The following is a 144,179-nucleotide window of genomic DNA, read 5'->3' as shown; positions in this document are numbered from 1 at the left end:
TGAACCAATATTGCTACATTATGATTAATGACATTCCACACTTTACTTCTATTTCCTTTTTTACCTAATGCCCTTTTTCTGTTCCAGGATCCCATTGTAATAATCAACCTTGATAGTCTGTAATTGATGATTTGACATCTTGAAGTCACGCCAAAACTGTTGACGTCCCTACCACCCCTGTGGTTTTACAGCACACAGAAATCATATTACTATCCTTCCAACTAATAAATAAAGAAGTGGTGGGGAGTTGTCTGGTGGGGATGTCCCCTCCTTAGCAGGAAGCAAATACAGATGTTGGAGTTTGTGTTGGAAGGTTAGTACTTTTGTATTTTAAAAAAGCACGTTGAAAGCAATTCCTATCTGCCCATGCTTTACAACCTTTTATATTTGTAACACAAATATACAGTTGTCTATGGTATATATTGATGATTTTGAAATTCTTTAAGATGTTCTCTTTAAGTATGCAGTGGGAGGTGGGGTTAAAGTTACAGTCTCAAACATTACTACATTTAATAATAATTAATAAATTAATAATCCTGGCTCTCCTGCTTATTAGCTGTATGACCTTTGGCAATTTACTTTTTCTGAGGCTTAGATTACTGATCAGTATAATATGAAATATCTAACTTGTTGTGAGGAAGGGGGAGTATATGAGCAATTGCCCAGGCCACAGCCTGATGCACTGGAGAAAATCAATAAATCCTAGTTATTTTTATTACTATGAACTGCCTTGCCCAACATCACACACCTAATAAAGTGTCAGGGCCCAGAACTGACCCAGGTTTTGTACACCACGGCTTGATGTGGATTTCAGACAGCACAAGATGTTTCTTTGCTTTAACTGCAGGCTTCTAGTGTGTGAAGTGCATGGTCCCCTTGCCGGACATTTTCCACAGGCCTCATAAGAGACATCACTGAGGGAAAATGGATGGGACTGCATCAGAAACTTTCTTTCTCCAAGTTTTCTCACCATAAAGTCACAGCACTTCTCCAAGCCTCACTTCCCCTATTTGAAAACTGGGATAAAACTCCTAAATCAGTAACTGAAAAGGATTAAATGAGATTGTGGAGAAGCAGCACACTAAGTGTAACAGAGAAAAGGTGCTTAATTTGCTAAAATAAAAAAAAATGCAGACTTTGGTTTTTAAAAAGGGAGAATGAGGTGGATTATAATTACAGACCATAGAAAAGAAGGCCATTTAATGCCACCTTCCCCTTCCTCCGAAGTAAATACTGGGTAAGGAAGTATAAAGTTGGTCAGGTCAAGTGGGTTTAGAGTTTGTTTGCGGGTGGGAGGTGGATACCAAGTCAAAGCATGTGGTAAGTAGGTGCTTAAGAAATGTTTGTTGTTGGAATGCATTTCCCATATGACTTTCCTGGTGGTGTCTCCCCAGAGCCTCCTGATGTTCTGGGTTTGTCCAGTTGGCTGAAGAAATTGCCCACACCTTTGACCTAGAAAAACAAAGAGTCTAGACCAGCACTGTCCAATATGGATGTCACCAGCCACATGAGGTGATTGAGCACTTGGAATGTGGCTAGTCATGTACAATATTGTAAAATACACACCGGATATTGAAGACAATATGAAGAAAAGAATGTAAAATATCTCACTAATTTTTTTTAAAATATATGTCAAACGATGATGATAGTTTTGATATACTGGGTTAAAGGAAGTATATTTTACCATTAAAAATAAATTATAAATTTTTACCGTTAAAAATTTAAAAAATGACTGTTGCTTTGTATTTTTACTATGTGGCTACTAGAAATTGGGAATTACAGATGTGGCTCGCATTATATTTCTATTGGATAATTCAGGGATTAACGAGGCAATTGTGCACTGAGTGTCTAGTGTTTGCTGTGGCAGGTGTTGGTGAGCCAGTCTCCCGCCCACTCGGAAGGCACATTCTCGTGGGAAAAAGCACCATAATGCGGGAAGCACACATTACAGCACGTCTGCTCTCACTAATCCCTGTCATCTCGCCTGCATCTCTCCACGTGTACCCGACCCCGTCTAATCCCTCCAACCCTAGAACACGCTGAGAAACGCTTCCAGTTGGTTTGGATTTCCGCAGCTCGTTGCACTGGGAAAATTTACAATGAGGCGTCCATTCCCCAGGCAGGATGGCCACCCCGCTGACACCGACCAGGGCTCCAGTGCTCAGTTCGTCCGCCTTTTCAGAGCAACCCTGGGTACCGAGTACTACGCCCAGTTCCGGGTTAAGCGGCGCGCACGTCACGTGGTATACGGGTCACGTGATACGCCGTCTCACGGGGACGGGGAGGGGTCACGTGGGGGGCGTAGGTTTAGGCCCGCCACGTTTCTTTGTCTCGCGAAGCCGGAGCTGGCTTGTGTTCCGGGGTTGTCCCCAGGCTGCCTGACCTGGAAGGAAAGGAACTCCTGGCTCTTCCCGCCATCCACGTGGTCAGGTATCTGAGGGAACAGTGAAGCTCGCGGGAGGAGTTCTCTGTCACCCAGGACACAAGCGGCCCTCCCCCGCTCGTTTATCCAAGATTTGCGGCCAGATTTTTGCCTCCTTGGAGCCCCGTGAGGCCTTAGCGTTTAGACAGGCCAGGGCCTGGACACATCAGGTTTGCAGAGGCTGAAGGTAGAAAGGCCCGAGTTAAGAATGAAAAGGGAGCACACAACATTGTTAATCAACTATAATATAAAATTAAAATTATTATTATTATTTTTTTTGTGGTACGCGGGCCTCTCACTGTTGCGGCCTCTCCCGCAGTGGAGCACAGGCTCCGGACACGCAGGCCCAGCGGCCATGGCTCACGGGCCCAGCCGCTCCGCGGCATGTGGGATTTTCCAGGACCGGGGCACGAACCAGTGTCCCCTGCATCGGCAGGCGGACTCTCAACCACTGCGCCACCAGGGAAGCCCTAAAATTAAAATTTTTTAAAAAATGAAGAAGGAGAGAGGAAAGGTGATAAGACTCAGAGACCTCATTTTTTCTGCCATTTAGGACAGAAGGAAAAAAATCATCATTGATCGTCTCGTCAACTAAAACGCAGGTGACTTTGAAAAAGATTTTTGTTTTTTTAAAGCAATTTGTGTGGGAGCCAATGCCAAGGCGTAACTGTTCTGCAAACCCCAGATAAGGAATAGAAAGCTGCGGGGCTTCTGCAAATGACTTTGAATGCTCCATTAACAGAGATAAGTAGCTCCACCCTCAAGAAGAAAAGCCCCGTGGCACAGCTTCCAGAGGCTTGTCTGCAGAATCCCTGGACTTCACTCATTTGGAGGATCCTGAAGGGCGAGCTAGGCTGGGCTGTGGCTCATGGGTCTGATAGCAATCTTATTTTTAAAAATCCGTCGAGACAGCCTTTCATTCTTAGGCAAAAGCTAAGAAACTCTGTCTTAGAAGTTTTTTCTTTTACTGTTGATTTTTATCGGCAGTACTTTGGAAGTGTGAAAGTACGCCATTACCAAAACAGCCCTTGAAATGTAGCCCACAGCTCTGGTTTCCAGTATGTGGTCCCAAGCCTTGGATTTAATTGTGGAGTTAACCTGGGAGAGAATGACATTCTGCCATGTGGCACATACTGGAAAAAGGCCCCTCTGCTGTGGACATTAGGAGATCTCTGCCTATCAGCTCCGTGGCCTTGGGCCACTTGCTGGCCTTCTTGCAGCTGTTTCTCTGTTTGTAGCCCACCTCTCAAGTGGTGACGAGGGTCAACAAGATTGCCCGGCAGCGCGCAGGCTCTCCTGGAAAGTGTAGAACATGGTACAAGGTCAGTTATTACATTATTGTCCTCATTCTCTCTCCTAGGGGCTCATTCTTCTCCTACCCCCTCACCCAGTAGTCGGCCCTGCGCAGTGTCACTCTCGTTTTAGTAGTCCTCCACCCTCTACCCCTTTCCCCGCAGTGCCTCATCCCCTATAGAACATCAAGTGAAAACAAAATGCCGCCTGGCGCCAGAAGGAAGTTCTCTTGTAATAGATACTTTGTGGTGTCAGAGAGAAGGGATTCTGTGCACTTTGTCAACCGGTCCCTTAAAATCTTCTGTAAAAGCGGGCCTGGCTTATTTACATACAAGTTTTGCTTCCCTAGCCCCAAGCCCTTTTAATCTCCAATTCTGAAGTGAGCTCTCAGAACGATCAGAGAACAGGGAGGTGTTGGGGGCAATGTGCGCACTTTTTCTTGATGTTTTTTGTTTTTCCTTTGGATTATTTGTGCTGCTTTGCCCAATTAGCAAGGATAATGAGGCAATTAGCTTGCAGAGGAGGCTGCTACGTTTTCGCTGTAGGTTTCAGTCTCCAAGAGAACTCCTTGAGGATGTTGGAAACAGAATTGCATAAGATATCCTCATGCCGGTTTCATCACCCTGCCACTACTCCTTAGATTGCCACATTCAGGCAACTTCCTTTCGGCAAGACAGTCGAGGAATTAAAATAAACAATAAGAAAACGAAAAGACTAAGCGGTCAACTCAATAAAGGCGGAGACTGTGCCTTGTTCAGCTGGGTATTCCCAGATGCCTAGCACTACCTGTGAAAGGTACTACCTAAATATTCGGTGACGAAAATCATTTGCAGACACGTGAGCACAATCTAGTATTCACCCATAATTAACGGGAGACACACGCTGAAACCATTATTTGCCCTTCATTTAACCAACTCAGTCCAATGTGCTCTACCCCACTATCAACCCTTACAAAGATCCAGTTCCATTTCTCATTAACTGAATGGATAATATATAGCTATGATCTATATCATAATGTAAGAGATGTCTATGTACTTACACTATACTTGCCACAACTCCAGAGTTCATCCTAAATAACTGAAGAATTACGTGTAATGTAAACATCCCAGCAATAAGAGTTCTTATAAAAATGAAACCTGGCTTTAAAAACTGTAACTGCTCTTCCTGATTGGAAGAAAATCAGAACTTTGATACAATTTCAGGGGATCACAGATCTACAGAGCCTCCGATTAAACCTTTATCATAGAGTAAGGGGAGAATGGAGCCCTAAAAGGCCCACCCATTTAATGGGTGAGTAGAGAGGGGGGATTCAGAGAAAGACAGACAGTCATCAGAGAGGTGAGACGAAACCAAGAGTAGTGTTTTTGAGAGCAAGGGAGGGGTTTCCGGAAATAATGGGTGGGGACTTCCAGTTGAAGTGGTATGGTAAGGTCACATTTTGAAGCTTCTCTTGTACTCTAAACACATGGCAATAAGAGTTAAAGTGTAACAGTAGGAAACTAAAAAGACATAACTATGTTCAGAAGCAAGAAAAATACCTCTGTGGACTAGGAGTAGAACAGAAACCAAAGGTTGAGTGGGGTCGAAGCTCCTGGCAAATCCCTGGGGGATCCTCCAGGCAGGAGAGTCCAGGAATTGAGTTCCTTTGCAGAAAGGGGGGACATAACTGGCCCATGCGAGGAGGGAGACTGGCCTGTGTCACTGCCTAAATTAGGATTCTGGAGCAGGGCTACACCTTAGTGAATGCAGCCACTGGGGAAACAAAAGAAAGCAAGCCCAGTCAGCGTATTGGCTCTGTGACCGGATCACTTTCAATTGTTTTTTCTCTTAATTGTGGGTCACCGTTTCCCACTTCTTTGCATGCCTGGTGACTTTTGTTTGGAGGCCAGACATTGTGAATTTTGCCTGTTGGGTGCTGGATATCTGTGTTTCCTCATAAATATTATCGATCTTTGTTCTGGGATGCAGTTAAGTTACTTGGAAATAGTGTAATCCTTTCCAGTCTTGCTTTTAAGATCGGTAGAAGGAATCAGCCGTGCTCCTTCTGAGGCTAATTTTTCCCTCTACTGAGGCAAGACTCTTCTGAGCACTCAACCTAAAGCCCTGTGAATCATGAGATTTTCCAGTCTGGCTGGAGCAGGTATTATTCCTGGCCCTGTGTGAGTACCTGACTCACACCTGACTTTAATCTTTTTTGGTGGGAATTCCTTCAGCCTCAGGTAGTTTCCTCTATGCTTGTGCTGATCAGCTGAAAACTCCGGAGGGACCCTCTGCAGATCTCCGGAGTTCTCTCTCTGTGTAGCTCCCCTCTCTCTGGTCCTCTGTTCTGTGAATTCTAGCTGCCTTGTTCTCTCTGCTCTCTCAGCTCTGTCTTCTCCACTCAGGGGGCCTGCCTGGATTCTCCCTTTCTGCTCCTCAGCCTGGAAACTTCTTCGGTGGCAACAGCTGGGGCAGCTGTAGCAATGACAGGGCTTTTCTTGTTTGTTTCCCATCTCTTAGGGTCCACTGCCTTTTACTGCCTCATGCCCCGTGTTTGGAGAACCATTGTTTCGCACATACATTTTGCCTGTTGTGTGGTTGTTTCAGGCAGAGAGGTGAGTCTTATCTCTCTGGAAGTCAATTTCGGCCACAAGTGGAAGTCTTTGGAATTACACCTTAGTAGGAAACTAGTTTTTTTTTGTTTTGTTTTTAAGGGTTAGAGTTGCTTAAGCATGCTTATATTTTGAGGAAGAAATTAAAGATATTAAAAATGTGAGAAACAGAAGGGAATAGTGATGGGCCAAGTTCCCACGGGAGGTGGAAGGAGATGGGGGGGTAGCTTTGACGAGCAAACGATACACCTGTTTGCCTGAAATGAGTCAAAAATCAATAATGTAGGATGCCACCGTAGATCAGGAGAGGTTTCTCATGGGAAGAGGTTAGCCCCTGATGGGCTTTGTTTGCTCAGTGGAGTATACCTTAAGGTTATCAGTGTAGGATAGGTGAATAGGCATGAGGTATCCAGGTTAACAGAAGTGGGAAATGTGAGGAGCCCCCATTTTGGAGAATGGAAGAAAGGACCGGGTAGGTAAGGAAAAGTCTTTCAAAGCAGTGTTAAGGGCCCTGATAAGTTTGACACATTAACAAATGTGAAGTTTTCTAGCACAGTAGTTGATATGTAATGGTTATTAGTTAGAAATAGTTGAATCTTGATAATAAGATTCCCTGTTTACATCTCTGGTAACAAGAACTTGCAAGGATAAGCCACTAATGGGTTCATCAGGTTTTGACGAGGTAGAGTGGCAGTTTAGGAAAATGGAGTTTAGGGGAGATACTCTTAGAGATTTAGATGAGGCTTCAGTAGTTGGAGACCCATGGTATGAAGGAGGAAGCAAAAATGAAGGCATATTTTTTTTTCTTTTGGGGTTAGTGGAAAGGATTTGCAGACACAGTACCACTGTGTTGTGTAAGTTTTGACATAGACATTGACACAGAATACAATGTGGAAGAATACAAAGTGGAAGAATCCATATATTTAATTATTATTTATATATTATTTATTTTTTATTAAGTATTTCTTATATTTTTCAGTTGTGCCTTGACCTTACATCCAAAATACATAAATGCATGCATACATGCATACAGACACACGAACTATACTTCAAAATTTAGGCTACCTGGAGGTATTAGCAGATTTCTTTCAATATATCCCACAGCAATTTAGAACACAGCAAATATTGGGTATTATAAATCAATGCTAGGCCCCCTGATTTCTTAATATTAGCCATAGGGCACTCACTGGCATGCGATATATAGTTTAATGGGGAAAAAAGGTAGAGTAGGTCAGGTTAGTCCCCAACTGCCCTTATCTTCTCACTCTTCACGCTAAATTTCGATATTTACCCACATTTTACAATAAAGGTACCAAAGTTAAGAGAGGTGAAGTCCCTTGCTGAGAGATAGTTGAAGGGGGAACACAGATTTCCAGACTAGGCGTCTAGCACTCTGGTTACCATATCATGCCCATGATGGTTAATTTTGTGTGTTGGTTTGGTATAGGCCACAGTTCCCAGATATTTGGTCAAACGTTGTTCTAGATGTTTTTGTGGAGGTATTTCTTTTCTTTTCTCTCTCCCTCCTTTTTTTTTTTTTTGGATGAGATTCACATTTAGAACAGTAGACTTAGAGTGAAACAGATTATCCTCCTTAATGTGAGTAGGCCTTATCTGATCAGTTGACTGTCTTAATAGAAAAAGACTGACCTCCCTAGAAGAAAAAGAGGAGATTCTGCCAGGAGACCACCTTCAGACTTGAACTCCATCTCTTTCTTCTGTGTCCAGCCTGCTGGCCTACCCTTCACATAATGTTTTTAAACAAAGACTGTTAAATCCTAGAGAATTTGTAATCAGGATCAAGTATAACATCAGGCATTTCTAAATTGGGAGTGTTTAAATTATAAAGGGATAGTGAATCTCACAGTCCTTGATATTTAGTCCTCATTTTAGAAGTCATGGAAAAATTAGTCTAGCCAGGGAGGAAAATGCCCCAAGTGACTATAAAGTATCAACACATTGACTTTTCATATGTTTTTGATATTACTGTGCTACTTGGTTGAAAAATACTGACCTTAATTAAAAATTTTTCTTTACAGTCATTGTTTGGATGGATATAACCACTGAATCTTTTCCTTTAATAGAAATATAATTCTCATACCATAAAATTCACCCTTTACAAATATGCAATTCATTGTTTTTTAGTATATTCACAAGGTTGTACAACCATTACCATTATGTATTTTCCAAACATTTTTATAATCCCAGAATAAAACCCCATAATGATTAGTAGTTACCTCCTCACCTTCTGCAGTTTCTGGAAACCACTAATCTTTCTGTCTCTGTGTCTTTGTCTATTCTGGACATTATTACATAAATGGAATCATCTAATTCCATTTATAAGCCATCCATATGGTAAGCTACAGACCTTTGTGCCTTAGTTTATTTCACTAAGCATAATGTTTTTACAAGGTTTATCCATATTTTAGCATATATTAGTACTTCATTTTTACATGGATGGATAATATTCCATTGTGTGTATATACCAAATTTTGTTTATCCATTCATCAATTGATGGGCATTTAGGTTGTTTCCATTCTTTGGCTATTATAAATAATGATGTTATAAATATTTTTATACAAGGTTTGTGTGAAAATATGTTTCAAGTCTCTTGGGTGTACATCTAGGAGTGGAAATGCTGAGTTATATGGTAGCTATGTTTCACTTTTTGAGAATCTATCAGATGGTTTTCCAAAGTGGCTGTACCATTTTATATTTCCAGAAGCAACGTAGAAAGGTTCCAATTTCTCTACATCCTCACCAACACTCTTTGTTGTACTTTGTTCTGATTGTAGGCATCCCAGTGGGTGTCACGTGATGTCTCATTGTGGTTTTGACTTGCATTTCCCTAATGACCAATGATGTTCGGCATCTTTTTACGTGCTTGTTGACTATTTGTATATCTTCTTTAAAGAAATGTCTATTCAAGTCTTTTGTCCATTTTTAAATTGGATTGTTTGTCTTTCTGTTGTTGAATTGTAAGGATTCTTTATTTATTCTTAATACTATACCTTAATCAAATATATGATTTGCAAATATATTCTCCCATTCTGTGGGTTGTGTTTTCACTTGATAGTGTCCTTTAAAGCTTAAAATTTTTATAGAAATACCATACGACCCAGCAATCCCACTACTTGGCATATACCCTGAGAAAACCATAATTCAAGAAGAGTCATGTACCACAATGTTCATTGCAGCTCTATTTACAATAGCCAGGACATGGAAGCAACTTAAGTGTCCATCGACAGATGAATGGATAAAGAAGATGAGGCACAATATACAATGGAATATTACTCAGCCATAAAAAGAAATGAAATTGAGTTATTTGTAGTGAGGTGGATGGACCTAGGCACTGTCATGCAGAGTGAAGTAAGGCAGAAAGAGAAAAACAAATACTGTATGCTAACACATATATACGGAATCTAAAAAAAAAAAAGGTTCTGAAGAACCTAGGGGCAGGACAGGAATAAAGACGCAGACACAGAGAATGGACTTGAGGACACGGAGGGGGGGAAGGGTAAGCTGTGACAAAGTGAGAGAGTGGCATGGACATATATACACTACCAAACGTAAAATAGATAGCTGATGGGAAACAGCCACATAGCACAGGGAGATCAGCTTGCTGCTTTGTGTCCACCTAGAGGGGTGGGTTAGGGAGGGTGGGAGGGAGACGCAAGAGGGAAGAGATATGGGGATGTGTGTATATGTATAGCTGATTCACTTTGTTATACAGCAGAAACTAGCACACCACTGTAAAGCAATTACACTCCAATAAAGATGTTTAAAAAACACAAGATTTTTAATTTTGACAAAGTCTATTTTTTTTCTTTGATTACTTAGGTTTTGGGTGTCATGTCTAAGAAACCATTATATAATCCATGGTCACAAAGATTTACTTCTGTTTTCTTATAAGAGTTTTATAGTGTCATTTTGTCTAGCTCTGTGGTTGATTTTTAGTTAACTTTTCTGTATGGTATGAGGTAGAGATCCAAATCCTTCTTTTTTTTTGCATGTGGATATCCACTTGTCCCAGCACCATTTGTTGAAAAGGTTGTTCTTTCCTGCATTGAATTGTCTTGATATTGACCAAAATGAATTGACCATAAATATAAGGGAATATTTATGGACTCTCGATTCTATTCCACTGATCTATATGTCTGTTCTTATACCAATACCATAAAGTCTTAATTACTGTAGCTTTCTAATAAGTTTTCAAATTGGGGATCTTTTTCAAGATTGTTCTGGTTATTCTGCATCCCTTGAATTTCCATGTGAGTTTTATGATCAGCTTGTCAATTTCTCAGCCAGCTAGAGTTTTGATAGGAATGGCATTGAATCTGTAGATTAACTGGGGAGAGTACTGCCATCTTAATATTAAATCTTCTGATCGATTAACGTGGGATCGTCATTCATTTATATGTTTGTTACTATCTTTCAACATGCTTTGTAGTTTTCAGGGTATAGCTTTTACACTTCATTTGTTAGATTTAGTCCTAAATATTATTTTATTTTATTTTAATTTTTTTGCGGTACGCGGGCCTCTCACTGTTGTGGCCTCTCCCGTTGCGGAGCACAGGCTCCGGACGTGCAGGCTCAGTGGCCATGGCTCACGGGCCCAGCCGCTCTGCCGCATGTGGGATCTTCCTGGACCGGGGCACGAACCTGCGTCCCCTGCATCGGCAGGCGGACTCTCAACCACTGCGCCACCGGGAAAGCCCGGAATTGTTTTCTTAATTTCGGTTTTGGATTGTTCATTGCTAGTGAATATAAATACAATTAATTCTTTGCATATTATTCTTGCACCCTGCAACCTTTTTGTACTCTTTTATTAGTTCCAATGGTTTTTAGTAGATTCCTTAGGATTTTCTATATATAAGGTTATGTCATCTTCAACTGTAGTTTTACTTCTTTCTTTCCAATTTGGATGCCTCTTCCTTTCTTCTTTCCTCTCCCTCTCTCTTTCTCCCTCAGTCTCTCTCTCTCTCTCCTTCCCTCCCTTCCTTCCTCCCTCCCTCCCTGTCTCTTGCTTTCTTGCTTTTTCTTTTTGGTTTACTTGTCTTAGCTAGAATGTTGAAAAGAAGAGGAAGAGTGTAAATCCTTCTCTTATTCCTGATCTTAGAGGAAAGCATTCATTCTTTCACCAATAGGTATGATGTTAGCTGGAGATTTTTTATAGATGTACTTTGTGATATTGAGGAAGTATCATTCTATTCCCAGTGTGTTTTATCATGAAGGGGTTTGGATTTTTTAAAATGCTTTCTCTACATCTATTGAGATAATCATGTGATTTTTTTTGTACTTTATTCAATTGATATGTTGAATTAATTGGCTTTTGGGTGTTAAACCAACTTTGTGTTCCTGGAATAAATCCTACTTGGTCCTGATGTGTAATCCTTTTTATATGTTACTGGGTTTGGTTTGCTAATATTTTATCAAGGATATTTATGTCTATATTTATAAGAGATATTGATTTTCTTTTCTTGTTATATCTTTCTCTGTTTTTGGTATCAGGGTAATACTGGCATCATAGAATGAGTTAGGAAGTGTTCTCTCCACGTCTGCTTTTTGAAAGAATTTGCGAAGGATTGGTGTTAATTGTTCTTTAAATGTTTAGAAGGATTCACCAGTGCATTTGTAGGCTTTTCTCCGGGAAATTTTGTGATTACTCATTTAATCTCTTGTCACATGTCTATTCAGAAATTTTATTTCTTCTTGAATCAGTTTTGGTAGTTTGTGTCTTTGTCTGAATTTGTACATTTAATCTAGATTATCTAATTTGTTGGCATACAATTGTTCATAATATCTCCTTGTTCATAATATCTCCTAAAATCCTTTTTATTTTTTGTAAAGTCAGTAGGAATGTTCCGTCTTTAATTCTTGATTTTAGTAACTTGAGTCCAGTCTCTTCTTTTTGGTCAGTCTAACTGAAGGTTTGATTTTGTTGATCTTTTCAAAGAGCAAACTTTTGATTTTGTTGATTATTTTTTATTTTTATGTTCTCTGTTTTATTTCCATAGTAAGCAGTGTTTTCTTCCTTCTGCTTGCATTTGGGTTACTTTACTCTTCTTCTGGTTTCTTAAGGTAGAAGGTTAGGTTGTTGATTTGAAGTCTTTTTTCTTTTTTAATATAGGCATTTACAGGTGTGATGGATAATTTTATGTGTCAGCTTGGGCTAAGGGATGCCCAGATATCTGGGAAAACATTGTTTCTGGACGCATCTGTGTGGGTGTCTCCAGCAGAGATTGACATTTGAATCAGTAGACTGCATAAAAATGATCACCCTCACCAATGTGGATGGGCTTTATCCAATCCGTTGAAGGTTCTGAATAGAACAAAAAGGTGGAAGGGGGCTTCCCTGGTGGCACAGTGGTTGACAGTCCGCCTGCCGATGCAGGGGACACGGGTTCGTGCCCCGGTCCGGGAAGATCCCACATGCCGCGGAGCGGCTGGGCCCGTGAGCCATGGCTGCTGAGCCTGCGTGTCCGGAGCCTGTGCTCCGCAACGGGAGAGGCCACAACAGTGAGAGGCCCGCGTATGGCAAAAAAAAAAAAAAAAAGGTGGAGGAAGGGAAAGTTCACTCTTTCTGCTTGAGCTGAGATATCCATCTTCTCCTGTCCATGGACATCAGCTGTCCTGGTTCTTGGGCCTTCAGACAGACTGAATTACACTACAAACTTTCCTGCTTCTCCAGCTCGCAGATGGCAAATTGTGGGACTTCTCAGCCTCCATGATCCTGTGAGCCAGTTCCTGTAATAAATCTCCTCTTACATGTATCCTATTGGTTTTGTTTCTCTGGAGAACCCTAATATAAAAGATATAAATTTCCCTGAGGCAGTGCTTTAGTTATATTTCTTAAGTTTTGGTTTGTTGTGTCTTCATTTTCTTCCATCAAAGTATTTTTTAATTTCCTTTGTGATTTCTTCTTTGACCCATTGGCTTTTTAAGGAGTGTGTTGTTTAATTTCTACATATTTGTGAATTCACAAATATCCTTCTATAATTGGAGAAATACTTTGTATTACTTCAGGCTTTTAATTTACTGAGACTTGTTTTATGATGTAGCATGTGGCCTATCATGGAGAAAGTTCCATGTGCATTTGAGAAGAATTTGTATTCTACTGTTGTTGTGTGGAGAGTTCTATAGATGTCTGTGAGGGCTGCATGTTTGATAGTATTGTTCAACTATTGTTTCTTTGTTGATCTTTCTAGTTCTACCAACTATTGAAAATGGGATATTGAAGATCCAACTATTATTTTTGATTTTTTGTAATTATTCCTTTAATTCTGACAGTTTTTGCTTTATGTATTTAGGAGCTCTGCATATAAGTTTATAATTGTTGTATTTTCTTGGTGAATTGACCCTTTTATTATTATTATTATTTAATCTCATAAAATATATTAAAGTCCATTTTGCCTGATATTGGCATGGCCACTGTAGCTCTTTTGGTGACTATTTGCAAGGTATATCTTTTCCATCCTTTTACTTTCAACCTATTTGTGTCTTAGAATCTAGAGAATATCTTTTGCAAATAGCATATGGTTAGACCATGTTTTTTTATCCATTCAGCCAATCTCTGCTTTTTAATTGGAGAGTTTAATTCAGTTATATATATTGCAATAACCAGTGAGGTGGGGTTTATGCCTACCATCTTACTGTTTGTTTTTTGTATATCTTATGTCTTTTTTACTTCTCTGTTCTTCCATTACTGCTTATTTTGTGTGTTAAATAGATATTTTATGGTGTATGATTTTAATTCTTTTGTCATTTCTTTTACCATATATTTTTGGAATTATTTTCTTTTTGGTTGCCCTGAGGTTTACAATTAATATCTTAATTTATAACAATCAATTTTAGATTAATACCAACTTAATTTCAGTACCATTCAAAAACTTTGCTCCCATAGAGCTCTGTTCTCTTCCCCTTCTTTTTTCTGTTATTGTCATACAAATTACATCTTTGTGCATTGAAAGTCCATCACCACAGATTTATAACTATTGCCTATGCAGCTGTCTTTGAAATCAAATTGAGGAGTTACCAACAACAGAAAACATTTATATTGTCTTTTATATTTACCTTTTTATATGTACCTACATGGTTATCTTTACCAGTGCTCTGTTTTTCTTTATCTATATTCAAGAATTTGAGTTACTATCTAGTATTCTTTCTTTTCAGACTGCAGAGCTCCCTTTACTATATCTTACAGGGCAAGTTAGATAGTGACACATTTTCTCAGTTTGTTTTTTTAAATCTGAGAATGTCTTAATTTGCTTTAATTTTTGAAAAATAGCTTTGCTGGATATTGAATATTTTCTGTCAGCAATTTGAGTTTGTCATTCCATTGCCATGTAGTTTCCATGGTTTCTGAGAAGAAATCAGCTATTAATCTTATTGGGGATCTCTTTTATGTGATGAGTCACTTCTCTCTTGCTGTTTCAGGACTACCTCTTTGTCTTTGTTTTTTTCACAGTTTGATTTTGATGTGTCTCACTGTGGATATCTGAATTTATCCTGTCATGATTTGTTGAGTTTCTGGAATGTGTAGATTCATGCTTGTCATCAAATGTGTGAAAATTTCAGCCATTATTTCGCAAATATTTTTTTATGCTTTTTTCTCTCTCTCCTTTCCTTTGGGACTCCCATAATTCATATAGTATGTTGTGTTCTACAGGTCTCTAGTCTCTTCTATATTTTTTATTCATTTTTATTTCTGTTTCTTAGATGATATTTTCAATTCAGCTTTCTTCTAGTTCACTAGTTCTTTCTTCTGGCTGCTGAAATCTATTGAAACCTCTCTGGTGAATTTTTCATTTAAATTTATGTACTTTCAATCTCCAGAATTTCTATTTGATTTCTTTTTATAATTTCTGTCTCTGTTGATAGTCTTTATTCAGTGAGAAATCATTCTCAGACTTACCTTTAGTCTTTAGATGTGATTTTCTTTTAAAAGTTCTTTGAATATGTTGGTATTTAAAATATATAACTTAAAAAATTTGTCTGGTTAAGTCCAATGTCTCGGCTTCCTTAGATATAGTTTTCTATTGGTGGCTTTTTCCCCTTGTGTATGGGCCATGCTTTATTGTTTCTTCGCATGCCTCATAATTTTTATAGATAACCAGACATTTAAAATAATGTAATGTGGCAACTCTAGAAATTAGAACTTCCTCCTCCCCTGGGTTTGCTGTTGTTTGTTGTTGTTTTTGTTTGTTTAGTGACTTTTCTGCACTAATTACATGAAGTCTGTATTCTTGTTTGTTTTTCTACTTGGTTTCTACTTGGTTAGCTTAGTGGTCTGCTGATGATTCGACAGAGATTTCCTTAAATGCCTGGAACCAATAAATCCAGTCTTTGCTGAGTGGCTTTCTGTCTGTGTTGGGGCACAGCTTCAACACTTAGCAGACAGTTTACAGCTCTGCCTTAACCTTCCCTTCCTGCTTGCAGAGCCTCAAGATTATCCAGAAGCGAGAGTTTAGGGCCTTTTAGGTCTTTCTTAAGCATGTACACAGCTCTGAGAATGTGCACAGACCTACTTGTGTTTGTGGCTTTCTCCATTCCCAGAAGCATGTCAGAGCTTTTCAAAGCCTGTGTAGAATTCTCATTCCCAAGCTTTTCCTTTTAACATTTTTGGTTAGCCTATTATTTTCCCAAAACATTATTTAAAATCTTAGGCAGCTTCAAAGTTAAGTAGTTGACTGTAATTTTTGATAAATTCACCTGGAGAAAAGACTTTTTGCACTGAGTGAGTTCTGAGTCAGGTTAAATAAAGATATCACTTCAAGTGGGGTCTTCCAGGGAACTAACAGGTCACGTAATGACAGAGGTCCACCTCATGCTGCTCCCTTCAGTGGCTGCCAGTCTGCTGATTTTCACTGTGATTGTCAGTTTTCAAGGCTACTGTGGAGCTGGAGAGGAGGAATGGGCACAGGGCACATTAAAATGCCTCAGAGCACACTGTTCTTACCAAGATTAAGCTGTTTTTCTTGAAAAGCCACTACCCAGATTGCCAGGATCTTTTGGTTAATTTTTAGCATTCATACAATATTGATCCTGACAATTTTTTGTGAGTTTTCTTATTGCTTTAATGGAGGATATGGAGGAGAGAATTTTTGGAGGTCCTTAATCTGCCATTTCTGCTGACACCATCCCCTTTCCACTGAATTGTGATGTATATTATATATATCATGAGATCCAGTTAGAAAGGCAATAAATGAAGTGCCAGTTATGCTTTGCATGTGTAGGAAGGAGAATGTTGAGAGGCCTCACGTGTGTTGAGGAATTTACTTTCAGTCTTCTTTCAACTTCCCTTGGTGCAAGAATCAGGGGAGTCAAGAAGCAGCTAGCCACTGGGGTTCAGCAAGACTGTTCTCACATTGCTTGTCTACCACACTGTCCCATGTAAACCACACTCCTGTGCATTTGTACATTTGTGTTTTTGCCTCTCCATCTTCCTTAATAACATTTCTGTGGTTAAGACTTTCCATGGCAAGGACTGACTCATTCCCTTGAGAGAGTCCGGTGTGCTAGCCACTGTGTTCTAAAGACTTTCCCTCTATACCCAAGAGGGAAAGCTACTTAGAAGAAGGGGTGCTCTTAACTATTTGTATCTATGATGATGTCAAGTTAATATTATTTAATACTTTTGTAAAACGGTTCCTAGGTTAATAAAAATAAACAAAATGTATTTAGTTTCTTTCTTTTATTCTTATTTCCCTAATACTTTCACATACAAACACAAGTCTTCTGTTACTAACAAGTAGCAATAGTCATTTCAGCAGATATTCAGTCAATAAATTCTGTAATGAACCCAGTTAATTTAAGTTCACTCTTTCAGCAAGGACATGGTGAGCACCTACTATGGACTAGGCATGTGATTAAATTTGTTGCTCTCATTCTTCCAGCATTCTCCTATTCCTTCCATATCCTGGCTGTAAACTATGGACTATGAGATTGACTTCTTTACTTCCTCTTGCTGTATCCATAAACACAGAACCAAATGATCTAGATGTCACACAAAATATTCAGTGTTGTTTCTTTCTCTCTCTCTCTCTCTTTCTTTCTCTCTCTCTCTCTCTCTTTCACACACACACACACACACACTTATACACACACACACACTTACACACACAAAGTGAAATAGAAAAACCACCTATAAAACCAATGAATGTTAAGGGCAAATAATGTTTTAAGCTCACACCACTTCTTCGTATGAGACAAGGCATACTAGAGTATGGTCATCAGTTAGTTTTTTCTCCACTGGTCTTGCGCAATATCCAGAGATGTTCAGATACTGATTTGAGATTGTGAGGTTGTGGGGGAAATTCTCCTCTTGAAAGTTTCCACCTCTACATTCAACACGTGCAAGGTATCATTTTTTAAAATATTTCATCAGTTTACTGTGTAGAGTTCAGAATTTGCTGGTTCAGTCTTGGAGTTAATGAGATTGCCAAGATTTTCCAGTTTCCTGTGTGTCACCTTGTTTCCTCTTTGTACGTAAGCAGGCATAGTCCGCATGGGGCTTGATGCTCCCAGTCGTGTGGAGGAGGGTGGGAACATCGGCAGCTGCCAGCACGGCTGTGGTGGTGGACGGCTGGATGCAGGTGCACAGCCTGCCTCCATCTGACAGGCTTTAAGGCTTGCATTCTCTCTAGTGATATCCAATATCCTGGCCAATAGGGTCCTTCAAAACAACTGAAACAACCCAGTAACACAGTTTCACCAGGGCATCCAGTTGCATAATGTTCACTCAAGTCTACATGGATAAAACATCTTCAGTGTGTTATTTTTGTGATCTGCGGGACAGGTAGTAACTGCTGGATGAGTTGTTCTTCTGGTAGAATGTTCGTGCAGAATTCTGAAGCTGTAGAATGTTGGTGTGCCTCTGATTAGAAGAGTCTAGTCTCATCGTCTGATGACCTGGACTTAGTGCCATTCCACCACTAACTCACTAGACCATGGATGAGTCACTTAACTTTTCTAAATCTCCATTTTCTTGGCTGTAAATTGAAAGGAATAATCCCTGCCTGGCAGTCTCACAAGGTGGTTTTGAGAATGAAATGATAAGAATGCATGTGAAAGTAGTTTGGAAATGGCTGTTAGAGGCAGATAAGAGCTCAGGATTACCTCTCCTCCCTGCCAGGTTCTCACCTATAGAGGGAAGACTTACTAGCCAGATGGGGGTTCAGAGCATCATCCTGTTAGGCAGAGATGTAGAGAACAAAATTCAGGGCTCTGGGAAATCTACACTGGAGAACGTGGCTTAGACCTTAGGCCAAAATTGTGTCCCCTGCCTCCCAAGCCAAATAAAAACCTTTGTATTTGCAAAGAGAGCTGAATCTGCTGGGCAGCCTCCAGTCCACTCAGTGCCAGTTCCAGGGCTGCTTCTGCAGGGCGGGTGGAGCTGGAACACAGAGAGAATGGCAAGTATCCCTGCGGGTGGAGCAGGCCCTTCCGAAGAGGTCAGTGCTCAGAGACAGGAGGAGGAGGGGGCTGTCCTTGCCTGAGCCGGGGTGGTCAAAGAGAACTAGCCGCCCTGCCACAGGCGAGGAGTGACCTGTCATCTCATCAAGCAGAGAAACAGGCTCTCGTGGAAGCCAGGCTCCCACCAAACATATTAGCAGCCCTCCATCCTGAGGGGAGGAACAAGGAAAGGAGGAAGGAGACAGGGAGTGTTGACTTCATCACTCTCCAGAGGGAGGAGGAGACTGGCAGTCTGCCTCTCTATGGATTTGTGAGGGAGAGCAAGAGTGCCCTCCTGTCGCTCAGCCATGGCAGTGAGGCCTCCAGAGGGATCAGGATTTGCCTTTATAGAGTTTGCCTCAGTGAAAAGTCTGAGGAAGTTGTTCATTAAGGTACATTAGAGATTATTTAAACAGGCCCCTTGTTTTACAGGGAGAAGGGGCCAAGGGCAAGTGGGTGACAGGCTCAACGAGTTGATGTCAGTTGTCTAGTTCTCAGAAAGACTAGGTCCAGAGAACAGGACGCTCACCAGGGAGGTAGGAGGGGGGCCCTGGGCTACCAGAGAGACCAGTAGGGGAGCAGGTGGGTGTGTTCTCAAATAGGAGAGGAGAGAGCAAAATGGATGTGGAGGAGATGAAGATCACAGTTTTGTTTAAAGCAGGTTTCTTCAAATATTAAATCATAGCTATGATTTAGATAATCAAGATGAAGTGAGTTTAATTATGTAAAGAAGGAATAGGTATTTTCTTCTCACTCCCCTTCGAAGGTACATTTTCCCCTCTGTAGGATTTATCCTCCAAGTCCTTATGATGAAAAAAATACACGGGGTTCCTTTGGGCACTACCACTCCCCACCACATGGGCAAGATGGGGCTGACCTACTCCCAAGGCTAATGGGTGGTCTGCTGACTCAGACCTGGCCACTAAGAACATTTTATTTCCCTGACCACAGAAACTGGTTCAGGGAAGGGCATGTGCCCCAATCCAGGCAAATGACACCCTTTCCTGGACCTCTTGGAATTGAAAATTCCCTTTGCTGGAGGGTCTGCCGCTGAGATGGTATGGTATAACCTAAATATAAAGCATCTTGTCACCAGGAGGAGGAAGTTGGCTTGAGAATAAAGCCAGCTCAGAGGAAAATGAAACTGAAAGATGGAGAGAAACATATTTTTAATGATATTTTTGAACAGCTTAATCAGGCATGTCCAAGGTCAGCATCTCAATACAATTTTCAGTTACGTGGACCAATACACTCCATACTTCCCTTTATTTTTTTTAAAGCAGTTTAATTATGGTTTCCATCACAAAATCAAAAGAATCCTGACTAATACACTTTCTCTTTCTCTTTGGCACCTTTCAAACATGTTACCTGTGAGTAGCATTTTTCTTTTCTCCTCATCTTCCTTTCTCCTCTTTATTCACCAAAGTATATCCTAACTTGAATAATAAAACAAAAAAATCATATCTCATTTATCAAATGTTAGGAGAATGTTCTATTTTTCAGCAATATTAAGCTATTTTTTTCCCTAGGCTGACTTTAGAGTCATAGTATAGTAATATCACAGAAGAAAATGTTTTGCAGTTATTTATTGCTAAATAAATATTTATTTATTATATTTACCCCAAAACTTTGTGCTTACAGCAGCAGTCATTTTATCATCTTATGATGTTGTCTGTCAGGTATTTAGCTAGAGATCAGTGGATGATTTTTCTTCTCCATATGGCATCAGCTGAGGTCACTTGGAGATGTTAAACTGATGGCTGGCCTGGTCTGGCTGGTCCAGGATGGCTTATGCCTGGCATCTTGATGGGGATGGCTGGAAGGCTGGGTTCAGCTGGGGCCCCTTCCTATTTAGTCTTGGGGCCTCTTTACGTGTTCTCTCATGGCAGCTCAGGACTTCATGAGTGATCGTTCAAGAAGTCTCAGGTGTAAGCTGCAAGACTTATTAAAGCCTTACCTGATTCTAATGGTCAAGCAAGTTCCTAAGGCCAACCCAGATTCAAGGGGGAAAGACAATTAGACTCCATCCTTCAATTAGAAGAGTAGCAAGGTATTTGCCACCACCTTTAATCTACCACAGGGTGGGGTATCGGTGGGAAGAGCTTGAGCTTTGGGCTAGGACAAACGTGTCTAAGAGGGCTTCATCACTTCCTCGCTGTAATTACTTACCTCAGTTTGTAAAATAGGGGTTAATATAATCTCTCTCAGAGACTTTTGAGAATCAAGTGAAATAATTTGTTTGAAGTACCCTAGGATAATGCCCGGTACATAGTAGTCACTCAGTGAGTTGTAGTTGGATTGCTTTAAAGAGATTTATCTTTTGCTGATAGAAGTTCTCTTTTGGCCAGGAGTACAGTCTCTCTCAATTGTGACAGATTGTTAAATGTGCTGAGATTTTGTCTCCATCTGTTACCTCTCACTGTGTGGAGGCGTTCTGGGTGGTCAGAAGCTAATTCATGAACTCTAGCTGCCTCTTCTTGGTTCCAGAGCTTACCTAATTACAGGTTGTTACCGATAATATCAATCTACCTGGTGCCAGAATCACTTATTTTGTAGAGGAACAGTGTCATCAAAAGGTAATAAGTCCAGCATCTTTCTGCAGACTGCAGTTCCCTTTCAGCATGGGGTTTCTCAGTTCACCATTGCCCTTGCCGCAAACTCGACTCAGATCAGAGCTGAGTAGGGTTTAGCTGTGGAGTGTCATTGAAGGCATTAGAAAATCCAGTCAAGAGCTCAGCAGTTCATCTGTATAGAAATCTCATCCACGACATCTGGGATCCCCAGTCAGCCTCAGAATCCCCTTGGTGTTGACATCAGTGCAAAGAGGTGATTCTATATTTGTGAAGTCCCTTCCTCTTGACCCATAGGCCCCCCTTCTTTGTGTCATTATAATCATAATAAATTGGCTCTACATTATGGCTGCCTGGATGGAAATAAATTTTATGGTTCTAGTATAGTGGGAAAAAAGAAGAAACATGCATAATACTCATACTTGGAATTACTAAACTTGGAGCCATTATTGTTATACCGATAGCTGAGTCTGTGGGTTTGCATTTGGTATATGAATTCCTAAGTGCTACTTCTGAAAGTTATGTGCAGGAGGTGTTGTTACTGAATTATGAGTCTTCTGTACTAGAAGGCTTAATATTTTGTTCAGTGCTTTGCATTAAATTGTGCAAGCGTCATGAGCAGTATGTGGGTCTTGCCATCATTCTTCACTTGTTTGAGAAAAATAGTACCTTTTAAAGGCTTCTCATTTAAAGTTTTGTAAAAGAGTCATCCTTGTATTTCCACTGATTGTCTCTTAAGCTATTGTGTTTTTATTTCTGTAAGGCATCTCACATTGCAACATTGAGGCAATCTGAAATGTGGGTTTGCAAATTCTGTCCTGAGCAGCAGGCCAGCTGGTAGCCCTGCACAGATACCATGAGCCACTGCTGTGGGAAAATAGAAACCTCTCTCACCGCTAATGACCCATATAGAGTCAATCACTTTTTTGAAAAGATGTATATATATATATATATATATATATTTTAAATTAATTAATTTATTTTTGGCTGCACTGGGTCTTCATTGCTGCGCATGGGCTTTCTCTAGTTGAGGCGAGCGGGGTCTACTCTTCATTGCAGTGCGCGGGCTTCTCATTGCGGTGGCTTCTCTTCTTTGCAGAGAACGGACTCTAGGCGCGTGGGCTTCAGTAGTTGTGGCACGAAGGCTCAGCAGTTGTGGGTCACGGGCTTAGTTGCTCCGTGGCACGTGGGATCTTCCTGGACCAGGGCTTGAACCGTGTCCCCTGCATTGGCAGGCGGATTCTTAACCACCGCACCACCAGGGAAGTCCCTAAAAAGATACATATTTTTAATAGCAGCTATTAAAAATCTCAACTTTTAAAATGAAGATATTTCTACTCAAACATTTAGAAGAAATGAAAGAAAGAGAAAAAGGATGATAAATTATCATAACTTTTTAAATGGATGGTAATGTCAATCAGGTTAACAATAGATTATTAACCAAGGTATTACATATCTCATCTATCCAATTTCGAATTTTGAGATCACTTTAGGCAAGGAGATAGCTTTAAGGAGTTATACTTTAGGTTGAAAATTACAGTCACTCCTTGGTAGATCAACATATTATTTTTCTGATAATTTAGGCATTAAACTAAGCCTCTAGGAGGTAAAAAATTCCAGGCTTTGCTCTACTCATTGTTCTGCCTCATTAAGTGCTTCGTAGTCACTATCAAGCTGTTTGAACGGTGTTTGCTCCAGTAAACTATGGCCACAGTAAGACCTCCTCTGTTCTATTACATGAAAATGTTCATTGGATAGTATTTGTACAGTGCTTTGAATTCCTCCAAAGTATGCACATTGTTCCCCAAATTCAATATGTGCTAAGTCTCATAAAATACCCCAAATAATTTCTCTTCATAATTACTTTAAAACAACACACTTTTAGAAGATATGAGTCCTATTAACTAAAATATCTACCCTCCTTCCTACTTCCTTTAACAGAAGTCCCACCACCTACCTATTTTCTCTGTGTGGTTACATTTTATCACACAGACAACATAAGTATTTCTACACTAACAGAAGAACAGTCACACTGAACCAATTAAAGCAAGCAAAGGAAGAATTAGAGAAAATCCGTGGTGTTTTATGGATGTGATTTCATGTACAATATCATACCTCACATTATCATAACTCACAGACTTCTTACTTTCTTAATGAGTGACAATAGCAAATCTGGGAAACATCTGCCTTGAAAAAGAACACTAACTGCTCTCTGCTTAAAAAATGTTGCTTGGCTATTACTGTATAGCAGCCATGCGTATCGTATTGTGGTATGAGATGTCTTGGTTGCAAGAAATTAACATTCTCCTGTTTGATTTCAGATTGTCTAGAACAGAATCCCAGCATAATTCAAATCATTGTAAAGCCACAGTTGCAATAAAGAACATGATTTACTATTAGCAAATCTCCAACACTGCTACTCAATTCCCAGCAATCGTTATGACTCGGGTGAAGGAAATTTAGCAAACTATTGTGTGATTTTCTGCCATCTAAAAAAGAAAACCTGCAATATAAAAAGAAAATCTAAAAATAACCTCTCATTTATATAGCTAACCATTTCAAGTGGTTAGCAAGTTTTGGCTGTACAAGTAAAGTATATTCTTTAAATCTCATTACCGCCTCAAGAGCAGCTGCTATCAGAATACATCTGTCAAGGGAATTCGCTGGCGGCCCAGTCATCAGGACTCGGCACTTTCACTGCCAGGCCCACGTTTGATCCCTAGTTGGGGAACTAAGATTCCGCAAGCTGCGCGGTGCGGCCAAAAAATAAAAAATTAAATAAATAAATAAAAGAATAAGTTTATTAACATTCCCACCTGTGTTTCTATTACGGACAAGTATATTTTTCCTTTCCTCTCATAACCAATGGATAGGTGTTTGGAAGATGAAAGAATGACACTTTTAGAAGGAACAAGAAACAATTCCAGTATGATTTTTGCATTGAATGTCCTAATTTTTCGAGTTGTCAAATAGGTCTGAAAATTAAAAGTAGCTGTTCATTTTTATTTCTCTTGAGGGTGGGAAGTAAGATCACAGTAAACTGCTTTTTCACTTTGAATATAATGTTCTCATTGTACTAATACTGTATTATTTCTAAACCACTGCAAAAGTGTAGAGTCTGGCAAAATGCTAATTATTTCTTTCTTGGCTTAGAAGATAAATTTGGTCATGGAAAAGAATTCATTTCTGGATTATCTCAGATATTTGTCATCATCTTTTTTTTTTTTGTCATTTCAGTTGTGAGGCCTTATTACAAAGTGAAAATTTTCATTCAAGAGTGACTTTATCCAAGACATTATCTAATGGAACAGCTGGTACCCTTGTTCAGATTGACCCTGAACCATAGAAAAGTTCACAGTTCTTGCAGGCGTTTGACTTGCCTTTGTTATAAACAGAGCAAGGTCTGAATTAATTATGTTAACTATTTAACTCATCATCTATTGTTATGTTTGATGAAATAACTCACATGAACTGAAGATAGAATATTTCCATTTACCAACTGAGTTTTAAATTACAATTGATTTAATTTCAAACATTTTTGAGTATCAAAAATGCTCTCAAATTGTGTCCTCAAATTCATAATTTTTATATACCCATATATGTATAGATATAGATATCTGTTTTTAGGTAATTCTACTGTTGAGCCCAAAGCATAAGCAGGTTTGAATTTTTAATGTAATTAGTTCCAGAAGACAAACCTAGCACTGTGTAAAGAGGACTGAGCCAAGCTTGATGGTGGCTTGTGAACAGACTGAACAGAATCATATACTGTTTACAGTTGTCTTTTACATGCAGGTGCATTGTGGGAAAGTAACCCACCTCTGAAGTCACAGGAATCCTTCACTTCAAGTCTTTTAGTCACATCGTAAGAAATTAACAATGCTGCATTTGTTTCTGTTTAATATTTCTCATATTTCTTATTCTCATTCTGTAGGAATGCATTCTAATCCAAGGACACATTCTCATACATTCATTAAATCCTTGTGCTCCAAAATGATTCACATGAAAACTCAAAATCTGATGGTTTCATGTGTTCCAACTTAGCTTTTGCTAAAACAGGGTCATCCTTGAACTTGTCATCTGCTGAGGTATTGAATTCCCTATTTCATTCAATTACATGATCTTAAGAATGTGGCCATTTGCCGTTTCTGTCTCAACTTTGAACACATGTTTTTGCATCTAACTGTTCGGCTTAGGAACCCCTCAATTATAAATGACCTAATGGAAAAAAAGAGTAAATCATTTAAGGAACTACCTAAGTAATACAAAAAAATGTTGTTTTTGTTTAAAACTAAGTATTATTAATGTAATTTCCCTGGTGATGACAGATTTTAACTCTTCAATGCATGCTACTACAATATCTGAGATAGAAATTAATTGCTTAAAGAGTAAAATATTCCTTTAGTTTTAAGAAGAATTCTCATACTTAATGAATTTTTAATCAGGGTAATATTTTGAGAGAAAATTAGTTGTCATTTTTTTGTAATTTAAAATAGGATCCTAATGTGGACTAATTTAATTTTAAAAATTTATTTTCATATGTGTATATTGTGTTACTCAGTTTTCTTCTAAAAATGAAGTGGACAGATGTTAGTTTCAGATATTTATAATTAAATGGTTGAGTCAAATTAAACATAATTTGTCTTCTCTGCTGGGCTAAAAACTCTTTAAGGGCACAGACTGTGTCCTTTTCATTCCCCAGGTGGAGAAATGACTAGGACAGAGTTTAACATATAGTAGGTACTCATTAAATGTTGCTGAACTGATCTGAATCTTTATGTGGCCAGACGTAAAACATCTATTTTATTTTTATCATACAGTCTTCAACTAAAGAATAAAATAGAAGTTCATACTTTGCATTCATCCCATATCTTTTTTTTTAATACTTTTTAGATCACTTTCACATAGTTACACCATTTGATCCTTTTGGAGTGATGGGTCTAATTAAGTCTTACCAGTCCATTTTTCTTGCTTGAAGTCACACTCCTGGTTAATTAGTTACGTGGCAGGAACCGGAGATTAGGTTTTTTTTCCTTTTAAAAACTTGTAGGCCCTTTACCTGTTTTATTAGCGATATGTGGGATGGGTCAAATTGCCTCTTTGTAGAATAAGACTTCTTATTTCAATTTGGAAATTAAGAGTGCTGAAAAGACTATCACTTCTACACACACAACAAGAGAAAAAGCTGACAAGCTGGAAATTAATGACGTTTGAACCCATGAGAGAACTGAGTTTGCAAGGCAAACAACTACCCTGAAATATGGGGAGAGACAGTACTTGCAAAGAAAGATGTTGCCAAATCCATGTAAGCCAAAGAGAAGATTCAGCTAGAAATTTTTAATGAATTTCTAAAGGTTGGGTGGGAGTGTGAAGTCCCTGGGGCTGCAGACATATGTGTGTGTAGGGGGGTCACAATCTCATGAATGATTTTCCTCTAGGAACTCACAGGGCAGAGTGGGGAGAGGCTTAAGAAAACTTCCCCTGTGATACTGGCTGGAGCAGGGGAGAGAACAGAAGCCACTGCCAAAACACTGCCAGATTCATCTTCTGTATCACCTTGGAGGAACAAAAGGCTGAATATGCAGGGAAAGGCAAGAAATGTATAGACTAAGACCTCTGGGGGATAGCTGGGACTCTATAGACCCAGTATTACCCCTGGAGAAGGAACAGGCCCAAGACCCAGGTTCGCAATGCCTGCCTAAATCTGAGGCTTAGTAAGAACATCAGACAGTACCTCCTTCCCCCACTCCTCCACCTTCATTACCCTATCATTGTCAAATAAAATTAAGAGTGGAATTCAGCTGGGAGAGCTGCAAGAGAGAGAATCTCTGTCTGTTGCACAAAGGAAAAAAACCTAAACCAAGTGGGAGACCCAGAGCCAAGCAGGAAGCAAGCTTCAAACCCAGCCCAACTCCTGACTTGATGGGCATGAACCCCTATATTAACAGCCCAACAGAAGGAAAGGTGTGCCCATCTCCAAGTATAACAATTATTTATCTCAGTATCTATTGTCTTGTACAGTACATCCAACTTTAAACAAAAAACTTTTGGCATACAAAGAGGGGAAAAAACACCACAGTTTAAAATGACAAAGGAGTCAGCAGAGCCAGACTCAGATATGACTTAGATGTTGGACCTATCCAATGGGGAATTTAAAGTAGTTATGGTTAATATGTTAAAGGCTCTAATGGAAAAGGTAGACAACATGCATGGTTGAGTAGATACTTTTAGCAGAGACATGGAAACTATAAAAATGAAAATCCTAGAAAAGAATAATTCAGTAACAGAGATGAAGAATGCTTTCAAATATTTTACCAGTAGATTTGAGGTAGGTGAAGAGCCAATGAGCTTGAAAATGGAGATAGATCAACAGAAACTACACAAAGTGAAACACAAAGAGAAAAAAAAAGAATGATAAAAAAGAGAGCATCCAAGGGCTAAAGGCCAATACCAAATGACCTAACATGCATAAATGGAACTCCAGGGGAACAAAAAGAGAAGAGGGCAGAAAAAATATTTGAAGATGAGTAAGAATTTTTTAAAAACTCAGCACCTATGAACATCATATTCTAACTCCCAAAAGCCAAAGACGGAGAGAAAACCTTGAAGGCAGCCAGAGGAAAAATTAATGTTACATTAATGAACAAGAAAGAGAATTACAGCAGACTTGTCACTAGAAACCATGTAAATAAGAAGGCAATGGAATGATGTCTATAAAGTTCTGAAAAGGAAAATAACCTGACTTATATCCAGTGAAAAATATCTTTCAAAGGTGAGGCAGAAACAAAGCCTTTCCCAGACAAAAAAAACTTGAGGTAACTCGTTAGCACAGATCTACTCTGCAAGAAATGTTAAAGGAAGTTTTTCAGGTAGAAGAAATATGATACCAGATACTTGGATTTATACAAAGAATGAAGAATGAAGCTAAAATGGAATATATTTTTAATTTTTCGTTGTTGTAAAAGCTAACTATTTAAAGCAAAATTTGTAATAATGTGTTTATTCCATAAATAAAAGTGAAATGTATGACCACAGTGACACAAGGAATGAGAGGACTTGAGAATGTCCTGTTACATTGTATATGAAATGACATAATACTATTTGAAGGAAAACTCATTAACCATTAAAAAGTTAAGTGTTAAAAAATGTATCAAGCCTCTGTAAGGAAGATACTGTGGCCACTGCTCCTGACTCACCACAGTTCCTTCTTGCTGAGGAAGAAGTCAGTCACGAAGTTATGCTCCTGCCATGTGGCAGCCATGGCTTTTAAAGCTACTGGAACTACACCAGTGGACCCAGAAGGGGTGGTTCACTGAGTAAGAATTACCGTAACTGTCCGCCATGTAAAATCCCTGGGGAAGGTGTGTGCTGATTTGATCACAGGCTCAAAGGAAAAGGACCTTAAAGTGAAAGGACTGTTTCGGATGTCTACCAGGACTGAGAATCACTGTGAGATAAACTCTTTGTGGTGAAGGTTCTAAGACTTGGGAGCATTTCCAGGTGAGGATTCACAGTGACTCATTGACTTGGACAATCCTCCTGAGAGTGTTAAGCAGATTACTTCTATCATTGAGCCAGGATTAGAGATTGAGGTCATCGTTGTAGTTGCTTAAATCAACTATTTTAATAAATTGATTATTAATCATTTTTAAAAGAGGTATAAATAATAAGTAATTGTAGGAGATAAAATAGATCGTAAAATGCTTAGTCATTCAGAAAAGGCAGAAAGTGAACAAAAAAGCAAGAAAGGCCAAATGGAACAAATAGAAAACAGCCAGCAAGATAGTAGATTCTAAGCCAACCATAACAATAATCACTTTAAATGTCTAAATACATCAGTAAAAAGGCAGGTTGCTAGACTGAATTTAGAAAGAAGACTCACTTATATGTTGTCCATAGGAGACTCACTTTAAATATAAAGACATAGATAGGTTAAAAGTAAAAGCATATACAGGCACCCCCCACCCCCGGCTATCCAAAAGTAGAGTGTTCCTATGAAACCTTTCGTAAGCCAAAATGGCTTAAAGCAAAGAAGTAATTACCTTAGGACACATCTTGCTAACAGATGCAAAAAATAAATCGAGATAAAGCACAGATGGTCACACAGTTCAAAGCTATGGTGGCTTGAGCCTGAGATGCTCAGTGTAGTTCTTCGGGAAGGAGCTTGGTAGTGCCACTCTCTCTGCTGGGGGTGCACTGCCTGTATGCTGCAAAATAATGCTGAACGCTATTTATTTTTTTACTAAAGTATAGTTGGTTTGCAATGTTACATTAGTTTTGGGTGTACAACGTAGTTATTCAATATTTTTATAGACAGTACTCCATTTAAAGTTATTACAAAATAATGGCTGTATTTCCCTGTGCTCTACAATATATCCTTGTTGCTTATTTATTTTATACATAGTAGTTTGTGTATCTTAATCCCTTACCCCTATCTTGCCCCTTATCTCTTCCCTCTCCCCTTTTGACTTTTGCCTTTTTTCAGAAGAGCAAAAATCCTCTTCAGATTTCTTAATCAGCAAAAACAGGTACTAATGTAGGGCTTTCATAAAAGGGAAGTGGTATAAACGGGAGGATACCTGTACCAGTCAAACACTGTGGCCTGTCTCCCCCCAAAAAAGCCAAAACTGGGTTTTCATTAAATTCAGTCAAAATAGACTTCAGAAAAAGAATATTATCAGAAATAAAATAGAACATTACATAATGATAAAGTGGTAAGTTCTGCAAATGGACCTAACAGTCCTAAAGGTATACACACCTAAGAGCATAGCTTCAAAATACATGAGGCAAAAACTGATGAATCTGAGAGGACAAATAGACAAATCTATAATTATCATTGGTAACTCCAACCCTCCTTTATAGTTATTGATAGAACAGTTAGGCAAAAAAAAAAAAAAAAAAAAAAATAGGGATATAAATGACCTGATTTGTTCTACCAACTATGTCAACCAATTTGACATAGTTAACATTATCACTCCACCAAAGAACTTCAGAATACACATTCTTCTTAGGTGCACATGGAACATTCACTAACATGAACCATATTCTGGGTCACAAAGTGAACTTTAACAAATTTAAAAGAACAGACATGATACCAAGTATGTTCTCAGATCATTATGGAATTATATTAGAAATCAATATAAAAGATAAAAGATAGGTGGAATATTTCCAAATATTTGGAAATTAAACAATACATTTCTAAATAAACCATGAATCCAAAAGGAAGTCTCAAGGGAAATTTTAAAATATTTTGAACTCTCAATAATAGGAAAATAAATAAGCCAATTAAAACAGGGCAAATGATCTTAACAGAAACCTCACCAAAGAAAATATACAGATGCAAATAGGCATATGAAAAGATGCTCAACATCATTTGTCATTCGGGAGTTTCACATTAAAACAAGATACCATTACATGCCTATTCAAATGGTTAAATTTTTTTTTAAAACCCTGACAATACTAATTGCAGGCAAGGATGAGTAACAACAAGAACTCTCATTATTTGTTGGAATGCAAGATGATACAGCTACTTCAAGAGACAGTTTGGCAATTTCTTACGAAGCTAAACATAGTCTTATTATACAACCTCGAGATCAAACTCCTAGGTATTTATCCAGTTGATTTTAAAACGTGTTCACACAAAAGCTTGCACATGAATGTTTGTAGCAGCTTTATTCATAGTTGCCCCAAACAAATGTACCATTAATATAAGATGTTAATAATAAGGGAAATTGGGTGTGGGGTATATGAGAACTGTTTGTATTATTTTCATAATTTTCTGTGAACCTGAAATTGTAAAATTAAAAGTTTATTTTTTAAAATGTATCTGGAACTGAATGATAATGAAAATACAAGGTATCGAAAGTTGTGAGATGTCCCTAAAGCAGTGCTTAGAGCGAAATTTATAGCATTAAATACTTAATATCTCCAATCAACAGTCTGGGTTTCTGGCTTAAGAAACTAGAAAAAGAAGATTAAATTAAGCCCAAAGCTAAGGAAATAATAAAGATTAGAGGAGAAATCAATGAATTGGAAACAGAAAAAGATAGAGAAAAATCAAAGGAATCTAAAGCTGATTCTCTGAAGACATCATAAAATTGAAAGACTTCTAGTCAGGCTGATCAAGAAGAGAAGAGAAGTAATATCAGGAAGAAAATGGGAGATATCACTACTGGTTTCACAGACATTAAAGGATAGATGTTGTACGTGGACAACTTTAATTTCATCAATTTAACAGTTTAGATGAAATGAATCAATTCCTTGATAGACACAAACTATTAAAACTCACCAAAGAAGCACAAATAACCTGAAAAAGCCCATATCAATGAACAAAATTGAAGTTATAGTGAAAAACCTTTCAAAAAAGAAAACTTTTGACCCAGATAGTTTCCCTGACAAGTTCTACCAAATATTCAAGGAGGAAATAATGCCAGTTCCTCAAATTTTCTTCCAGAGAATAGAAGGGGCACACTTAATAATTCATTCTACAAGCCAACATTACTCTAATACCAAAACCAAAGAAAGAAGACTACAGAGCAATATCTTATGACTATAGACCAAAATTTCCCAATAAAATATGAGCAAATTGCATTCAGCAATGGATAAAAATTATAATCTATCATGACCAAGTGAATTTCATCCCAGAAATACAAGGCTGGTTTCACATTTCATAACCAATTAATATAATTTGATGCATTCACAGGCTATAAGAGAAACACCAAATGATCATCTCAATAGATGCTGTAAAAGCATTTAATAAATGTCTACATTCTTTCATAATAAAAACACTTAGTAAACTAGTGGAATAAAGGAATTTCCTTAACCTAGTAAAGGGCATCTACCAAAAAACCAAAAGATAAACACCGCCCCCCCCAAAAAAAACCCCAAAACAGAAACAAACCTACTGCCTATATTATGTTGAATGGTGAGAGATGACATTTTTCTTCCAAGATCAAGAATGAGGCAAGTATGTTTTCTTTCCTCAGTCCTATTCAACACTATTTGGAAATCCTAACCAGTGCAATAAGGCAGGAAAGATAAAAACAGGGATACAAATGAGAAAAGAAGAAATAAAACTGTTTCATTTCATAGACATCATGACTGTTGATGTAGAAAACCCAAGAATCTACACTAACTTTCCTGGAACTAATTACAGAAGTTAGTATGGTATCAAAATATAAGGTCAGTCGATTGTATTCTTATTTACTAGCAATGAACAATTAGAATAGCATTTACAATGGCACCTCCTCCCCTAAAGGAAGTACTTATGCGTAAAGCTAGAAGAAATATGTGCAGGATCTGTATGATGAAAATCTATGAAATAGTGATGAAAGAAATCAAAGAAGATCTAAATAAATGGGGATATATACCAGGTTCATCCCCAGTGTATCAAGCGAACACAGTCTCAATAAAGATTCCAGCAAATATTCTATAGATGTCAACAAACTGATTCTAAAATTCATGTGAAAAGGCTAAGTAGTAGAATAGACAAAACAATTTTGAACAAAAGAAGAACAGAGTTGGAAGACTATACTACCTGATCTCAATCAATATAAAACTACAAATATCAAGACAGTGTAGTATAGTGAAAGGATAGATGCAGATCAATGGAACAGAATAGAAAATGCAAAATTAGACCCACATAAATGTAGTCAACTGATTTTTTGAAAACGATGCAAAGACAATTCACTGGAGAAAGAATAGTTTTTTCAACAAATGGTGTTGGAACAATTGGACATCCATATGCAAAAAATGAACCTGGACACATGAACCTCACATTTTCACAAAAATTAACTCAAAATAGATCATAGATGTGAATGTAAAATGTAGAAATATAAAAATTCCAGAAGAAAACATAGAAGAAATTCTGTATGATCTGAGCAGATATTCTCCAAAGATAAATGGACAGCAAAAACCTTAACATTACTAGTCATTGGGGAAATACAAATTAAAAAAATGAAATGCCACTGCACACTTAACAGATTGGTTAAAACAACAAGAACACAAAAACCTGACAATAACAAATGCTAGCAAGGAGCACCAGGAATTCTCATTCATTGCTGGTGAGAAATGATGCAAAATAATACAGTCACTTTGGAAAATTGTTTGTCAGTTTTTTATTGTTATATGTCTATTTTTCATACTACCCAGCAATTGTACTCCTTGAAATCTACCCAAGTAAATAGAAAACGTACGTTCACACAGAAATTTGTATATGAATATTTTTAACAGCTTTATTCATAAATCACAAAAAAACTGGAAACACACATAAAGAGATAAATAATCTGTGTACATAAAATGGAATACTACCTAGCAGCAAAAAAGGAGGAAATTGTTAATTCAACTGTTCAACTGTTGATTCACACAACAACATGGGTGACTCTTACTTGCATTTTACTAAGTGAAAAAGGCCAGACCCAAAAGGTTACGTATATCATGATTACAAATACATGGCATTCTGGAAAAGGTAAAACTATTGGAATTGAAAACAGATGAGTGGTTGTTATATGTTGTAGAGGGAGTAGGGGTTGGCTACAAAGTGCAATTTTTTAGAAAATTAATCAGGATATTGGAAGATGCTAGGACAGGAAGAAGACTGAGATAAACTGTATTATAACTGTATTACAAATGTATGACATAACTTCTCTGGAGGGAGTAGGGAAAAGGAAACAGACCTAAATTACTTTGGAAGAGTGTTTGATTGGATACTCTCAGGCTAAAGACAAAAAAGAACTGTACATAGAAATTGTATTCTAGTCAGTAAATTTAGTTTCTCATTTGGTTAGCAATTCTGAAACTACTTTACATGTGTAGGAGGGTTGAGCAAATACTTAAATTAATTGTAGATGATGGGAACCATGTTTCTCCCTGTCAGAGAAAGAAATTAAAAATAAGCAGTGGTGGGAGCCTAACTTCACTGAGAGGGCCTAGAAGCAGTGACACTCTAGTAGTCATGAGCACACCTAACGCCCAGATCTTAGTTTCTAAATACCAACCTGCCAAAAAAAAAATTGGAGAAACAGTTAACTCTAGGGCTATATCAGGAAAATGCAAGAGGAATCTGTGGCATCTTGTAGCACCAGAAAGCAAGGAAGTGCGAAAAACAACCCACAAGACAGATAAAGGTATGTTAATAAAACACAGAAGTTAATCTGTAAGAGCTTCCAATGGCTAAACCTGGAACAAATTTGAGCAACAAAATACATGATATTGGATTATAACCTAAGAACTAAAATCAATATCTCTGAGTTCATACTGATACAATTAAATTATTGAATAAATAAACAAAAGGAGGAAAAGGGACTTATCTTCCTTAGAGAATAATTCCAAATAATAAATATAGAAAGGATGAGGGAAATAGAAAATGACCATTAGAACATCTTAGTAATAATGGTTACAGGCGTGATCCACAGATGAATGTTAACATTAGTGGGCAGAACTTTACAGAGAAACGGTATTTACACAGCCTCGGTGTATCTTTCCTATGATATTTATTAATCACTATTGTGGTTTTAACGCATTTCCACAATTTCCTGATACTCGCCTTTCCAGGAGGTGGAGTTCAATCTCCCTCCTCTTGGGTCAGGCATAGATTTAGTAACTTGCTTCTAATGAATAAAGTATGGAAAGGGGGAAAATAGTGAATTTTACAAAGGAAAAACATGCAGTGAACAAAAAACTAAGTGATCAAGTTAACTGCACTAACCTTATTAACCAGTAGTAAGTCAGGCTGATATAATGATACGATACATGAGAAGGGTACTTGACTCTGATATTCTTTCTCCCAGTCCGTATTCCCTATCTAATCATGAGAAAACAGCAAACACAGAGTGAGGTCAGCCTACAAAAATACCTGACCAGCACTCTTCCAAAATGTCAATGTCATGAAAATAAAACAAAACAAAATAAATAAATTAAAAAGTAAAAACGGAAACAGTCCCAGATTGGGGGAGACTAGGAGAAATGATGAATAAATGCAGCCTGGTACACTGCATTGGATCCTGGGAGAGAAAAGGGACTTTAGTGGAGAAACGGGTGAAATGTTTTGATAAGCTATAGTTATGTAGACATTAGCCTGAGAGAAAGATGGGTAAAGAGTATTCAGGAACATTCTGTATTATCTGTGCAATTCTTCTATAAGCCTTAAATTATTAAAAAATATTTTTAAAGGCATGTAGTAAAAGGATTTGATAAGTGAGGCAACTTGACAGTTCTTTGATCTATGCAAAGAAACATAGATTGGCATAGCCATAGAAATTTATATAAAGATAACAGCGTGATAAAATAATTCTTGTGCAGTAGTGTGTAAAGATACTATCTTTATATAAAATATAACATAAAAGATAGTAAAATAATTTTGGTGCAGTGTACTGTATGCTATATATACCAGTAGCTCTATACATCCCACAGCTATGTAATTAAGATCTATTTTTTTTTAATTTCTTCTAATAATACAATCTCTAGGGTTACACTACCCAATAAAACTTTTTACAGTGATGGAACTGTTCTGTATCTGTACTGTGCAATATGGTAGCCACTAGCCATATGTGGCTATTAAACACTTGAAATGTGGCTAGTATGACTAAGGAGGTGAAATTTAATTAATTTAACTTTAATTTAAATATAAATTTAAGTAGCCACATGTGGCTGGTGACTGTCATATTAGACAACTAAGCTCTAGATGATAAGCGCCTTGAGAGCAACAATTTGTCTTACTGAGGTTTTTTTTTAAAATTAATTAATTTATTTATTTTTGGCTGTGTTGGGTCTTCGTTGCTGCACGCGGACTATCTCTAGTTGTGGCGAGCAGAAGCTACCCTTTGTTGCAGTGCATGGGCTTCTCATTGAAGTGGCTTCTCTTGTTGCAGAGCACGGGCTCTAGGTGTGCAGGCTTCAGCAGCTGTGGCTCACGGGCTCAGTAGTTGTGGCGCACAGGCTTAGTTGATCCGCGGCATGTGGGATCTTCCAGACCAGGGCTTGAACCATGTCCCCTGCATCAGCAGGTGGATTCTTAACCACTGCGCCACCAAGGAAGTCCCCTTACTGAGTTTTTAATCACTTGTCTGAACAGTACTGGAGATGTGTGATAAATAAAGCTGACATAGTTTTTGGAGATTCTAGTCTAGTGCAGTGGTTTTCAGCCTGCATGCACATTAGAATCACATGGAGAGAACTTTAAACAAAGTTTAATTTCTGATCTCCACCCCAGACAATTAAATCAGAATCACTTTAAGGCGGGTGGATGAGCCAGAGGAGGGAAGGGATGTCCAGATATAAGTATTTTATATAAAATACCAAGGAGAATAAGATATCTTAAACATATATCTCTGCAGTTCAGAGAAAGCAAAATAGATAAATCGCAAATCACAGATTTTAGTGTTTGTTGTAGTAGAAAGTAGTTAAAGAGAATCATTGCTAGGATTTTTTTTTTCCTGGTCTATATTACTACCTAGAGATTAAGTAGATTTGTTACCTGGGCTCTAAATGGTAAATTAACATGGAATGAAAGGTTTGAACCCAGCTAGGGTAAAAGCCAAGGAGCTGACCACCATTATTTCCTCGCTCCCTATGAATTTCCTCCTTCAAATTCCTGGATATTTGTGTTTTAATTTGGTGTGTAGCTTGGGAGATTATGTTTAAACCATTAAGGGATTTTAACTGGAGAAAGGTAAGAGCTGAGGGGTAATTGTTACTGGATGACAGTGTAAGGTGCTATCAAACATTCAGCTTCAACTTGGATAATCATTTATCTTTTCTACATCTAGAATGCCAGCTATAATCATAATCAATTACGTGTTCCTTTCCTGTTGACTTTTTTCCTATTCTTTTTCTAACAGAGTGATTTGGGGGAATGGGGAGCTGAGAGGCATAAAAACCCTATTAGTCATAGAGAATTAGTTGTTGTATAGAATTACTTATTACTGATGGTGAACTTTTTTTATGGGCCATTTACTAAGACTTGGAAATGATTTAACTGGTGTAGTGGGAAGAGCAGGGACATTGTACACAAAGACCCGGTTTTGAATCTCAGTTCTTTCACTTACTACCTATATAATCTTTGGCAAGTTTACCTTTGAGTCTCAGTTTCCTCTACTACATGGTGGGAATAATAATACCTGTCTTAATAGAGCTGTTGTGAAGAATAAATGAGCTAATATCATAAAGTACATGGTAGGCACTTAATATATTCTAGTTTTCCTTCCTTGGTGACACCTTATGCTTCTCTCCACAGGATAATTCCCCTCGCTCCTTCTGCCTCTCAGAGGTGCTACACTGTGTCCTCACGTGTCTGTTATGCAACCTTCCATTCACTCCAGCATCACTACCTCACCTGTGGTCCTTCAGGTTCCTGCAGGTCTCAGCACGGTAACTACTATTACTCCTCCTCTTCCTACTATGAGTTCATATTTATTGAATACAATGTTAAACTCTTTAGATGTATGTCCACTTAATTAATAATTAGTAACATAGTTAATTATGTCTACTTAATCTTCACAATAGTGTTATCCCTATTTTACTGATGTGCATCAAGACTTAAATGAGATTTCCCTCAGGTCGTGACACTCAGCTGAGGTGACACAACCAGTTCACTCTCTTGGTTGGCTCATAGGTTGCCCAGGGACCCAATGACAACTTCTCAGGACAGAGTACAATCCTGTTCATGGTTGGGACTCCTGTGACTCCACCTGAAGCTTCAGCACTCTCAAAGCCATTCCCTAAACATTCCATATCTTCCAGGCTTCCTGCCTTTCCACGCACTAGTCCTTCAGCCCTGTTCTTTTTCCAACCATCTAGTTAGCTTCAGCTTTGGTTTTGCAGTCTGGCAAAGATGTCAAACCCTCTGTGAATCCTTCCTCGCTTGTTGCAGGCCCTCCATCTTCCACAGCCTGTGGCACAAACTTGTAACTATAGCACTTTTCATACTCTTTGGAAATTAGTAATTCACCTGTCCCTTTTACTATACTATATTATTTACTATATTATTACTATATTATTTATACTATACTGTTACACTATTATCCTTCAGCTGCTAGCAGGGAGATGAATTTTCGCCACCTACTTGGTGTTTAATAACGGTGTGTGTGTGTGTGTGTGTGTGTGTGTGTGTGCGCGCATTGAGTTGAAATTTCTATTAAGGGAATTTTCATTCACATGCAGTTGAAAGAAATAATGGAGAGACCCCTTGTGTGTGTTGCGCATTTTCCTCCAACACTAACGTTTCGTAAAACTATAGTATAACATCATAACCAGGATACTGATAGTGATACAATTCACTGAGTTTATTTAGAATTTCCCTAGACTCATTTGTGTGTGTATGAAGATTACATTAAAATTGATCACGCATGTATGTTTGTGGATCCACCACCACAGTCAAAATACCAAACAGGTCCAATACCACAGGGATCCCTCCTGTGCCCTCTTATAACCACGTCCATGTCCTTCCATCCTTTGCCCATTTCCCACCACGTCCTTAACTTCTGGCAACGATTTATCTGTCCTCCATTTCTAAAAATTGTCATTTTAAAAATGTTACATAAATGGAATCATGCAGTACGTAATCTTTTGGGACTGGCTATTTTAACTCAGCATAAGTCCCTGAAGATTCATCCAAGTTATTGCATATATTAAGAGTTCATTCCTTTACTGCTTGGTAGTGTTCCACAGCATGTCTGCGCCATGCTTTCTTTAACCATTCACCTGATGAAGGACATCTGGGCTGATTCCATTTTGGGGCTATTATGAATAAAGCTGCTATGAACATTCCTGTTCAGATTTTTAGGTGACCATAAATTTCAATTTCTCTGGGGTAAATAACCAAGAGTGCAAATGCTGGGTCATATGGTAGTTGCATGTTTAGTTTTATAAGAATTGTTTGCCAAGTTGTTTTCCAGAGTGGCTGTACCATCTTGCATTCCCATCAATAATGCATGAGTGGTTCAATTTCCCTGAATCCCAGTCAGCGTTCAGTATTTCCATTATTTTTTTATTTTGGCCGTTCTGATATTTCACTCACTCTCTCCCTCTCTCTTTCCCTTCTTCCCTCTGACCTTCCTTTCTTTTCTTCATCTTGAGAATTACCCCTATCTCACTGTGTGCAGTCTTCTGCGAGGGCATTTTCAGGAGGGAAAAGCAGGGGTCTTTTATTGTAGAGTGGGCTGCTGACCACTCTCCTGCTATGGCTCCTCCTTTCCAGGACCCATGGTTGCTCTTTATTCCCAAGCTTGTTTCTCCAAATATCTTTCCAAGAGACCTTCAATATGTTTTTCACAGATTAACCTTTGCTTCCTTTAGCCAGATATCTGTTACTTACAATTTAGAATCCTGGCTGATAATCATTTGCTTTTTAAAAATGTAAATAATTTTCACTAATTATTCATAGAATATTTAACGTATATTTCAGTGTCTATTCTTAGTGATATAAACACATAGAACCATTACATAATGTGGAATAGTGCTAAGAAAAATCATGTAGGTTGAGAGGGAGAACTATTATATTTACCTGAGTGGAGACAGGGAGAGGAAACCAGGAAGAGGTTCACGGAGGATACAGAATTTGAGTTAGGTCTTAAAAAGCAAATAGCATTTGGACAAATTATAATCCAAATTGAACAGCCATTTGCCAAATTTTGACTTTATATTCATCCAGATAGGCCACATAACATCCACTGAATACCTTTTCTGCATTTTCACTACTTATATATTCACCCATTCTAAATAGGTAGAAAATAGATCCTGTGCTCTAACGCAGTCTGATTACCTTAGATTGGTGTAAGTGTATCCCTGTCTGCCCTGAAAGAGAGTGATGGCGATTGTGGTGGAACTAAATGATCAGGGCTGGGGAAGAGGGTGCAACCTGATACATCAGTACCAGGTTCTTTCTTTACAAGGCAGCGCTCAGATTTTTGTCTTGTTTTGCTCTTATGATGATGATGATGATTGTTATTTTTAGTTTTTCCTACAAACATACTGAGTTTTATCCAGTTGCAAAACAAGATGGAGATATGAGGTTTTAAAGTATACATTTAATTAGGCTGGCAGGAATTGCAAGGGGACCTACCCACCTATGTCATGCTTACAGGTGGTAAGGAGCAATATCAATGAAAGGAGCATAAAGTAACCTTGTAAAGAGCTTCGTCATGTGTTACAGACGTAGTTTAGCGTGTTTATTATAACTACTGAAGCCAGAGAATGGATTCCTACGTGGAATGTTATGACCTCACTGAATATTGTATTTCACTTAGCTCTAGAAGCAATGAAATCTTCTCACATTCTCAAGTCATAAGTTATATGAGAGGTGAAAGTAACATTTGAGGTATAGTTAATAGATAAAAGTATTATTCTAACTTATATCAAGGAATTGATTTGTGACATTGTTGAGATGAGCAACGTGAATCCCAAAACAAGATGATAAATCCTGGAAACATATATCACAACCCATATTTTTTTATTATGACATATATAATCTCTATAAAAGAGTATAAATAACTATATATACACACTTCAGAGAATAGTAAAGTAAATAGCCGTATTCCTGGCACTCAGTTTAAGAAACAGAGTGTTTCTAATGTCTTTACAATCTCCGTCCTCCCCCTAGAGCCCCTTTCTCTGCCTCCCTCCTGGAGGTGGTCGTGAGCCTGAAGTTTGCATTCATCATTCTCCTGTCTTTCATGATGATTTTATTACATATGTATGTATCCATACACAATAAATACTTGAAATTTTTCACACTGCTGAAGTATATAAATGCTCCATTTCGTTTCATTTCATATAAATGAAATCTACTGTGTGTGTTCCTTTTTTTCTCAGTGTTAGGTTTAAGATTTCATCATGTTGATGCCTGAGCTGAAGTTATTCATGTTTACTGCTCTATGGTGTTCATTTGTATTAATGTCCCACAGATATTTTTATCCATTCTAATTGCAATGAACATATATTTCAGGGCCTACTCTTAGTGGATGTAAGCACATAGAATATGAAATAATTTATATAAAGACTGTTTTCTATTATAAATCTGAGCTCAGACACAAGAGTTTCTCTAGAATAGTATTTTATAAGCTTTTCTGACCATGACCTACAGAGGATATAAATTGGTTTTGCAATTTATATCTTTCACAGAACAATACTTTGATTACAAGGGATGCCTTTTGATATTTTCTGTTCCATTCCATTCCACTCCATTTCATTTTATTTAAAAAAATTCTGCCTATGGTCCCCTGTATTGATTTCTTGAGCTACTAACGGTTCATAATCAATCAACCAGCAGCTTTTAAAGTATTGCACTCGCACCAGGGATGGAACTGCTGGGTGGCAAATATGCACGCTCTCGGCGTCATTAGCGTCAAATTGGTTTCCATTCATCTGTACTGTTACTCTCTCAACAGCGGCAGCCTGTGTGTTCCTTTCGCTCTTCAGCTTGTTAACATTGGGTACTGTCAGATTTTTACGTTTTCTGGTTTATTGTATCCCGTGGTTTTAATAAAAGAAAATTGAACAGGAACCCAATGGTAAAGCCCCCACAGGTAATCCAAATTAAAGTGAATCTATTCAGTCTGTCAATAAACATGACACCTTCAGAAGAAATCAGAAGTTTCCATTTCTGGGCATTTTCATATATGAGTTCTTTTAGTAAAAAAAACAAAGCACCTGCTGTATGCTAACTGTATACACTAAAACGTGAACTGAAATCAGATTCCTAATTGACTCTCTGGGGGACTCAGATTGTCCAGATCAACAGTCAACTATGAAAAGTACAAACCTGGAGTGGTAAAAAAATCTACTTTGGATTTTAATCTGAGTCAACAGAAATTTTAGTAATACCTGCAAGCAAATGGGATGTGTGGGTTTGGGGCTTTCAGAGCTCAAGGTTATAGCACATTAAAGGGATTCCTTGTGTTGTGTTTCTGCTGTTTCTACTTAAACTTGGACAAAACTGTAATCCCTTGATTTTTCCACTGTCTTCAATGAAGAATGTTAGGAAGAGATTAGAATACTCTGCTTCTTTCACTTTACTTCTAGATCCTTGAGATACATTTCTGGTGAACTAGTGGTAAATTTGGGGCTTGGGGGGCACAGGAACTTGTCCTCCATGACTTGTGCCTCTAGCTGGCATGTGGAAGGCTCAGGAGAGTAGGATTTCTAAATGTCCATGCAGACAGTCCTTCTGAGGTTTGCAGCATCCCCAGGCCTCAGCCATTCCCAATGCTGAAGCAAATTAGCGAGACCAAGCAGTCCGTTATCCGCTTGTAGACGGACAGCAAATTTATTTATGGCAAATTCTTTGGCCACTTGCCAACATCAAAAATGTTCACAAACAAAACTAGTTGGGGAGGGGAGGCAGAGAAAGGAAGATGGTGAAGCCGGACCCTGAGCCATAGCATCACCAGGGCCTCCGAAGGGTACGGCCTCTACAGGAGTTTGAGAAGGGCTACTTGGGGGAAGATTTCCTAATCCCGCTTAAAAAGAGAGATGTATTCTAATGCCAGGTGAGCCTTTCTGTTGCCTGGAAAATGATATGTTATAGCATTTCAGTAACAATATTCCATTTTGCAAAACAGTACCTAAGATCCAGGAAAGGGGGAGTGAGGCTGGTAGGAGTTAAGACAGGCAACTGTTGGTCCTGGCTCTGTTAGCAGTTTGGTGATTGAAGAAAGGAAAAACAATTTCCATTTAGAACTTGTCAAGAAGTTTTTAGATCCATAAAGTTCCATCTCTGTTCACAGATTAAATGCAATTTACAGCACCTTTGGCCATTTAACTCCCCGATTATAATCCCTTATTTTAACAACTGCTGATCCCTAATAGGAGGACCCTCCATGCAGAGTATTCTCCATCAGTTGAATTTGAGTTCTTAAAACTTATGGTTTTTAAAATATTATTTGGGTATTCATATTTATGTTTTAAAGAAATAGCTTTATTTAAATGTGAGTCAGGCTGAAAAAAACCCCAATACATTTTAGTTTATAGACATTCTTAGGTCTAATATAGATTAATATTTAAGTAATAACATTCATTTATCATTCATTCATTTATTCATTCACTAAGCACCATGCCAGACACATATCTGACATTTACAAAGGGCTTTATATATTTTTTTCTTTTTTGTCATCATCAATGATTTTATTTTTAATTAAATATCCAGGGCTTTATATTTTGCAAAGTTCTCTTATGCATCATTTCACAGAAGTCCAGCAGAACCCTGAGTCTTAGTGGGTCCCCTCAGATCAGGAGTCATGATGTTCCCTGGCTGCTGGAGGCCTGCTGAACCAGACTGAAGCCTGAGGGTCTGCTCTGGGGTGTCGCTAGGCAGGCAAAGCACGTGTCTGAAGGCATTGGGACCTTTGTCACAATTTAGCCCTCCTCCCATCATCCTACACTGAGCCAGGCCCTATGCTTTGAATGACAAGGTTGAAATAAAGACACAGAGCTCTAGTGATTTACGATGCCACCCCTCCCAGAATACCCACCTGAATGCCATAGCACAGCCAGGAGGAAGAGCTCGCAGAACTTTCTCACAGAGGAGCTTCACGTGATGAAACCTAGGTGGAGGGAACATTTTTGCTGATTACCTATTCCCCAGGCCGGGAAAATCCAGGTGATAATTTTTGTATCGACCAAACTTCTTCCTTAGTGTTATTTTTTCCCTTTGCAATCACTCTAAGACTTCTGATATTTTTGTGGCTCTTTTAGCTGCTACATTAAGTAAAAAATTTCCCAAAGAGATAACAAGTTGGAGACATTTTAAAATAATTATGGGGAGGAGTGATTCTTAAATCTACTCAGGAGGCATCCGGAACAGCTGGAGGCTATGCCCGAGTCCCGAAGAGCTAAGAAAATAACCCACGGGCAGATCGATCAGCTAATGATGAGCACTGAGTAATTCTGCTTCATGAGTCCCGCAGCCTATTGTGGAGACTAACTAGCTTTTGCCTTTGCCTTTCCTCCACTTGCACATGTTTGATAATATTTTGCCTAACTTCATAGACTGCATGGAAACAGTTGCCAAGTCTTTCCCCCTCTATGCCCCTGGTGGTCCTAATGGGCGAGATACTCTGGCAAAGCAAGGAGGGAAAAGAGGGAAAAGTTGGCCATGACAAAACAAGTAACGGCAGTCATATCCCTCTAGAGAAGTTTTAACGGCACATGTGCCTCCAGTTAAGAAAAGACTAAATAAGTTTTAGCTGCTTAGGGGTGTGCATCTCGAGAGAAGATGGGAAGTGACCAACCAAGGACTTGGTGTCAGATGCTGAGGATGCAAGGAATTCCAAGAATTCTTGTTTGCTCTCAAGATTCAGTGCACAGAGTGAGGTCTTAGCAACTGGGAGAGCTGAACACAGGACCCAGTGCCCTCAAGATCTCACCTGCCTAGTGGGGAACAGTAATAAGCCCCACTGAGGACAGCCAAGGTGAAAGGGTAATGCAGACCACAATTGTCTTCTCACTTAAAGTTCATACATGGACAGACCACGAGTTGGTTAACCCAACGTCCATTCCAAATTGCCTTCTTCTGCTCTAGCATCTGGGAGAGCTAAATGCTTATTTTCACAGTCTCCCCTGCAGCCTGGGGCAGACGTGAGGCAGAAGCAGAAAACTGCTGTGGGGTAAGGAGTCGGGGTGGGGAATGTGGTGGGGAGTGGGGAGTGGGATTCTGGAAAAACTTCTGCTTTCCTAATAAAAAAGACAGGTGTGGCTTCTTTGCTCCTTCCCCTTTCTTCCATTCTTTCTGTCTTTAAGTGGGGATATGTTGCCAGAAGCTGGGGGCAACTATCTTATAAAGGAGAGAAAGGATTTCAGAATCACAGTCTCTGACACTGTTGAGCTGCTGAACTAATACCAGCACTTGCCTGCCTGCAGAATTCTTGTGATATGAGAGAAATCAACCCCTGTGTGTTGAGGCCATGGTAAACCTTTTTTGATAAACTTGCTTATTGAAACGTTCCTTACTATATGACATGTATATCGTCTGAGTGTTTTCTCAGTTAAAGCTTCTCGTCTAACTATGCAGTAAATGTCGTAGTCCTGTGTTGCAGAGATTTCTGGGTCAGCTAGGGAAGGCAGCAGAGCTTCTTGACAACACTCTGTGACACCACCTGGAAGAACTAATAAGACATCACTTGCATGGATGAGCTACAAATGTAATGGCACGTTCTCCAGTAGTGAACTTACTTGCTCACTGTCAATTTTTTCTGGATTATTTTTCCAATAATTTGATAAATTATTATCAAATAATACCAAAAATTTGAATTGTTATTTGATAATAATTCATCCACTATAAGGTTATTTCCATTTGGGTACAGTCTGTGCCCCTGGTACTATTGAAGCTGGCAGGTCCTTTAAGATGAGGTCAGTGGTTTAGAGAAGAACATAGAGAACAAAGTCCGTATGAATGAGAGAGAAAAAGTTGTGGGATGGTTGGAACAGGGGTCAAAGAATATGCTCTATTTATTGTGTGTTCTCTTAATATTTCTGGAATGTTTTAAATGAGATAGCATTATTAATTTCAAAACAACAATTGCATCTCTGTTATTCTTGGTTTATTTTAGGGTCAAAGCCCAAAATTTAATTACCCCGAGGGAAACTTTTCTTCTGAAATGTGCGTCTCCTGTCTTGCATCCCACCCCTGCCCTTATTCAAAAAGTATAAGAAACATTCTAAAGTATGTCTAATCTTATGGGCTTTGTGGGTCTATTTTCAAGCATAAGGGTGGAGGATAAAGTTGGATGATCTGAACCTTTAGAAAAGGGGCGGTATCCATTGAATTTACATTTTACTAAGTGTGATGAAAACGAAATGAGACAGGTGCCCTTCACATGAAGGCCTGAAATCCGCAAAGGTTTTTCAGTTCAGCTTAACTGTAATGGTTCTCTCCTGTGTCACATTTGGTAGTGGCTTAGCAATTGAGTTCTCCCTTCTGTGGGGTATTGTGAAGGGCAGCGATGCAGGGGCTGAGCATGAATAAGGTTTGGAAGTTAAAGCTGACTGGAAGTGTCTTCTAAAACTGTATTATTTCTGGTCTTTTTCCCTGAAAGTCAAATAAATCCGAACTCTTCACATTTCAAACATAATATTTTTTCACGTCCGTGAAGTGATTTTCTGAAGCTCTCTAGTATCCTTGCTCCATGCATGTGGCTTTTATGTCTGTACAGTGCTTCCCAGGGATGTTATTAGTTATGTCTCCTGAGAACTCTGAGGGGGAGCTCCTATTGTTATCCTGGTTTGGTACTTAAGAAAACTGGCGAAGGTTTATCAGAGGCCACCTCTGTGAGCTCTTGGAATGGTGACATGTGGCCAATGGCTGAATCGTTCTGTACTTTGTTTTTAAAGAGTTTAAACATATCCTAGTTAAAAAAAAAACAAACAAAAATACCCCCACCACAGCTTCGTAGCTATCTTGCCACTTCAAGGTATGTCCTCCAGTAATATCTCATTTTTAAATTTAGCTACTTCCTAATTTAGAGTCGATACAGACCTTTTTGTGTGTAGATCTTGGATTAGGCAACATGCCTGGAAGATGATATACTCACATACAATACCCTTTCCAGAAACATTGCTCCAATTCCAGCTAGGTGTAGAAGGGAAGAACTAACCTTGGCTTCCTTACCTAGAAAACTGGAAAATATTCTATTTGCTAGGGATTTTGACCTGTCACTGACACCCTGTGTAAGAGACTCACTGAGTGTACCGAACTTAGCTCCCCAAAGCTGGCTGAGAGTAAGGCAGAGGGGGGATTGTGTGTTGCGGAGAGCAGGGTGGGAGAGTAGTTCCACCAAAAGCCAGTGACTCTCACCTCTGTTATCCTAAAGATGGACTCTTATTTTGCCTTCTCTGAGGACTGTTTGGCATTTGGCTCAGAGGGGATGGTTTTAGAATCAGGGGTGGCCAGGAGGAAGGTAAAGAGCTAGATCCTTAGGTGCTCGGTTTTACTGTTTTTCAGGTTTCTTGACCTGTGTCGTGTAGGCCAGGGGTCATGACCATGTAGAGACTGCTCGTGCTACCTTTGATGGGGCTCAGAACTGCCCAGGGACACACCAGTGGCCTACCCTAGAGTCAGGACTTTGAGAGGAGGAAGGTGTGGTAGCTAATTTTAGGGTTCTCACTTCTGTTGATCTTCTATGAGTTAATAAACTATCTGCAATTTGAAGATATAGTTATTTCTAATCTAACAAGTCCTTATCAGCTCATTGATGTTACATTTGCAGGAAAAACGATGATAAACAGTCTCTAGATATATATTCAGTCTATAAAACACAGAATACCATAGAAATCAAATTGTCAATGTGATTATGCAAGTATGAAGTTGGGTCAAATACAAAGTTCATTATCTTTATAATGGACATTATTATAAAGAGAGGATCAGAAAATATTCAAACTGCAAATTTAAAAAAATTCAGTGTTTGGCTTTTAACTACTGTAATGTTCCCAAATCATGTTTTGTTTTTGACTAAGATGAAATTCCATTTCATTATATTCAATATTAATAGCTACCATTTTCTGAACTTCTGTACACCAGATAAAATGTTAGGGGATTTACATACTGTAATTCATTGAACTTTCTAATAATCTTTCATGATATTTTAATCTTTGCTTTATGGACATAAATGAATCAAGTAATTAATTTATGTTGCAAACTCAATACCTGGCACATACTACACGTTTAATATTAGACATTTAGTAAATATTTTAAAACTCAGAGTGAGTAAAGACGAGTTGCCCAAAGCCATAAAGCTTCAGAGTAGGCCGTGGAGCCGGCCGGGGTGCTCTACAGCCTTCAGGCTGGTCCGGCTGAGTTCAGAGCTGGTTTTCGGGAGTGGTTCTGAAGCCTTGGACACTGGAATCAAGTTGGCCGGGAGGATGCTCTGCACAGTTGGAGCTTCGCAGTCCACGTGATGCCGTGGAGTAGCTCCCTCCTGAGAACCGGGTTTGTCTTCTTCAGCAGGTCCACTCTAGTCGATAGTATCAGCTTATACCTCTGTCAAGTACTCTAACCCCTCTTACCACTGAGGATTGTATGTTATTCATTTGTGCATGTGCTCATCAAACATTTACTAAGAACCTATTATTTGCTGGGAAATTGGTGGGATTCTAGAGATAGAAAAAACAAAAACAATCATGTCAGATCAATATTGTGTCAGAGGTATGCACAAGTAGCCTAGAAAATGACTGAGTGGACCTCTTGAATTGTTCCCAAGATGCCAAAGAAAAATGCTTTTGTGCAGAACATTTTTGTAGATCAGTGAATTACTGATTAAATGAGAACGTATCATTTCAGATGTCGAATTCTAGACTTCTGTATCACTTGATATAAAACACTTGGGAAAGTTTTAGAACAATCTAAACTATTCTGTGGAGAAAATAAATCTGAACACTGTTGCCTGGGAGTGGGGGGAGTGGATAGTAACTGATTGGGAGCGTGAGAGAGTTTTCTGTGTGGTGACGGTATTCTGTCTCTTGATAGAGGTTTGCATTACACAAATACACACATTTGTCAAAACTTATCAAATGTGCACTCAAAATTGTGCATTTAATTCAAAATAAAACTAGATGTACATTAAAATTTTTTTAAATAAAAAATAAAACATCTGAGGGCTAAGAGAACAAGGAGAGAGGCATTTCTTTACACCAGATCGCTTTCACCCAGGCTAGCCCAAGAGCTATTGTCTTGAGCTATTTCTCATCACCCATCTAAGAAGGATCCTGGATCAGACATACCCAGCCCAAAGCCTAAAAAGCAGGCAATGGGGTATGACAGCTTTGAAAGTCATATTCGTTTTAGCTCCCATGATTCCCAGAGTGTGATTGTAACATGGCTCGTTATGCAGTCTTGACGGCTAACGATAGGTAGCTATTGTTTTGGAAAGGTCCGTGCATGCTTTCCACATGGTCTCAAAATAAAAATATAGAATCACGGACAGGAAGTTCTTACCATCTGAATTCTTCCCAAAGTCAAAGATCTATTTTGTCACAAAAGATTTTACTTGTGATAAGTGTATGTCTCTGGGTTTCTTCATAGATTTTTGAGGAAGCGCTAAGTTTCAGTGCTAAAAGCTAGTTATAGTGTCATGAAAGAGTCAAACCAGCCTTTAGAATTTTTTCCAGGATTTCCAATAAAATGTTTTTGCAAGGAACATTTTTTCCCTTCAAGGCTCATGTTAAAATACAGATCAGGAAATTCAGTCGAGTAAACAAGTTAGCCACAACTTTCATCCAAAGGGACACGCATCGCAGGTGTCGCTCAGTGCTGCTGAGGTTGGTTTAAACACATTGGTCATGGTTATATATAGGACTGGAAGTCCAAACATTCACTCCAACTCCATCATCACTTGCTCGGGTTGTCCCAGAAAATTCCTCTTGGACTGTGTCTTTGCCAAGTTTAAAAAAGTAATGGATTCAAAATTATAAGAGAAAAATCAACCTCTCCATTTTTGAAAAATGGAAAAAGTTTTCCCATCCCTCCCCTGAAAAGGAAGCTTTTCACATACAAATACGTTTGTAAATAAGTGCATTTAGTTAATGCAACAGTGAAAACAATAAATTCGTTTATCTTGGTAGATGAAATTTTTATAAATTAAAAAGTTATAAGAAAATAATGGCATATTTACTTTATGGTTTTTAAAAGCCATGGAAGGTACAAAGATAAGAAATAGCAAATTAATGTACCTATAATACTTTTTATTTTTTTATTATCTTTTTTCAAATTTTTTGGATTCTAAATAATTTTTTAACATGTTTATTGGAGTATAATTGCTTTACAATGGTGTGTTAGTTTCTGCTGTATAACAAAGTGAATCAGCTACACATATACATATATCCTTATATCTCCTCCCTGTTGCATCTCCCTCCCTCCCTCCCTATCCCACCCCTGTAGGGGGGGAGGTGATCTCCCTGTGCTATGCAGCTGCTTCCCACTAGCTATCTATTGTACATTTAGTAGTATATATAAGTCCATGACACTCTCTCACTTCGTCCCAGCTTACCCTTCCCCCTTCCTGTGTCCTCAAGTCCATTCTCTATGTCTGCATCTTTATTCCTGTCCTGCCCCTAGGTTCTTCAGAACCATTTTGTGTTTTTTTTAGATTCCATATATATGTGTTAGCATACGGTTTTTGTTTTTCTCTTTCTGACTTACTTCACTGTGCATGACACTCTCTAGGTCCGTCCACCTGACTACAAGTAACTCAATTTCATTTCTTTTTATGGCTGGGTAATATTCCATTGTATATATGTGCCACATCTTCTTTATCCATTCACCTGTCGATGGACACTTAGATTGCTTCCATGTCCTGGCTATTGTAAATAGAGCTGCAATGAACATTGTGGTACATGACTCTTATAGAATTATGGTTTTCTCCGGGTATATGTCCAGTAGTGGGATTGCTGGGTCGTATGGTAGTTCTATTTTAATTTTTTAAGGAACCTCCATACTGTTCTCCAGAGTGGCTGTATCAATTTACATTCCCACCAACAGTGCAAGAGTGTTCCCTTTTCTCCACACCCTCTCCAGCATTTATTCTTTGTAGATATTTTGATGATGGCCATTCTGACTTGTGTGAGGTGACACCTCATTGTAGTTTTGATTTGCATTTCTCTAATGATTAGTGATGTTGAGCATCTTTTCATGTGTTTGTTGGTAATCTATATATCTTCTTTGGAGAAATGTCTATTTAGGTCTTCTGCCCATTTTTGGATTGGGTTGTTTGTTTTTTTTAATATTGAGCTGCATGAGCTGCTTGTAAATTTTGGAGATTAATCCTTTATCGGTTGCTTCGTTTGCAAATATTTTCTCCCATTCTGAGGGCTGTCGTTTCATCTAGTTTATGGTTTTCTTTGCTGTGCAAAAGCTTTTAAGTTTCATCAGGTCCCATTTGTTTATTTTTGTTTTTATTTCCATTTCTCTAGGAGGTGGGTCAGAAAGGATCTTGTTGTGATTTATGTCATAGAGTGTTCTGCCTATGTTTTCCTCTAAGAGTTTTATAGTGTTGGGCCTTACATGTAGGTCTTTAATCCATTTTGAGTTTATTTTTGTGTATGGTGTTAGGTAGTGTTCTAATTTCATTCTTTTACATATAGCTGTCCAGTTTTACCAGCACCACTTATTGAAGGGGCTGTCTTTCCTCCATTGTATATTCTTGCCTCCTTTATCAAAGATAAGGTGACCATATGTGTGTGGGTTTATCTCTGGCCTTCTATCTTGTTCCATTGATCTACATTTCTGTTTTTGTGTCAGTACCATACTGTCTTAATTACTGAAGCTATGTAGTATAGTCTGAAGTCAGGAAGCCTGATTCCTCCAGCTCTGTTTTTCTTTCTCAAGATGGCTTTGGCTATTTGGGGTCTTCTGTGTTTCCATACGAATTGTGAATTTTTTTGTTCTAGTTCTGTGGAAAATGCCATTGGTAGTTTGATAGGGATTGCATTGAATCTGTAGATTGCTTTGGGTAGTAGAGTCACTCTCACAATGTTGATTCTTCCGATCCAAGAACATGGTATCTCTCTCCATATGTTTGTTTATCTCTGTCCATCTTTAATTTCTTTCATCAGTGTCTTATAGTTTTTTTGTCTCCAGGTCTTTTGTCTCCTTAGGTAGGTTTATACATAGGTATTTTATTCTTTTTGTTGCAGTTGTAAATGGGAGTGTTTCCTTAATTTCTCTTTCAGAATTTTCATCATTGGTGTACAGGAATGCAAGAGACTTCTGTGCATTAATTTTGTATACTGCTACTTCACCAAATTCATTGATTAGCTCTAGTACTTCTCTGGTAGCATCTTTAGGATTCTCTATGTATAGTATCATGTCATCTGCAAACAGTGACAGTTTTACTTCTTTTCTGATTTGGATTCCTTTTATTTCTTTTTCTTCTCTGATTGCTGTGGCTAAAACTTCCAAAGCTTTGTTGAGTAATAGTGGTGAGAGTGGGCAACCTTGTCTTTTTCCTGATTTTAGTGGAAATGGTTTCAGTTTTTCACCATTGAGAACAATGTTGGCTCGTTCCTGTCTCTGGAGCTCGTTTAGGCAGTGCTCTGAATCCCCTCCCTTTCACACCACGAAACAATGGTCTCTTGCCTCTTCGGCAGCTCCAGACTTTTTCCCAGACTCCCTCCCGGCTAGCCGTGGTGCACTAACCCCCTGCAGGCTGTGTTCACGCCGCCAACCCCAGTCCTCTCCTTGTGATCCGACCAAAGCCGGAGCCTCAGCTCCCAGCCCCCACCCGCCCCGGCAGGTGAGCAGACAAGCCTCTTGGGCTGGTGAGTGCTGGTCAGCACCGATCCTCTGTGTGGGAATCTCTCCACTTTGCCCTCTGCACCCCTGTTGCTGCGCTCTCCTCCATGGCTCCGAAGCTTCCCCCCCCCGCCACCCGCCCCACCCTGTCTCTACCAGTGAAGGGGTTTCCTAGTGTGTGGAAACTTTTCTTCCTTCACAGCTCCCCCCCAGAGGGGCAGCTCCCATCCCTATTCTTTTGTCTCTGTTTTTTCTTTTTTCTCTTGCCCTACCCAGGTACGTAGGGAGTTTCTTGCCTTTTGGGAGGTCTGAGGTCTTCTGCCAGCGTTCAGTAGGTGTTCTCTAGGAGTTGTTCCACATGTAGATGCATTTTTGATGTATTTGTGGGGAGGAAGGTGATCTCCAAGTCGTACTCCTCCACCATCTTGAAGGTCCCCCCATTATGCTTTTTAAATAAACCTTTCTCTGAAGGAAAATATACATATAAAAATACACAGTTCATAAGTGTGCAGCTTGAAGATTTTTTACAAACTGAATATACCACTGTAACCAGTGCTCAGATCAAGAACTAGATTATCACCAGAGCATTATCCCACGAGCCCTCCTCTTGTTCTCTGCTGGTCGATATCATTTCCTATTCTTTAGGGTAATCATTACTCTAACTTCTGACACCATAAACTTCTTTTGCCTTTTTTTTTTTTTGGTACCTTGTGTAAATGGAATTATTCAGTAAGTACTTTTTGTTTCTGGATAGTGAGTAGAGCTGATGGGAAAATGGTTGTACACATCTTTTGGTGAATACATACATGTATTTCCTTTAGGTATAAACCAAACTGTAGAGTTGGTGGGTCATAGAGTATGTATATGTTCATTTATAGTAGGCAATGGCAAACTGTTTGCAAAGTGGTTCTATGTGCTTTCTTTTTATGCATGTCTATGTTAAACTGTAATGCTTTTCCCCAGTCTCATTTGTCATGAGAGATTTTTAAACTGAAAAAATAATCTGAAAAAAAGGTAGTTTTGCTAATATCGTTATTTTGAGGAAACTTTTTTGTGACCGAAATCATAACTCGTGAAAACATATGTTCATAATGATACCAACAACTCCACCTAAATTCCAGGCTGGAAGTTCTGCAGTGAAAGGTGAATCACTATGAAACAAGGCAGTAATCCAGCTTAGAAAGAGACTGCATAGTCTAATTTTACATAAAGAAACTTTCCATGTTACAAACGGTACTAAGTTGCTTTCCAGGATAATCAGGTAAAAATGCATTTCTAAGTCTTTTCCTCAAAATATATCAGACAGTTTTTAATTGCAAGCAGTTGTAACCAATCCTGATTAATTTAGCAGAAAATAAATTTGATAAAAAGATATTTAATAACCACTCAGTCTCTCAGAGAGTCAGAGAACCAGCAGTGGAAACATTTCAATCATGCAAGATGCCTTCAAACATGTTTTGGAACTGCCCCGGGATACAGATGCCGTAGCCTGCCCTCGATAGCCAGTCGCCAAGATGGTACCAGTGAGTCTCCCATCCTGGCATTCATGTCCTGTGCTATTTCCTTTCACATGAAGTTAGGGCTGCTCTGTGTGACCAGTAGAGTTTGGCAGAGATGACAGTGTTTGACTCATGAGGCTGGGTTATAGAGGACATTGAAGCTTCCCCTTGGTCTCTAAGACTGTACACTCGAGGGGAAACCAGATGCTATGGGCTGAGGATACACAAGGAGCCCTGTGGACAGGAACTGCATTCCCAATTACCAGCTACATGAGTGAGCCACCTTGGAAGCAGGTCCTCTATCCCCAGTCACACCTTCAGATGATTGCAGCCCCACCTACTGTCTTGAGTGCAAACCCCTGAGGGACTCTGAGCCATGGCTACTCAGCTGTGCTGCTCTGAATTCCTGACCCACAGCACTGTGAGAGAAAGAAATGTTTGTTGTTTGAAGCCATCACATTTGGGGGTAATTTGTTACACAGCAACAGATAGCTAATCACCAGTCCTAGGTATGGGCTACAGCTGTTGGAACTGTTGGTATCACTGCCTTTGTGAACTAGATGCATCTGCAAGCAGCCCCACCAAAGTGAGGCAAACTAGAGTTCACACTATTGGCTACTCTGTCACATAGCCAGCCTCTCTAAAGTAACAAAAAGATAGATATGATCCAAAATATTGTGTCAAAGTGTTTTCTGGATATGGACTTTGTTTCCTCTTTGAGTAAAGGTCTTTGTGGAGATCTCTAAGAAAGGACTTGTAGGAAAATGCTATTTTTCTTAATTGTTAATATCCTGTATGTTACAGGAGCTCTGGTGCCTGCCTTCTACAACATTATAATGCCCTTGAGACATAATGAGTAGTTACATTCCAGAGTTATGCTTTTAAGACAAATCTCTTTATGTTTTTAGGTCATTTATGAATATGGCTTTTAAAAAGTATATCCTAGATGGGTGGGATGGGGGTGGGGTGGGAGAGGTCCAAGAGGGAGGGGATATAGGTATACATATAGATGATTCACTTCATTGTACAGCAGAAACTAACACAGCATTGTAAAGCAGTTATGCTCCAATAAAAAAATAGGAAAAAAAAATAAATAAGTAAAACTAGTACAAAAATATATTGGAGTCTCTAAAGACTGACATACAAATCTCTCAGAATTTTAACTTCTGAGGTATGAAACGTTAGGTGGATTTCAGCATTACACACCAATTTACAAAATATATTTATATATATATATAATTTGATCCCTTAACAACCGTGGTCCATTTAGCAGACCATAAAGCTGATCTCCAGAGGTCAAAGGACCAACTCACAGTTATGAAGCAGCCATCCATGACCTCAGAGCACATCAGGGCAAGTCTGAACTCTAAGTTGGAGGCTTTTCTATACCCTGTCACAATCCACATCCATCCCTTATTGACAGAGCCCTAACTGAAGATTTCAAGCCCTGTAAATTCCCAGCACACTTCTAAGAAGTTGGGGATGGCTAAAAGTCATTTCACAGTAGGACTGACTTTCAGCCAGAATCAACCAGCCTTTGGCCTCATTTTTGTGTAGTTTGGATGATTCTATCATCAGATCTCCTCTCTATATAAAATGTTTCCTGTTTGAGTTTCCTTTTTCAAGTGAATGGATTTATTATCCTAGAGGAAGACTTGGCCTAGCTGTTCTGAGAAGGGCAGGATGAACGAAAGGTTATAGATCAAATGCATTTTATGTGGCCCTGTCAGCTGAGAATTGGTTTATGTGTATCATTTTATGGAAAGCAGAGGAGCAGTGACACACACATTGAATTTATTGAATCAGGTGTAACAGCACTGGGTAGGTTCTAAGAAAACAGATACATATGTGGAGAGAGAAAGGGAGAAGAAAAGAGGGGAGAGAATGAAAGAAGGTCAGGGAGGAGAGGACAGAAAGAGAGAGAGAGAGAGGTCACATGGTCACTTCTTATCTCACTTGGGATGTGTGGGCCAAAACCTTCCAGTCCAGTAAGTGGAGTAGAAGAGGGAGAGAACAGTGTTGGATGAAAAAGATTGAGAAGGCTTCATGGAAAATTTGAAATCTTAGGCAGGAGTTGGATAACAATATTGCCTAACACTGAATTCCTAATTTATTAAACATGACCTCATATGATCTTTACAACAGCCATTTGAAGTAGGTGCTACTGGGCTTTATTTTCTATTTTACAATTCCAGAAGGTAAATTGCCTATATCACATAGTTGAGAGGTGACTGGAGTTCAAACCGGACTCTAAAGCACAGGCTCTTGACTCTGCACTTCACTATGCTGCCTCAGTCTGGGCCGAGGAGAGGTGCCGAGTCCAGGGACGGGATGGGAGACAGAACAATCTGAAAAAAGGTTGGGAGGTGAATGAAAGTATTTTCTGGAGTCGGTGCAACTGGCCTGACCAGTAGATGGCTTAAGTGGATGGTTTTGGAGGAGAAGTTGTGGTTGATAAAACTGGAGAATTGATAGAGTTGAAAATGTTTTAGGAATTAAAGATTACTCCATCAGTGGATTCTGAGCAAGGGAATAATATTATGGAAAATATTATTTTCTTAAGAAGGTGAAATCAGCAGTCATGTGTAGACGAACAGAAGAGAGAAGGACCAGAGGCTGGGAAGTCACTGAGAAGATATTTTACAAGTGACAGAGCTGAGGCAATGAGTACATGGACTAGCGCAGTAGCAGTTCTCAAAGTTTTGGTCTTGGGATCATTGATATACGTAAAAATGATGGCAGGCCCCAACAAAGTGCTTTTGTTTATGTGGGTTTTATCTATCAATGTTTATCAGATTTGAAATTAATACAGATAAAATTTAAAAATATGTATTAAATTATTTAAAAATAACAATAAACCCATTATGTAAAAGCATACAAGCATTTTCATGAAAAAATAACTATGTTTTTGAAACAAAAAACAGAAAAATGACCTTATTTTATACTTTTGCAAATTCCTTTCCTGTCTGGTTTAATAGAATCCAGCTGAATTGTCATATATTCAGTTGTCAGGCATTCAGTTTGTTGTAACGTCACAAGACATGTGGGCTCTGGAAAAATCCACTCTCTGCTTGTGAGAGAAAGTGAAAAGCCAGTAACACCCTAAATTTATCATGAAAATCGTTCGACCCCCTGACACCCTGAAAGAGTCTTGGGGACTCCCACGGGTCCCTGGATGACAGTTTGAGGGCCACCGGGCTAGAGTGTGGCCAAGGAGATGAGAAACACAGAACCAACACAGAGAAATGAAACAGTAGCATCTGGAGACTGACTGATCAGGCTTAGGGGGCGCTGCGAAGGATAGAATCTTACGTGATCCACACATCAAACCTGGGTGACCTGCGAGAATTGTGAGGCTTCTTGCAGAATGGGGAAACCCAGAGGGGAAGACAGTTTGGTGGGGAAGTTGGTCGTTTCTGGTTTTGGTGATTTGAATGTGAAGTGACAGAAAGACATCCAAGTACACAGAGAATTGGGTCACAGAAGATGACAGAATCATTCATTGCTAATGAAAGTAAATTTTTCAAAATTAATTTAAAATGTTAATTTGAAAATGAAATGGAAGCAGGTACTATACCTTCTATTTAATTCTTCACAAAGTATTTATTTAGGCCTGGAACTTTAGAGGAATTCACTGTATTTGAAAGATTTTATTTCCTAAGATGAGAAATGAGTATATGGGCATTTGTTGCATTATTATTCATACAGGTTTATACATCTGGAATAATTTATAATAAATTAAAAAGTTTAAAGTTCACATCATACTAATTCACACCTCTCTCTCTCTCTCTCTCTCTCTCTCACACACACACACACACACACACACACAAACAATATTTATATTCCTTAGATTAGATGCCATTTTATTTCCAGGTGCTAGTGCTGGGGATAGAACCATTTAGAAAAGGAAAGAAAGAAAGGTGGGGGCGGAGGGAGGGAGGAAGGGAGAGGGAGGGAGGGAGAGAGGAAGGAAGGAGGAAAGAAAGGAAAAAGGAGGGAGGGAGGGAGCAAAAAAGGAGAGAGGGTGAGAGGGAAAAGTCAGGGGAAGGAAAGAAAGAACGTAAACTAAATTCAAATCTTGCACCTTCTCTTTAGACATTGAAATGCAGTCTGTAGGGAAAAGACTTAACTGCCACATTGGCAAAATCTAGGGCAAGTGTAAGCTGAATAGGAAGATGGGGCATTCTCAGGACACCAAAGACCTTTATGTTATCACGTGCATTGAGCAATGATTCAATCAGCCGTGAAGTTCCTGGAGGAGATTACAGCACTCTGTGGGAGAGGTGCATGGGTGACAAAGAATTCCCATTCGTGTGCGAAGTTTCCAGTAGAATCAGGGCATCAGAAGAACAGAGTACGAGAGGGTGCACCAGAGAGGAAGCATCTCCGTGTCCCTGCTCTGGAACTGGAGGAGGTCTGAACGTGAGCACTGGGTCAGGCACCACTAGCTTTTTTTTTTTTTTTAACATCTTTATTGGAGTATAATTGCTTTACGGTGGTGTGTTAGTTTCTGCTTTACAACAAAGTGAATCAGTTATACATATACATATATCCCCATATCTCTTCCCTCTGGCGTCTCCCTCCCTCCCACCCTCCCTATCCCACCCCTCTAGGTGGTCACAAAGCACCGAGCTGACCTCCCTGTGCTATGCGGCTGCTTCCCACTAGCTATCCACCCTACGTTTGGTAGTGTATATATGTCCATGCCTCTCTCACTTTGTCACAGCTTACCCTTCCCCCTCCCCGTATCCTCAAGTCCACTAGCTTTGAGACGTTGGGAAAGTTACTTAATTGCATAAGCTTCCGTTTTAAGATATTTTTATTGATTAGAAATCCAGTCATCGTAGCTGCTTCCCAGAATTGCAGTCGGGATTTAATGCAGGATAAGGCTCGGGGAATGCCAGCTCCTCGGCTCCTCTTACCGTGTGGCGCCGACCCACAAACCTCTGCCTGCCCTCCGCGCTCACGCCCACCCACCTCGGTGTCCGGTGTCCCCGTTTCTCTCCAGGATGACTTTGAAATGCCACTGGCTGCTAGCATGAACTCTCCACGTGCTAACTAACTGCTCTGACTACAGTCTTTACCGCGGAGTCATGCAATTGTCTTTCTCCTTAACCTTTAAAAGCCTGGGCCCAGCTTTCCACCAGCCTCTGCCCAATCCAGAGCACTTCTGGAACATTCCTTATGCCTTCCTTTCTATTCGTTTCACAGGCTTTTTATGTTCTGATTCTTCTTTAGCCCTGAAACTATTACATATTCACCAGATTACATATCTTTCTTTGCCTTAGAATTCATTCCAGAGTGTGTCGTATCGCCATTTTAAGCAACTAATAAATGAAGTGGGAAAGAATATATAAGTTGTTTAATTGTTTCACACAAGAAATTGATAGGATAATAAAAACGTGTAAAATTCTTTTAAAGAGCACGTTTGCGGGGGGGTGGGCAAGATAAGAGGGGATGATCATTAGAATATCTTAGATCATTAATGAGTATATTTACAGGTAGAAGAAGACTGTCATTTACCTTCAGTGTCTATTACTGTGTCTATTTAGTGAATATACTCTCACCTGAGGCTCTGAACCAGCCATAAGCCAGGCACTCCTGAAGCCAGGTACCTTAGATCAATGAACGAATGAATGAATAAGATAAGCAAAAATATATATGCAAAGACTGCTGAGCCAAAAATAATGCCCATATGCTGAAGTGCATGAATTTCGTTGTGTAGCTTTTTTAACTAAAAATGAAGCTAAACTTTCTTGACAAACAGGAATTTCATCTTGGATTCCTTTTCTTTTTACCCAGGGATATAATTCATGTAAAGTAGGAATAAAAGTTACCGTAATGCCAAGTAGAGCATCTTTCTACTAATAATTGTTTCATAAATATATGTGTTCTATAAACTGTCATAACCCTCATTTTTTTGTGCTCGTTTCATGACCTTTGCAAACAAATGAAAAACTCACATTTGCTAAGTTCCCCTTAGTACTTGATTACTCAGAATTTAAGGACCTAGCAGGGACTGCAGCTGTTCTGAGTTTCAGTTATTTTCCTGCGTATCTTCCGGGCTAATGACTTGGAGGTCTGGGCTGAACGCCTTCCATTTTTAGCAATGGAAAGCATCAGGAAAGTCTTGTTTCCCACATAACTGAGTGGAACGGCAGAAGCAGGTCACCCACAAGCCTCAGAAACACTCTTGGAAGGGCTTAGGAGATAAGCGGGAACGTTTACACGACTGGGAACAATTGGATTTAATCAGAAGACCCAGAAATAAAAGCGGAAAACTGGGCTGGAACAGAAGGGGTGGTAGGAAAGCCTTCCTGAATAGTAAAAAGTGCTGGCGTAAAATAATGATATACATTCTTCTGATGAATCTGAGCATTATAGCTATCGTTCAGCACCAAGACGTTGAATCATATGTCTCACTTAGAATCATAGATTTTCACAGCACTTAATTGAATCAAAGGTGTTTCTTGGATCAATTTATTTATAGCCAGGGAGACTGGGGCCCAGAGAGCTGAGAGGATTTATCCAGAGTCACACAGCTTGTCCATGGCAGAGCTGAGAACAGAGCACACTTCCTATTCCCAGTCAGAGCACTTCCCTCTCCACCACATCTGCTTCCTCTACTCCTTTACACTTTTGTCCCTCAGGCCGGAGCTCAAGTGTTCTGATGGGTTTTCTCAGTACAATCTCCAAGATGGCTATTTTTTCCACACTTCTGTGTCTGGGTACCACCTTCTTGTCTCCTAACTTAAAAAATAATGTTTTTGTAAAATTGTTAGATTTTGTGGTAGAGTCAGGCACTGATGTTTGAGAAGTTATTGCATTTGAACAATATCTAGATGACAACTGATAATCTATAGCTGTGTGCTATTGAGTTAAGGTGTGTTTAGAGAATCATATGGTTGGAAGGAGATATTCCGATCAAGTGATCCCTGCTTTGCAGATTAGGAAACAAAAGCCTGGAAAATTTAGTGGCCATCAGTTCAAAATACAGAAGTCCTAATGTCGTGGAACATTCTATCAAAGCAACATTTATCTGTTTGAACTTTGACTCTATAAAAGATTTAACAAAAAATATTTTCATATTTTTATTACATTCCAAATAAAGTTGTTTGTATTCATCAAATGTTGATGTACAGTATTATATCATTCATTGTTTTATTCATTTGGAGGGATTCTAATAGGAATGGCGTGAAACCATTAATGATTAAAATTTTTTGGAGTGCTAGGGTCCAAATAATTTAATGTAATTTGAGCAGCAATAGATTACCATGGTCATCAACATTACCATTTTGATTAGATTGACTGTAAGTGTACTTGTCACACATGCTTCTGTCTGCATATCGTTGCTTATGCTGTTGCCATCTCACCATCCTACACCTTCACCTATGAAATCCTTCCCATCCTTCAAAACTCAGGGCAAGCGCCCTCTCCCCCATGAAGCTTTCAACAGTTGCTCCAAACCTAGGGCATCTCTCCCTCCTTTGCATCCCCAGGGCACTGAGAACTTCTCTTCTGTCACTTTTTACACCAGTATGTATTTTACTAATAAATTAAATGGTGCTGTTACCCCTATTCTGGATTTTAAGCTCTATAAGGGAAGAGATTAGGTCAATAATTTTGGATTCCCCACCATGCCTTATGTTTTGGAGATGCACAGTATTTGTTAAATGAGTAAATGAATGAATAATAAACATGAAAGCACTTGGCTGGACACAAAGTATTATACTTTTTGAATATTGACGTTGAACAGCACAAACTGGGGAAGTCGTAACTTTTTAACGTTGAGAGTCACTTGAGAATTTATTGAGAAACTGAGAGTCCAGAACAGACATCATAAAGAATGGCTTCAGTTCCTCTCTGGGATGTCTTTATTCACAGAATAATCTGAGAAATAAGAGTTTGTGAAATGCTAAATGACATCCCAAGTTATACGGGTGGAGTTCCCATAATATTCAGTTCCCTGCAATTTGAAAACCACATGTTGTCCTTTCAGTAACTGTTTTAGCCATATCAGGTGCATGAACAGACTCCTGGAACTGCCAATTAAGTTTGCTCCAAGGCTGCCAATTACGTTTGCTGTGTTCTCCCTGACAGGCTGACTGTTCTATTAAAACGAGGGGCTTTTCCAGGAAAAAAGATCTTGGGATTTTCTTTGGTCATTAGATAGCTCTACAGTAGATAGGAACATAAAAATTTTCTTTGTGTGAGGAAAGAGGAGAGCTTTCCTGAAGTTTGACTCATATTACAAAAGTGGGGGGACAGGGATTTAAGTGCTTATTTCAGTTCCTTTTCCAAACACGGAAAGCTAAAGAGTAGTTCAGCCTCAGTCCTTTCAGAGGAAGGTCTCATTGCAAATGTAAACTTCACTACTCACTCACAGTGTTTCATATATTGCAAATAACCCCAACTCAGGATTCAAACAGCCAAATGCAAATCCTAGTTTAAAAAGTCTGGAAGTGTTAGTGAAATCAAAAGCAAAAGAATTCTCTCGCTGCACTTAGATTCTGATTTAACTTTATTTCTTTTTAACTGTCTATATTATGGACCTCCATGTTTTATCCTGTTGAGTGTAAGAGGTGAGAAAACTAATATCACTACATTATTAGTTGGCCACAGAGTAAATCAGTGGCAGAAATGGAACATGGCCTTTGAATTTTAAACTTACTCAGGTCCATGAGGCCAGATTGCCACATACTTGGCTTTGCTATTGCTGCTGTGGGGTGAAGATGAACCAAGCATGCCTGACTATTGTTAGTGCACCTTCCCTAAGGATAACAGCTCCGTGGAACATATTTCTTGAAACAATGGACTAAGCATCTGAAAACTTCATCTGTAATTCCATCTTTGCAATTTACTTGACTCTGTGAGCCTCTTTGTTAACAGCTTGCAAAATAGGAATAATCACTCACCCTGCATCTGTCTTAAATTCATTACAAAAATCAAGATAGCCTTGAAAATTGTAAAGTCCTGCATAAAGGTAAGGTACTGTTGTAACTGTGGGGTACTACATGTGCTCATCTTGTGAACCTTTGATTTTCTTTACTGGAAACACTAAAACACACGGAATGTCAGGGAGCTCCCCAGAGCATGCCTATTGCTCTGTAATTGCTTACCTAGAAAAAGGAAAAGACATGCTATCCAGAGGGGGGCAGAATACAGAAAAGTCTTGTTAATTAGCATATAAAACACATGTAGGGAATTTTCTGAGGATGTGCTTTTCTTCTTACTCTCTTCCTTCCTCTCTTTGTTCTTTCACACACACACACACACACACACACACACACACCCCCCCCAATATAGACTCATTGATTCTTTTTTGTTGTTCAAGTCAGTAATAATCCATTATTTTTATTATTCATTTTGATGCTCAAATTGTCACAGATTGACCATGAGGAGGCCCTTAAGTTGTCTCTTGTGACCCACTGACATGTCCCATCATTCTTTGAACACTTCCTTACTTATTTTTTGCACAAGATGTGCTAAGCTCATCTTGTACTTTTCCTTCCCCAGCCCTAGAATCAGCCATTTTCCCAAGAATTTCTGGTTCCTTTCAGTAGAGAATGGGATTTAGAAAACAAGATCTTTGTGCTAGAAGTGTTCATTGCTACCACAGTGTCATTGCGTTTAGGTCATTTCAGAGAACAGAGGGGAATAAGGAAAAAGATGTAGGCAGTCAGAAGTGTATGTCTGTGTGTAGGTGACACAATGACTCTTCCAAGTAGAAGAATGCATGTGCAGATGTGGGTGTGTGTCTTCTTATTTTCTTGTTTTTCATTTCTCTGATTACTAATAATGCTAAGCCCTTTTGCCATATTTATTTGCCATTAATTTGTATTCTTTTGTGAAAAGAAGTGTGTAATTTTTTCCCTTTGCCTAGTTCTCTGTTGGGTTATTTGCCGCTATTCTTACGTATTTGAACCAATTTTCTTTTTTGTAAACTTAAACCTTAAAAACAACTTTACAAGTATATACATATTTGAAAACAAGGACTGAAACAGATATGCATATGCAAATGTTCCTTACAGCATTACTAATGATAGATAAAAAGTAGAAGCAACTCAAGTGTCCATCAACAGATGAATTGATAAACAAAATGTAGTACAGTTGACCCTTGAACAACTCAGGTTTAAATGTGAGGGTCCACAAATCAGTGGATTTTTTTCAGCAGTAAATACTGCAGTACTGTATGATCTGAGGTTGGTTGAATCCAACGTCAGATACAGAACCACGAATATGGAGGAACCAGGTATATAAGGAAGGCTGACTATAAATTATAGGTGGATTTTTTTACTGTATGGGGCGTGGGCAACCCTAACCTCTGCTTTGTTCAAGGATCAACTGTATGTACATAGAATGAAATATTATTCAGCCATAGAAAGGAATGAAGTGCTGATACATGCTACAACGTGGACGAATCTTGAAAACATTGTGCTACATGAAATAAGCCATACACAAAAGGATAAATATTGTGATTGCATGTATATGAATGATCTAGAATGGGAAAATTCATAGAGAAAAAATAGATTAGAGGTCATCAGGGGAAGGTAAATGGGGTGTTATTGCTTAATGGTTAGATTTTCTATTTGTAGTGATGGAAAAGTTTTAGAAATAGATAGTGGTGATGACTGCATAGCATTGTGAATATAATTAATGACACTGAATTGCACACTTAAAAATGCTTAAAATAATAAATTTTATGTTTCATATATACATATTTTTAACCATGATAAAAAATAAATAAATGGATATATTTGTATGCATGTACTTCTGAACTCCCTATTCTGTTCTAACCATCTGTATATCCATCCCTTCACTGGTACCACACTCTCTTGATTACTGTAGCTATATAATAAGTCTTGAATTTGAGTAGACTAATTCCTCCCATTTAATTTTCTTTTTCAAAATTATTTTAGCTATTCTAGTTCCTTTACCTTTCCATATAAACTTTAGAATAATCTTGTCTATATCTACAATAAAAATTCCTGGGACTTTAATAGGAATTCATTAAATCGGTATTGTTATGTCTTTTTGATGTAACATTATGAGGTATCCATATACCCCTTATAATATTTTTTTGTTTCATAGTCTGATTTGTTTTATGTAAAAATTGCTATTTGAGCTCTCTTAACGTTTAGCGTTTGCATGGCATATCATTTTTAATCCTTTTAACTTGTCTGTGTCTTTATATTTAATGTTTTTTTACTGGTAAACAACATATAGTTGGGGTTTTTAAAACCTAATTTGATAATTTCTGACTTTTAATTGGTGTGTTTGCACCATTTACGTTAAGATAATTACCTATGTGATTGAGTTTAAATGTTTTCTAGTTTTCCCATTTTGTTTTCTTCTTTCCTTGTTCTTGCCTTCTTTTGCATTGATTAAATATTTTCGTACTTCATTTTCCCCACTATTACTTGCTATATGTGTTTAAAGTTTTTAGTTAATGTTGCTAGTCTATCTTTAAATAATTTTATACCATTTCACTTATAATAGAAAAACCTTACCACAGTTATTTTAGTTCACCTCTATACTTTCTGCTATTATTCTCATGCATTTATCTCTACATATGACATAAACCCACAAAACATTGTAATTACTTTTGTTTTAAGCAATTATTTTCTTACCTCAGAAGTTTAAAAATGAGGAAAAAAAGGCTTTTACATTTACCCACGTATTTACCAATTCTGTTGCTTTTTATTAATTTATATAGACCCAAGTTAACACTTGATATCATTTTCCCACCAACTGAAGAACTTTAGATATTTTTTTGTGATGAAGTTTTGCCATCAACAAGTTCTTTCAGCTTTTGTTTATTTGAAAAAAAATTGATGTTCATTTTTCAAGGACATTTTTCCTGGATATAGAATGCTATGGTGTTGGTCTTTATTGTTTTTCTCCAGCGTTTCAATTTTTCTCTTGCTTGTTGTTCTCTTTATCTTTTGGGATCTGTGATGTGGTATCTTTAATCATTTTTAGAAATGTTTTAAGCCAGTCTACCTTAAAATATTTCTGCTGCCTTATTCCCTCTTCTCCTTCTGGAAATCCAGTTACAGTATATTAGATTATTTGACTTTGTCTCAGAGCTCTTGGATGCTCTGTTATGCTTTTTTTGTCACTATATTTTTCTTTGTGTTTCCCTTTGGGTAATTTCTACTGATGTGTCTTTAAGATCACTGATTCTTACTTCAGCTGTGTCAAGTCTAGTTGTGGACCCCTCAAATGTAATCTTTATATCTGGTACAATTCTGTTTGGTTGTTTCTTGTCGTTTCCACTATCTGCTGAAAATTCCCAGTCTGTTTATGAATGTTGCTTATCCTATTGACTAGAACTTTTAACATATTAATTATAGTTATTTTTAACTTTTTCTTTTGAAATAATTTTAGACATAGAGAGGAGCTGCAAAGATAGTAGAGAGTTCCTGTAGATGATTAACCTAGCTTCTCCCAATGTTAACATCTTACATAACCACGGTATAACTATTGAAATTAAGAAATTAACATTGGCACAATACTATTAACCGAACTGCAGATTTTATTTGAATTTCACCAGCTATTCCACTAGTGTTGTTATTCTGTTCCAGGATCCCATACAGGGCCCACAGTGCATTTGGTTATCATATCTTGTCAGTCTTCTCCAACTTAATAACAGTTTCTCAATCTCTCCTCTTTTTTTTATGACCTTAACATCAGCAGTGTCAAGAGTGCTGCTCAGGTTTTTGAAGAATGTCCCTCAATTTGTTTTCTGTGGTGCTTTTCTCATGAGTAGATTGAGATTATTGATTTTGGGGAAGAATATCACAGAGATGGTGGGCTTTCCTCAGTTTATTATATCAGGGACTCATAATATCAATATAACTTATTAATGATGGTGTTCATTTTGGTGGCTTGGTTTAGGTGGTAGCTGTCAGACTTCTCTGGTGTAAAATTACTATTTACCTCTTTATAATTAATAAATAGTTGGGGAGGAGATACCTTGAGGTTGTGCAAATATCCTGTTTCTCTTTAAACTTTTGTCCACTAATTTTAACATTCAGTGATAGAATTTTCCTGTAGCAGTTGATACTATAGTGTTCTAATGGCCGTTTTCCATTCCTTCATTCTGTCTACATTAAATGGTTGGAATTATTCTGTAAGGATGAATTGTTCCTTCTCCTTCATTTATTTATTTATTTATTTGTTGTGTTTTTAATCAGTGTGTACCCATGGTAACCACCAATCGTTTTTCATCCTGATAATTTTCCCTTTTTAATGTTATCATATAAATGGAATAATACAATATGTAGCATTTGGGAGCTGGCTTATTTCACTTAGAAAAATACGTTGAGGTTTCATCCATGTTATGTGATTCAATAGTTCATTCCTTTTTACTACTGAGTCATATTCTAGTATATGATGTACCATATTTTGTTTGTCTGTTCTTCATTTGAAGAACATCTAGGGTTCCAGTTTTCAACAGTTATGAATAAAGCTACTATAAATATTGTGTACAGACTTTTGTGTGAAGATAACTTTTTAATTCCTCTGGATAATACTTAGATGTGGGATTGCCAGGGCAGTCAGGCTTTCTTTTTTTTCTTTCTTATTTTGCATCTCATAATAATTTATTGAAACTCAGGCATCATGTGTAGGATAGTAGAGACTGAGATAATTAGTATTTGTGCCTGAAAATGAACACAGCTCTTCTTTTGCTAGGTCTTTAGCGTTAGAGTTTAAGTTCTTGTTAGGAGCCTTTACACAGGCGGTCTTTCTTAGGTCACCTATCCTGCCTCAGTAATTTTTGTGAGCATCCAGTGAAACCAGTAAAGGGTCTGTGAATGGATGTAAACTCCTATTATATCTGTGATTCTCAGAGCATGTATACTTTCACACTAGCCCTTACTTGGCCTTTAGTAATATGTCAGATATTTCAGCTGAAATTTTACCACCTTGTTTGTAGCCCTGCCTTCTTCAAGCCTGTGTGTGGAGGTACTTGCCTTTTCTTAGATGTCCGAGTAATTGGTTTCTCTGTGTCTTCAGTTCTGATGGGTCCAAGAAAAGTTAGGATTTTGGAGATTATTCAGATTTTTCTGTGGTTAGTGCAGGAGTGAAGCTTTTTCCAGTACTCTACGTCTATGGTGGACTTTTCCCAGTATTTAAAGATGTAATTTTCTTGTCTTCTGACTTGCATTTGGTTGGGGGCGTGGGTTGGAGGATTTTTTTCACGAGGAGTCAGCAGTCTTGTCTTTATTCTTTTCTGTGTAATGTTTGTTTTTTATATATCTGCTTTCATAATGTTCTGTAACTTTTCTTTTATAACTTTTACACTAGTCTTCAGAAATTTGATTATGAACTAACTGCCTTGGTGTGATTTTCTTTGTATTTATCTTCCTTCAGATTCATTGACTTTCTTGAATTTGTAGGTTTATATTTTTCATCAGATTTGGAATTTTTTAGTTATTATGTCTATACATGTTATTTTTCTGTATCCTCTTCTCACTTCTTTCCTCTAAGACTGTAATTTAAAATATGGTAGGGGCTTCCCTCGTGGCGCAGTGGTTGAGAGTCCGCCTGCTAATGCAGGGGACACGGGGTCGTGCCCCGGTCCGGGAAGATCCCACATGCCGCGGAGCGGCTGGGCCCGTGAGCCATGGCCGCTGAGCCTGCGCATCCGGAGCCTGTGCTCCGCAACGGGAGAGGCCACAACAGTGAGAGGCCCGCGTACCGCCAAAAAAATATATATATATATGGTAGACCACACACCTCTGAGGTTTTGTTAAACTTTTCAGTATTTTTTGTTTCTCTGTGCCTACTTTTGAAAATTTTTGATTACTTGTCTTCAAGCTCACTAAATTTTTCTTTGTAGAGTTAAATAAGCTCTTCCTCCTATCCAGTGATTTAGTTTTTTGTTCTATATATTATCTCTAGACATTCCATTTGGTTCTTTTTATATATTTAATTTTAATCATTATTATATTCATGTTGTATTTTAAATCCCTTAGCATATTTATAGTAGCTATTGTTAAGTCCCTGTTGCAAAATATATCATTTCTTTCACTCCTGTCTGTCTCCATTGGCTAATTTTAATTTTGGGTATGGTTAACTTTTTTTCTGCCCCTTTGCATGTCTAGCTGTCTTTAAGCAGAATACAGACATTGTAGATATTATTGTACATTGTTGCATGCTGAATTTTGTTGTCTTTCCTCAAAGAGAGATGGACTTCCTTTTAGCATTCAGTTAAGTTACATGGATCCACCCGATTCTTACGAGGCTTGTTTTTAATCTTTATTAGGGAGAGTTAAGAGTAGCCTTTACTCTGGGACATGGCCCTTCTGGAGTCTTTATTAAGTGTTCTGAATGTTCATCAAGGATTCTTCAGTCTGACAAGTAAGAAATTTGAACATCTCTGAGCCCTGTGTGAGCTTTGGGAATTGTTCAGTTTGTGGCTTCTTGTTGTTCTTTATCCGGTTTCATGGAATTTCACCCCACACATGTGTACGTTGGTAGTCAGCCAGTGATGCTAGATGAATGATACAGACAATTCTAGAGCTTTTTCTAGGAAGCATCCTTTTCTCCCAAACTCTGATGCTCAGGAACTCTAGCCTCTATCTCATAATCTCAGTGAGACTCGTCTGTATCACTTGGGAGTCCTCCTCCCTGCAGAGTGAACCAAAACATATCTCAGACTGAATGCTTGAGTAACAGTAGAGATTACTTCATTTATTTATTTACTTTCAGAAATGACAGTCTTGTGCTGTTATCAGATTTTAAAATCATTTGTCTCAGATATTTTGTCCATTTTTTTAAAAGATTGTTGTTTACAGTGGGAGGAGAAGTATTATCCCAGTTATACCATCGTGGCATCCTCATTCATTTTTCTAATTTGCTTTAATTTTAATCGTGCTTTTCCTTGTCATTCTCCTAGCTAAAAAATCCTTTCTGCTGTATTTAATATGATGCTCCTGACTATCCTTTCAAATTGTTGTGACAGTTTTTTAAATGGCAGGGAATGCATTGTAGTATTGTGAAGTTATTGCTCAGGGGTTTTTCCCCCCCCCCAAAAGAAATACCAAGGCTTAGGTTCATTGCATATCTACAAAATAAAATCCATATTTTAAAATTCTATGTGCACTCAATGTTTGTAAGAGAGCTTATGCCTGACTCTGATTCACTGATTATGTTTATGATGTTATAATTTTCCTCACTGTCAAGATAGTTATATTGAGTCTTAGAAACAACACCATAAAAGTCAGAAAGATAAGTAAATGTCTTAAATTCCCCTTATTGTGTTTTTTGAAGTTAACACTTCATTCTTTTTAAACATCAATCCATGTTAGCCAATGAAAATGTAATTTTAAAATGATGTGTCTAAATAGATCAAATAAGAGTAACGCTGAAATCCCAAACCCAGATGTTTATGAATAGTCCATCAGGTACACTTGTAGCAATAAGCTGAATTGATGTGGAAAAAGCCAATTTTGTGTAAAATCAAAAAGAAACAAAATTAATGATCCATAGAGAAGTGATTTTGTTTTTTAGTAAACCCCATCAGACTGTGGTATCCACATTCCATCCTGTCAATTCAGATTGGCTCTTGTGTCACAGCGGCGGCACTGAAATAGCAGGCTCCTTGGTACCACTTGTGAACGTGTGCAGTGCGCTCTGTAATTCAGCTACAGCGCTGAGTGGGATCCTTGGTCCCTCCTGCGATCCCGTGCAGTGTGCACCGTGACACAGCTGGAGCACTGATAACATGGGCAGTCTGGTACCTACACACAGACTTAAGAGCATCACCAATCTTTGACCTTTGCCTCCTACAGGAGCCTCTGACTACTGTGTTTCCTTTCCCTTCCTTCCCACCTTTCCTTTCCCTTCCTTGCAGCCTTTACTAGACTGACCCTTTTAGGAGGTTGGGTTTTTTTTCCACCAAATTAATAAGGGGGAGAATGGGAAAGAGGTGAAGTATGTGAAACTACTAGAAGTAACAAGCATGCTGAGTCTATGCCAGGTACTGTTCTAACTGCCTTACAAATCCTAATTCATTTAATCTTCGCTGTATAATGAGCTTGGTATATTGTTACCTTCCTATGTTTTTCTATCTGCATCAAAGATCTGATATTGGTCTTGGCTTTACCAGTCTTTTGCTCAAAATTATCAGTTTTAAGGCACAAGCTTGCATAGAAATGAAAGCTCTCCTGATTTGTCTCACTCAGTTTCACTCCTCCATCCCCTAAATACTCAAGGTCGGCAGATGTGAAAAAGCAAGTTTCTCCTAATTTTGTTTTCATATATATATGACAAAAACTGTGAAATTAAAAAAAAAAAACTACTTAGTAACACCAACGTTCCAGGCGGAAGTGCTATAGTTAGTCTGTGGTTTTGCATCTCTTTAGCACACCACTGTGAATACCCACCCAAGTGTATGCATAAAAATGACTTAAAGGAGTTTGAAATATTACATTTTAACTTTAGTAGAATCTTCTTTTCTAGAGATCAGTCATTTTCACTTTTAATTGAATGATGCCCAAGTGAGATCCCAAGGGCAAGTCATAGAGAGGGCTGAAGGGATGATGCGGCTGCCTGCCCACAGTTAGCCATTGGAAGGAGAGGTCTGAGGCCAGAGATGGCCAGTGGGCATAAACTAGAGCATGCTTTGGTAGCACGTGCGTGCAGGAGATGGCTTGTAGAAGCTCAGGAGAGCTGATAGTTTCAGGAGTTTTGCAAGTCAATTGTTAAACACAGCCATTATTAAAAATTAAATTATATAAACTTCCAAGTAAATAAACTATATTAAAAACAAAGGTAACAAACTGAGAAGTCCTCAGTCCCCAGTTGTTTCACTCTTCTCTGTGCTCTTGTAGTTGTTGACATGTATCGTATCTGTCTGATGTGCTACTACTGCATGTCTCTTACTAACTCCAAGTTCAAAGATGTCACTTTGGTAGCTTGAAATTGTCCAGGGATTTACACCAGAGAGAGCTGATTGTTAAACATTTACCAGCACACCACTGCTTGGAGGGAAGCCTGGGTCTGAGAGACTCTGGTTCCTGGGGCAGGCAGGGAAGAGGAAATGAGGACGGCAGAGATGATAAATGAAGCAGAGATTTGAGCAGAGATTTCGAAATGAAGGCATTCCCGCTCACAGATGTATTGTGTTTGCCTTCCACATTTAAAAAATAATTTGTATTAATCAGCAGCACTTCTAAATGGGAGAACTACATGTAAAAAGTCAGATATCCAGCCTTCTTAGAAAAGTAAAACAGACTGGCTGTACACTGGGTGGTCATACTGAGCCCCTGGTAACTTGGGAGCCATTGGCTGGAGCGATGATTACCCTTTAGAAGGGTATCTGTCCTCCAGGATTATTTTACCTTCCCGGCCCAGGTTGTCTTTAACGTTGTTATTCCTGCTGTAATGGTAAGTGCCATTAGGTTCAGTAGCCAAGGGAATGGAAAGAATAGGGGAGAATGAGGTACAGACTAAGTGATGTTAGATGGCTCTAGGACTCAGTTTACAGACATGGGGCATGTCCTCCAGTGTTTCTTTTATGAGAAGCTTAGACTTGACAGGACTGGCGTGACTTAAGAACCCACACAGATCTAGACATAGAAAGGTCTCTAAAACATCAGGATAGATATCATATAGTTCATGACTTAAGGATTCTCTATTTTATTTATGACTCATGCTCTTACTCAGAGCCTGATAATATTTGTTTTAACATTTATTTTTTTAGACATAATCACAACATTATTTATATTATCTAGATTTCCATAGAAGATTATAAGGTAAAAATTGACAATAGGAACAGTATTACTAAAAACACCATTGTAAGTCAGAAAGGATGGTTGCTGGCAAAAATAAATTAATAAATAAGGATGCAGAAAAACAGATACATCAAATACAAGGCCTGAAGCACAATTATATGGGACCGTTTATTTCAGGGGCAGCAACTCCCCACATCTCTATAACTCCTAAAGAAACCATTTCTTAGCACAGTCTAACTAATCATTGATGATTAAAATGATGACTTGAAGAAGCCAAAAAAGTTTATACCATATTCAGCACATTTAGTTACAAAGGTAAGGAAATACAGACCATTACAGAGATCCCTGTCTTTTTCTCTAATCCAGGAGTTTCCTTCTTCTCAGGTCCTTTTCTGCTCTGTGTAAGGTTCTTTTTGCCTCTCTCTTCACCTGGCTAATTTCTGTTTATCTTTCAGGTTTTAACTTACTGTTACTTCCTCAAGGAGGTCCTCCCTGTTTTTCTGGTCAATATTAGGTCCCTCTGTTATATACACTACTTCACTGTACCCTAGCCATTTCCTTTATGGCTTATTCAGTCATAATTATAGTATTTTCTATCTCTATTTTTCTTTGTTTAGTGTTTATCAACATCACTAGACTATGAATCCGTGAATGCACTAACCATATTTGTCTTATTCGTTGCCATGTTGCCCAGTGTACATGATAGGTGTATAATAAATAATTTTTTTGAATAGATAATGGTCAAACTAAAAACATATATTAAAATGTTGCCATATATCTACAAAACTTTGGTCTTAATAAAAACGTGGAGTGTGACTGAATTCCCACAAATGCTTTTATTTCTTCTTGGTAGATCATATCACAGTAAGCATGATAAATATTTGCTGAATGAATGGTACTGTAAACTTCACTTTGATTCTTCTTCCTTAGAGCCAGTGGTTCTCAGCACCTGAGACTTAACTGCACATTGGCACATTTTAATTAAAAATGCAAACAGGCAACTTCTTTGGAAATATTGGAAGATTCTAAATCTTGTCAAATATAACAGTGTGTTCCAAATGTAAGAAAATGCAAGAGTAGGTGCTTATTAATTCGCCACTTTCAACCCCCAAGTGTTCCCCATTTTACTTTTTTGAATCATAAATACTCTGCAAACTCATAAGAAGGTCTATCTCCCCAAGTGATTCCAAAACTGGAAGCTGGCCTTTCCTATAACATAGGCATATGTGGTAGCCAGAGACGAAAGTGTTTTAGTCGGGAGGAAAAACAAAGGTTCTGTTTTAATGTAATGGAAAACTAGGAATCCTAAACAACTTGCTCATCAATCAAAACACTGGAAATTTTGAAAAAAAAGGAGCTTTCTAGTTAACAGTGTTTTCACCTGGGGCTCATTAGTGGTTCTAAAAGTGGTTCTTTCTCCAGTTTCTAACTAATGCACGCTGGGAGTCAGGCCAGGTGTTCCTTCCACGGATTTCCACTGTGAGCAACTTCATCTGAAAACCCATCCCCTTTACACCACACAAACGGAACCTGTTTACTGGTTCCATTAAATTAGCCCCATCTTCACTACGGTGCATAGAGCAAGGCAAGTGGCTGGCTTCAAATCCCAAAGCTAAGAACCCTAAATTCTTTTGCCTGCTTGTCTTTTGTTCATGAGAATTCGAGCTCCTTAAATTCAGAAGCCTGTTTTAGATTGTCTTGTTCTATGGAAGGAATTTAAATGAGACAGTTCTCATAGTCAGTTTTACAAATGTGTTGAGCAATTAAAGTATTCGGCTAATATTTTTTAATTAAAAATTTTCAGGGCTTCCCTGGTGGCGCAGTGGTTGAGAGTCCGCCTGCTGATGCAGGGGACACGGGTTCGTGCCCCGGTCCGGGAAGATCCCACATGCCGCAGAGCGGCTGGGCCCGTGAGCCATGGCCGCTGAGCCTGCGTGTCCGGAGCCTGTGCTCCACAACGGGAGAGGCCACAACAGGGAGAGGCCCGCGTACCGCAAAAAAAAAAAAAAATTTTCAGCTTACAACCTTTGTCCTTTCCTGTGTTTCAGTGAAAGGACCTGAACTGTGCTTGGAGGAGGAGCTTGCCTCAATTGGTGTGGCTTCTCTTACCAAACTTGCCCGTGGTTTTCCAAAGCTAGAGCAGCCTTCCATTCTTCCTGGATTAGGCCTTGGTGAGAAATGCCTTGATACAGCCTTTCCTTTAATTAATCATGTAAGACCTCGCTTTGAGAACTTTGTGTTATAGCCTTTCTTTTCAAATCACGGGGCAGTGCTGGAAACTGAGAATATAAAACTTCACCAGACTCCACCACAACTTGTTCCAGGGGTGATTCGGTAGGGTTTTCTTACGTGCCAAATAGATGTGACGACTTCAGGCTCAAGTGCTTTGGTGAGCGATTAAGAAATTAACACAGTTTTAATGGTTTGAGAAAATGGGGAACAAGTAATAAACTATCATAAGGGGAAGGCAACTTATGACTCCAGTGTAAAGAGGGAGTCAGAGAAAGGTAGACTGAAAGAAGTTTAGGCAAGTCATGGCAGAATGAATAAAATTCTGAAAGTGAACCGTAGTATAACCGTAGTATGGAGGGGTGCACCATAAATTTCACCTGTGTCTTCTAAATTATGTCAAAAAAGTTGAATTAATGAGACGGAGAATTGTATCCTGTGTACTTAGAGGAGGACGTGACCTCCCATGGGCCCCCATGAAAAAATGTAAAGACTGTTTTCACAATCACTGGTTATACAACTATCAATGTTAGACTGACCACATCCTGATGCATGTGGGGAGGAAATGCACTTGGCTTGTACAGTAATCTGGGACCTTCAGTATCCTCTAGCTAGGGTGGATTTGTATGTTTTTCTGAGTCTCTTTTAAAGGGCAGTGAAATTTCTCACCTGAAAGTAGCATGCAACACATTCTGAGAATAGCTCTTTTACATTGAGCAGGCGGTATCTAATTTATGGTAGCAAGAAGAACCGACTCCTAAGTGTGTTCATTTTACTTACACTGTAGCATCCAGAGAGGAAGGTGGACAGAGTTCTCCCCCACTGTTCTGGGGTACTGGTTTACGTGGCTGCCCTAGTGGATGAGGCAGAACCAAGAGAGGCTCTGCCTAGCTGTGCTCCCTGTTTTCCATCAGGACAAGGACTGGTTCCATATCCCAGTTCCCCAGTGTTCAGGGTGGATGTGTTTGAGAGAGACCCAACTGGCTTGGTCTTTTGAGAAGTAACTCAAAGCATAGCAGACCTCCTGCCTTGCCTTAGGTTACTAAAATCCTAAACGCACATCCCTTATCTACCTGCCCCTCTGTCAGCTTTCTTTAGGAAAGGGGGGCAGGTGGGGGGAAATACACTTTCTCTCTTCCAAAAAGGAGAGAGTGGTTGTTTGCATTTGGAATTTGAATAACCATCATCAACAGATAATTCTATTAACCTGGGAAAGACTTTTCTCTCACATCACTTTTAAAGGGTTCAAATAACCCTGGAGGAGTAGATAGCTGTTACCCAAGTGCTCTTTTGGATGGGTTGGATGGGGATGGTAGAAATCACTTATCTAAATGTATTTTAAAATATCATTAAATCACTTCTTTCTCGCAGTTCTGTCCTGAAATCACTTCCTGGTTGTGAAGCGTTACAAAGATTCAACTCTTCCAAGCCACCAGGAAGGTGTCATAGTTATGGTATGGTACCGATAGCTAAAGACACAGAGGCGCCACAATTTGGAAATAGAAGTGAATCTAACAAAGCGCATAACTTCTAGTGATGTTTGGGTCCAATGTACAGACTACGATACATTAAGAAGATAAACACTGGGTTCAATTTGTTCATTTCAGAAACTAGTTGAGCTGTTTCTGCTGCTCCTATCAGCCTTTGGTAAAAATATACATACTCAGTCCAATGTGGGTGAGTTATGGTTCTCAGCAGGTATTTATTGGAGAAGGAAATCACAGTAGGTACTAGTTCATACTTGTATGTGACTCTCACAAAATTAGCTTACTGACTACCTTTCAAGAAATTATACATGTGTAACACCAGCCTTTGCTTTGCTTTTAATGATATGAGTGGAACTAAGACCTTTTATTTTCTTGGTTTGGTAACCTGTAAGCTGTACCACAGGCTCAGTTTCAGGAGGCCAGAATCTCAAATGAAAACTAAAGACACAGTGAACTCCCTATTTTTGGATTTGCAGCAGAGGCAAGTGCATAGTTTTAAACTAGATCTTGAAGCTAAGTCTCCCCCATAAGAAGCTGTAAATGTCCCTGATAAACCTATGTCCAAAGAGAGGGAGTGAAAGAAGTAGGGAGAGGAAGTTAAGAACGAAGGAAGGTAAGAAGGACAAGTGAATAAACATGGGTTTTATTGGGGGGGGTGTGCTATTTAGGGTTTCTTTTAGCATTTGTTTAAAAAATAATATTTAGGAATTACACGATATTCCTTACCTAGTATGCTCTACATGCTATCGTTTTAGTACTTCTTGTCTTACGGCTTCTTCCATATTCAAGGTATTAATTCTTTCTGTAGCTCATCTTCCATCCCTCACTTTCCTCTTCATTTTATTCTCCTTTTATGACTTTCTTTCTAAATGTTCTTTTCATACTTCTGTCTTCTTCATTCTCTATACAAAGAGTAAAACTGTCCTCATGAATTTCACGTGACCAAATTCTTAAGTATTGCATGCATTTTTGTTGTAGATTTTTATAAAATTGGTTTTCACATGCTATTAGTTTAATATAAAAATGGCAGGGGCTTCCCTGGGGTCGCAGTGGTTGAGAGTCCGCCTGCCGATGCAGGGGACGCGGGTTCGTGCCCCGGTCCGGGAAGATCCCACATGCCGCGGAGCTACTGGGCCCGTGAGCCATGGCCGCTGAGCCTGCGCGTCCGGAGCCTGTGCTCCGCAACGGGAGAGGCCACAGCAGTGAGAGGCCCGTGAAAAAAAAAAAAAAAAAAAAAAAAGGCAGGACTATAGCTTATTTGTAATATTATATTGAACCGTCAAGAACTAGGAATTTCTGTGAAAAATCCCAAAGAAAGGGAAAGGCCCTAAAAGTTCTTGTGGGAACCTAGATTACAATGTATTTATTTACAATGGTCTGACCTTTTTCAAAGTAGGTTGGTAGGAGGATGCAACCTTCAGGCACCATCCATACTAAAAGGAGACTGTTGCCATGGTCTTTAGCATTTTTAACCCATTCCATAAAGTATTTAGGGGACTGATATATCCAAGGAATTAGGAATTCATCTGGGGTCAGCTTTGGAACTTATTCCCCATTTTTATAAGTCTTAGATTATGTAAAAAGATAATCAATAGCGATGGAGTCCTCTCTCTTTGTAGTCTTAATTTCCTACGTGATTTCCATTTTGTTGCAATGGTTATTTAGAAATATGTTTGTTTTCTAAATTAAAAACATTTTAACGTATTATTTTATTCCTAATATAATTTTATTATATTATAAGAAATAAAGAAAGAAAATTATACTACTTATCATTTAGGATTTATTTAGGCCTAAATTTAGAGTTCATTTTGCAGCTAATGCATGGTTTGCTTTTGTAAACATTCCATGTGCATTCCCCATTTGGTATTGTTTTATACATGTCTAACAGCTTGAGTTTCTTAAGTATAATGTCCATATCTTTGGTATCTCTGCTTAATTTTTGTTCACTTGATCTATTAGTTTCTGAGAGCCATGCAAATTTGGATAGAAAGGGGTTGGATAACTGAGTGTCCAAGGGCAGCTCCTCAATCAGCAGCCACTACCACCTTCATTAACAGTTTGCACACACAGGGCTTTTCAACTAACCTGGTATCAAAGGACGCCAGTACTGGTAAGCTTTAGGCTGTTTTGCCCATTTCTAGGGGATGGATGGCAATGATTGTACCAAGCCAATATGGGATGAAGAACGAACAAATGAAATGCTTTCCTCCAGCTTGAACGTTTACTGCCGCCACTTCAAGCTCCCTTCTGCCCTAGGCTGCCGTTGCAGGCTCCCACACACATCGGCTTAAGACAGCCTGCAGTTTCAGCAGGAGGTTACCATGGTCTTTTCTTGCGGTTGTTTCTGTTATTTCTAGTCCTAGAATCCATGTTTCTCTTTAGCTGATGTAATTTCTCCAGGTTCGATTTTGGGAGGGAGCTAGCAGTGTCTTTACCATCTTGACAGTAACAAGAAGATGTGAAAGGATTTCTAACTTGTACTTCTGAGGAAGGTCTCTTCTTACGTGCTGCCTGATCTTATTTTCTCATTGAGAAAGTACCTTTACATTTAGTTGCTGAGAAGAATATTAGGAATGCCCTCAGTGTTCTTATTGAACCTTCAGAATTCCACAGTAGCTAGATAATAATCTTGGTTTTCTAACATTTAAAAATGTTAGGAAATTTTTCATATGCTGTAATTTGACATTTGGATAAATAGCATGTGATTAGACTGTTGAAAATTATATTAATTTTCTATATTATTACACATTTTGTGTTGCCTAATTATTCAAATCATTTGTGACTATTACTTAATTAGCAAGAAAAAGCAAGCATGCTCAAATCGTTGATGTATCTAAGCAATCCCTGCTTTGTCCAAGACTGTAAAAATGACTGTGTGGTCTGAAACTACACAAAGCAGTGTTAACAATCAGTGGGAAGAAATTATGCTTTTTCTGTGACCTTTAAACTTTTTTGTCAAACGTTGAAAACTCTCTTTCAGTTATAAATCATAGTTAGTTATAAATATGTAGAGAAATAAAAATAGAGTAAAACTAAAATGTCTTTAGCATACTATAATTTAAAGGATTAGAAACACGGAGAAAGTTGTATCTTTGCAAATACTTGTCAATAGTGTTTTGAACAATGCTTGCCTCCTTCTGTCATATATTAACTTACAGTATTGAGTAAGCACTTTCCCTGTGCTTTGGTGAACCATCACACTCCTTTCTACATCTGGATCATCTTCCAGCATTTTATCTTTGCACTTTCAGTGTTGTGAAATACCTCTGGGAGTCCATTTAATGTGAAGGTTTTTAATGGCATCAGTTCTCCTGGAATATCTTCATCCTTTTCATCACAACTTTCCTCATTTATGTTAGTACCTCCGTCTTCACTATGTTCTTCTGGCTGCGTGTCTAGAGTAGCAAACAGTGACAGTATCACCATTCCCATGATCAGCTATTTCTTCTCTGACTCTGTTTATATTCAGTTCAAACTTCACTTCTATCTTTGTCACTTCTTGATATTTTGTTTGTTTGTTTCACTTTCATATTTGTTAGCCAGTTCCCTCTTCTGATTATCCATTTCTGTAGTGTCATATGGGATTGTCACTAGGAGACAAGGAGACAATACAAATGCATGCTTTGCTATCTGTGCATGAACTTTATAACCGATGCACAGAGACAGATCACCAAAAGACTTTGAAGGAAGTGACATGATTGAACAGTGATCACTGTGCATCTGTTACTTAAGTAGTATTTTGTGGACTAAAGAGCTAGCAGCAAAGTTTGTACTGTATGCAATTTACTCACAGTTAATATAACATGGTAACTGAAGTTTGAGCTATATTGTTGGAGGACTGTTTTCAATTAGTTAAATCATGGTAACTGAAATTCACGCATTTTGGAACAGTGCACCGTGAGGACTGCCTGTCTGTGTTTTATAATAAAGCCAGTCATTTGACAACTGGGTGAGTGTGGTGACCATAAAAATATGCCACTCACATCTCTGCTAGGGGAAGTGCTTGATGGATGGCTCCAAGTGCTAAGCTCTGAACCTACCACGGCGTTCCCACCGGTGCTGTGCTTCCCATGAGCTGCTCCTAGCCAGTGACTGAATGTGGCACAGATAAAAACGTCCAGTCCAGATGGACGACTTTGGTCAAGGACTCCCCATTGGCCTGGCTGAACCTTTTTAGAACTGCCCTGCAAGTCTGTGGCTCTTGCCATCCAAGCCTCCTTCCTTCCCTCTCTCCTTCGCAGGGGCCACACCCGCATTGTCATCCAAAGGCTTTCCCCACCTCCCCTAGCTCTTTTCCTTGCAGACGTTTCCCTCAATAAATCTCTTGCACATCTAATCGCATCTTGGCATCTGCTTCTCAGAGGTCCAAAACTAATACAAGTAATCCTGAGAGTGGCCCAGAGAAACAAGGGCCACATGGGGATTTGGGTCTGTCGCCACATGGCAGGTGAAGAGAATGCCATCATGAGTGGTATGTATGCAGGGTACAGATTGTCCCTTGCTTCGGATTTCACAGATGGAGAGCTGGACAGATGTCCAGATGAAATAGAGTGTTTACAGGTGTGATGCTTGGGTGTTTAGGAGAACATCTACAAAGATAGCAGAGTTGGCTGGTTCCTGCTGAGTTGTATAGGTGTCCCACAGAGGGAGGATGAGAAATTATGGACTGTTGACAAGCAATTTTAGCCTTACATAAAGGTCCTTCTTTCCTGTACTTGAAGAGCAGAGGCCGCCGAGCAGCAGAATGATGATGATCTGATAGAGTCACGGAGAACCAGAGCTGTTTGAATGCTCTACTGAGCAGGGAGCTTTGGTTAAGAAAACCTGGTACATGGTTTGCGGACATCTAGGTGGTTGCCCCTGAGGATTTTGGCTTTGCTGAACCACTCTGAAATTGCAGAGTTGGTGGCGGTGGCCTGAAACAAGCTAGCTCTCCCCAGGCTGGAAGATACTGAGGAGGCCACTCCTCAGAGACCACAGGTACCCCTCAGGAGTCTGCCTCACCTGCTCCTCTGGCTGCTGGGCTGATATCCAGCCAGTTGTTGACCTCATGGTATTTTCTATGTGGTAGGAAAGCCAGAAGATAAGGACAGCACAGGAAGCTGCGGAAGACAAAGGAGGGAAATGTAATTCAGACTTGACCAAAGGAGGGGCAGAGAGAATATGGAGACTGTTTGGAGAAGGTCAGGCATGAGATGGGGGTGTAGACCTTGGTGGGAGAGAAGGGCTGACCTGGGAGAGAAGGGGAGGGAGAAGGGAATCCTAGCAGAAGGCAATGGTGTGAGCAGAGACATGGATGCCTGGGGAAACAGGCATATCCAGGAGCTGAAATCAGTTCGGTAGAGCTGAAGAGCATGGAGACATTAGAGGAACATTGAGAGATGAGAAAAAGAAGGTGACAAGTGCCTGGTACGCTTTGATAAAAGGGTTAGCTTTTGTGATGAAGGCTACAAGTAACCCCAGGAGAATTTCAGCTGAGGAAGAGGGTGAATAATGTGATTATATTTGCATTTGTGAAAGATTACTCTGGTTGGCCGTATTGGAGATGACTGGAAGGGTGATAGATTTGAGGTGGGGATTATAGGGAGAGGCTGGGAGCAGGGAGGTGCCTTAGGAGGCCATTCCAGGGATCCATGGGAGAAAATAATGGGAGTTTGAACAAAGACGGGGCAGGGAGAAGGAGGTAAGATGCATTTCAGAAAAACTTAGAAGTAGAAGGAATAGGACTTGGTGACTAGATGTGATGTGAAGAAAGAAAGAAGAATAGAATGGTCCCCGGGCTTCTGGCTTGAGTCACTAGATGGAAGGCTGAAGGTGACACATTCCCTTACATAGGCAAGAAAAGGAGAAGCAGGTTTTGGAGAAGGCCAAGAGTTTAGCTTTTGGGCATGTTGAGTTTGAACTGCTAGTGAGCTATCTCAATGGAAATATCTAGGAGACAAAGGGATATATATGGATTCACATTCAGGGTAGAGATGTGGGGTATATGTATATATTCATTTTCATTTATGTTATACAGTATTTATATTTATGTGGCTCATATATATTACATATCATCAATGTATAATATATAAGCATATGTATGTATGTGTATATGCATATCTATAAACGTATATATGTATGTATATACAAACTATCACATATTTAACGAATTTAAAACCACAGAATTGATCGAATAATCTAGGGCAATGTATAAAGGAGGAAAAGGTGAGCACATGACTGCAGTCCCGGAGAACCGAATGTTGGAAGTGTGGGGAGAAGAAAAAGATTCCCCTAAAAGTGACTGAGAAAGACTAAGCAGGAGGCAGACGGAAAAGAGTAGAGGAGGCCAAGGGAAGGGTTCCCTTGAACCTTGAAGGAAAGAGAGATCCACTTTGGTCTGTACCGTTGGTACAGATGTGTCAAGTGAGATAAGCATTACTATTCACTATGTTACTGCTAAGGGTTGGGAACCGTACCTTGTATGTGTGATATCCCTAAATTCACACAACCTGAAAAAAGATCACTGAGGAGAAAACAGATCCATGAAGTTAAGTGCTATGCCCAGTATCACGAAGAATTTTGTCATTGGTGGAGCTTGGGTGTGAGCCCAAATCAAAGCTTGCACTCCCTTCATGACATGGTGTTGTCTCTGGACAAGTGCCTTTCACGTCACCCCAGAGCAGTTTCTGCAGAGTGACAGAGACAGTAGTGCTGGCAGGAGCCTGCAGGATGGTGGGGACAGTTTGGAGACAGTGGGTGGAAACTATGTTTTCAGGAAACTTGAGCACTTACTACATGTAAGACAGTTGCTCAAAACTGGTAAAGACACTTACCAGCTGAAATGGTGCACAAATGGTAGTAAAGGGTATGTAGTCACCCAACAAGGAGGTAATAAGCAGCACAGTAATGACAAAGCCAACAATGGGGTGTTTCCTTAGAAATACTCTCCAGTCTGATTACGTGATTACTTACTCGATGTCTGTCTCCCCACTGGCCTGTAAAGTCCTTGAGGGCAGAGACTATGTCTATTTTCACTCACAACTTTATCCCTGAACCTGGCACATAGGAGTTGAGTAAATACTTGTTTGATGAACGCCTGAACTCAGTTGAATCTTTTATTTTCAGCTATTCTCATTATTGATTTACGGACAATAGATTTGTGTAGATTTGTCTGCCCGGTGAAATTTGGTTATTAGGATGGTCAATTCTTAAAAATCATTTTATTAGTATCCTGTGGCTACCACAAACTGGGTGACTTAAAACAACAGAAATGTATTCCCTCACAGTTCTGGAGGCCAGAAGTCCAAAATCAAGCGTTAGCAGGGATGAGTTTCCTCTAAAGGCTCTGGAGAGATTCGGTTTCTTGTCTCCTCCCGCCAACTTCTGGCAGCTCCAAGTGCTTCTTGGCTTGTGGCCGCGTGACTCCAGCCTCTGCCTCTGTCTTCACACACCCTCCTCCTCTTCTGTCCATGTGTGTGTCTTTCCTTTGTGTGTCTCCTATAAGGATACCTGTCATTGAATTTAGGACCTACCCAGATAATGCAGGATGACTTCCTCTTAACTTAATTACATCTGCAAAGACACTTTTTACAAATAAGTTAACATTCACGGGTTCCAGGGATGTGACGTAGATATATCTTCGGGAGGCCACCATTCAGTCCACTACAGCCATGAAAGGAGAAAGATTTCCTACTTCAAGAACACCAGTCCCTGAGACTTATCTCATGGTAGCATCTTACAATTATATATGCACCAAGGTAGTATCCTTGTTTTATTTCACTTGGCAGCAGAAATGAGGTGGTTAATTTTCAGTAAAAACACTGACAACATAAACTTTACTTTTGTGAGTAGGTGGAATTAGAAATGTAAATAGACTTGTGATTTGTCCCCTTAAAATGTCTGCGGAAGTTTGTAGGTGGTTTAGAAAATTCAGCAAGTTGAATTCACTGGATTTTCATTCTGAAGCCTGGTCCTTAGGAAGACATTTTTTTCAGTAGGAAAGCCAACTTTTAGCTTCTGTGTTCAGTAGCTCTTTTCCGGTCAATATTCTAGTAATTGAAGGCTTTCTGGGGGGGGTGGTGCTCAGAAGCCAAAGGGAAATAATAAGTGGCAAAAAAAAAAAGGATTTGAAAAATGTCAGAAATGTAAGGTTGCAGAGGAAGGGCAGCTTTGTTATAAAAGCTTTTTAAAGAACAACTGACTTATCAGCTGCCCTGGCATGCACACAGCTCTTATTGAAAACTTGAATTTAAGAGAAACTGGGCTGCCTAAAGATAATGCCTCTGAAATTAGAATCTAGGCATTTTGGGTGTACTTGTTTTGTTCTCTTCTGCTTTCCTTAGTGACATAGCAAATAGTGTTGTGAAGTTGATTCCGTTACGCAACTGGATAGAAGGCTGAAATTTATTCTCAGTATTGTTGTAGCCATTATTTGATGCCTCAGACTTGGAGATCCAGAGTCACACAGTGAGATATTTTGTCTGGAAAACATGGATTTGGGGTTATTGGGGAAATGGATCAAATCCCTAGTATTGTGTAAGAGTTAGATTAAATGTCATTTTAATATATATATATATTTTTTATTTGTTAGTGGGACATTAAAAATGGAATTGATGAGAACAGAAAATGTCATTTGATGATTGGGCAGGATTTGAATGATCAACAGAAAATAGTTTTGTCACCCTTCCAAATGAATTCTCTATGAATCCCCCTAATATGCCCAATTCCAGATGCTTCATAAAAGCCATCAGTGTAATGAATTAAATGGAAATATGAATCCTTCATCTGGTGTGTTTTGACCCCAGCTGGTAACAGGACTGTGACCCGAGGCAAGAATTTCCAGAAGTACTAAATGCAATTGGGAATAGCAGCAACAGATATTAGTCTCAGTTATCATGTTATCAGATTTTTCGTTCTCCTCCAGCCTGGTGCTACAGGAAGAGTACAGGCCATCCTATGAGATACTTCTCAGGCCCGGAGCTTTTGTGTCCGAATCCCCAGAATCTAAATCCCTACTTGCATAACAGAAAGAGAACCTGGAAAATATGGTGGGAAGTGAGAGCTGGGGTACAAACCAGCAGTTTGTCAGGAATTTGTCCAACGTGGTTCACAATGTGGTACACGGACAATAAAGACGGACCAGCCCTGGTCACAAAGGGAGAGTTAAAAGACAACCAGCAGCTGTTCCCATCTCTCCTGAGGCTGGAGAGGAAATGGGTTTACACCGGAGCAGGAGGGATTTAGATTGGTCTATGAAAGGATTTCGGGCTCAAGGTAATGCTTTCTCACGAACAGCACAATCACATCTCCTGCTTCTGTTATTTAAAAGCGCACAGAATCTTGCGTCTTCTAAAGCAGGGTAGAGACCAGTGGTCCCCGGAGCCCCAGAGCCCACAGGATGGCTCTTTTAAATATTTCAAAAACCCTAATAATAGAGATTAAACATTTAAAAGCAAAGAGTTGAATAGACAAGTAAGAATATCTTTTTGAAATCGTTTTGATTGAAATTATATCAGCTTAGTATCATTTCACGTTGGTCAGATGCTCTTATTTTAATAAATGTCTCTTATGACTACAAATGGAGAATTAGCTGTTATTTAATTTTTATAATTAGTTTGCTGGTGAAAATTCTATCAAAACTTGGGTCCAAGGGGAGGGAAATAAAAAAAAGAGGTCCTTGGTGGTGAAAAGGCAGGAGTCCATTTCTTTAGAAGGGAAAGCAAGATGTGTTAAGAAACCAAATTGAGTGTTCAGACACCTCTAGGTTAGAAGTCTAGCTCTTTACGCACCGTCCACGGACATTTTTCCTTGCCCTGCTAATGAGCTTTGCTCATTCTAAAATAATACTCAACTTGTAGACTGATTGTGAATATTACATGAGATAATATTTACAAAACTAGATTAGAAGATCTCTGGTTCTGAAGAAGACGGAAGCACAGAAAAAAAATTTCCAGGAAGGAAATCAGAAAATACCTGGAGCCATGCAATTAAAGAAGGAGGAATTCTGTCAAGTGAGCTTTAAACATGGCAGTCAGATTACTACTGCCTCTTAAACATGCACGCTCGTCTGTTTTTTTTTCTTCACTGCATCAATGGAAAGGACCCATTTGCGGAAACACAAGCAATAAGTATAAAGAACTTTTACGAGTGACAGAGATTTTATTTGTTTTTTGCTGTCTCTGCCTTCTCAGTTATTGGTAATTTTATTAATGCGGTTTTAACTCCGTTGATTATATATCCAGCTCATTTATCATGTATAGGATCTATGTGTTGTTATGCCCTCACTGATTTCTCACGGCTTAAACATTCTTTAAACCATTGGAAGATAAATAGGATGTAGTTCTTAGGTGCTGCTCTCCGTGTCTCCCATTTTCTTTTGGACTGTACTGACACCTCACTCTTAGAGAGGAGCTAGCTGGGAACCCAAGTCTGTGTTAGGCTGAAACCTTTGATTGCTGCCCTACTTCTGTTACTCAAATACAGGTGATATTTAGCTTTTCCCACTTTGAGGGTTATCCAGGTGCTTTTCCGGCCAGGGTGAATCAGAGCAGAGACCTCAGCTCCTACTGCAAAGGGCACGGGCTGGGGCGGGGGACTGCCTATTATATACGGCAGCAGTTTGGGAAGCAGAGAAAGATCCAGTGGAGAACTGTGGGTAGCTCTTCTGTGGGTAGCATCAGCCTGGTTTCCAAGGAGCATTTCACTAGGAATGTCTCTTTCTGCTTTCTTTTGACAACTTACCACCATAGCCATCAACCATATATTTAATCTCCTTTTTTAAAAATTTTCTCTTTTTAAATTTAACATCTTTTGAGGTTTCTGAATATGGATAACTCAAAAGTAGTAGTAACAATGGTTTAGGTAAGGTAGATAAATAGGGCTATGATGAGTGTCAGTCTGTGGCAAGATTGATTTATATACTTTTTTTTTTTAAGTAACAAGAAAACATCCCTAATGTTTCGAAGTAACAAAAAGGAACTCTCTAAACTGAAATGTTGAAGGCTTTTTTTTTTGAAAGCAAATCAGAAAATAATAGTGTGGCCGCATCTGGTGATAAAGTTTGGATAGGATAATCTTTTGCAGCAAACATTTCAAAGGTTAGAGCATTTTCCTTAACAGAAGGGATTGTGTAGAAATTATGAAATATATCATGCCCCTGTATTAGACAAGAATTCCTGAGGGGCTGAAATGTTCCTCCTTAGAAGTTTATACTTGAAAGATACACTTGAGCTGTGTGTTTTCCCTGAGGAGCTCAAAGGCCAAGAGTGTCAGCCTGTCCAAAGTTCACCTTCCTACAGGGACTGGCCTCAAAATGCAATTAGTAGGACATTTGTAGACATCTTTTCAGTGTACAGTTACAGGGAGTGTAGGCTCCACTCAGCCTGGAGGATGGCAGCCAGAAGACCCTCTGCTGTTCTTTTCTGAGGACAGCAAAGATCTCTTTTTTGCTTGGATCGTGCCATATTTCACGTTTAACGACACTTAACCCTAGAACTCCTAAACGCCCTCCCCCCCCAACCATTCATCAAGATGTTTCCCCAGACATTCCATGGCCAGTGGCCTGAACTCCATTCCAGGCTCCACACTCCTGATTTGGAGAGCCTCTGTCATATTTTTTCTGCTCTCTGTTTTTTCTCACTTCTGATGTGGATGAAAGTCTGCACTCCCAGCTCTCTCCAATAGTTTAAGGATATTTGATCCTTCAGTATTTATCCATTATTGGCTCTGTTTACCCAGGGGAAAATTAAGTGCAGGGCCTTAGAACACTGAGCGCTTTAATACGCGGATGCACATGCTGATCTCGGACAGATATTGGCCTTTAAGAATAACAGAAGCGGAGCTACGTCATTTGCTTGGGAAGCTGCTTATGCAAACTGACTGATCCTGCAGGTGCCCGGGCCGCGTGGGGTGAGCAGACCGCAATGCTGAGAGAAATGTCTGGTGCAACGACAACTCCCGAAATACTATGGGTTTTCACACACACACACCCCAGCCAGCTGGTGGGGGATTCTGAGCAGTGGCTTATAGTAAAAATAGTGGCTCTAAGAGGTTTTGACTTTGAGTTGATATTAGAGGGTTTAAAGTTTAACTTTGTTTTTTTCCAGAAAAAGAAAAATCTTTGTATTTGTCACTAGGTAACCTGATTTATAAATCTACTTTTTTCTCAGGAAAAAATGGATTTCAGGCGAAGTGGTTTTTGTGCATGTAGGTGGTGTGTGTGTGTGTGTGTGGTCTCCTGTATATTTGAGGTAAAAGAAAACCCTTCAGGGAGGTTTTGCTAGACTCTTTTGTTTCTGATTTAACTTTTTTCCTATTTTTTCTGCTATAGGAAAATCCTAGGAATGAGGTGATGTCTTTGTGAATGTGCTGCTTTTCTGTTGCCCTGAGTCAATGTGCGGAGGACACAGGACTGTAGACCACTGGCCCGAAAGCACCTTGAGGGCTGGGCCATCTTATTCACCTGGGTGTCCCCTGCACCTGTTGCAATATGGGTGCTCATGTATTCAACGAAGGCACACCTATAACCCAGGCAGGCGTCCCAAACACCAGATGTCCTTGCTTCTGTGGGTCTTGTTCCAAAACGGACAAAAATCGTACAAGGGCAGTCACAGCCCTGAGACTTTGTTTGAGAACTTTAGGGAAATTTTATCTTGATCGTGTGTGTAAAATCCTTCTTTTCTCAACCACCACCCATTGTTGAGACCGCGTCGATCTAAATTACCATCAACATCTTAGCGGATTCAGGCACCCTCCTAGGACTCTGTGGAGAGCTGCCATCACCACCCTGAGACTTTGTCACGACAAGCAGCAGCCGGGGGGCCAGGTGGCCCAGGTTCACATCTGAGCTCTGCTTGTCCCTGGCTAACCTTGATGACTTAGCCTCTCTCTAAATCAGTTGTTGAGGTGAGGATTAAATTAGTCAACCCGTGTGAAGTGCTTGGGAGCAGTGGCTGACATGTACTACCTGTACATATTAACCATCATACTATGTTATGCTGTGTTATATTATATTCCATTATATTTCTGAGTTCTCTGATACCTCTGTCCTTCTGTTCATACCCAGGGAATGAGGTGAACTCCGAAGGGAATCTGCGAACATTTCTTTTCCTCCAGTGCTCAGAACGTGGCACTATCATGGGTGTTGGGCCTTCCGGGACCTCAGGTCTCCCCCCTGCCCCGCCTGCCCAGCCCGGCTCTGTCACCTGGGCTCTGCTGCGTGTTGCCACTGCCCCGTCCCATCCCCTCTCCTGGCTTTCACTCACACTCCTACTGGTATCCATCGCCCACTCTCCCCTGGGTGGTGTAACTTTCCGGTGGCTGAGGACTCTTTAATTCTAACTTGAATCAAGTTCCCCTTCCCTCAGGTGAAGCCAGGAATTCACATTTTGAAAATATTGACTGAGCGTCTTACTTATTGGAAAACACTGTTCTCAGTGTCTGGGATGCAGCCGTGAATGAATCAAAACCTCTGTGTTCATGGAGGTCTCGTTCTAGTGAGGGAGACAGACAATAAGCAAATAGAGGTGTGATTGAGTGACAGGTTTCTGGTGCACCCAGATTTTCTTAGGGGTTGCAATGTAGCCACCAAAATAATCTCCATCTAAGAAATGTTTGGCCCCATGGGGGCTCCTATGAAGTAATGCCCGGACTGCTACAGTCATTCAGCACCCCTTTAAGCAAGCAGGAGTCGTCACACTGGCAAATGTTCTTCCTTCCAGGAAATTGTCACAGTGCATGCAGAGTTACAAGGTTGAGTTGGAGCTGGCATAAGGGTGAGCCCTTCCTCCCAGGAGGAGAGCAGCTTCTGCAGGCAAAGTACCTCCCACCATCACCGGAAGTCGTAGGGCCATAGGGAAGGTGCTTAAGTGCCCTGGTTACAGGTTCAGGCTTTAGAATCAGACAGAACTGTTTCAGTGTTTAGTTTCACCATCACTTACCAGCAGAATAACCCTCAACAAGTTACTTAACCTCTCTAAGTCTCAGTTTTCTCATCTTCATAATGGGCACAATATAAGTGTTTAGGTCATAGAGCTTTGTGAAGATTAAATGAGATTATGCACACAGGGTTTGACACATTACAAAATAAACTGTAGCTAATGCTTAAAATCAACGAGCTAACTGTTTCAGAGTTGGAAAGAACTATTCTGTGACAAAATTGGGAAGGTATGCTCCAGAGAGCTCAAATGGAATTTGATAGTAAACAAAGAATAGTATTTAATAAAGCTTTTGCAGGGAGTACCATGATAGGAATATTGTGACTACTTTTTGGCTCTTCTTACACATGGTGGTAGAATTTTCAAATAACAGTTTCTCCTAATAATTGATTCATGGTATCCGCCACAGCATCATGATAATTAACACTCTTGATGTTTGCCTACATGAAAGGAAGTTCATAGTAGGTGAATCTTTGTTGTTGCTCCAGTGGCATTCACCAAAGCATCACAACCAGTGGAGCTCCTCTGCCAGCATGTTCCAAACTGTCAGTCCTCAGCATTTTCCCTTGTGCCGTGTGTAACGCTGACTTTCACATTCAGCCTGTCCACACCATGCACAAGCTCTAATGCCATCATTATAACTCCTCCCCTTTCTATTCCATCCAAATAAGCATTTCAGAGTCCAAGGGAAAGGGTCTTATTGTAGAGATCAACTTGAAGCTCCTCAAATTAATTACAAAATGCAATTTCTAAACTCCAGAACAGTGTTATTACCAATAAATCATTTGCAACACAACTCATAAATGATTGTGATTTATCAATGGTTATAAACTGCTGTTCTGATCGAGTTCACCAACCATAGATTTGTCTAAATCAAAACAGTTCTGGAATCATAAAGCAGATTAACATTTTGAGCTTTTAAAGAAATAAACACCCAGTACCACCTAACACTTTTCCCCTTTCGTGTTAATTTATATGATCTTAAATTAATCTAGATTCTGATTAGTTTTTGCCTTTCTGTTTAGCAGTCATAACCCTCAGTAGTGGGCCCAGTGGTGCATTTAGCAGGAGTACATTGGGATTAGATGGGTGTATGGCTAATATGAACTAACATGAAGGTAGTGTTGGCCCCCAGGAAGTCAGTAAGCCAATCTAGAGCCTTCAGGAGGGCACGGCTAATGTCTATCCTGTCTGGGCTGCCACAGGGTGGGTGGGAGTTGTCCAGGAAGCAGCAATATTTTGTTAGGCCAGAGGCAGCCTCTTGGTTGACATCACCTGAAAATATGGAGAGCAAGGTCAGTTCTTAAGAGAAGGCAAAATGTCTTCCTTCAGCTTGGCATTGCCTTTCAGTTAAAGATCAACTCAACCTAACAGATTCAAAGAACCTCCTGGTAAGCCCATAGTCATGCACGAGTTCCAGTGCAACAGTCATAACTCCTCCCTGGTCTATTCCACCCAAGAAAGCATTTCAGAGTCCTTCCCTTCTCATGCCACTACTTTGCCTCCAGCTACTGCAAGCAAATGCCAAAGAAGCTAGCTGCCTCTCTAGAATTTCTCTTCCATTACCAGAACCTTAGAATTTGAGGTTGTCCATTTATTCCAGTGACCTGTCTGTGTCTGATCCAAAAACCTGAGCGCTATACTTGTAACACAACATCAAAGCAGAAAATAAGGATACCTAATATTTCAATCTAATTTCAGAATTAATATGCCCCAGAAATAAGTAATTGTAGAAATACATAGAACATACTAAAAATACATAGAACATTCTAGAAATACACATTAGACGTCATAGTACCATTTCCCTTAGATCTACAGATATGGTCATACACCATTCTACAAAGAGAGAATTCTTTCCTATTGTGAAATTACTGGATTACTCCTTATTAAGCTCATTCTAATGTGTGGTAGCCTCATCAACTCCCTTCCTGCTTGGACTATAACAATACCTGCTGATACCCTTGCCTTCAAACAATGACACTTGGAGCACCTAACCCTATCAGCATCAATTTGTTTCTTTAAAAATATAAATACAGCCATGTTTGCATATCTTAAAACTCTTCAATGGAATATGATTGTCTATAGGATAAAGTTCAGATTTTTGAACATGGCATGCAAAACCCTTCACTCTCTGGCTTCCACATGCTTTTCCAAAATATCTCTCTCCCATGTCAATTCCCACCTCCAAGCATTTCCATCCTCTTGTGCTGTGAGGCCCATGGTTTCCATGCCTCACTCTTACGCTCTGCACTTGAGTCTTCCCTTCAACAGACGCACATGGAAAGTCCCATGTATCCTTCCTCAGCCTACCTTGGTTTCACCTTCACTTCTAGTCGGAGCTAAATTCTTCACTGTCTTTCTTCCCATATTACCCTGGATTCTATTGAAGTATTATCATTCAATAATACTTCTGAACTATCATTCAATATTGAAGTATCATTCAATACTTCTATTGAAGTATTTATCATTCCTTTGAATCTGTTGATTAATGTGCCTGTTTCTTCATCAGCCTGGGCAATTTAAGGACAGAGATTTTTTTCTCTAGTACATTTGTATGCTCTCAGGGATACGACAGAAGGGGTGTTAAATGTGTGTTGAATTAAGATTAATTGTTGAAAGTCTCACAGCCCCAAATTTCTCCAATCCTTTCTTACTGCAAATCTACTGAAATTATAAAATGCTTTTGAAATATGAATAATCTTAGTGAATGGCTTTGGATATCTATCATTCAACAAAGATCTTATTCTAAATACTCAAAGCCAAAAGACGTTTTTAGTTGGGGAATGCAAAGGTCATATAGCTATTTGGTCGTCAGTTCAAAAGAACCCTGAACAGGACATTGACAACAATGGGGAAAAAAAAGTCCTAAATACCTATCACATAATATAACCTATATATAATGCTATATATAATTATAAATACAAACATAAAGTGTTTGTTAGCATGTTTGCAAACTGTTTTGCTTATTTTTGTTTGTTTTCTTGGGCTCCTCGGATAGTGAACTTGGCCTGTGAACTGATTTTGAAGAATAAGTTGGGAGTGGCCAGATGGATGAAGGGGAAGTGCCCTCTAGTGAACCAACTCACCAGGAAAGGAAGCTGAGGAGAATGCTGCAAGGCTAGGGGTGGGCGGGGAGTCCTTGTCTGAAGCACAGGATGTTTGTGGAAGTAGAAGAGAGAAGGCTGGAAGGGGAGTCGGAAGCAGATCATGGAGGGTCTTACAAACCCCACTAAATTCCAAAGACCATAGACAGTCTCAGAAGCTTTCTTTCCAGGGAAGGGTTGTTATCAGACTTGGAAAAAAGCAGACTTGAAAGTAACTCCAGAAGTGTCACTGATGCTGGAAGAGTAACAGCGATAAGTACTGACACTTGAGGGGTCCTTATTTCATGGCAGGATCTATGGTAGACACTGTACGTATGTCACCACATTTCATTTTTACAGCAGCCTAGCGGTGGGTAGTAGCGTTTCTTTGTTTATTAAGTCACGTAAACAGTAAGTAGCAAAGCTGAAACCTGAACCAAGGTCAGCAGGCAGGGAAGTCTGTGTGTTTAACCACTGGGCTACAGCACCGCCTCAAAAAGCTAAAGCAAAAGCAACATTATAGGAAAAAGAATAATAATCTAGGCCAGTGATAATAAGACAAATACAGAGAAACTCTAAGAGATATTTAGGAGATACAATTGATTATGTTTGGTAATGCATTGGTGGTCAGGTAAAGGGGACGGTTTCACGTCGCCTTGGGCCTGTGGAGGTGTTGACTGCAAAAACAAGGACTAGGAGATGATACTGGGTTTGGGGTGGCAAGGGAGCTTTCAGCGTGGTGTGGGGTTCAGCACGCAATGCTAGTAACATTGGACAGTGCAACACGTGATATATTGAGAGTTAGGAACACACAGAGAAGAGGTGATCCTTTCTGCTTGAAGATGGCCAGATAACTCAGCTGGACTTTGAAGGACACAGAGATTTTCTCCAGTTGCAAAGGAAAGGAAAGGCCATTACAGGCATAGGGAACAAAATGCTCAAGTGTGGCATCGGAAAAGCAGGGTGAGCTCCAGGGGCAGTGGGATTCGGGGTGGGAGCCGGGGGGCACAGCGAGCTGCAGAGTGGGGAGGAGATGAAGCTGGAAGGGCCAGCAGGAGGTGCTTGGGGAAGGGTGCCTGCATGTTCAGGAGCCTCTCATTGCTGCAAACTAGCAAATCTGTCCCCGTCAGACCCAGGGTCAGACCCGATTGCGGTTGTGTCTCTGGAAGGTTACACTCAACCGGCCTGTGAAAGTGGCTGCTGAGCTTCAGGGAGTCATGAAGGCACCCCAAGGCCTGAGCTGCCAGCCCACTCGGACCCAGAAGCAGCTCTGTTCACCGAAGATGCTGCTCTGCACTCTGACCCCAGATGGGCACTGGCGGCAGCTGCCACCAGGACAGCGTGTTGTGCAGTGCTGTGCGCTCTGGCCAAGAAGATGCGTCCCTCGGGGGACTGGCGGACGAGGGTGGGCACTGGTTCTAAAGCCCTCCCCCCACCCCCGCCCAGGTCACTCTGTCTCTCACAGGCACCTGCATACGCAAGCCAGCTACTGAGGACAAATCTACTTTATCAGGCTGTTTGGTGTCCCCTGTGCCACCTTGTACATTAACTGGTGCATTTTCCTCCCTTTGCTGCCTGTGCCTCAGGCCCTCGAGTCTCAGTTTGGAAGCTTTTCGTTATACTTTCTAGCTTCCTAGCATTTGAGTGCCAGTATCCCAGCATGTATCACACTTGATTTAATTATCTGTTTGATTACTTGTCTCCTCCCCTGGGCTGTGATCCCCTGTCCTCCTCCCAGGCCCTGATTTCTGTCTGGGTTGTGCCTAGAACAGTGCTCAGCACGTACTCAGCGCTCACTGAAGTTTCTTATTGAGAGTAGTAACAAGTAAGAAAAAGGGAAGCTTATTTTCTCACATAACATGTAAGTTTCTCTCCCTGTGATTATTAACCAAACTTTTTTCCTTTCTTCCCTTCCCCCCCATGTCAGAACCCCCTCACTGTAGACTTTGGAAATCCTTGATTACCTTCACAGAGGATCAAGGCTCTACTCCTATTCCCATATTTCAAATGATAATTTTTCTGGATTATGTGTGAAATGTGCTTGTCTGTGGAGGAATCAATTGGTATGACTGCAGCTCACATCTGCAGGAGGAAACACTTTCCTAAGGAAGATCCAATGAGGTCCATAAGCTGTGAAATCATTTTAGCCCAAGTGAGTGTTTGGGGTCCTTTGCTCATGGAGATTATCTTGAAAAATCATTCTTGTATATCTGAGAAAAAAGAGAGGGCAGAACAGAGAACAGTCACTTCACAGAGCAGAAGGTAAAACTGTTCTCTTGAAATAGTGGGTTGCATCTTCCCCTCTTCAAATTGGCCTTGAATAGCAGTTGCTTCCAATCCCAGTGTTCTCAGTGAAAGAGGGATGATGACCATAGGGTTTATTCCAGGGCATTCAGGCCTGACATGCTACCTGTCATGGGCAGAAAACTTTGTAAGTTCTTTAATCTGTGGACACAGGAAGGCAATGTTGACTGGTAATCTTGGCAGTTAATTTTTAGAAGATGCAGGTTTTGTTTTGAATATCCAAATCATCTTAAAAGGAGAGAAACAGTGGGCTTGCTAAAGGGGATGGCATCTGAGTTGGACTTTGAAGCATGAGGAGGAGTTAGCAGGCAAAGGGGATGGGGGGACAGGTATTCTAAACATAGGACACAGCACGTGCAAATGCAGAGAAATGAGAGACCAAGGTGTCCCACTGAGAAAAGTCGTTCTGAAATTCTGAAACACTGAAAGTAGTTCAGTAGGACTTGAGGGTAGGATAAGGGGGTGGGAGATGAACCTGGAGACGCGGGCAGAAGCCACATAAGGAAGGACCTTGTATAAGTCCCCGAGGACTGTGCAGTTTATTTTGTAGTAAAGGAGGAGCCAGTTGAAAATTTTAAGCAGGAAAGTCACATTCTTAGGTTTTTCTTATACAAAGATAACTTTGGAAGAAGAGTGGGGCATGCATCTAATTGAAGCAAGACTTGGGAAGACCCAAGAGTGAATGCTATATGACCTTACCCAAGAGTGTGGGTAAGAGACACATGCAGAGATTCATTACAGCCTTCTTTGCAATAGCAAAGAATCAGAAACAATCAACTAATTTTTAAGCGATTGAATATATCAAATGATGTAGAGTCACATGAATAAATGTATTAATGTAATTAAATTATATGAATTTGATTTTTATGTAGCAACACAGACTGACCTTAAACTAATAATGTTGAACCCCCAAAAAAGCCATAAACGTGAAAAATTTAGCATGGTATCCTTTCTGTAAATTTAGAAAGCACACATAGAACCAAATAACATATGACATGGGTGTGTAAGTAAAAAGTTTAAAATGAACGTGAAGGCTATACACTGATCTCATAATATTGGTCGAGGAGAAGGGCAGGGAAGGAAATATGGCCGAATAAGGGTGGTAAATTAAAGAAGCTTTAGCTTTACCTGAAATGCAATATTTCCTTTTTGTTTTTGAATGATAATATAGGGTTATTATTACTTTTATATCAATAATTTTCCTAAGGGTATAATTAGGGGGGAAAAAGGAGTCTGATAGCAAATATCACACAATGTTAATAGGTATTAATTCTGGGATGTGAGTTTGTTAAATTATACTTTACATTGTTCTATACTTGAAAAAACAATTCTCTCCTTTTAAGTAAAAAAGTAGGCGCTTCCCTCGTGGTGCAGTGGTTGAGAGTCTGCCTGCCGATGCAGGGGACACGGGTTTGTGCCCCGGTCCAGGAAGCTCCGCAGCTGGGCCCGTGAGCCATGGCCGCTGAGCCTGCACGTCCGGAGCCTGTGCTCCGCAACGGGAGAGGCCACAACAGTGAGAGGCCCGCGTACCGCAAAAAAAAAAAAAAAAAAAGTATATGTGTGTGTGTGTGTCTTTGTGAGCAGTGGCCTGAGAAGTCTGAGTACCAGAGAGTCTGATGACTGTGAAACCAAGGGATATGAAAGTTGAAGAAGAATTGTCAACAAGGTCAAGATGAGAACTGAAAAGAGCTGAATTAATTTGTGATTTAGCAGATCGTTGGTGGCCTTGATGCGGATGATTTCAGCACAGTGATGTGAGTGGAAGCCTAGGGCAGCTGATGGAGAGAATGAGTTGAAGATGAAGATGTGACTGCGAATTCCATCTGTTTTCAGAACTTTTGACCATTAAAGGGAGGAAATAGATGGACTAGAACCTGGAGAGGGATATAGGTTTAAGGAAGATGGTGGTTATTTCTGTGAGTAGAAAACCTTAATATTGTTTATCTGAAATAGGTAAAATATAATGAAAGGGAAGAGGTTGAAGATACATCTGAGAGAGGAGATAGCTGATCTAGGGTCGGGAGAAAGAAGGAAGGAATAGCCTCTACGGCGAGAAGCTGGGGCCCTCCCTAGGGAGTGGAAGTTGAGGGGAGTAAGCAGAAACTCTGGGTTTTTGGGAGAGAGAGATGGAATGATTTTGAGGAAGTTCCGATCAACAGCTTCAGTTTTTAAAATCAAAATGCATATTCCAGTTCTGCCTTTACTGAATATTGCCACTTATGTAGAATAAGTATTTTAAAATATGTACTTTCATGTACATAGATAACTGTGCAACTATTTTTCTTATCATTATAAAAAATGACCAAAAGTAGTAAAAATATTATCCTTCTGGCAATGAGATCAATTTTGGTTTCTGCAGGTACAATGAATATTCGAAAGAAAAACAAATTACCAAGTAATGTAGATAGAGATATGGTTTTAAATGAAGCATATGCCCTTAGAGCATGGAGGTTAGGTTTACTTTACACTGATAGATCATGTAGGAAATTACATCAAAGTAATATGTTCTGCCCTGTCCTAAGCACATGAAATACTTCCAAAGAATGATTAGATTGTGGCAAAACCCTTAAATGATCTGTGCCCCCCTCTCCCATCCCTACCCTGCTGAATTAATCTTGTATTTCACCTAATTAACTGGATTGATGGATATTTTAGCATTTTGTTCATGACACCTTCCTCTTAAATAATGCAAACATACCTGTAAAATGCTGCCTATTGATTTTATTCATTCAAGAATACTAATGGAGGGGCTTCCCTGGTGGCGCAGTGGTTGAGAGTCTGCCTGCCGATGCAGGGGACACGGGTTCATGCCCCAGTCCGGGAGGATCCCCCATGCCACAGAGCAGCTGGGCCCGTGAGCCATGGCCGCTGAGCCTGCGCGTCCGGAGCCTGTGCTCCGCAATGGGAGGGGCCACAACTGTGAGAGGCCTGCGTACCGCAAAAAAAAAAAAAAAAAAGAATACTAATGGAGCTCCTAATGTCAGTACCTCTTATAATAACTTAATTTTCATAGATCATAGAATTCAAGGATTGGAAGAAATATTAGATGGCTTCTACTCATCTATTTCAGCTTCCATCCATAGGATTGGAATGAAAACCTGGAGGGACATAAGGACCCCAGTGAGAGAATAAGGAGCCAGCAACGTTTTCTTCCTTCTCTAGGCGAGGCAGCCATGTATGACTGACCGCCCACTGATGAATACGCTAAGAACAGCAGTGAACATTTTTTTAATTCATTCAGCCAATAGTGACTGAGCATGTATTTATCAAATAAATGCAAAGTTATATAGGAAAGGGTCACCTCCTTTACCGACCAGGAGCTTCCAGTCCAATAAGGCAGAAAAGCCCCCAGAAATCCAGTAAGACACACAAATACCCAATACCCAAGGTAGAGCACAACTAGTTTTATACTCATACACAACAGTTACTTGTTTGTGGACGTATATGTTGCTATAAAGATGTATAGAGATTACGCCATTGGGGAATCAGGAAGTCTTTCTAAAATTTCCTTATTTTCCCCTTATTGGCTGGATCACAAGTAGGGACGTGGCCACTGGTTTTACTCTGCTCTTTGCTGATGGAAGAGGGAGTGTAAATCATGGTTGTATCGGAGCAAGGTTAGTGATAAAGCTTTGCTCCTGGGGATCTGATGTCTGCAGGTAGACGTGGTGTCAGACCTTGCCCAACCTCTGCACACTCTGACCGATCAGCTATACTTACACTTAATAAAGCTTTTTAAATAATCAAGAATTCATTCATCTAGTGGCTTATTTGTGCTAAATCTGATTAACTGTATCATATTACCGATGATTACTTTCGACTTTCACTCACCAAACCCTTCCATTCTCAACGAATTTCTTCTGATTGGTGTTGGTGTTATATAGTTTTTCCTGTTTCATGGGTCTCTGAGTAAAAAGAACCATCATGAATTAACAGACATCATGACAATGCATGACTGGAATCAGATTGAAAAATCTAACAACTTGAGGATAAACTCAACAGAGATACCACAGAGATTTATTTTTCAGCACAAAGGCAAAGGATAGAAGCAGAGGTTTTTAGGAGACCCACAGAGCTAGCCCTGTCTCTTTGTCCTATGGATTTTTGCTAATTTGAGTTACTATTTCAGTTATCTTTCTACTGAAGAGGTGTTTTATTAATTAACTAGTGAATGATCAAAAATTTTACAGAGCTTCAAGGTGTTTGGCATGTCATTTTTGTCACTAAGATCATCTAATTTATATATTCTTGGAAAGCTCCCATGTGAAGAAACCTACATGGGTGCTCATGATACTATTACAGTTGAATGTTAACACTGCTAGGAAATGACTGTGCTTCCCATTCATTCTACTGACTGCCTAACAGCGGTGGTTTCAGTTTCCAATTAAAGCATTGTGTGTTGGTGTTCTTGAAAAGAAGGCTTAGGGGAGGTGGAGTTTATGAGAGCAGCAAGATCCTCGTTTAGGGGATGTTTAACACTAGCCCAAATTTTCTTAAAAGAATTGGACCCAAAAACTTGGGTGCAAAAAGGAAAAGTAAATCAGTCAAATTTTCAGTTAAGAAGTTATGTTGTGAGGTTGTAACCTACAACTCTTTATTTACATATAAAGAACTAAACTTTTGATACTTAATTTCAGCCAAGACTCTTCCTAAGTTGTTCTTCCAGACAGATTGCACCGTTTTTAGCAGATTTGTTGGTTTAGAGAAGCAGAAGGTGAATGCAAATTACCTTTTTATTTGGAAAGAATTTTCATCCTATATTATTACAGAGAAGGTCTGGGCAGACTGCGTATTTGAATTTTTTTTCTGATTGTTTTGACATATTTGATACAAAAGTATTTTAACATTTTTTTCATACGTAATTAAAGTTAAAATGTTTGTTAATGAAAGGCTAATTAGTTAAGGTGGAGGTGTATCTTGAATTTCTAATAAACCACTTCTTGGGAGGGGAGGAGCAAAGGTTGCAAAGCCAAGAGCTATTGTGCACAAAAGCACCATCTAGTGACCAGAGTGAGTAACTGCGTGCACACAATCCGTAAGATTAAAAAGCAGAACCCGTTAAAGCACCAGATACAGGAACTGGCTTCCATGCACTCACTCTTCAGCCAGCCTCAGTGTTATTATCAAATGAAGATGAAGAATAATTTGTCAGTAATTAGTTTCAAGCCCTACCTTCATCTCCTTTCAGTAAATTCTTAGGTTTTTTAATGCACTTTTCCCTTTTCAATATTGGCTAGGTTTCGAAATGACCTGATAATCACATTAAGTTGTAAATGACTGATAATTGACCTAAACTGTTCTCCTCCTAGGATGTATTCAAATTTTGAAAGACAGCATTCTACTAACAATAGAGGGATCTTGGATGTTACTTAGGTTATTGTGGTGATAATGTCACTATAATATACATATATGTATATGCATACACACATATATATCAAATCATTATGTTGTACACTTGAAACCAATATAATGTTATATGTTGATTACATCTCAGTTTTTTAAAAGAGGAATTTTGTGGGTTCATAAGTCTGTAGCTATTTTTGAGAAAGAAAAACTCCTCAATCATTTAACTGACCAACCATTAATAGCATGAAATTTCCCTTGATTGGAAGGTGTGGCCATTAGAAAACCACTTGGAGACATCACCCAGACATTAAAATTAGTGACCTTTAGTACTTTTCTATTGCTTAGGAGGGCAGTACATGTAAAGCAAAATGCTACAAAATTAGGTTGATATATGTTGGCATTATGTGATACTATGTGTTTTTTCTTATGCAACACCACAATTTTTTGTTGTTGCTTTATATCCAAACTAAAGCTTACTAAAAGCTGAAAGATGACTAATTCCTCTTACGAAGAAGAAACAGACTTCCTGAGAGTACATCTAGAGAAGTATATTACAATTTTTTTTTTCAGACCTGAATTTTTGTTCCCTATCTGCTGTGCAACCTGCCCATGTGGCATGTTCCCACATGCTTCTAGGGCTAGGGAAGTGTCATTTTTTTCATTTTTATTTTACCCTACTGCTTGTTAAGAAAATAGTATCCACAAACTAAATGTCCAACAAGGTGAAATAATTAATAAAATACAGCTTATCTCTATGCTGTCCTAACATATGGATGGTAAAAACAAATTGTCTAAGAATATTTGTTGATATAGAAAAATGCTCCTAATATATCTTGATGAGATTTTTTACCTTCATAACTGTTTTTAGTTTGATCTCAAGTTTGAAAAAAATTTTAAAAATTTTTTATACCCCTGGAAAAAAATCCTAGAACCATAACACTATTCTTAATTGTAGTTATTTGTGGATGCTAGAATAGGGGATACATTTTAATTTCCTATTTACCCTCACCTGTCTTTTTCAAAATTTCATCTACTATTTTTGCCAGATTGCATTAACGTCCTTAATTATTCACCCATGTCTATATTCTTGCACTTCACCATGTGATTTTGTAGCTCTCCTAATAAAAAGGCATTTTTTCACCACCCTTTATATTTGGATTCACCCTGTGACTTGCTCTGGTCAACAGAACGTTAACAAGCAGGCCAGGAGCGAAGGCCTGAATGGTGGTTTTGTTTGCCCTCTTGCGCCTCTGCTATCTCCACGGGAAGGCTGGCCTCAGCTAGCCTGCTGGTCCCAGGAGGACAATGAAGCATACGTGGAGCCCCACTGACCCCTGCCCCGCTGCATGTCTTTGTCTGCAGCTGAGATTTTTGGGGTTTGATTGTTACGCAGCATCCCTGTAGCAATAGCTGTCCAATTCACTGTTACTACAAGGAAAAAGCTATATGTGTGAAGCTAACAAGTAGTGTCCAAAGTAATTGTGGAGTAGAAAAGAGAGACCCAGGATGTAAGAAATGTCTCCTCCCTGCAAAACAAGTGCAATCGTGTTCATTCTCAGGGTGTCCTCCCCACTCTTTTACATTGTCTTCTTAGACAACAAGATCTTAAACTCTTTGAAGTCCAGATGTATAGAGATTACAAGGACTCTGCTGGGTTGACTCAACTCATTGATATGCTTTCCCTGGGATTTTTTCCTTTGCTTTTCCTTTTAGTCATTAGTGAGGAAATTTATCAATAATATATTCCTTGTCAAAGAAGTCACTGTATTATTTTTCAATTTTCCATGATCCAGTTTCCCCCACCCACCCACCCCTTCTCTCTCTCTCTCTGTTCATCCCTTCTTCCCTCCCTCTATGGTTTTCTTTATTACAGTGGTGAAACAACACAGGGCAGCAATTCTAGAGGGTTCTTTTTAAGGACCATGCCTCTGGAACAACTCAATTTAGTACAGGACTTTTTCACTATATTTTTCCCCAGAGGTGTTGATCTCATGTGCCATCCATCCACTGGTTTATGGAGACTGCAGTGTCTTTGCAGATATTTGACTACGTCGACCAGCCAGGCTGAGGGCAACCAGCTCAGTCACCAGTCCACTTGCCTTATGCCAAGGCGAGTGGAGTTTTAGTGGAGGTGGAGTACGCAGAACTCAGGCAACTTCTCTCAGAAACCCAGGGTGTTAGGACTGGCCCTGGATCATCGGCGATGCTGAGGAAGCAGCTCTGTACCTCCAGGCCCTGAGCTAGTCAGTATTCAGACACTTGATTCACAGGTGGAACCAGGAGCCACTCAGGGCTGCTCAGAGAAGCCATGACAGAGGACAGAAAAAGACAGCATTCAGGGGTCTTGGAGCAGGCTGACACAATTTGGTCCACCTTCTCCCTCCTCCCCACTCAGCTGCAAAGGAGAAGATGGAGGAGTCCCATCCCACCTCCTCTCTGGGCTCCTCCAGCCTGTGCTGTGCTAGACTGGACCGTATGAGCTCGCCATGTTTGTAGGTCAAATAGGGGCACGTTTGCATATGCTTTAACCTCGTACCTCACACTTACCAAACCGAGGAGAGTGTCCTGGGGTTTTATGTTGTATGTACATTTTACCAGAACTGAGTCAGAAGATATACTGTTTGAATAAAGCTCATGAGAATATTTTTTATCACTTCAAGTTTCCTTTTATGAGACGAGCACGTGGCTGTAGCCCACGTTCGTTTTAACACACTTGTGTCGTTTTCTGCTCAAGCACGTCAGTGCCTGTCTGGCAGTTACCTATAAACGGTCATATATCGTGTTAAATGTGACTGCGTGTCACATTGAAATGTCAGTAAAAGAAATAATATGAAGCAAACCCAGAGAAACTAAGTCAGAAGAACACTCATGGACTTGTTCATTTGAAAAAAAGTAGAACCATTGTTCAAAAAGAGCTACTCCTGTTTACTTCAGGAGTTCTCAATCCTGAGAAATTCATGTTCTGAGTGAGAGAGAATAGAGTTTAGCCTTTCAGGGGAGAAAAAAAAAGTTCTCTGGAGTAGCTAATTCTCTTGAAACGTTGCTTAGCCTCTGATTCCAAGCGACCCCCTATGCTGCTTCTCTCCGATTCTAACTTGCAGCATTTAGAAAGGCCCCTTTCCTTGTTGAAGTCACACATCCTAAAATCCTGCAGCTGTTTGCCCAAGATTGCCAGCAGGATAACAGCTATAAAACTCAAACCGTAAGATGCAAATGTGCCTAGCAAAAATATTCTGCATCCTTCCCTGCTTCTCAAGAGCGGCTCGGTGGGGTTTTATGACTGTTGCCAGGGAAAGGAGAAGATCCCGCAGACCAGTTATGTTCTGAGACCCTGTGTCTCGATTTCTCGGGCCTACAATTGGCCCGGGAGTGACTCAGTTGAGAAATGCTGTGTTTGTTTCAAAGGACAGCAGACATGGAAAGGGCCATCTTTGAAGTGAGTGGGTGCAGACCACCCTTTTGCTTCCGCCAGTGAACAAAAGCCTAGCCTTTCTACTTCTAACGGTTTGGACTAATGCAGTGTGAAAAACTAAATATAGAATACTTTTGTTAAAATCAGATTGGACTAATTCTATATGAAGTGCTTTAATGAAAAATGTTTAATGGTTGAAACACTATAACTCTGGCGTTAAAATGCAGGTGCAAGAATGATATTCTACACTCCCTGGAGGGCAAACCAGTACATACTGTGAAATATCAATTAAAGTTTATAGTTGCCTGGGTTGGCTAAATGTCTTTTTCATGGGAAATTTTCATTCTCTTATGAAATAATCATTTGGGGTTAAAATATGTGCTGAATTAGGTGGGCATTCCAAGTTATTAAGAAATGGATTTATTTTACAAGCAAGCTGGAAGCATTCTTTGCTGTTTTTATGAGGTCATCGACATGACTTTTAAATGGGGCTCCGAGCCAACTCTGATTCTCACATCAGTTCATTAATTCACACAGCTGTCTCTGAAAACTACAAGAATAATATATACTGCAGACAGAGGGCCAGAGAGGGGGCGGGGTGAGATTTCAAGGCTGTATTTCAGTCGGGAGATCCTGCTGACATCATAAACTATGAGAAGACAGCTTAGGCTGTTTGGGGAACAGCAGTAGCCCCCCGAAGGAAATATGGTTGGTCTAATTGATTCTTTTTCATTTCAGAATATACAGAGTGGGGACACCCCGTCATTTTTATTCTGAGCAAAGTCAACATGAAAGGCAGGCACTGCAGGAATGCATTAGCAGGGAAACCCAAGAAACGACCTAAGATGTGGGCACGGATTTGGTTGTGTTAATGACGTCTGAGCAGCCGCACTGACACATGAAGGGCATTGGCGGAGTTACTACACGACCATTTTGTTTCATAGGCGATTGTGAACTTACCCGTCTCTGTGAAGAGATTTTCCAAATGAGATGTGGCAAGGATGATAGTATTGTCTTGTGAGTGAGGGTCTAGGAGAAGCGAATCCTCTGAATAAGGTCCCTCACCCTCTCTCTACTGCCTGATTTATCGTAAACATTGGATGTGGAATACCCTGCCGTGGGACTCCTGCCAGCTTTTCCCGCTTGGTGGGAAAGAGGCATTGCTAGTAGCTGCATGAAAAACTCATTCTGCTCTGAGCCCACATTCAGAAGGGTTTGATACCAAACTGAATTTGGAGGCATCTTCGGCAAAACTGACATTTATGAGAATGTCCTGGTTTCTGATCCCTCCTTCAGCGTTAATAGGATATTTTTTAAAGGCGATCTGCAGTTTCATATCCTTTAAATTCCAAATTTGTTGTGGTTGCCATGGGAAAGTGAGCTAAGTCTCTTTGAGAGTAATTCAGTTTTACCAATAAATCCAGCCAAGTTTTTATGTCTTTGGATAGGGGCAAGTTTTATGAAATGTGACATTTTAAGTGTGCTCTTCAGTGACTCTCCATTAAAACCTTGACACCTGGGTACATGTGGATGTTGGAGATTTCGTGGCCCTTATCTCATCTGTATACACAAATGTCTTTTTGTACATGTGAATTGAACTTCACATGAAAAACAGATGTGTCCTTAAAGAGTATGAGACTGTTAATGCATAAGAAAGAGTGGAAAAATTCAAAATTACTGAAGAGATCAGGGTTGAATCGTTTTAGGTTTCCCCTACATAACACGCTTTTTCGTTCCCCTCCTATACTTAATTATTCTGTGGACAAATGCTGTGGATTTTTCTCTTGGAATCCTGAAAATACATAAAAGCCTAGCGTGTTAATCAGGTGCTGTCTTAGTCTTTTCAGGCTGCCACAACAAACTACCATAGACTGGGTGCCTTATAAACAGCAGACATTTATTTGTTTCTCACAGTTTGGAGGCTCGAAGTCCAAGATCACGGTGCCAGAAGATTCTGGCTGGTGTGAACCCATTTCCTCATACAGGACCTTCTTGTTGTAATGATACAAGATGGAAGAGGCAAAAGGGATCTTTCTGGGGTTTCTTTTATAAAGGCACTAATCCCACTCATGAGGGCTTCCCCCTTATGACTTAATTGTCTCCCAAAGGCCCCATCTCCTAATACTGTCACATGGGGGATTAGGATTTCAACATATGAATTGAGGATGGGGGACAGAAACATTCAATCTATAGTATTCCAGGGCTTCCCTGGTGGCGCAGTGGTTGAGAGTCCGCCTGCAGATGCAGGGAACACGGGTTCGTGCCCCGGTCCGGGAAGATCCCACATGCCGTGGAGCGGCTGGGCCCGTGAGCCATGGCCGCTGAGCCTGCGCGTCTGGAGCCTGTGCTCCGCAACGGGAGAGGCCACAATAGTGAGAGGCCTGCAAACCGCAAAAAAAAAAAAAAAAAAAAAAGAATACTATATATATATATATATATATATATATAGTATTCTACCCCTGGCTCCCCAAAATTCATGTTCTTCTCACATGTCAACTCAAACATCTAAGTCCAAAATCCCATCTAAATATCATCTGAATCAGATATGGGTGAGGCTCCAGGTATGATTCATCCTGAGGCAGATTCCCCTCCAGCTGTGTGAACCTGTGAAATCAAATAAGTTATGTGCTTCCAAAATACGATGGTGTGACAGGCGTAGGATAGACAGCCCACCCAAAAAGGGAAAGACAGGAAAGAAGTAAAGAGTAACAGGTCCCCAGCAAGTCCAGAACCTTAAGGCTCAAGAATAATCTCTTCCCTCCAAGGCCCTGGGACTGAGTTCCCACTTTCCAGACACACTGGAAGGCGTTAGGCCCCCTTGGCTTTGCTGGGCACAGTCCACGCTGCAGCTCTCCAGGGCTGGAGCAGCAAGCTGATGGCTCTGCCAGTCTGGAGTTTTGGGGGCAGCTCCGCCTGCCTAGGTCCACTAGGTCCCACCCCCAAGTCACCCTCTGCCTGGGTCTTGGTGGCTCGGAAGGTCCATCCTTGGAAATCTAGGTTGAGAGAGCCACATCCTCACAGCTTTGGGGGTATATGTGTGCTGCGTGGGGGCCCACGACATGCATCTGGGGCTGCCTAGGAGCACAGGGACATGTGGGGAGCAGAGACCACAGTGTGAGGCTGTGAGGCACACTGGGCAGCAGTGGCTCCTTTGAAACTGTTCTGCTTCACAGGCCCTGGCACTCTGGCCTTGGATGGGAGCAGTGGCCTGACAGCCTCTGAAATGCCCTCGGTGTCATTCTCCCATTGCCTTAATAGGTCCTGCCTTTTGTTTAGGTGACTGACTGACCTCCTCATTCTCTTGGTGAACAGCGCTGGACTTCTGAACTAGCCTGTCCTTCTACTCCTCCTGGCAAATGTGACCACACATTTCATATTCTCTCCTGAATAGGCTTTCTCATTTTTAAGACCTGGACAGACTGAGAATTTTTCAAATTTTTTAAGTCCGCTTCCCTTTCCATTAACAATTCCATCTTTAAGTCACTTCTCTCTTCTCTCATTTTACTGAAAACAGTCACGAGAAACCAAGCCACACCTTCACACTGCACCTGGAAATTTCCTCAGCCAAATGTCCAATTTCATCACTCACAAGTTCTAGCTTCTACAAAACACGAGAACACACAATCCAGCCAAGTTCTTTGCCACTTTAGAACAAGGATGGCCTTCCCTCCATTGCCCAGTAACATGACCCTCATTTCCACCTGGACCTCATCACAGTGGCCTTCACTGTCCATATGCCTATCAAAAATCTGTTCAGGACTGGGTTTGCGCTAAGAAAATTGAGGCTTTCTCTACACCTCTCCTCTTTTCTTTCTGAGCTTTCACCAGAATTGCCCTCAGTGGTTCATTCATGGCAATGTAGGCTTTTTCTAGCATGCACCTCAAAATGCTTCCAGCCTCTACTCATTACCCAGGTCTAAAGCCGGTTCCACATTTGTAGGTATTTGTTACATCAGCACCTCCACATCCCAGTACCAATTTCATGTCTTAGTCTATTCAGGCTGCTATAACAAAATACCATAAACTGGGGCTGCCCTGGTGGCGCAGTGGTTGAGAGTCCGCCTGCCGATGCAGGGGACACGGGTTCGTGCCCTGGTCTGGGAAGATCCCACATGCCGCGGAGCGGCTGGGCCCATGAGCCATGGCCGCTGATCCTGTGCGTCTGGAGCCTGTGCTCCACAACGGGAGAGGCCACAACAGTGAGAGGCCCATGTACCGCAAAAAAAAAAAAAAAAAAAAAAAAAAAAATTACCATAAACTGGTGAGTCATAAACAATAAACATTATTTCTCGTGGTTTTGTAGGCTGGAAAGTCCAAGATCAAAGCACCTGGCAGATGTGATGTCTGTGGTGAGCCCTCTTCCTGTTCACAGAGGTCTAGCTTCTCACTGTGTCCTCACGTGTGATCTCTGGGGTCTCTTTTATAAGGGCACTAATCCCATTTCCGAAGGCTCCACCCTCACAACCTAATCACCTCTCAAAAGGTCCCACCTCCAAATACCATCACATTGGGGACTAGGAGTTCAGCATATGAACTTGAGGGGAACACAGACATTCAATCTATAGCTGTGGGACCCCAATAAACAGGCAGCAGTCCCCAAGCTTTACTTGAGAGACTTTCAAGTTGGCAGCCAAGACTCTGCACCCACCACCCCTGGCCTGTCACACCTCCACAGCCTCCTCCACTACTTTGATCCACAAGACAGTGGATCAGTTGGGAGCACTTCATCACCAAGAAAAGGTTGAGGACTCCTCCTGGGCAGCACTTGAAACCTTAAGAGGGCAGTTCTACTCTGATGGGCTTATGTTGAGAAATCCACGTTTTGTTAAATACGTTGTAATTTGTCTTAAAATGATGTTTTGGGTTATATTTCCATACGTACAGGAAGTGTAAGTATAGCCCAATAATGGGTTTTCATTTGTTAAAAGAGAATGGTTCTTAACTTTGCATGCCAGCGGTAGTAGATGGTTGCGATAAATGACAGTTCTCATGGATGAAGAGACCACAATAAGGCAGTTAATTAAGAAGGAGTAAACTTATAAATTAGAAAAGGGAGCAAGAATTAAGAGAAAATTTAGTGCAAGTAGGAACCTTAAATGTTCAGCAACCAACAAGCAGAGAGTTTGTTGAAATCAGAAACCGATCTTGCTAGGTATTTGAAGGTTAAGACCTGTGGAGCTAATAGTTGGCAGGTGTTATGGACGATGTTTGTGTCCCCACAAAATCCATGGGTTGAAGCCCTAACCCCCAATGGGATGGTGTTTGGAAGTGGGGCCTTCAGAAGGTAATTATGTTTAGATGATGTCATGAGGGTATAAAAAATATAAAATTCAACCAAGTAAATTTGAAGATCTAATTGGCTTTGTTCAACAATTCATGAATCGGGCTGCATGAGGGGTTGTACAAAATGGAAAGTTTTTATAGAAAGAACGGAGGGAGCTATTAGCAAAAGGAAAGAAAGGATTATGTTTAGACCAGGATATCTTCTTTTGGGGAGGCAGGGAGAGACACCAAGGGTTTATCATGCAAGTCCTCATCTAAAACATAATTAAGGTCTATCCTATTATCAAGAACAACCTTGGCCAGAGAGTCTAAGGATCTTTGCTGGGCAACTAATACCTTAACAACAGAATCTGCAATGTCTTCAAGAAATAAGGAGGGGTTTCTGATCATATTCCCATTTGTATCTATTCCTAATCAGGGAATGAATGTATTCACAGGGATTGCTGTGTTTATTCATTTAAGCCAGGGGTCAGTTATAGATTTTCTCCTAGCCTGAAATAGAGTCATCCTAAATTCTAGAGGTAACCCCTTGTCCACCCCTGGCCTTGGCAGGGGCCTGAGAGATGCGGATACTTGTGTTATCTTTCCACGTCAATGCCAGAGTGAAGGAAAAAATAGCACTCTTAGTTAAAGAATGAAGTCTTGAGCCATTGTCTTGGGTGGAAATATTCTGCGTTGATGTCAGCTACTTCTCTTTGTCAGTTTGATTAGGAGATCTCCAGCATTTGTACAGAACCAAGTGTCAGGTGGTGTCTTGGTCAGCTGTGACATGTGTACCCAAGACTCAAATCTCTGAAGTTTGATTGCTGTCTGCACAGTGAGGAGGACCTGGTACAGTTCCTTCCAGGGAGACTTAAGGGCAGTCTTTGTTCTAAGTGATTCCAAATCCAAAGGGTGGGAGAAAATTGGAAATGTTAGTTGGAGAGTCATGGCCAAATATTTGAGGAAACTAGAAGAATTCAGGATCCAGTCCAGTTCACTGATATAACAAGACCTCAAAGATAATTAGTAGGACTAGAATCTAATTTCTACAAAAGTGCAAACATAATTTTTCTCTTTAAAATACTCCCACTTTTTTTTTTTTTTAACCAAGGAAAATCACAGTAAAATTAATTTGTTCAATAGTAAGTACGAAAATAAGAATGCTCACTGAGAGGTTCTGAATTCTGGAAAGATCAGGTAGGGAGAAAAAGTAAATGTTTCATCGTTGCTCACAAAGGTATATCTTACCAAATTGTCAATAGGTTAAAAGAAAAGATTTCTTTACATCTAGAAAAAACATTTTAAGAATGAGCAATATTTTAAACACAGTCATAAAAATTATAATCACCCTCATTAGTTCATTTAGTCTCATGTTATGAATTCTTGTTCTGCTTGAATCCAGTTTGTCCATTATTTCTCTCAGCCTTGCTTTATGATCGAGGGTGATAGGGACAGTGAGAATTGCCAGAAGTTTGCAAGGTTTTTGTTAAGGCTCATATGGTTTTCCCAGTGAAGTGGGTGGCTCGATCATTGGAGATTGTGGAAGGTATTCTCCATATGAGGAACACATTCTCTAACAGTTTCTTTGCCACTGTAAGGGCATCAGCCTTGCAGCAAGGGAATGCTTCAGCTCATCTGGAAAACATACTTAAAATACCAGGAGCATACTGAGAGCCCACGCTAAGTGGCAGTTGAATAAAGTCCAGCTGCAGGTGTTCAAGTGTCCAGAGGGAGGAGGTCTGAGGCCTCTCTCTAGGGACAAAAATTGTTTTTTGTTTTTAAATGAGCTAGGTAACTAAAGGAATTCAAACAGAAAAAGAAAAATAGGGTTTGCCAGGGAGCCAGGAAGAACCAAGAGGCCATCTTAGGTTTCTCAACAGCCATTGTTTACCCATCTTAATTTCTCTGACTCAGGAGCAGACTGTTGTCATGTTTCAAAGACATCGAGATGGCGAAAGCCCGGCCATGAGGGGTCATTTTTTGCAGAAGCGGAGTAGACTTCATCCACACGTGCCACAATCTTTATAGATTCTATTGCTGCTGCTCTTGCACGAAAGTCAGGCAGGGCGTTCCTCTGATACTCAGGTTCAGACCTTATAATGTGAGCCTCAGTTTTGATTACAGACAACATTTTATACCAGGGCATATCAGACTTCTAGGAATTTTACATAATTTCTGAACTTATAAAATCCACCTATGCAGAAACAACATAAAGAAGGCTTAATGTTACTTCTTATTTGACAGTGTTTCCCAGGTAATTTAACACATCAAGTAAACCTAATTAGTTTTAAAAATCTTTTGGAATATTCCAGAGACCCTCTGGAAAAATCTCAAAGTTTCTCCCAGGTCAAAAAGACTTCATTTTTATAATTTAATTTTGGGAAGTTTGTCCAAAATGTCAAAGTTTTGGACACTTAACTAACTAGGATCACAGAACAATATGAAACAATACTTAATTGTCTGTTTAGCAGATGAAAGAAAATTAAGTTCTAGTTTTACATAAGTACAGTGTAGATATTAAAGGTTAATTTTCTTCTCTTTTTTTTTTTTTTTTGCGGTACGCGGGCCTCTCACTGTTGTGGCCTCTCCCCTTGCGGAGCACAGGCTCCGGACGCGCAGGATCAGCGGCCATGGCTCACGGGCCCAGCCGCTCCGCGGCATGTGGGATCCTCCCGGACCGGGGCACGAACCCGTGTCCCCCGCACCGGCAGGCGGACCCTCAACCACTGCGCCACCAGGGAAGCCCTAAAGGTTAATTTTCAAAAACCTCATAACAATAATTCAATTTTAGCTAGCTTGATTACACAGGGTAAAATCCTCTTTCTCTCTTCAGCCTTTTGAATACCTTTAGTTTGTCCTTCATTACCAGAAGTTCCATTTTAGACAACATTACTCTCATTTCCCTTAACAAAAATGCATCTTCATTCCTTATACCTTTTCTTAACCAAAAAACACATCACACAGAGTTGCTTCTCTTATTATTTCCAGTAGTTTTCATTGCATATATTAATTAGAATTCTTCACCTTTAGAAAGTTTAATTTCTAGTGAAAACTAAGAAGTAAACAATTATAAATGGTCTTTTATATTAGCATTCTGTGGCTTTATAAATACTTTTTATAATTTCTAGAAACATCTTTTTCATAGACAGTTTCTCAGTGTGGCGTCAAACATGTTTACTAATAGATCCAAATTTATCTTTAGTTTCTCTGTAATAAGAAGCCCAAAATCGATAAACCTATGTTCAGTAATTGTTTCAGTACTTTTTTCTTATTTGCGAATGACATAAATAGTCAATGAATTTTTATCATTTAACTTAGTCTTAGCAAAACTTTAAGATTTTAGGTTACTGAAAAGATTTGGGAAACTTATTTGAAAAGTTCACCTAAAATTTTTTATCCTACTTCTATTTACTTAATTTACTTGCTTTTCACAATTATGTTTAGATTACTTATGAAAATTTTATGATACCACGTTATTTTTCTTGCTAACAAACTTGTAAGCCTAGGTAGAATAAAAGTATTATATTTAATGCTGATAATTCTAAACACATGTCTGTTTTAATTAAACCAACAAATTGAAACTAGCTTTTATATACTAATTATCTTAGATCTTGTGAACTTGCAAACATTAGGGTTAGTTTCTGTTATATTTTTGAGAACTTTGCAATGCCCAGTCCTTACACGCTTGTCTTCAAACCAACTACACAGAGCTTTTTTACAAATTAATTTTGTCAATGCCATCCAGAGGTAGAAAAATACCATAATTCTACAACACATATATTTGGAAACACATAGATGCAAACAGGTGATCTTAGAAGACAGTTTAATTCCCTAAATTTCAAATGATCTTTTTCCCACTTTTTGTTTTCCTTCTGATAATAATTATCTCCCTGCAGTTTGCACTTTAATGAGATTACCTAGATAGGAGTTCACATTTATATATCAAAGGCACAGGGACAAGCTTTTGAGATAAACAGGGGAGGTTTGAGGACTGGCAGAAGAGATTGGTGGACTTAGAATTGTTTCTGAAGCCACATCTCTGGTCCTATAAAGACTAGATTTGTAAAACAAGAACAGCTGTTTTTAATACCTCAAAGAATTGGGTTGCCACTTAAATGATACCTAAGGACTGACACACCCATCCACCTAGTGTTGGAATGTTTCTTTCCTTCTGAGTACATTTAGCTTAGGGGAGAAGGCCTAAAAAATCAGGCTCTGAATGTCAGCTTCCAATTTGGCCAATTTTCGGATCATAAATTTATTAAATCCTTTCAAATATCTTGTCAGGTTTTAGCCAGAACAAACAATAAATATTTGTAGCAATATTGAATGACCCCATCAATTTTAGTTTTAGTTTCCCCTTGGCCATTTGAGGGAATAACATAGCAGTTTACCAGGAAATCTCTCAGAATCCTGTAAACTTTGGAAGGGGCCCAGACAGGGACACTTAAGTTGATATTGAAGAACTTGCACGGGACCTTTGAGGATAATCTCTTTTCCAGTGCCCTGGCTGATTATAATTGAGACATCAGTTCCTGAGCCAGTGTTTTGATAATGGACCTCTCGAGTGTGTAGTGGGGGAGGCCTAGGTGTGGTTTTGGGTCTCTGGCTCTGGAGCTGTCGTAGCTGTAAAGCTATTAACTTGGCAGATTTCTGTTTGTGATCCTGCTCCAGGATCCTTTCAAAATGCGCAGCTCGGGCTTCCCTGGTGGCGCAGTGGTTGAGAGTCCGCCTGCCGATGCAGGCGACATGGGTTCGTGCCCCGGTCTGGGAAGATCCCACATGCCGTGGAGCGGCTGGGCCCGTGAGCCATGGCCGCTGAGTCTGCGCGTCCGGAGCTTGTGCTCCGCAACGGGAGAGGCCATAACAGTGAGAGGCCCACGTACCGCAAAAAAAAAAAAGAAAAAAAAAAAAAGAAAATGCTCAGCTGTAGTCACAACTTCAGTCAGGCTTGTGGCACCCCATCTATATTCTGCCTTTTTATAAAGGCTTGTGAAAGATCAGTTGCTATTTTGTGAGCCCTTTATCGTTGTGGATCTGGAATATCATCCTTGGGGTTTTGCCCTCTTGCTTCCTGCATCTAATTTTGGGCTTTCCCAGGTCCTACTGATGCCGAAAGCTTGGCCTCTGTGCATCGTTGCCGAATCAAATCTCGGAGACAGAGTTTTAGGTGACGTAGAAAAGAATGGCTTTATCACTTTGCCAGGCAAAGGGGGACACAGCAGGCTCCTGCCCTCGAAAACTGTGTGTCCCAAGCCGGGAGGATTTGATGAGGAGTTTTTTGTTTTTTTTAAAAAATTAATTAATTAATTAATTTTTAACATTTTTATTGGAGTATAATTGCTTTACAATGGTGTGTTAGTTTCTGCTGTATAACAAAGTGAATCAGCTATACGTATACATATATCCCCATATCTCCTCCCTTTTGCGTCTCCCTCCCACCCTCCCTATCCCACCCCTCTAGGTGGTCACAAAGCACCGAGCTGATCTCCCTGTGCTATGTGGCTGCTTCCCACTAGCTATCTATTTTATGTTTGGTAGTGCACACATGTCCATGTGTACACTCTCTCACTTCATCCCAGCTTCCCCTTCCCCCTCCCCATGTCCTCAAGTCCATTCTCTAGTAGGTCTGTGTCTTTATTCCCGTCTTACCCCTAGATTCTTCATAACCTTTTTTTTTTTCCTTAAATTCCATATATATGTGTTAGCATATGGTATTTGTTTTTCTCTTTCTGACTTAACTTCACTGTGTATGACAGACTAGTTCAAGGGTGGGGGTGCTGACGAGATTAGGGTGTGAGCAGGGCCTGCAGTCTTCTAGTCTGTTCTCAGGTGATCTTCTCCACGAGCTGCTCTGGTTCCTTTAATCTCTGGTGGTTTCTTGGCTACTCCTCCCTTGATTAACAACTGTTCATATCTGCCCTTTGGAACTCAAGGAGGGTCACAGAGGCTAGAGTCTTCCCTGCAAACAAGAAATGGGGGACAGAGAAGCTCCCATGGGGACCTGCTCAGTTTCACTGCGGACGTGTATACAAGCTGATACAGATCTGGCATCCCAGGGTCATAGGCCCTGAAAACAAGTCTAAATTCTTCAAAACCTTTTGGGGTTCCTCCCTAGGTTTAGGAAATTCTCTGTGAGGCAGTTCATCAGTAACCTTGGGTAGTTTTATTATAAATGGTAACTGCCTAATATTCTCTTCAGAGTGGAAAGGCAGCTCAGAGTTAGTAAAACGTGAATGAGCTCTCAGGTGAAAAAGGAAAAAAGGAAGCAATAGAAATGTCAGAAAATAACTAAAGTTATTTTCCAGTTGGGTCTAAGAAATAATTAAGGTGTTAGGGTTTAATGCATGATTTATTTTCATTAAATCACTTTGGAACTTCATCCTTTACATTAAAATGTGTTTGTCAAATTAGGATTTTTGATGTGGAGACCAACAAGAAATATTGTTTTAGTTTTTGTTATTTATTATATTTAGCATAGAGTTTGTGCTCATTAAAGCATATTATGATTTGTCTGTATTATAGCATGAAATAAGAAAAAGGAATATTCATTCAATACAAATAAAATGGATGAATTAGAGTCAATTTAACATTTTGTGTAATTTTCTCAGTTGATTGGTTAGTAATTTAGTGATCTTTGTGTAGTGATTTTTTTTAACATCTTTATTGGAGTATAATTGCTTTACAATGGTGTGTTAGTTTCTGCTGTATAACAAAGTGAATCAGCTATACGTATACATATATCCCCATATCTCCTCCCTCTGCGTCTCCCTCCCACCCTCCCTATCCCACCTCTCTAGGTGGTCACAAAGCACCGAGCTGATCTCCCTGTGCTATGCGGCTGCTTCCCACTAGCTATCTATTTTACATTTGGTACTGGTACCTCTTGTATCTTTAATTTTGTATCACCTTTTTGCACAGGATCTTTCAATGAAGCTATTGATATTTTGGAATTTTGAAATCTTTTGTAGGCTTTCGCATAGCCTTGGCTTTAAAGTGTACTTTTTAAATGATCTTATTGGTTTGGAATGTTCCCCATAGGACCATTGTAATTCCCCTGAGTGCTGGTAGCAGTTTGGTAGGTTCTTGGCCACCAATAGAGTTTAGCCCATATTGCAGCCATGTCTAGCTGCAAATGGGGTGCAAATCATATTTCTGTTTGATCATATATTGGAGCCCCCAACATGATGGCTACAAAACCAAGCTCTCAGGACATAAAACAAGCTTCTACACAAAATAAGGCAAACATGTGCACCTTAATATGTCAGCAGTAACTAGAGATGTTACTGCATCCTGTCTTTTGACAGTTCCCTACGTGGAATTTGGGGAAGGATTCCAAACAAATGGGGAATTGCAGCCTAAACCATCAGCAGTTCCCATCATGGAATCTGGGAACAGAATCAAGGGCTGGGGTTTTCCACTACTGGCAATAACCAAAAGATATTACTGAATCCTGGGAATTGTGCTCTGAAAGGCTAGGGACTTGGCTCTGGGCAGAGCTGGCTGCCAGCTCAGCTGAGCTCCAGACAGAATCCACTACTAGATTAAGCTGACCTGCCGTGTAAAGGAAAGCCAATTAGGTTGGGAGCTTGAATACAAAAAGAGTGGAGCTCGGGACTTCCCTGGTGGTGCAGTGGTTAAGAATCTGCCTGCCAATGCAGGGGACACGGGTTCAAGCCCTGGTTCGGGAAGATCCCACATGCCGCGGAGCAACTAAGCCCGTGCACCACAACTACTGAGCCTGCGCTCTAGAGCCTGTGAGCCACAACTGCTGAGCCTGTGTGCCACAACTCCTGAAGCCTGCGTGCCTGGATCCTGTGTTCCACAGCAAGAGAAGCCACCACAATGAGAAGCCCGCGCACCGCAACAAAGAGTAGCCCCCGCTCACCGCAACTAGAGAAAAGCCTGCATGCAGCGATGAAGACCCAAAGCAGCCAAAAATAAATAAAAATTTTTAAAAAATTAAAAGTTAAAAAAAAAAAAGAGTGGAGCTCAACCAAGAGGAACTTAACATGGCCCTAGGAAATGGTGGGAAAAAGAGTGAACTCAAAAAGGTTCTCTGGGCACCATGCCTATGTATCTGGTTGCCCCCAAGTGCCACTGGAAACTCACTTCAATCCCATCACTGCTACCAAATATGTAAAAAACAGAACAAAACAAAATTCAGCCAATAGAAAGAATAGAAAGATCTAATTGTCCTTAGATTTGTGAATCAGGCAGCATCCCGTCTAGCAACTGGAAAGGTGCTCCAAGGAGTTGTACAAAATGGAAGGCTTTTACAGGAAGAAGGGTGGGTAAGGGAGCTATTAGCAAAAGCAAAGAAAGGATTACTTTTAGGCCAGGACACCTTCTTTTTGGGGGGGAGGGAACTGCAAGGGTTTTTTCATGCAGATGCATCCTCCTGAGGGGGATGAAGACAGCCTATCTGATAGATTACCTTACTGGTGTTTGACCAGAAAATTCCAGACTCATTGATTAAGATTACATTTCTGGGGAAGGTCACAGCTGCAATTAAGTCAGTTATTAAGTCTAGGTTTGGTATCATGGGCTTTAGCACAAATGATGCCATTTTGGACCTGTGGTTTTCTCTTTAACACTGACTAAGACATCAGGTTTATTATGAATTTGATTAATTTGTTCCAGTGAATGAGTCCTTTTTTTAATAGTTACTGAATTTTTTTGTTGTTATAAAGTCTTGTTCCTTTTATTTGTAGATTATTGGTATCCAGAGTTATCAGTTGTTTCCTTGTAGCTGAATCTGCTGGGTTATATATTTCAGATCATTGTTTGCACTATGTATCACACCTTTCCAGTAACTGGTAGCAGCAAAACTAGAATGCCCAGGTGACAGTGAAGACATCACGAGAATTCCCATAAAGTGAGAGATGTTTTAAGACTTCCGGATCTTTAATATGTTCACCTGATATATAAGTCTAGTCCTTTTCTTGGTGAATGAAAGTTGAAGTTGTTAAAAAATATGTTCTTGTTAGAATGTGTGGTATTGATGTAATGATTGAAACCCTGGTTTTTTTGTTGTTGTTTTTTTTTTGTTTTTTTTGCGGTACTCGGGCCTTTCACTGTTGTGGCCTCTCCCGTTGTGGAGCACAGGCTCCGGATGCGCAGGCTCAGCGGCCATGGCTCACGGGCCCAGCCGCTCCGCGGCATGTGGGATCGTCCCGGACCGGGGCACGAACCCGTGTCCCATGCATCGGCAGGCGGACTCTCAACCACTGCGCCACCAGGCAAGCCCTGAAACCCTGTTTTTGCCCTCAGGGTGTTCATCCTTGTTCTCAAATAGAAAGCTGACCTGGGAGGGGGATTCTAAATATTGACTGGACTCAAATTGTGAATAGTTTCTGCTTCATCTGTTTCAAGTATAGCAAATCATTCTAAGTTTGATTCCAAATATTTTGCATGTGACCAATGATCTCAGTCTCTTTTGAGATTAATATTATTTCCAAATGACCAACTATTCCTTGTGAGATTAGATGGCATTTTTAAGTGACATATCCCTCTGATTCTTTCTTAGAAAGAAAGCAGGCCACTTCAGATAATCCCATTACTTTCTGGTAAGGATTTTTTTTATTACTGATTTTATTTATTCTCAGAAGCACCTGGAAATGATTCCTCCACCACTCCTGATCTGCTGTCTGGAATCGTGGTTCTATGGTGAACTAGGTGGCTGGGCCAGTTATCCAGCCATCAGGATCAACTGGACTTTCAGCCTTCTCCCCCCGACACAGGTCTCTGGATTCCCTGAGTTATCTCGTGTTCTCGTGGCTTCCCCTCACTCTTTCTGGAGCCCTGAGGAGCAGAGTTAAGTAGTGGTTAAAAGCATGGATTCGAGTTTCAGACAGATCTCAGTTTAAATCTTGGCTCTGCTAGGTAAATATTATGTAACATTGGGAATGATTCTTTCTTCATCTATAAAAGGGGCATCCTTGGGAATTTCCTGGTGGTCTATTGGTTAGGACTTAGCACTTTCACTGCCATGGGCCTAGGGTTCAATCCCTTGTCGGCGAAGTAAGATCCCGCAAGCCGCTCACTTATGCAATGGTCATGGGGGTTAAAATGAGATGATGTTTGTGAAGTACCTGAGAGTACCTGCACACGGGAGGGATGCACTAGATATCAGTTTCCTACGTATCAGACCCATTCTTCTGCTTGCTTTTCCAAGTTTCAGTTCAAAACTGACCTCAGGTAGCTGTCCTGTTGGAACAAATGTAACAAGGATTCACGCATTGATATCAATAACTGCTAATACTGAGTTTCAGGGAAGTTATGCATCTTTCCTAAGATGGTAGAGTAAATGGCAAAGTCAAGGGCCAAACGCAGGGTGGTCCGCATGCCTTTGACCACTCCACCAGACAGCCTCCCAGGAGCTGCTGCCAAACCCACACACACGAGGAGCTCCTCTCAGAGGCAGTTTGAGATAAAGAGCAGAGTGGATGGCCAACAGCCAAACATAAGCAAAAGTCCTTCATCAGAGGATTTACAGTATCCTCTCTCGACAGCAGGGAGGAAGCACAACCATTTCTCCACACACTAGCTGATACTGAATATTATTGGCCTTTGTTACCTTTGACTTGCTGATGAATGAAAACTATCACTTTGCTGGACATTTGTATCAATATTTCTTCTTCAGTAGTAGTTTAGATTTGATTTTGACTGATTTCTAATGTCCATTCATTCAAAGGTATTTTCTAAAGGAAATAAGAAAATAGCTTACTGATAAAATGTTATTTAGAGGACCTAACAACAGAATTTTGATATGCTAGTATTATTATTAAAAAGTAGTGAGCAGCTGTTTTCTGACTAATAAAATCAAAATAACAGAAAATATGTTTCAGATGCTGTTGCATGATATTTTGAGTAAGAAAAACAGAGATATCATAAACCCCTAGAGCCGGACAGAAGTTTCCAATAGACCTACACCATATGTTAGGTCTCTGGTCAATATTAGGTGCAGTATTTGTGTCAGTCATTTTTCTCTCTTAGGTAATTGTGTTTTCTTCAAGTTGTGCCATTTTCTTAATGCACTGCACTCTCAACATTGGGACCTGAGCATCTAGACAGAAGTAGTATCTTTTTGCAATTTGTTTTTCAACAATTAGTATTACAGAGCCTGAGGTTAGGGATGATGCCCAAGGCTTGAGACCTCATAAAAACATATGTATATGTTGTTTACACTTGCACAAATATGTATGTATCCATACAGATCTCTTTTAGTAGAATGTTGTGTTGGGGCAAATGCACCATTAACTAAAATATTTCACATACTAAAGCACAAAGTGAATCTCAACAAGTATCAAAGAATTTTTGTACACGAGAGAGACTATCCTCTGAGTAGAATGCAGTTAAATTAGCAATAATTAATCAAAAGATATCCTCTACATACTTTTGGAGTATTAAAGACCTTGTAATTCATGAGTCAATAAAAAAAATCATAATTGAAATCTTAGTTTTGAATATAGAAGAAATTCCAAATAAAATATTTGCATATTGGACCCGCCAATATGCTAGAAAAATATATCAGAACCAATTATTATTTAGCCTAAGAATGCAAAAATGAGTTACCATTAGAAACTCTATTAAAGTAAGTTAGCACATTAACAATTAATTGGGATATTACATTATAAATTAAGAGGAAAAACGATGGCCTATTAAGATAAAAATTGGGGGGAATTGTTTATGATATGGAAAAAATAAAATGAGGTCCCAAATTCACACTACCCACAAAAATAAACTCCAAATGGTTTCAGAGATTCAACTTGAAAAGTAAACTTGAAGACTTCTGAAAGAAAATCTAGTTCAATTTATTTATGACATTAGGATAAAGAAAGATTTCTTGAACACAACATTAAATGAACAAAACATAAAAGAACAGATTAATAAAATTTATTAAATTATTATTTTTAGAAAACTGATTAAATGAAAATATCCCCTATAAACAAACAAACATACACAAGTTACAAACTGGGAGAGGATATGCAACGTAATTAGCAAAAAGGAATTCATATAAAGAATGTATTGTAAAAGTCCCCCAACCCAGTTGGAAGATGGTCAATGGATTGTTATTTAGTGACCTATAAACATATTAAGATATGCTCACCATGAACTAGCAATATAAAAAGTTTTCACACCTACCAGTTGGCAGATATTCTGGTAATACTAAGTGTTGGTGAGGAAGTGGGAAATGGGAGCTCGTATACTGCTTGTGGGAATATAAATTAGTACAATCACTTTGCAGAGCAATTTAGGAATATCCACTAAAATTGAGGAAGCACATACCTGGGAGACGAGGGACTGTTATTTTTGTAGCAAATCTTATGGAGCGACTTGATTCTCAAAACCATGAAAAAATACAATTGAATAAAATTTTAAATATTAATTTAAAATAAAAAGAATAACAAGGAACAATGCCTGGGAATGTAGGCTGAAGCCAAACTTTAAAAGCCCCTGAATATTAAACCAAACTCTATTTGTAATTGATTCAGGTAGTAATGGTAAGTTACTGGATGGTTTGAACAATGAAGTAAAGCTATTCTTTAAGACTGTCTTGCCAATATGTGGAAAATAATTTGGAGAGGTCAGTGACCAGTAAGGAAACATTGCATTAGTCCAGGAATAGACTCTAAAAAGCTGAACTAGGGGATGGTGCTAGGAATTGAGAAGAGAAGACAATATAGATTCTAGAAATATCCCATCTGCTGAGTCTACCTGCTGCCCTGCACTGCTGTTGGTGCTAGTACAATACCTCTGCCCCACTCAGGACACCCTCAATCTCACTTGTCCTATGGTTCCCTCAGCCCTTAGAGCCTCCAGGCCCTTTTGGACAAAGTAGCCTGTAAGATCACTGCCTAACTCACAACCTTATCCTCCTGGCCTTTCCTGAGGTCAGCCCCTAGGCCCAATGAGTATCATTTCACTCTTTTGGAAGATAACTTTACTGAATTGCCTTACATGCACACCAAAGAAGCAAACTGACTCCTCAATTTTCTCTTCATCATTGGTTTTATGAGCACCCTGTGATCTACCTTCCATAAATCAAGCACAGTCTCAATGATTAAAGCCATCACTCTGGCAAGAAAGTTAATATCCTGTGAACTAGCAAATTATTTCTATACATATGTCCCAGAGAAACGGTCACACATGTGAACACAAAGACATGTGTGAGGATGTTCATTATAGTATTGTTCTTCAGCAAAATACTGAGAACAATTTTAATGTATCTCAAAAGAGGATAATATTCATACAATGGAATACAATAGAGCAGCTAAATAGATGAGCAAAACACTGCATTTGTAAAGAGTGATGAATCTCTAAAGCTGAGGAAAATAAAGTCCCAATTGTGACAACAGTTTTGAAAATATAGGTAATAAAAGTATAGCAACATACAAGGGAAGGACTGACATCCACCACAGGCCAGTAGTGTCCTTGGGTACCGAGAGAAAGGAACAGTGTAGACTAGGTAGGGATTTGACTATTTTTTTTTGTTTGATTTCTCTAAAGAATGTAAAGCCAGTATGATTACATGTTAATATTTGCTAATGGGGGATGGTAATAAAACAGGGTCCATTATATTATTTTATATACTTTTCTGAATGCTTAAAACAATTAAGGAAACAAAAAGGCAAATCATGTGCTTTAGAGTCAAACTGACCTTAGGGAGTTTTTTGTTTGTGGGTTTTCCTCCTTTTTTTCCTTCCTTTCTTTTTCTTTCTTTCTCTCTTTCCTTCTTCCTTTCTTTTGTTTTTATTTATTTTTAAATTTAATTTTATTTTATTGTGACAAGAACACAGCATGAGACCTACCCTCTTTTTTTTTTCAGTTTTTAAAGTTCTTTTTCATATTCTTTTCCATTTTGGTTTCTCACAGGATATTGAATATAGTTCCCTGTGCTATACAGTAGGACCTTGTTTTTTATCCATTCTGTATATAATACTTTGCATCTGTTAACCCCAAACTCCCAATCCATCTCTCCCCCGCTCCCCTCCCCCTTGGCAACACAAGTCTGTTCGCTATGTCTGTGAGTCTGTTTCTGACTTGTAAATAAGTTCATTTGTGCCATATTTTAGATTCCACATATAGGTGATACCATATGGTATTTGTCTTTCTCTTTCTGACTGACTCCACTTAGTATGATAAGCTCTAGGTCCATCCATGTTGCTGCAAACGGCATTATTTCATTCTTTTATATGGTTAAGTAGTATTCCATTGTATATATCTACCACATCTTCTTTATCCATTCATCTGTTGATAGACATTTGGGTTGTTTCCATGTCTTGGCTATTGTAAACAGTGCTGCTCTGAACATTGGGGTGCGTGTATCTTTTTGAATTATAGTTTTGTCTGGATATATGCTCTGCTCAGGAGTGGGATTGCTGGATCATATGGCAACTCTATTTTTAGTTTTTTGAGGAACCTCCATACTGTTCTCCATAGTGGCTGCACCAATTTACATTCCCACCAACAGTGTAGGAGGGTTCCTTTTCTCCACACCCTCTCCAGAATTTATTGTTTGTGGACTTTTTAAGGATGGCCATTCTGATTGGTGTGAGGTGGTACCTCGTTGTAGTTTTGATTTGCATTTTTCCAGTAATCAGTGATAACGAGCATCTTTTCATGTGTCTATTGGCCATCTGTATGTCTTCTTTAAGAAATGAGACCTACCCTCTTAACAATTTTTAAGGGTACAATGGTGTGTTGTACGATAAGTAAAATGTTGTAGAGCAGATCTCTAGAACTTTGGTTTATCACCCCCCATTTCCCCCCCTCTGCAGCCCCTGACCACAACCATTCCATTCTAACCTCCGTTCAGTTTTCCTTAGTGGCTGTACCATTTTACATTCCTACCAACAGTGTACAAGGATTCCAATTTCTCCACATCCTCACCAACACGAGTTGTGTTTTTTTGTTATTCTTTTGTTTTGTTTTTAATAATTGCAATCCCAACAGGTGTGAGGTAATACCCCGTTGTGTTTTTGATTTGTATTCCCCCAATAATTAGTGACATTGAGCATCTTTACATATACCTGTTGCTCATTTGCATGTCTTCTTTGGAGAAATGTCTATTCAATTCTGCAGCCCATTTTAAAAATTGGGTTATTAGGTTTTTTTTACTATTAAGTTATAGGATTTCCTTACATATTTTAGAAATTACCCCTTATCAGATATGTGGTTTGCAAATATTTTCTCCCATTCTGTAGGTTCCCTTTTTGTCTGTCGATTGTTTCCTTTGCTGTGCAGAAGCTTTTTAGTTTCATGTGGTCCCACATGTCTGTTTTTGCTTTGGATGCCTGTGCTTTCATGTCAAATCCATAAAAACACTGCCAAAACCAATGTCATGAAGATTTTCCTCTACATTTTCTTCTAGAAATTTTACAGTTTCAAGTCTTACATTTAAATCTTCTATCCATTCTGAGTTGATTTTTGTGTATGGCATATGATAAGGGTCCAATTTCATTATTTGCATGTGGATATCAGTTTTCTCAGCATCATTTTTTGAAGAGAATATGCTTTCTCCATTGTGCATTCTTAGCACACTTGTCAAAAATCAGTTGTCTGAATATGCATGGATTTATTTCTAGGCTCTTGATTCTGTTCCATTGCTCTATATGTCTGTCTTTATGTCAGTATTATCATACTCTTTTAATTACTGTAGCTTTGTAATAGACTCGAAAATTAGTAAGTGTGATGCCTCCACCTTTCTTGTTCTTTCTCATGATTGATTTGACTATTAATATTCTTTTGTGGTTCCATATGGATTTTAGAATTGTTTTTTTCTATTTCTGTGAAACACGCATTGGAATTTTGATATGGATTGCATTACGTTTGTAGATTACTTTGAGTAGTACGACAGTTTGAAAATATTAAGTCTCCCATTCTATTAACATGGCTTTCTTTCCATTTGTTTTTATCTTCTTTAATTTCTTTCAGTAATGTTTTATAGTTTCCAGTGTACAAGTCTTTCATCTCTTTAGTTAAGTTTATTCAAAAGTTTTTTTATTCTTTTTGGTGCTATTATAAATGGGATTCCTTTCCTAATTTCTTTTTCAAATACTTTGTTGTTAGTATATAGAAATGCAACTGATTTTTGCATGTTAATTTTGTATCCTAAAGCTTTATTGAATTTTTAAAATTAGTTATAACAGTTTTTCATGACGTCTTTAGGATTCTTGGTATGTAAGAGCATGTCATCTCAAGCAGGGACAGTTTTACTTCTTCCTTTCCAATTTGGATGCCTTTTATTTCTTTTTCTTGCCTAATTGCTCTGCTTAGGGCTTCCAGTACTATCTTGAATACAAGTAACAAGAGTGTGTGTCCTTGCCTTATTCCTGGTTTTAGAGGGAAGCTTTCAGTTTTTCACCACTGAGTATGAAGTTAGCTCTGGGCTTTTCATAAATACCTTTATTTTGTTGAGTTCTTCCTTCTATTCTAGTTTTTTATCATTAAAGGGTTTAGAAGTTTGATGAATGCTTTTTCTGTGTATATTGAGATGATCATGTGACTTATAGTTTATTAATATCGTGTATCTCATTAATTGATTTTTGTCTGCTGAATCATCCTTGCATCCCAGGGATAAATCCCACTTGGTCATGGTGTATAATTCTTTTAATGTGCTGTTGAATTCAGTTTGCTAGCATTTTCTTAAGGATTTTTGCAACTACATTCATCAAGGATATTGGTCTGTAGTAGTTTTCTCTTTTTCTGGTGCTTTTGTCTGGTTTTGGTATCACAGTAATGCTAGCCTCAAGAGTTTGAAATGTCCTTTCCTCTTCTATTTTTGAGAAGAGTTAGAGAAAGCTTGGTATTAATTCTTCTTTAAATGTTTAGCAGATCTTATTTTTAAAGATAATATCTCGACTTAACAGCTACATGATTGAGAGAGTAAAAATAGCTACCTCATATCTTTTTTCATCTTTAAATGAGAAAATAGACATAAAGTTCTAACACAGAGTATGGAATATAAAGGAAGCTTAATTACAGGTAGTTTTTCTTTCCCTCTATCTCAGTAGGCATATAAGGAAAACTCAATAAATGCTCATAGAATTTTTAAAACTTATCTACACACACATTGAATTTATATATTACTGTAACAACTTTTAGTAGGTATCTGGTATTGGATAGCACCTGATATAAGCTTCCAACTTTTATACAATAAACAACATAATATGTTCTTATTATATATAATATAAATGTTTCAGACATTACATGAAATTTCTAAAACTCTTATATGTTCTGGTATAATGTTATAAGTCATAATTCTAGTTATTACTTTAAAATGTATATCTCAGAAATAACTAAATTTCCTTGTCAATTGAGTTATTATGAACTTTCATCAAATCTTTAACCATGGTCATTTTTTTTTTTTTTTTTTCTGGTACGCGGGCCTCTCACTGTTGTGGCCTCTCCTGTTGTGGAGCACAGGCTCCGGACGCGCAGGCTCAGCGGTCGTGGCTCATGGGCCCAGCCGCTCTGCGGCATGTGGGATCTTCCCGGACCGGGGCACGAACCCGTGTCCCCTGCATCGGCAGGCGGACTCTCAACCACTGCGCCACCAGGGAAGCCCTAACCATGGTCATTTTTAAGTCTTTTGTCATTTACAGACAGTTCTGGGTGTACTCTGATGCTTTGGCAAAAATGTTCCTATAAAAGGGTTTCATCTTCAAGGAATTCATGGAAAAGACTCTGACAAGTACAGGTTTCTGGTAACTGACTATACTGCTGAACTGAATGAATAAGTATTTTCAGAACTCTAATGGAAAACTGATGAATTCATAAAAGTGCTAGCAAAAGATCAAGATGAAAAAAATTAATTACATGGGACTGAGTGAACTGATGAGGATGATTATAGTTTTTGTGATTTTCTGTTTGAATAAAAAAAAAGTGACACTTTAAAAAATATTTGATTAGTGATTTGTTATGACATTTACAGAAATAAATTAAGATAATAAGTTTTTATTCTTTATTAGTACATTAATATATTTTCAAAGTTAACCTTCAGACCTTAAAAATAACATATTTTGGGGAAAGTATATTATCAGAAATTGTTCAATAAATCCAAAAAACATGATTGCAAGAACGTTAATGTCTAACTTGTTACCAAAAAACTATGAAAGCTCTTTTTCTGGAAGGCTTCGATGCAAAATGATTCAGATCCTTTCCAAATATATTTTCTGGAATTATTATTCTGTCTGATTTTCTGTATTTAACCCTAGATTCTGTGAGTAGAATTCCAGAACAGCTGATGGGTCTATGAAAATTTTCTATTTGATTTGCATTCTACACCGGGCACTCTATTCTTCTTCCTTTTCATTTACAAGAAGGTCACCTAAGTAACACCTAAAATAATGAAATTTAACTTTTGTTTAGACATACTGACTTCCTAAAACATCAAAACTGAGTTTCCAACCTACTTCATTTGTTAGACTGGAATTTTGCCAGTGTTATACTTTCCCTTTCAATATATTACGCATAGGTAAGAACAATGTATAACTGGAAATTGGGGAATATTTCAAATCTGTTTTCAACTGTCCAAATGTTCTGACTTTAACTTAGCAGGTTATACTTAAATATTGATCCTATCCTTACTATTTAGGAACCACCTTAGCAACATTAATTTTATTAATGACTACTTAAAATACAGTCTGATTAAATGTCTTAAACTTACAATTGCATTTACAATAGGAGAGATTTCTTTTTCTCAGTATTATTATAAGGAATTTCCTAATTTTTATAATGTTCAGGTTGATTTTTTAAGTGCCAATACATGCAAATATTTTCATTTGGTTATTTTCACTAGTATATTTTTCTAAATACTATCCTTAAATGGGATTATTTGTTGTATAGTTCACACAAATAAAGGCATTTAAGTTAGTTTATATCAACCACATTAAGTTAGATTTGGTTCATTTGTGGTTCTATGTAGTACTATTGCTTTTCTCCCCACTTTGAAAATGAGATTCTTACAATAGAAATATTACTAAAATATAACAAAAAAGAAAAGCCAGATGAAAGTTACTTTGTATGAAATTTGCCTCTTGCTGTGTAAAATTAGTGACAGTAAGGTTTATGATGCTGACGATATATCAGGTAATGGCTGTGGAAATGGCTGGGTGTTTGCACAGGTAGACACGTGCACACACAGAATGAGTGTAACTTGATCTAGATGGAATTTCACTTTGAAAGAAGTAATTTACTGCATATATGATCCATTAGCTCTGATAAAGGGAAAGTATTCCAGAAAAAAATTGTAGTACCTCCTGTAAAGAATTTCTTAGATGAATGTTCTGTGCTATTTTTAACTTTGAACAGATTAGTCTTTTCTTAGGTCCTTGTCAGATAAAATAAGTCTTCATCAGACTAAAATGAAATTGCATATTTTAAAGTTTATTTGAAGATGAGCTTACTTTGGGTCAAAGATTGAAACGTATTGTGTAATTTAAATGCAAATTATGTAATTGAATATGGAAAATAGTGTGTAACTATTATCAAGGGTCTCTTTCAAAACTCAGCTTGTGGAGTTTGACACATTCTTTTCCATGTTGTTGGAGTGACTTCTTGAACTGGCACACTTGTCGTTAATTTGAAAGGAGATTTTAAACGGTCTCAGGGAACGCTTTCCACCCTCCCACCGCCCATCTGTCTCCCATTCAAGTTGCCACAGCAACTGGCGTCTGCTCTTGCAGATCTTTCCCATTACTTTAGCAATGACTTAGTTCGGCAGGGTGACCTCCCGACTAGACTTCCTAGCTAGAAATTTGTGTATCCTTAGCCCTCTCTCACACACACAGCCTCCACACTCCACTGATCACAAATGCCCCTCATATTCTGTCCTTCTCCTTCTTACAGCTGTTTCCTGAACTCACCGAGGACCACATTTCCACTTTTAGGCTGTTACAAGGCTGTTCCTAAGCTCTCTCCCTTTCATCTCCTGAGTCACTGATCACATGTTTTTTGCTTCAGACACATTAAGTTCTCACCTTTCCTGGAACATTTCTGGCCCTTTCACTACTCTGTGACGTTTTCCTCCTGGCTCTATTTTATTTTATTTTATTTGGCCACGCGGCACGACATGGGGGATCTTAGTTCCCCTACTAGGGATCAATCCCGTGCTCCCGGCAGTGGAAGCGTGGACTCTTAACCACTGGACCGCCAGGGAAGTCCCTGGCTCTAACTCTGCTTAGCCGAAAAAACAAAAAGCCAGAAAACAGAAACTACTCACCGGTCAATATTCGTCTCAAATGCCACCACCTCCTTGAAGCCTTCCCTGACTGACTCTTCTGGGCTACAACAGCATATCTTTTACAGCACATAGTATATTGTAGTACAACAGTTTTGTTGTTTTTCTTGCGGTACGCGGGCCTCTCACTGTTGTGACCTCTCCCATTGCGGAGCACAGGCTCCGGACGCGCAGGATCAGCGGCCATGGCTCACGGGTCCAGCCGCTCCGCGGCATGTGGGATCTTCCCAGACCAGGGCACGAACCCGTGTCTCCTGCATCGACAGGCGGACTCTCAACCACTGCGCCACCAGGGAAGCCCAACAGTTTTTTTTTTAATAAATTTATTTTATTTATTTATTTTTGGATGCGTTGGGTCTTCATTGCTGCGCTTCAGCTTTCTCTAGTTGCGGCGAGCGGGGGCTTCTCTTCGTTGCGGTGCGTGGGTTTCTCATTGCAGTGGCTTCTCTTGTTGCAGAGCATGGGCTCTAGGTGCGCAGGCTTCAGTAGTTGTGGCACACGGGCTTAGTTGCTCTGCGGCATGTGGGAATCTTCCCGGACCAGGGCTTGAACCCGTGTCCCCTGCACTGGCAGGTGGATTCTTAACCACTGCACCACCAGGGAAGCCCTGTATAACTTATTTTTAACTACAGCCTCCCACCCACTAAACTAAGCTTCCTGAGAGCAGGGATGACTTCTTGTCTGGGTCACTGACACAGCTGCATTTTAGATTACATGTCTGCTATAAGAAATGTATTCTTTTTTTCTTTTAGAATTAACTGCAGATATGCATTCTGAGAGCATGGAAATACCTCACAAACTACTGTGACCATCCTGTCGCCAAGGTGAGGCTGCCCCCCCACAGTCCACAAATGCTCGGTCCAGCATAATTCCAAGTGACAAAAGGGCAAAGAGGCTGCCACCGCCCACACAAACAACGCTCCACTGCAGTGGGACTAAAAATTGTTGGGAGATTTATCCTGATATGTGTGCTTTTCTTCAAATAGCATTGTGTGTTGCTTGCTGATTTTAAGGCCTGACTTAATCAATGCCATGACCCCAAACCGTATTTTTAGCTCCTGTAAGAATCCAGTGCTTCTGAATATTAGCTTTACTTAGTGACATCAGTTTGTTTTAACATCCCTGTCAGGGATTCTACTGTGAGAGGAGATGTAAATTAGGCTTTATATTACTTATTCTGAGTAGCTCAGGAGCAGAATTTTCATGAAATGATCTTTGAAAATTCAGAAGACCCTGTTTACCATGGTCGCATAATCCAGTTTCTCCCTCACTAGCCCATCTGACATCTTATGGGGGAAAAAAAAATGAGTATTTTAGGCAGGAGACAAACTCAAGGGAAAGAAGGGGTTTGGGGGTGAAAATGGGGGGCAGATGAGAACTCCAGTTTTGGTGAAATGGATGCTTACTCGGTGTACCAAGATTCTCAATCTGCCAGCTTCCTCTACTTTTCCGCTCCATTTGACTCCCGGCACCTACAAGGTCAGCTGCTCCAAGAAGCAATTTATAAACCTGCAGTTCATATAGTGGTTGCCGTTCCAGGACTGACATGAAATTAAATCAGTCTTGAGTGCTGCAAGATACAAAAGCTACCTTCCAAGTTTACTGAGCCCTCCACGACTCCTCATAAATCTTGGAAAGGTAGCATTCCACCAGTAACTGCCCAGTTTCTCCGCTCCCGAAAGGACCTTGAAATGGAAACAACGATGTTTTCTTTGAGGCCATATTTTGTACCACAGAGAGGAAGATGTACATGGAAGCCACATTCTTATAAGTACCCTTTTCCAACTCTGAGGCAAGCACTGGGTAAGACAGTGTTAAATGAACCCATAACTTACTACTCCACGTTCCAAATTATTGGGGCCACAAGGTATAAAGACACCCACGAAAAGCTGACTGACTGTACCACAAAGGTTCTTTATTGTTTTTCAAGAGCAGAAGGTAAGATTTTAAAAATTCGATGAGCCTATAAACATGTCTTTGCTACAAATGTGTCACCTCTCAATTTCCAGGGACTCTGAAGCTTATTGCCGGCGGCTCATCCATGTGGCTGAAAAGGAGTCTGAAGCAGACGCTGTCACGTGGTCATGCTGAATTCTACCCGAAGGTAACACACATTTTTTGAATGTTTTAAAACTTAGTCTTAAAGCATAAGTCAAATTTGCCTTAAAATTTTGTGACGCAGAGTCCATTGCAAAGTGCTTTTTAGGCATTAACACTTAACTTTCTCCAAGCCCCTCTGAACAAAGTGTTACTACGATCCCCTGTGATGGTTAATTTTATGTGTCAACCAGCTTGACCGTGGCACCCGTGACACCCAGTTTTTGGCCAAACACCAGTCTAGATGCTGCTGCGAAAGTATGTTTTAGATGAGATTAACATTTATATCCAAAGACTTTGAGTAACACAGTTTACCTTCTATAATGTGAGTGAGCTCTTCTAATCAGCTGAAGGCTTTAAGAAAATACAACTGGATTCCCTTGAGGAAGAGGGAATTCCGCCTCCAGACTGCTTTTAGATTGAAGCTGCAGCATCAGCCCTTGCCTGGGTCTCCAGCCCTCAGGGCTGCCCTGCCGACGTCACATTCACCAGCCCCCAAACCAAATGCACCAATTCCTTAAAATAAATCTCCATATAAATAAGTGGGTAGATATTATATGTGTATGTGCATCTGTTACATTATATGTATGTGTGTGTATATGTATGTATCTATCTAGATCTACAGATACATTATATACATATATATGTATGTGTATATGTATATACATTTTTTGTTTTTTAGTTTTTTTTTGCAGGTTAGCATTTTATTAGATAAAAATGAAAGAAAGCCTACCCACTCCTTCCTCTGGCTCACAAGGGGAACTCCCCCCTCCCCAAGAGAGGGCAGGGAGTCTATAACACTGAGACAATGAGAGAGATTAGGGCAGAAAGCCCCAAGCCTCTTCCTTCTAAGTCTTGTGACAAGAAGCAACTTTCTCAGCTACAAATTCTGGGAAGGGGAACTACACCTGCCTTTGCCCCTAAGTGGGCGGCCTTCCCCTCCCCCAGCAAAAAATTGGAAGATAGGCAGTTACCCCCAACACCCAACTTGTCCAGGTAGGGGGAAGAGGAATAAACGTCAGTCTGTGGGCTTCATTTCTTAGATGCCCTCAGTGCACAGGAATGGGGAAGGCCCTGGCAAACTGCTCCACCCATTGCCTGAGGCCAGCCAGCCAGTGACTTGTTTCTGGGCCTTTGAGCGGGAAGGATTTGAAATCCTGGAGTTTGGTGGTCTTGCTCTTTACCTCCAAGCCGATTTGACGCCTTCATCTGTAAAGCCCACAACTTTCCGGAAGTCCTCTTCACGGAACTATCGAGAAGTCAAGGCTGGGGCACCCGCCGCAGGCCCCCAGGCACTTCGATCTCCAGGACAGGTGTTCTTGCTGGCCGTGATGGATACGAGTTCCAACACGCGTTCAGCTCGAGCTCCATCCAGGCCCTTGGGCCGCAGGGCTACCAGCACTAGGTGGTTGTCAGTGCCACCAGACCCCAGCGAGTAGCCTCGCTCTAGCAGGGCATCAGCCGTGGCCCAAGCGTTCTTCAGAACCTGCAGGGAGTACTCCCGGAACGGCTGCAGGCCTGCTTTAGGGCCACGGACACTGCAGCAATGGCATGGTTCTGGGGGCCCCCCTGAAGGGATGGGAACACAGCAAAGTTGATTTGGTCCTCAAACGTGGAAGGATATCCTGGCCAGTCTTGGGGTCCACAGCCCGCACCCCCTTCCGGCAGAAGAGGAGTCCTGACCTGGCCCCTCGAAGGGTCTTGTGAGTGGTAGTGGTGACAACATCCACATGCTTGAAAGGTGAGGGGATCACCTTGGCAGCCACCAGGCCACTGATGTGGGCCGCGTCCGCCAGCAGGTGCGCCTTGACCTCATCACACACCTCTCTCATGCGGGCGTAGTCGATGAGGCGGGCATAGGCACCGGTACCAGCTCTGATGAGTCAAGGTCGGAAGAGCTGAGCAGTGAGTGCCGGCTGGTCATAGTCAGTGAGGCTGGTTTTGGGATGCAGCTTATAGGACATAGACTTGAAGAAGATGGATGTAGCTGAGATCCGCTTGACATCAGACATGTAGCCATGGGTGAGATGGCCCCCATCGGGCACGGGGTCCCCCCATGATTTGGTCATGAGGCTGCAGAAGGGCTGTGTAGGCAGCCAGGTTGGCTGGGGACCCCGAGTAGGGCTGGACATTGACTCCCCACTGAGCAGGATCCAGGTCAAAGGCCTCCAAGGCCCGGCGCTGACACAGCAGCTCGATTTCATCCACTGCCTCTGCTCCTCCATAGTACCTCTTGCCAGGATAACCCTCCGAGTACCTGCTGTTCAGACAGGACCCCAGGGCCTCCGGCGCAGCTCGGCTGCAGAAGTTCTCTGGAGCAGTGAGCTTCCAGGCCGTGACACTGCCTGTCCTTCTCTCTCCGTAGCAGCTCCCATATCTCAGGGTCACTGTCTGATAGACTCTCCCGGCCTGACCGGCCCTAGGTTGCTTCTCCAGTCTGGGTCTGGGCCGCCTCGCTGTGCTGGCACCTTATGGCCATCCTGACCAGGTGACCACATCTCTGCTGAGGCCAAGTCGCCCAGAGCAAAGAGAAGGGCAACATCGCAACCCGAGATGAAGGTCACAGGAGGTCCGGGTACCAACCCCGGCCGGGGAACACAAGGGGTTGGAAGAAGACTGGTCGGAGAGCGCATGCGCGAAAAGAGCTGCCGGGCAACCGCCGAATTGGGGCGGGGTCTACGCATGCGTAAGGTGGACGCTTTACGGTCTTTTGGGGATTGTAGTTTTTTTCCCCCTCTTCTTCAGTTCCATTTCTCGTCTGTAGCCCCAGGGTCAGAAGCTTTTGCCCCCGACTCAGTTTCCCGCTGGAGCCAGTGGGCAATCCTCTGGGGAACACTACTCTCTTCCAGTTTTACCTTGACCCAGGACTCTAGGCGAAGGAAGGCTGAAGGTGAGGTGTCGTTCTGTGCCTCAGCTAGTCTGTACCTGCTCCCTCGCCCCAGTCAGGGGTATATATACATGTATGTATGTATGTATATACATATACATGTATATGATATATTTGTAGATCTAGATAGAGCGAGAGAGTTGTCTGGAGAACCCGGACTCATACATCTCCATTTCGCAGGTGATGAAACAAAGCCTCAGACAGATCCAGTCTTTGGCCGTAGGACACCCAGCTAGGTAGCGGTAGGGCAGAGTGTGATCTGCTCTCTCTTGCAACGCCATCCTCCCAGTCAGGCTAGAGCCCGGGCTCCTCCCAGCCTGCAGCCAACCACCACAGGAGGGGCGCGTGAGGAGCTGGTTGTGTTTAATCCTGCCAGCGCTTTATTGGAAAGCTTTTCACTGCAGCCCGCGTGAGGGAAAATGATTTGCTTGGGATGAATGTGGCCACCAGTGCGTTATTTCCCTTAATCTAAACAGAGCCTCAGACACACTCCATTGATCACGCCTTCAAGCTGAAAAGTGGCCTTAATGCTGGCCAGCAAGTAGGTTTCTCAGGCAGCCCTGTGCTGTCAACCACATTTCCTGATCCACTCTGATTAGATATATAAACAGCTTCAGTAAAACAGAGCCCGAGCTTTGCTGTTAAAAATATAAGATAAGGTTCCATAAAGATTCATCAAGAGCAGAGACGCTGTCTAAGTGAGCCTGAGCTTCATTTTTTCTTTTCTTTTCTTTTTTTTTTTTCCTTTGGTATCGTAAGAAGGGTTAGTGGACAAATAACCATGATTTATGATCATGTTTTAATAGTGGCTGGTGCTCTAGCTAAGGGACATCTTGGAGAGAAGAAAGGGTTAAAAGAATTGAGCAGGGTCACAAAGTGGTCTTGCATTAATGACCCAGCACACAATTGACGTTACTAAAAGTTACTTAGTCATTTTGTGTCTGCTAAGAAGTGTCACCCTGTCCCAAGAACAAGGAACAAGTGGGCTGATGTCTGCAAGGTGCAAGAGGCTCGTGAAGGAAGGATAAGGAACTTCAGAAACTCATGGAAATGAATCGACCAAACCCAAACATCTTACACCTTCAAACCATCACGTCTGTTTCAGATACATCTTGTACTATAAACACATACAAGGCAGGAAAAGTTTCTGGAATTTTATTATAGATGTATATGTTTAGTTGGTATGCATTTCAAAATACTCTTTAACGTTTGTCCCAGTGATGAACTAAAGAATGTTTCCAGCTCCAGTTTCTTTGAATGAGAACATTATGCCTTTTCCAGGTAATTTTTGGTATGTGTTTTTCAGAAGGCTAAAAAGATTATCAATATCAGTTTTAAAACGGAAAACGTGAAGTGAGAGTAAGAAGAGAGCTATCCAAAACTGCTTGGTGGGAAAATGTAAGAAGTTAACGTGTTAGATAAAGTTTTAATGTGCATGGATATTTATATGTAATTTCTAAAAGACACTTTGCTCACTTAAAGAGCTGGTTACTCATCTCTTTAAAGATTACTTACAATTTTTCTAAACTAAACAGTAACATTTCTACTCAATACCGAAAATAATTGCTAACATCTTTTGAGCATTTACTATATACCCAGCACTGTTCTAAGTACTCTATACAAATTCGCTGAGAAAATCCTGCCAGCAACCAAAGAGCTGGCTGCTCTTCTTTCCCCTCTTAATTTGTCTATAAAATTATACATGCTGAATTTAAATATTTCATGAACTAGAATAACATTCTCCCAGGTTAATGCCTGGTTTAGGTTCGCATCAAATATAAATGTCTTTTGGACTTCCCTGGCAGTCCAGTGGTTAAGACTCCATGCTTCCACTGCAGGGGGGCACGGGTTCGATCCCTGGTCGGGGAACTAATAATCCCACATGTCTCACAGTGCGGCCAAAAAATAAATAAATGTCTTTTATTTTCCTGAGACAGTAGTTTTATGTTCTTGGAATTATTGCAACCAGTGGTTCCTATGTCTAGCTGTTCATCAGAGTCACGTAAGGAGCTTTTCTAAAAATGCAAGTTCCTGGGCCACATCCCCAACTGCTGGAACCCCAAAGGGTGGGACTCAGCATTCCAGTAAGGAAGGGGCTATTTTTATCCCTCTCACAGAAGAAGTAACTGAGTCACATAAAGGTGAAACAACAGCCTGAAGTTACACTGATAGTCAATGGAAAAGCTAAATGCAAACATAGGACGACTTTGGGTTTTTTAAAAATATACTTTAGTTGGTCTTAGTGCTGTTTGTGCTTCTATAACAAGCAACATATTTTCTTTGTACAAGGTATTCAAATACTATATGCTAAAGTGAGATTCAGCTGCTTTGAAGGGTATATTTGGGAGAACTTGGGCCAGCTCTCTGAGGCTTCCAGAAAAATGAGTGCATGTGGAGTGTCTTTCATTCTTTCCTTTAGGTCAGCTATCCTTAGGCTTGGTTTCCACATGCAGATAGGTTTCAATTGACTGGAGAGAACCCAGCAGACTGATGAGGGTCTGTGAGCCCGGCTGTACAGACATCTGGGACCACGAGCATTTTCAGGAGGAACAGACACAACATTGACCTAGAATCAGAAGCCCAGGGTGCTTGTGCTGCCCTGGTCACTTCCTGTCTGCTCAGGCCTGAGCCAATCTCAGGACCTCTTTGACATCACTTCTAGCTTTTGCCTCTGAAGGACAGTGCCCCAGGCATTCTCTAATGAGGAGGTCTACAGCTTCCAGAGCAAAGGCTCGGCACAGAGGTGCGGTGCAGGGCAGGCGTTTGATGAGCCCACTTCTGCATCAAGGCAAATTCCTCATGAGGGACAAAAAGTGAATCGCTGATAAAATCCAGGCATGGAGAGCCTTAGAGAAGCTTCTCCCCCTCACTTTCAATTGGCTTGCTTGACACATTACCAAGCCATAGATAGGTATGGGGAAGGACAGGGTGCACTTAACTTTTCATCTGTGGAAGAACATTCTGTTCTATGAGCTATTTTAAAAGTTCCTGCAACATAGTTCACCACATTTTCTAAGGAAAGGAATTTTATACTCTAAACATTACACTAGGGACTTTTACTGTTACAGTAGGTTTTTTCCTTAATTTTCTCTTAATTCCCAAGTACACAATGCAAAGATAAACAGATCTAGCCGTTTACCATGGAAAGCTCTGCAGTGTTTATATATAAATCCAGGAGCAGGGCCATCTCGTGTGCTGAGAGATACAGATCGCATTACTCTGTCTTACCGTGCGTTCTTTGGTTGTAATTTCCTGTTTATTCAAGGTAAAGAGGGGTCTTGCTACCACAGACTGGAATCAGACATAAGCCGTTTGCACCTCTGAGAGCTGCAGTTACGAGGACCATCTCTGTTTTCTAAACAAGCTGTGTTTAAGTTCTACAGGGTTTAGACCTGCCCATTTCCTTGTTATGTTTATGCTCCATTGCTCTATTTACATATTTCTTCCAAAACCCTGTGATAGCAGCCGCACACATTGTGATTTCTCTCCACTATAATGTAACACCTTTTCCTCCTATGTCACATGCGGCAACTGCTGCCTTATGGCACTGCCAGATCTATTCTCCTGCTGTTTGTTGCCTGTTGATTACCTAGTAACATCTGAAATAAACATGAAGTTGACAGTGATTCGATTTCTAAAATAAACAGGGCGGTTCTCTGTAGCCCCAACTTTATGAAATGCTATTCATTCCACCGTACCTAAGTTTAGTTAAATGGAAAGAAAAGTCGGTCTCCCCAGCTGAAGGGTGAGCAGCTTGTCCAGTGAGGCTGAGCTTTGCTCGTCCTTAGTGCCTTTGTCATTATTTGCCAGTTAGGGGCCCCTGCAATGCTGCCCTTCTTCTTGCTATAATGCCTTTCAGAATGGAACTGTGATAGTGATTAAGCCTTCAAAGCAAGTACCTCAGAAATGCTATTTTGGTTTCTGACAAGTCTTCCTATTTTCAGATGCAATGCTGACTAATCTTACTATTTTCAGATGTGGTGCTGAGTGGATTTACAGAAATGCAAAGTAAGGAGGTAGTTTAAGAATTAGCAAAGGTCTCATAATGAGAAATTGATCCAGCATCGAGGGACCTCCACGTGGGTAGCTAGAGCACATTTTGAGAGTATTTTATTGTCTTATAACTAGACCTACACATGAGCCCATGCACAGTGACAGGGCATAAATAGGCCAAATCTTCTGGAAATTCTAAAGAACAGTTAAGTGATGACTCTTCTCAGTTTCTGTCTCTGTTCTGTTTCAGTTTTTTTTTTTTTTTTTCCCTGTACGAGGGCCTCTCACTGTTGTGGCCTCTCCCGCTGCGGAGCACAGGTTCCGGACGCACAGGCTCAGCGGCCATGGCTCACGGGCCCAGCCGCTCCGCGGCATGTGGGATCTTCCCGAACCGGGGCACGAACCCGTACCGCCTGCATCGGCAGGCGGACTCTCAACCACTGCGCCACCAGGGAAGCCCCTGTTTCAGTTTTAACTCTTGCAGGGTATTATAGACTTTTATAGTGTCCAGAAGTTGCTCCTCTAATCCAGTGTTTGCCAACCTTGAGCTATGGAATTTTGGGTCTAATTCTTTGTTGTGGGAGCTTTCCTGTACATTGTAGGACATTCAGTGACATACTTATTAGATGCAAGTAGCATTCCCCCACCCCAATTGTGACAACCAAAATGTCCCTGTCTCCCATTCTCTGCCCCCTTTGAGTACCACTGCTGTAATCCTGTACTTCTAAAGTCACAGCAGGCTGCATCTCCATGAAGTGGGTAAAGGTATGTACTTCCTATGGGCCACATACAGACCCTATAGAAAGGAGTCAGCCACTAGCCATCTCGTAAAGGACCCTTCCCTAGAGGGCTTCCAGCCAGGGATGAAGAACCTAAGCTAAAAAAGGCTGGATATATGACATCAAATATAAAAGGGAAAGAGTGAGACGGCAAAAGGGACTAACAGAGCGACAGAACCCACACCAGGGAGCTGCAGTTAGAGGTCCCCAGCAAAAGACTCTTAAGAACTCGTAGTAGCATCTTACGAGTTCGCTTTGGATGCCTGCCGTACCCAAGGGGTTCAATGTTAGATTAGAGCTGCACTGATCAATGAAGACTTCTCCTCCTTTTCCCCTTCCTGTAAGAGACAGAGGCAGCATACTGAATGTGGAAGGAGGGACCAATGAGGAAAGAGAAGAGGGGCCAATATGACACAACCTCTCCACACTGCAGGCTTCTAAGGCAAGCCAGCCTAGGACAGAGGAAGCATGTGAAATTCGGTGATAACCTTTTGTTTTCAGACTGAACTTTTCATTACCTAAAAGTGACTGGAAGTTTTTCACCAATAGGTGAAGAGTTTGTCAGACTTAAAATTGCTTTTCAGCCCATTATTTACCAAGTACTCAAGACTGTAACAGGCATATTCCCATCTTTGATGTCTTCAAACTAAATGAAAGCAACACACATTCTGCATTTAAGTTTCCAATCTTGAAATGGAACAGACATTCAATAGGAAGGTAAAATGCCCCAAAGAAGAAAAATACTGGCTCCTGTTCATAGAAGACCTGCAGGCTGTGTCAGGTTCAGCCTCTCTTGGCCTCCTCTCCTGTAAACAGTTGACCTTCCTGGGTATTAAGTTCTTGCTTCTCACATTTTCATGAATGTCTTCCTCTTGCATCCTACAGTGATAAAATGTATCACTGGCCACTCTCTTCTCTAGATGCAGTGAGGGAACGGCCACAGAGCTCCTGCTGCATCCAGACCTTTTAAAGGACACAGTAATAAGTGAGACTACAGCCATAGGAAGACAACCAGGGTGTGGACTGGTCTAGATAGAATATTTCATTTAAAAATACTGGGGGAAATGAGCTGTGTATAAAGAGAAGGGGAACGAATGGAAAAATAGAACCCACACTACTCATCTTTCAATTTATAAAATTAAAAAGGAAAAGTTATATGCTAACCAAGAAGGCTAGCTAGGGCAGGGGTTAGAGGAAGCAAGTGTGAGGTAAACTGTGGACCATCTAAGATTTCACCTGTGCCGGTGATTGATGGCTGTCTGTCAGGAAAACACCTGAAGAGATCTCGAATTGGGTAAAAGTTGGCAGATTTCTTAAGCTCAGGAAAGTTTTGTTTTTGTTTTTTAACTTCTCAAAAAGTTCTTTTTCTTTGGGCAACAGACAAGAGTGGCTCCACAGTTTCAGAGAGCGAGTGTATAATTCCTGTAAGCCCGAGATTAGCTGGGGCTGGAAGGACGTAGAATCAGGGCGAAGCAAGTCAAGCCTCCCTGGTTCAAGGGCTCCGGTCTTCCGCGGCCCAGCGCTCTCGCCAGTAAGCGCAGCCCCAAGCCACCCAGCCGACCCTCCTGCGTATTGTCCTGTGAGCCCTCCACTCTTACAAGTTGTCTCCGAGCGTCAGGGGAGTCCGGATTGGCGGCCCTGCCCCGCTGACAGTTGGGAACATTCCTGCCTGCGCTACCAGCGCGGAGTCGGGGCAGCTGGGCACGCACCCTGCTCCGGAGGGAGCGCTGGACCGGCGTCAGGCGGGGACCCGGAGGTGGCGCGCGGCCCGGGCGCAGCGCAGCGCAGGCGGCCGGAGGGCGTGGGCGCGGGACGCTTGGCCCCAAGCGCTGTCACCCGGGCCACCTGCAAGGCCACCTGCGCTGCCATAGTCGCCCCTGGACGTGGGTGGTGACAGGCTGGGGTGTGCGAAGCTTCACCGACCGAGTCCCAAATTTCTCTTCCCCTTTAAGTTTAGGACTGGGGACATTTCTTTCCTCTTGGAGGCAGAGAGCTTCAGATACCTGCAGTCGCCCTTTGGGGACCGAGGAGGATTGCTTCAGTGGCCTAAAGGACAACTGGCCTCGTATCCCATCAGTCTGCCCGTCGTGCAGAGCGTGCGCGGGACTCCTGTGCCATCTCCCAGAACTTCAAAGCCTGGGAAGCCGGCTGAGAGTAGTGACCGTGGACAGGACGTTTCCCCCAGCCCAGGACCCCAGCCTGGAGAGAACCTAATTTCGTTCAGCACCTCGGCCTGGGAACTTAAAAAGTACTAATGAAGACACTCTACTGGCCAAGATACCTTGGTTCTGTTTCTAACGCCTCTCTAAAGGGCTGCTCAGTGACCCCAGGCAAGTTACTAACGGGCTCTGAACCTTCGTTACTTCTTCTGGAAACGGATGGAGTTGGACCATGTGACTATTAAGGTCCTTTTCAGCTCTGATGGTCCAAGATGCTAATATTCTACTTCCTGAGGATGTGAAAATATAACACAATCTCTTCCTTTAGGAATATTATACACTTTCAGGGGACAAGACTAACAAGTGGAAAAGAATTGCCACAGGCTTGTTTCACATATGGCAAAACAAAAACTAACAAAATATATTGTATATTTTAAAGATTCAGTATTTCTTAAGAGCGCTCCAAGTGCAAAGCATTTAAAGCATTTGACTAGGAATGGAGGACAATAACAATCAAAGCATGAACTGTGCCCCTGTTTCCAAAGAGTTCTTTTTATACAGAAGCTCTTTTTTGAAAGAAAAAAAAAAGGATATTTACATTAAGGTGTATAAATGTAAAAGATCACAACACAAGGCAGCACAAAAATGAAGACTAGAGAAACCCAGTGTAATACAGAAGATTGAGACAAAACTAGTCGCCCTTGGACGAGGGGAAAAAAATGTCTTTTATAGATCATTTGGATTATAGCTAGAACAGGAAACAAGGCAAGAGTGATCAGGTGATTTTCGTTGTTGTTATTGTTGTTCTATGTCAAGACTCAAGACAGTCCAAATATGTTCATAATACCATTATTAATGACACCCGATTCCTATTTTTTGATAAGTACTATCATTCACTGCCATCTAGTGTTAACCAGATGAATGAATTTTTTTCCATATTCTTTTTCCTAAGTTCCTTTCCCAGCCCTAACTAAGTATTCAGATTCAAGTGGAGTGTGCAAACCATCTCTCCTGAACATCTAGTCTTATGCTGTGATGTCTGTGTCCTAAAAACCCCTGTGTTTCCCCCCTGCCCCTACCAGGCATTCCCTGTGGCTCAGAGGCTCAGCTTATTTTCTGTTCATCTTCCCAGGACCTCCATCATTGGTTCCAGCCTCTTTCCATGGACTTTTCCTTCGGACGCCATAATTTCATTGGACTAGATGCATTAATTGCTGGGCAGAACATTTCTTGCAGATAGACAGAGTCTGTAACTCACAAATAAATTGGGAAGGTGACTAAGAAAAGTACTTCTCCATTTTTGCAAGTGAGTTTAAACTTTCACTTTAATAAAACTCCAAATCAAGAGAAGCCTCTTAACTTTATTAAATATTTGAGTTCCAAAGGCTCTGAAATATTTTCTAAAAACAGACTAAAAGTTATTTAAGTAAACATCAAGTTGCTCTCATGTTTGCCTTATAACTATAGTAAATACATCTCTGGGCATAAACAGAAATGGCCTTTTTTTCAACTGTCTTCAATTACTTTGTTCAAATGCCCCCAGTTTATTTCAAATTATCTCCAATTGTTCAAATAAAATTCCTATTATAGTTTTTTTAGTGAACTCATTTAAACAACAAAATCGACAAAATACTATACTTTGATTATTTAGAGATAGAGTAAAAAGAAAATAATTCATTCATAATATTCAAATTTAAATCATCTGTATTTATAAAACACTATCTTAAGAATTATAATTCTATCAAGCTTCTTTTTGAGTAATTTGCATAATCCCTAAATAGTAATAAAACTAAAGTATAGACAATTCAAAATCACATTTTATAAGAGATAAAAATTATTGCTCTGTTCCTGAATCTTCAGAAGTAAGCTTATCTGAAGGTTGAATTAACTTCTGTGCTGAGGTTGTAGGGATAGGAAAACAAACTCGGCGTTTGGTGGAAACATTTCATATTGTGAACGGAAGATGTGTTGGAACAGGAAAACCCCTTGTTCTGTTCACTTAGTTTATTTACTCTCTTCTTCCCTGTTTAAGTTTCCTTTCGGTAAAGCAGATTTATGCTTTCCTGAAGATGGAGATTTTCATCAGAACTCTCTTTTGTGGCTCCCTTAAGCCATTCTTCATTCTTCTGATATTCATAAAGCTGTTTTGGTTGTAGCCCCTTGACACGGATTTTGATGCAACTTCTCAAA

At 40.0% G+C, this 144,179-nt stretch overlaps 2 long non-coding RNA genes and 2 pseudogenes across 2 annotated transcripts in view; 3 read left to right on the top strand and 1 right to left on the bottom strand.

Annotated features, from left to right (window-relative positions):
- LOC113631457 (uncharacterized) overlaps positions 1 to 1,721 on the top strand; it is a 4,452-nt gene extending 2,731 nt beyond the window's left edge. Inside the window, exons 3-4 of the long non-coding RNA XR_003437336.1 lie at positions 88 to 313; positions 1,395 to 1,721. This is a non-coding gene — a long non-coding RNA (uncharacterized LOC113631457). The remainder of the gene's footprint in view (positions 1 to 87; positions 314 to 1,394) is intronic.
- Positions 1,722 to 28,588: 26,867 nt separating this feature from the next.
- Positions 28,589 to 28,942, top strand: LOC113631415 (40S ribosomal protein S20 pseudogene; annotated as a pseudogene).
- An 8,671-nt stretch (positions 28,943 to 37,613) lies between these two features.
- On the top strand, positions 37,614 to 132,175 carry LOC113631414 (uncharacterized). Its single transcript, XR_003437306.1, has 3 exons — positions 37,614 to 37,694; positions 130,827 to 130,898; positions 132,084 to 132,175. It is a non-coding gene; the product is annotated as an uncharacterized LOC113631414 (long non-coding RNA).
- Positions 132,176 to 133,220: 1,045 nt separating this feature from the next.
- LOC113631400 (serine hydroxymethyltransferase, mitochondrial pseudogene) lies at positions 133,221 to 134,713 on the bottom strand (annotated as a pseudogene).
- Positions 134,714 to 144,179: the final 9,466 nt, after the last annotated feature.

This window comes from Aethalodelphis obliquidens, unplaced genomic scaffold (assembly GCF_003676395.1).
Source record: "Aethalodelphis obliquidens isolate GAN/ISIS:26980383/991018 unplaced genomic scaffold, ASM367639v1 scaffold33, whole genome shotgun sequence".
NCBI lineage: Eukaryota > Metazoa > Chordata > Mammalia > Artiodactyla > Delphinidae > Aethalodelphis > Aethalodelphis obliquidens.
The sequence above is the reverse complement of the archived record's forward strand: the minus strand, read 5'-3'. Positions and strand labels throughout refer to the sequence as shown.